Source organism: Labeo rohita, chromosome 12, assembly GCF_022985175.1.
Source record: "Labeo rohita strain BAU-BD-2019 chromosome 12, IGBB_LRoh.1.0, whole genome shotgun sequence".
In the NCBI taxonomy this organism is placed as follows: Eukaryota; Metazoa; Chordata; class Actinopteri; order Cypriniformes; family Cyprinidae; genus Labeo; species Labeo rohita.
The window spans coordinates 14,552,588-14,662,209 of record NC_066880.1 but is presented as its reverse complement, the minus strand read 5'-3'; the positions used below and the strand labels follow the sequence as shown (position 1 = coordinate 14,662,209).

At 37.0% G+C, this 109,622-nt stretch overlaps 2 protein-coding genes and 1 long non-coding RNA gene across 10 annotated transcripts; 2 read left to right on the top strand and 1 right to left on the bottom strand.

Annotated features, from left to right (window-relative positions):
* Window positions 1-21,168: 21,168 nt before the first annotated feature.
* On the top strand, window positions 21,169-63,524 carry LOC127174155 (uncharacterized). Of its 6 annotated transcripts, none has more exons than XR_007828849.1 (8): window positions 21,169-21,293; window positions 21,646-21,817; window positions 50,903-51,140; window positions 53,193-53,411; window positions 53,610-53,802; window positions 57,511-57,581; window positions 58,553-58,641; window positions 59,111-63,524. It is a non-coding gene; the product is annotated as an uncharacterized LOC127174155 (long non-coding RNA). The 6 variants fall into 6 exon arrangements; XR_007828845.1 differs by having other exon boundaries at window positions 53,133-53,411; XR_007828848.1 differs by having other exon boundaries at window positions 50,903-51,319.
* On the bottom strand, window positions 44,248-47,678 carry zfp36l2 (zinc finger protein 36, C3H type-like 2). The gene is made up of 2 exons (XM_051124465.1): window positions 47,438-47,678; window positions 44,248-46,683 (listed from the first exon to the last, which is right to left on the bottom strand). Exons 1-2 carry the CDS (start codon window positions 47,648-47,650, stop codon window positions 45,583-45,585), a joined length of 1,314 nt encoding a protein of 437 aa, XP_050980422.1. The 5' UTR covers window positions 47,651-47,678; the 3' UTR covers window positions 44,248-45,582.
* Window positions 63,525-76,831: 13,307 nt separating the features above from the next.
* Window positions 76,832-108,351, top strand: ppm1bb (protein phosphatase, Mg2+/Mn2+ dependent, 1Bb). Of its 3 annotated transcripts, none has more exons than XM_051124104.1 (6): window positions 76,832-77,208; window positions 94,379-95,224; window positions 97,679-97,796; window positions 98,302-98,413; window positions 100,330-100,387; window positions 107,634-108,351. In XM_051124104.1, the coding sequence occupies exons 2-6, from the start codon at window positions 94,394-94,396 to the stop codon at window positions 107,661-107,663; spliced, it is 1,149 nt and encodes a 382-aa protein (XP_050980061.1). In that variant the 5' UTR covers window positions 76,832-77,208; window positions 94,379-94,393; the 3' UTR covers window positions 107,664-108,351. The 3 variants fall into 3 exon arrangements, with proteins under 3 accessions (XP_050980061.1, XP_050980063.1, XP_050980062.1); XM_051124106.1 differs by lacking the exon at window positions 107,634-108,351 and adding an exon at window positions 101,061-101,874; XM_051124105.1 differs by lacking the exon at window positions 76,832-77,208 and adding an exon at window positions 77,307-77,517.
* Window positions 108,352-109,622: the final 1,271 nt, after the last annotated feature.

The window sequence follows — 109,622 nt, the reverse complement described above, 5'->3', positions numbered from 1 at the left end:
GAACACACGCACACACAATGAAGGAGGCTGAGTGGATTGTCTGGATCAGATTTCTGTGGTAATGGTTGGGTGGGTCAGTGGTTAAACTGCTCTCACAAACACATTCCAGAGCTGAGGCAGAGCGCATCTGGTGTGCAAGTGCAGACAAGCAGAGCCAAGAGCTTCCTCACAGCACCTCTCTCTCTGCCTCCCTTTCTCTTTCTCTCTCTCCCTCTCGGGCTCCCCATTCCACATCTTTCTTTTTTCTTTAATTCTTTAACACCATGGTTAACCCTCATGTTCTGTTTGAGGTCTCAAAGACCCCAGGGCCAGTATAATAGCTAAAAACAAACTTAACATAAATTGTCAGGTTGACGTTCCCTAATATTATAAGAACTGATTGAAAAAAAAATTAATAGCTTGATAGCTAAATAATAAAAACGAAATATTTTTAAATAACATTATACATTTTTAATTAAAAGTTGTTAAAGGGAACTCCGGGTATTAAGACTTGTATGACTTAATGTAATGTAAATGATGTGTCTTGCTAAAATATGTAGTAGAAAACCCATGAAAGATTTATGCTATTTAAAAAATCCTCATCGTTTTATACATATTTTGGCACCATTATTTTGATGACATAAAATCATTGAACTCGTTGAGCTCTGATAGAATGCTGATACAATGCCACATTGTGCGGTTTTTGGTTGTAATTGTTAGTCGAACGGGCAACAAGAGAAGCGATGTTCACTGCTTTTCTAGTGATTAGAAAAGGAGAAAAGAATGTGAAGATGCCTGTGCACAAATAAAACATCCTAAAGACAAGAATCTTTGTTCTCTACACTTTAGTAGACTACAGCTACTGAAAGAGTAGTAAATGCTATCCTGGCCGAATGTAAACATGCCGACATGACGGTGCAGCCACTGAAAGAGCTTCTCAGCGCCGTTTTCACTTGATATCCTTGTGGGGAAAATTCTATGCTACTGCATTTGGTTTAAGCCTACGCTTATCTACATCGTCACCTGTAACGCCGCACCGCAACGGCTAAAGTCTGTCTACACTGGACGCCACAACTGTGTATTCTGAATTGTGTTGCTGGAAAAAGAGCAACAGGTAGCGCCAGTAGCTCACTGAGTGCAACCATTTGACATCATCAAAATAATACCGCCCACCATAGTGTAAAACGATGTGGATTTTTTAAATAACATCAATCTTTCATGGGTTTTCTACTACATATTTTAGTAAGAGACATAATTTACATTATATTAAGCCACACAAGTCTTAATACCTGGGGTTACCAATGTTAAAGCAGCTGTCATTTTGTGTATTTTTTTACAACATTGGAGCCCCCTACAGTTCAGTAAGTATAATCGCTGTCGTAAATTAACCACTGTTGTAATTACTGTGGATTGCTGTACACATGCATTTGTTGCTGCCATAAAGCAATCCACTCTTTTGCAGGATTTCATACCCACTCACTGAACTTAAGGGAGTGACAACTGCATTCTATAATGCACTGCGTGAATGAAACTGGATTGGATACCACATGTTGCAACCCAGCAGGCACCGGATGTCAGTGTAACGTCAGGTTGACGTTGGACCCCAATGTCAGACAAACGTTGCATTTTGGTTGAGAATGAAAATCGAGTTGACATCAGTAGCAACCTAAAAACAACAAAATATTGATATCAGCTGACGTCGGTATTGGACATCAAATTAATGTTGACATTAGACTTTGAATCGACATTGAATTTTGGTCACCTGATGTCGCAACTGAAATGTAACCAAATATCTATGTCTTATGAAGTGGTGTGCCTGCTGGGAAGTTTTCAAGTGTGGTTTCCCATCACTGTTCTGCACCAGATCCGCTCTCGTCAGTTTTGTGATCTACACGTGACTCGAATGCTCAGCTCTCCCAAATAACTGCTGTCAGTTAATGTAATAAAGATTTTTCGGAGGAACTCGCAGCTCGATTTGACTCGTCGTGTCAAAATGTGAAAAGATTTTTTAGTTTAATGGACATCATTTATGGACGATTGCACATTGATACAGACAGTATTCTAAATGCTATTGTAAGTTGCTGTGTGAACGGGACATTTTGATCCCAAAAACTGACAGTGTGAACAGTCTGCAGTTTTTACTTTAACACTGTTGCCGCGGGTTGTTTTTCAGGTCTGCCGGTTGAAATGACCCCAATAACGTAATATTTAGCCCCTGAAATGCTAATTTTACCAGGGGAACCCCGCCAAAAACATATTTTACCCTCTGGAATGTGATTTTTAACAGTACCCCCCCTCAAAATGTGATTGGGGCTACTTTTGGGCTAGTTTTGAGTAGCAACCCTGACTTAGCCCTAGAACAGACACAAGACATTTGTCTTATTCAGTGTACCATCAGAACAATTTTGAAACTGATATTTCAAGGTAAAAACATAGTTACTTTAAATGTTTAAAAACAACAAACGATTCTTTTAAAAACAATTAAAATAATAATAAAAGCTGTTTGAAGCTATGTTCTGGTTGCCCATCTGTGATTCATGAGAAGGGTCATCATAAATCTTTACTTGAGATTTAGTGCTAGTTAACCAGTTTAGTACATCTGTTACTCATATGTGTTCTTCAGCGGTTTGTCTATAAAATACAAGCCTTTTACACAATGGATAACATCAGCTTTAGCTCCTTTACACAAACACACATGTGCTTTTACCCATGATGCCTTGTGAACAGGCTGCTGGAGTTTTTCTCTTGGGAAATAATGGCTTAGATCAGAGATTTGATGCTCGGGCCTGAATGTCCTTCACCAACCTTTAGCTTAAAACATCATCTTGAACTACTCATTTGAGCGTTAATGTATAGTGCAGTTACCAGATACTCAATCTTACTCATCTCAGTCCACACGGCAGCGTTCTGCACATTAACTGATCTTTCGATATGACTTGTGTCAAGATGTTTTTGTCAGGTACAGCACTTTCATTTGACCGAAGGAGATCATAAATACATTCTCTGCTTACTTGCTTACATTGCTTATGTTGTGTTTTCTCTCGGCAACAGTAATAAGACCCTTGGAACATTTCGGTTCTGTTTTTTCTCACTTTGGCGGAGTCTCTAACAGCTGCTTGGGTGATTTGCACATACAACATTCTGTTCCTCTCCTACTCCACTGAGACAACATTCGGTGCTTCTTCATATTCCTCTTCACGCTTTCTTAAAGCGTCATAGTTGCAAAAGTCGAGTTCAATTTCTTCACTTTCTCTAATACAACCTCCATTTAGCCACATAGGGGGGCATCTGGTTTTCATTTTAGGTATGACTCACAGATAAATTGGAGAACTATGCGGTGAAATTCCTGATTAAAACCTTGGCAGTATTTTTAATTCTCTCAGAGTCACGAATCTTGGAAAAAAGGACTACATTTTTTAACTTTAACCCTAAAAGTTGAGTATGTCAACTACAGATGCATATTGTCTAGCAATTCTCGGCCAAACAAAAATAACAATAATAAAAAAACATGACATGACTTGCATAGTATGTGTTTAATACCAAGATTTCTGGAACGCTCTTAATGTTGCGACATTGTCCGTTAAAACCGCCTTGCGAAAAAGAATGTTAGATGTAATTTAATATTTACACAAAGTAGTGAAAACCGACACGCCATGCTGGCCGGATTAAACTTTGAGATGTACCTAATGCTGCTTTCTGCATGATGGGACTGACATGTTATCATAATCGCTCTCTTCTTATCTGTTTTTTTCCAGTGACTGAACTTCATTCCCTCTCGCCTTTATTTGAGCCAAGATAACCTGCGTCAAACATATCACTGAGGAATGCTTCACAGAGGCCTTTTAATCACATTTTTCTTCTGGAAGCGCATGACTGAAAGTAATAGGACTTCTAATCGAACGTTTTGGACATCTATCTCTGAAATCAAGATTTTTGCTTCCCATACTCCTAGGAGTCAAGACAACATCTTCACGGAGCTGGCAGCACCTGGGAAACATCTCGAGCACTACTCATTGTTCCTCTGACATAACCGTTGTCATAATCGTCATGCCATGTCTCCTTCGGTGTCTGACAGGCTTCTGCATGTGCTACACTGCTAAATGCTTTGTAGAGATAAAATAATACATGCCTGTGAGGTTTCCAGACAGTTATTCTTGCCTTCCTTGTCAATTCCTGTGGATGATGGAGTGTGTGAATGAGGATGACGTTCCTGGAGAATGTGGGTTCTGCGGCCAGTGAATAAGGGTCTGCGCTAGCAGTCCTGAGCCATGATGTTTCCAGAGGAGGACATGCCGTTCCTGTCCCTCCAAATGCTTGGGAATAAGTAGCCGCCAAGCTGCGGCTCCAACGAACCATAAATTCTGCCTTTTTTCACCCGTTAGGCTGCAATTATGACTAATTTTAGATCCGCTGAGTAACAGACAGAGAGGTCAAATGTCCACGGTTCATATTCCGAGCTCTGAATAAATGTTGGTCATATGAGAAACCACAGTTGCCCAAATCTCCCGCTCGCTCACTATGCTGCCATCTCTTCTCCAAGCACAGGGAATGGACCATGAATGGACCTTTTTGTAGGCCACACATTTCATACAGTACATGCCAAAGGTAAATGAGGCTATATAAATTCATGTTAACACAATTTGTGACAATGAAACGGCTTCATATGCTTTTGCGTCTTACATTCGAAAACGAAAACTATTATCACGGCCCGGATGCTCAGTTGTGCCCAACTGCACATATCTTGGATGAACAAAGATTCCCATGGTTGTGGTTTATTTTTATAGGAAGAGAAATTATTTTCACAGAAAATGGAGCTGTAAAAAAATGCGTAAAGCAGACCACTTGGACAATGCTGTGGCAGGATATTGTTCTCTGTCATTTCCTGTCACTGGGATGTTTTCCATTTGCTGGCATGCATTGTGTACGATAAATCTGGTGCCAGTAGGACAGTAAGACACAGTGAGGGATGCTGAATATGAATGCATTTTGGCTCTCTTTCCTCTGTGAGGTGATCAGAATCACAATTTTCTTGTTATTTTCCAACGACTGTAATATTGACTAACTCCCTATTTTAAAAATAGGGGTTTTCAAGCTTTTTGATGCCAAAGGTCACCTTGCAAGTGTCTTTGTTCTCAAAATAGTCCACATAAAAAGCTTCTTTTGAAAAAGCCAACATTTTCAGGTTTCAGACAGAGCCCATGTGTATCTTGTACGGGATCGACATCCTCAAAGACATGATCTGTACTTTCCAAGCTCCTTCAGTGATTCATGCCATACACTTTATTTAAAGAACATCAAACAACTACATTGAAAGTGTTTTGAAACATGGACTGACTTATGGTAATGCGTTGGTGCAAAGCTTTGTACATTACATTGCGTGTCAATCCTAAAAACCATGAACATGTCTTGGGATCAACAGGCTTTTAAGATGTACTCATTTGAGGTTTCAAGGTTTTTTTGTACCATCATCTGGTTCAGCTTGTAGCGCAGCCTTGCTCCTTCCCACCTCCCCCGGTCCCATATGATACTCCCTGTGCTCGTAGGTCTACTAATGACATCACAGCAGACATCTCGATAGACGTCAAACATTTTTCACCACAACCAGGCTCAGATGGCACAACTAATGGTCTCCATATGAATCATGTATAGAGAAAACTGGTGGGGGGGAGGGGGAAAGGAATATGGCTCTTGCTAAGTAGAACTAACCCGTGAGAATCCCACTAAAACCTGTGTGACATGTAACAATTTTCTCCAAGTGTAATCCAAGGAGACTGATGTGTAGCATTTCTGATTGTTAGAATTTGGTATTTGTTTAATGTACAAATACTATTAGATGAAATCTTAAAAGTTAATCTCATTAGATGAAATGCTAATGTTACTATGACTCTACACTGTCACCCTCTCTGTCTTTGTTTCGATAACCCTGTGGTTTACACTGACAGTGATTAAATCATTGGAGTAACTGATTCACTTGGTTAGCTGTTGGTTTCTAGAAATTCCTACTCTGCAATATCCAACTGTATTGTGGTGAATCACTTGGCACTTTCAGACATGCTGTTTTTTGGCTTTTTCTGTTTAAAAGTCATGTCTAAAGAAATTAAGAAATTGCATTAAAAGTTATATATTGATTTTAAAAGTGCAGTGTTTATATTTTAGGAGGATCTATTGGCAGAAATACAATATAATATACACAGCTATGTTTTTAGATGTGTATAAAGACCTTACATAATGAACCGTTATATTTTATTACCTTTTTATGGGCAATTTCTATCTACACACTGCGGGTCCCCTTACATGGAAGTTGTGATTTTGCGCAATGTTTTTACAGTAGCCCTCAATGGACGAACTGCTCTACAGATTGCGTTTCTTCACTATGTTGTTCTTGCGAATAAAACACTGACACAATTATGAACAAGTAACAATAATATATGTGATAACATATCAGTTTACGGAATAATTACATAAATATAATAATTTACCATGGCTACTCTCTGTTGTCTCAGATGATGACATCTTTGTCCTCTGTCGGCCACCTCCTTACGAAAATAAACCATGGTTTTACTACAAATAAAACCAAAAATACCATTGTTACTATACTTAAACCATGGTAACCACAAATTAACCATGGTTTTGCTACACTAACCACATTTTAACCATGGTATTTGTAAAACAAACAAACAAACAAACAAACAAAAAAAACAAATACATATACAATACTACACTTTTACTGTAATTAAACCATGGCTAATTTTCGTAAGGGCCGCAGCTTTTCTATAGGCAATTAGCAACCTGAAATTTACACACTGGACCTTTAAGTTGTAATTTATAAGAGCAATGTCAGTACTTACTTACTAAAATTTTGTCCACAGAAAGCTATCATATTAAGAACACTCGAAATTTAGTACATTACTCATTTCGATTACTTTTATGTGTCTTTTGGAGCTTGTCAGTTACAATTACCATCCTTCCATTCCTTATCTTTGTAGTTCACAAATGAAAACGTCAAATGAAGGTAAGTAAATTAAAGGTTTTTCCCTTTCATATAACTCCTTTAAAAAACGTCATTTGATTTATTTTACAATATAATTTGAGGCATTTTTAATTAACATTTTTATGTATTTGCTTACTGCTCATCTTCTGGCTTTCAGCTTAGTTCTTTCCTTGTTTCTCACTTCTGCCTGGATCTTTCCAGAGCTCCAGGCAGAGTGTATGAAAATCTCTTCTCTCACTTTTTCCCCCCGCATTTCTTTTTCCCATTATGCTGCGACTAGTCATCCAAATGTCACAATTCCCTAGAGTTCATTGGCTTCATTTAACTGTTTTGTTAAATAAATGACATAATCATTGCTGTAGAAACTAGTGAGCCTTGTAGGAACACGATTTTGACACAGTCATCAAAGCAATTTAATATTTTGAAATCAAAATGAATCATAATATAATAGTAACAGGTCCACTGGTAGTTCTCAACAGTTGCCCAATGCAAATATTCCACAACACATCTTAACAAAAACATAATTATACACCACACATAAAGTAAACCAGGGGCATCAGCGCTTATAATTATTGCTGCTGTTAGTCAGAAGTAGCATACATACAGTGTTTTCAATAATTTAGTTGTTTAAATGACATGTTCCTATTAGCTAAATGTGTGTGGGTGTTTGCTTTTATACACAGTCTCATTTATGTTTGATAACACAAGCCTGAGGCCTAGATGTACTTTATACGTTATTTGTCTTACTTGTACCTTATTTATCATCAGCAGCATTCATCAAGCAGAAAACAGCAGATGCTGTCAAAAAAAATGTTTGTAAAATATTGATGGACAGCTTTTATGATATGCTTGTATGATATATTTTGTAACTTATCACACCAAAACAATGCTGTGTACTGGTCGCAAATTTGCAATGCACTTGTTGTATGTGTGTACATAAGAAGGTATTTTTTTACCAACTAACTGCTAACCCAAAAAAAAAGCCCATAAAATGTTTAAATGTGTCCAATCAGGAATTCCTCTATTGCACACACACACACAAAAAGATCTTCTGCAAGGAAATGGCAGTTCTGATGCCTGTACCGAAGTGTAATGTACTTTTTTCATCACATCCTGTTTTTGGTTCATTTAGATGTCTTTGGTCTGTGTTGCGTTTTTATTTCAGTTGGACCATGCAAGAGTTTGTTTGGAAGTGAAAAAAATGAGTGTGACACATCAACTTACTCATTTCCAGATTATGGCAGGAGACTGACTTTCTCCTGACTGACTGAAAACCCTTCTCTTTCCAGTTTCTTAAATATACCAGCAACTTAAGGAGGTTGAATGTAGAAAGATAAAAATGGAGGTAGGAAGGAAGGAAGGGAAGTAGATGAGGTTTGTAGCGTGTGCAGCTGGAAAGCTGTGCAGCAGAAGCCAAATGAGTTAATGGTATACTGCTCTTGGCTATCTGGTACATTGTAATCACTGCATTGGGAACTCCGCGTGCTTCTGCAACAGAACATTTGTTTCTTCTGGGACAAATATGAGATCTGTTGAGACTGCTGTGGCATGTGCGAAGCTGGGTTGACCCTACACTGAAATATGCTCTTCCATCAATCCTATTTTTAGTTAGCGGCAGTCGTATAATGTACCGATGCACAGCTTGGCCATATCCTTGTGTCTGGTTGGATCCCATCTGTAAGCTGGAAAAAAAAGTTTCCTATCAGTCAACACTTTTTAAATGAATTTTATTGCTGTCTGTTCTGTCTGGAGACCCTCCAGTTCCTGGAAGAGCTGAGATGTTTGAGAGTGCTGTTGAATACAGATGCAGGCTATCTGTCAGCAAATATAGCTTGGTCTATGTTTGATGATTTTTTATGTAATGCTGCCTGATTGAGTGCACACACATGCACATAAGGATCTGTCTACAGTATACATCTGCCTCGATCACGTCTCATAAGTGCAACACAGGCCTAGTTTTAAAAATAGCTGCAGTCTAATAAAGGCAGATGAACTGGTGGGTCAGGGAGGTGAGGCGAGGTGAAGAGAGGAGCGCGGGGTGGGCAAAACGGGATCAAGTAAGCATGAGCTCGCTTTAAGTTTTGTTTTCTTAGAATTACTCGAGAGAAGACATATGATTAGATTTCCAGCTGGTCCCTGGGGAGTTCATAAGTTTAAAGGTCTAGTTTACAGGCTGTTTACTCTAGATGCATCCAGACGGTGTAAGAGTTAGCTGATGTTTAGGCCCAGATGAAATGCAACTTATTTAGCAACTTTAATATTCTGAAATGTAGAGTACTACAGTCTTATAGATTGCTAAAATATTTAACAACCAAACATTCAAGGGGAAGATGGCACATGTGTATTTAGTTGCATTCCAAATTATGCACTTACAGGGTACTTCACACTATGTAGGCTACTCTGCCATTCAGTGCATGAATTATAGAACATTAGCTATTTTATTTGGAACATCTGACAGTGTTTTGTTATTAGAAGCCTTTAATTGCCTATATAGCTTAAAAAGTGCTCAAGCGCACACAAAAAAAGCTTGCCACAGCGTGCCGGCAATTATAATAATTATGAATGTTTCTGAGAAAAACAGCAAGGAGACTGCATTAACGTTGAAATAATTTATTGGCAACTAGTGCTTTCTTTGTTTTTGGCTAGAGATGAAGTCCGATGATAGAGATTAAGTCCACGACGCTGACTTGTTATCTCCGCAGTAGTGGACGTGCCTACATGTTTCATATGGATTATATAATCTGAGAATATTTGTTTTCTATTTGAATTGTTTCATTCAAAAGTAGATGTTTTAAGTTCACAGAGACAGAGACATCAGAAAGTGCATCCGATTTGTTTTCATTATTTTACAAAAGCACAACGTTTAGTTGTTATTCTGAGTGCATAAACAGTCTTTAGAGGTTTGAAAGATGTATTACTTTTATCTGTATGGCCAAAAATGACGGAGTATTTTAGAAGCGAGTTCCTTTTGCTACACACAGAAAGCTGCAACTCTTGAGTGCATAAAGTGTCTAGCACACTTTGTTCTGTACAGTATCGTCTTTTACTTATCTGTTACCTCACTGCTTTTTTATGTGAACACACTTTTTGTACTATAAAATACAATAGAATAGTGTAGAATATAAAATAGAAAAATAGAATAGTGTGTACGTATGAGAAATGAGAATAACAGGCTTTTAAATTATGCTGAGGTGAATGTGCTCAGATTTCATGGGAGCCTGACCATGCCTTCTAGAGTTTTAGATGGCCATTTTGTTTAATATGTACTGTTCTTGTTTTTACTTTAAACACATTTTTTATATCAAACATGATGTGACAACAGTGCACTAATGTTTAAAAGTTTGTGGTCATTAAAATGTGTTTTTGAAAGAAATACGTTTATTCAGCAAGGATGCATTAAATTGACCAAAAGCAACGTTAAAGACATTTATAATGTTACAAAAGATTGATTTTTCCAATAAATGCTCTACTTTGAACTTTCTATTACTCAAGAATGCTTAAAGGGATAGCTCACCCAAAAATGAAAATTCTGTTATTAATTACTCACCCTCATGTGCTTCCAAACCCACAAGACATTTTTGATGAAATCTGAGAGCTTTTTGACCCTACATAGACAGCAATGACAAATGTTAAAACTGACTCAGAAGAGAAGACATTGTAGAATAAAGCTGTAATTTTTGTTTTCTTTGCACACAAAAAGTATTGTCATGGCTTTATAAAATTAAAGTTGAACCAATGAAGTCACATGGACAGTGTTGTCTATGCAGGGTCAGGTCTTAATTTGTGTTCTGAAGATGAAAGATGGTCTTACAGGTTTAGAATGACATTAGGGTGAGTAATTAATGACAGAATTATAATTTTTGGGTGAACTATCGCCTTAAATAAATGTGTCATGTTTAAAAAAAAATAGATAATAATGAGGAATGTTTCTTGAGCACAAAATCAGCATATTAGAATGATTTCTGAAGCGTCCTGTGACACTGAAGACTGAAGTAATGACATTACCAAAATAAACTACATTATAAAACATATTTAAACAGATCAAACTGCAATAATAGTTCACAATATTACAGTTTTGATAGTAGTTTTAATCAAATAAATGAAGTCTAGTTGAGCATAAGTAAAGAGACTTCTCTCGAAAACCATTTTAAACGAACGGGAGTGTGGATATGTGTTCCTCAGAATGAGGACATTTGATTCATGACAGATCACGAGAGATACATAGTTGCTCTGTGAGCTAAAGTTAAGGCAGAGCCGATCTCGATGGCTAGCTGCTGGACAGCAGATAAATATTTGAAGAGAAATGAAAGAAGGAGGCCTAAGCCAAGTCCAGGGTAAAGTAAGCTTTCCAAATATTTAAGGAGTTCTACAGTGAAAACACTCCTCTCACTTCAAATAAAATGCCCAGAGAGCTTGCTCTAATAAAAGCTCAGGAGGATTATTTATTTTCGAACGGAGAGGTTGGATTAATGAGAAATAGGGCAATAAATGTGATTATGTATTATTCATTAACCCACAATAACTGGGCTCAGGTATCTGCCCTTAGTAAGATAGCAACCTTTACTAATATCGGCACAGCACCTGCATCCACTAGGGGGTGGTCTCATGTCACAGGACTTACAGGCAAGGAAAACACAAGTTGTTTTTTCAACTAGTTGTGCCATATGGCATGCAAATAATAGTTATCTTTTTAATGTGAAGGTCTAAGTTTTGCTTTTTTATGCACAAGACATACAGTTTTTTTGCTTTGTGCCTTCAAAGAAATCAGTCCAATCTGCATCTGTGTGGGGGCCTGGCTTTGACGGCTGTCTGCTGCTGTGTGCTGGTGGGGTGAGGTAGATCTCTCCCTCCAACTGAACAACATAAATCAACCAAAGGCCCTTCAGAGCCTCACACTCTGCGTCCACAGCCCACAGGGGTCTTCTAATCGTCCCAGTAATCACTATAAACTCAACAAAGCAGGCGTCCTGCTGTGGAACGTTCCAGAGTCGTGTGTCATCTGAGAGCGTGGTGCTGGACGGCCAGCTGACTCTAACAAACACAGCAGCGCACTCCTGCCAAGGCAGGGTCAGAGTCTCACCCAAGACAGGAAGAGCAGTGCAGAAACTTATTCCTGCTCCTTATGGATATCGTAAGGATCAGCTGCTGCATTCCTATATATATCTAAGATATTATCACTACGTTATCAGGTTTCTTTTTTAAGTTCAGACTGGACAAAATGATCATTGTGAACTTACTCTGTTGGTACTATACTACTTTCAATCATATGGCAAAATCCACACCAACATTCAGATTTATAAAAAACTGGCTGGCTTTGAAGTGGGAAAAGAGCTTAGCAACATGTTAGCAGGCCACACTTTTCATTGTTGCAGTGGCAGAGTACAGCAGGTATTTGAAAATCAGAAGAATTCAAATGCTAATAACCATAATTAGGGGGTGTTTACAAGGTAGAGATCTGAAGCCATTCAGCTGCACACAATTTCAAGATCTTTTTAGAGATTGGATCTTGAAAAAAGGCATACACACTTTTTTGTGTGTATATTTGTTTCTTTGAATCACAGCTGAGAAATGATCTTTGATCAAATGTAAGACATTTTCTACGCAACGTTTTATAAATGAGGCCACTAGCAGATCAGATAGAGAAGATTAAAACAAAAACACAAATGTTGCTTTAGTTTGATTTTGATTGAATCTGATTGCATAATGATTGATTCGATAGAGGTTTCTACCACCACCCCCATAAAACACAATGCCAGCCCTATTTTTAAAAAGCAACCTACATCTGGAAATGATTGGAACTTCACACATTTCTGGCTTCACAATAAAAGCCTTACATAATTATAACCGTTGAAATTAGTAGATTGTTACTTTTCTAAAACCAAAAGGTAGCACAACAACGTTCTTATTGTTAATATGTATTATTTCTGTCACCATTTACTTACCCTCATGTCGTTCCAAACCTGTATGACATTCGTTCTTCTAGGGTACATAAACCAAGAAATTTTAAGACACGTCTCTTTTTTTTCTTTCTTTCTGTCTTTTTTTGGCCTATCAAAGGACCACATTCTTCAAAATAACTTCTTTTGTGTTCTTCTGAAGACAGTAAGTCTAAAATATATAGGTTTGGAGTAATTTAAGGGTTATATCTCTTTAAGACATAGCTGTGCTTCTTGGCAAAGCTGCATATGTTGAACCCATCTGTTAAATGTTATAGATGCCACAAGAGCTAAAGAGGAAGCTGTTTATTGGCTGTAAAATCCAGGTGATAGAAGCTCAGTGGAGAAGTTGACGTGGGATATAACAGCACCCTCAAATACCTTCAGTGTAATGTAGCCTGTCAATGAAACGGGAAGTTTGACAGTCTACCACAGATCAAAGCTGACCTCTTCTACATATCATGCCCACTGTGACTAGAGAGAGCACTCAGATAACCTGAGCAGACTTACGGTGAAGAGTTAAAGATTGTTCCGGGTGATAGCATTGCCTATTGGGACAATCACATCCTTTTTTTAGTGAGGTTAACTAGACATGCATGATATATCAGTATCATATCAGTTAGGCCTAACGATCAATATTTTTGTATTATATTGTATTCCTACATCCACCAAAACATTCTCACTCCCAACTTGTCACATATTGACACTTGGTTATCACAATTTTTTGACACCTAGTCCCCCTTTAACTTCATTTTTCATCATTGCTTTTAAAACCTTTGGCATCAATATCCTGACGCGAAAGGCAATGGGAATTTTATTGTCATAATTAAATTTCATATTGCGTAGTAAGTCTGCCATTATTGCATATATGTTGGGGTGTGTTTTTTTTTTTTCAACATAAACAGTCAAAACAGTTTTTTTACATTACACTATTTACACATTTATGAGCACGTATCCCAACCCCTGCTCCTAAATCTAACCATTTGTCAATATAAAACACTGGATATAACAGGCAGATACAACTACAGTCACATTTTATTTAAAAAGTATTAATATCCCAAGTCTTCCGATGCAAAACCATTGATTTGTGAGAGGAAATGCACAAATTTAAAAATTGCTGCCAGAAGAAACGTTACCTCAGCTTTGGTTGTAAAATGCTATTGGCTCTTGTGTGTCTCATGACTGGTTGCATCATGCTAAACAGTTTCGGAGTATCCTTTTGAATGTGATATGTGTGGGAGCGAGATCATCTTCAGCGAATAAAACCTTATGATTTACTCTGTTCTTCGCAAAAAAATACCAGAGGACTTGGAATGCAATGCGACTTGTTTTAAATACTTTTATACAGCTATTTATGGTTAGTTTTTGCAATAAATACCTGTCAGTGTACTTTTATTAGCCTGTTGCATTATATTGTTCAAAAGTGAGAAGATTTAGGGTAGGGGTGGGGTTAGGTGCTCTAAAATATTCACGAAAGTATAAATTTATATAAAATGACATCTGTTTTTGCAAATGCATGCAAACTGTTAAATGGGACACATCATGCAAACTACTAAAAGCAATGGAGGACCCTGCACGTCTAAAAGTGATGCTAGAGAGGTACCCTGAGTGGCAAAAAGTGATGCCAAGGGGTCCTGACCCAGCATAAAGATGTGACGAGTTGGGAGTGAGAACGTGTTGCATCTGCTGGAAGGCCGCTCTGTCATGAATGCGTGTATGACGGTTAGTGGAAGCTAGAGATTACTGATTATGTAGTTTCAAATATGGATATTTTCTTACACAAATGCATTGATTCACTTCAGAAGGCCTTTATTTACCCCCTGGAGCTGTGTGGAGTACTTTTATGATGGATGAATGCACTTTATTTTGCATTGCCATTATAAAGCGTGGAAGAGCCAGGATATTTTTTAATATAACTCCAATTGTATTTGTCTGAAAGGAGAAAATCATATACACCTAGGATGGCTTGAGGGTGATTAAATCATGGGGTAATTTTCATTTCTGGGTAAACTATTCCTTTAAGTCTTTCAATATCTGTTGCTTCCTGACATCTTATCTCAATAAATCCCTCCTGGACCCCCCACTGTTCATCTCCTTCAGAAACAGGAAGGACCCTTCTCGTCAGCTCCAAGCTCTCCGCTTACCTCTGTATCTCTGCCATCTTTCCACAACTTTGTCAAAAGACAAACGTCACCTTCTTGTGAAGGCTAACATAAAAAGTTCTGGAGTGGGGGATGGCTTTGCTATGGCTAGTTTCCTATGTCCTTTCCAGCGTTGAGGGATGAGTCCTGGGAGGGGAAGTGACCCTGTTGCCGTTGGCTATGCTAGTGCTGGTTGCTCAGCAGGAGTCTAGGTCTGTCCACCTGGAGAGGGCAGGGGGCACTGGGGAAAGGGTCAATGACAGCACTCTCAGAGCAGTTTCCTGTGTTCTTCAACATCTGCAGCCCACTGGGGTTACATCACTCAGCGTCATCTGCAGCTGTCAACCCCAGCACACCAGCTTCCCCAATGTGCCCGGATCCTGCTCCTGACCCCCTTCCTGCCTGCCCCACACCGTTCTGTGCGCCTGTGCAACCCCCCCACCACCAACCCCAGAGATAAACAGCAGCGAGTCAGATTACCCAGAGTCCCCACTCCTCTGAAGCAGCCCATTCACAGGCCTCTGGATAGCGATAAGAAGATGAATCACAGCACTGTTCTGAGCGCTTTGTGGAAGCCGCGCCGCTCCATCTAAGAGGCTTTCTTTGTGTGGTGATGCTTCAGCTGTGTGTGTATATCTGTGTCCATGTGTTTCAAGAGTTAGTATGTGTGTGCTCTGGCAGTGTAACTATTTCTTGTGTATTAGAGGCCAAGATGAGCAACTCTTTAAATTGTAACAAATGACCTGGGACAGAATGACCTGAGTGTTCTGGACAAGAACATACTGAGTAGGGCTCAACAATAAGGATGGATGCCTGCTGGCCATGGGCCAGCATGGAAGAATTTCAGGCCAGTCGATGAGACTGGCACTTGCGCTTTAGGAACAGCGTTGCAGTGATAGTGAAAATTTAACTTTGCTAATTTAAACATTTGGTTTCCTGTCATGTATTGTTCTTGCAAATTTTGCAGACTTGGTACTGAGGTTTTGCAAAAAAGTTATATGTTTGAAAGCATTAGTAAGAAAATGCTGGAAATGGCTAACCAATTGATAATGTTTTACATCATATGTAAATAAAATTTTAGGGCTGCCCTCGAATAAAGATTTTTCTGGTCGACTAGTAGACGTTTATTTTAAGCGTTAGTCGGCTATTCGTCGCACGTTTATTAATAAACCATATAAATCATAATAATGTGTCTTTAATTGCCTACATGACCTAATAAGCGCTCAAGTGCACACAAAGATATATAGATATAGATATATTTTTCATGTTTGTAAGGTAAGTATACACAGAGTTTTGACGTCCCACACTGCGTGCAGACACTTGAATATCACACATTTTTCTAGGTTAGCATTAGATTGAGCAGCCATGTAAAGACAAGTTGTTACTACATACGTTTTTTCAGACGAAAAACCATATTTAAAGTTGATGAATGATAGATGAGCATTTGAATGTCCTGCCCGATGTACTATATTACCACAGACCAGCAGTTACTGATCTGTCCAACCTATTTTGGGTGCATTTAATCAAGAAATATGTTCATTTTTAAGCAATAGTTGAGTTTAATAAAACTACCCAGAAGGTTGGGTTAAACATTTAACCCAACCGGTGGGTCAAAACAACCCAATTGCTGGGGTTGTCCATATTTTACCAGCTCGGGGTTGTTTTTAACCCAGCATTTTTCAGAGTGTAATATTGAGAACTGGCCCCCAAAATAAATGACCCAAATTATTTTGTGTTTGGGCCAGTGAAAATGTTGTCAGGTCAAGTATCAGAATTACTGCAAAAATCCTTATTGTTGAGGCCTATGTTAATTTACTGTCATTTTTGACTAACATCACATTCTTTGAGTGCAGAAAACAGTCATTTGCATGGTTGGTATATGTTCCCAATAAAACTGATTGTCAGGATTGTATTTCTGTTGGGCAGTGTGGTCTTGGTCCAGATCAGATGATAACTGCGGTGAGTTAAATAAAGGTCAGGCTAGGTACAGGGTCTAGACAGACATTAGGTTTTACCCTGTCACTCCATCTTTAACGTGTTTTATGAGCCTCTGTTGGGACCGCAGGCTTGCGCAGCCATAAACTAGCAACCTGCGTGTCACTCTCGAATGTACGCTTGGCAGGGATACACAGTTTGTGGCCGGATGGGAACTCTATTTACAGATGCTCTGTCAGCCCAAACCATATTCAAAATGTTGGATTTCCCCTCTTGCACTGGATTGCTATGTTTGTAATCAAGTTACTCATCCACATGGCTGGAGTCATTGGCATTTAGTCATAACGGTTCCATTCAAGTCTTTGTTTTCAGTTTGTTACACTTGCAAAATAGCATGATCATGATGATGTGAACTTTGACCTGATCAGGGTAATGTTTTCCTTAACCTCTTTATAGGAAGTAGACTATTGAATTTTGAAGCCTAGTCTTTTGTACTGAAAGGGTGGTGAATTTGTACCATAATCAGCAGGATTCAGCAGGTAATTATGAGTCATTTGTCATGAAGTGGCAGGATGAGCAGAAAGCTTAATTGTAAGTTGCAGTAAATCTCTGACTTAGCTGTGTTTCCACACCCTGTCACACCTGATTTTCATTCTCATGGGTAAACCAGCACTGGGTAACCCCACTCACCCATCTTTTGTTTGAATAACAAAAAGGGTTGAGCTAATCGTTCAACCTGACACAGATAGGCCAATAGGAAGATAGTGTCTGTGCTCAAGTCTGACGTATATCCAAGAAAACAGCTATTGTAGCCACTGAGTGGGTGTGGTGTGTGAACTGTTTGGAAGTTGTTGTTGTTATCACTCTGAGGTAGCTTTTTCATGGACCATGGTTAGTGCTGGGCAATTTAATGATTCAAACAGTAAACTGAACATTACACGGAATTGATAGGAGATTCATGTTAACTGCATACACTTCTGACTAAGGGTTGGAAAACTTTTACAACTATTAATAACACAATAAATTTTTTAACTGGGCTAATAAACCAACTGTAAATGGACAAAAACAGAAACCAGAGACACTAAAGATGAGGCAGATCAAGCTCACTATTCACGATGCGCAAAATATAATGTTTTCACGACACATCATCCGTTGGCCAAATTGGCGACACTGAATGTAAACAATGCCACGGAATGCTGTTGAAAATGGTCAATTATTGTCATGTTTTGGGCTGTACTAATCTTTCGGACCGGGAAAAACATTTGGAGTAGGCTACTATAGGCTGCCAAAAGTTATAACAAATTAAGGAGAAGAGTGCAAAAGGAACAAAAGGCGTTTGTGGTTGGCCAAACTAAACCAGGATTTCCATGGCAAGAATCTTGACAACATTCGCGTTTGTTCTTGACATTTCCGATTAGGTAGGTAAATTATTAGGCTAAATTCTTAATTAATACTGCTCATATATATCTTTATCACCAATTAACTTTATATGATTTATCAGCTTCCACACATTTATTCCATGGTTTTAACAGCAGAGGATTTATATAAATATCTCTAGGAACTGACTGTCATCAGAAAAGTTTAGATGGTATTTTCTTTTAATCTCATCTCGATATAACACATATTAATGTTTAAAAATATTTAAATGTGCAGCCCTGCTTTGTTTACAGTGGTAACAAAGGAAACACCATATTGCTGCTGTTCTATAAGCGCCACCTGCTGTCAGAGAGTGAATTTGTGTTCTTATTCAGCCCGTCTGCTGTACTTTATTCATTCAGATGTTTTATGTAGCACAAAGCTAAAATCAGACCATTCTGTTTTTGCTTTAAATTTGGAAATTATACAATCTAATTTACATGAAAAACTGATCATGCTATATGTAGCATGTTTGTTTGGATTGTGATTAAAATGCGGTGTTTCTGTTCTGGTTTCATGTATTCTAATTTATATAAAGGCACAGTCTGGGAAGAACCGTGATAAACCATCAAACTGCCAGAATTTTTGTGTTTGTCCCTTTAAATACCAATGAGCTGGTGCTCCCGCCCCCTTTTCAGAAGAAGGCGGAGCTTCAAGAGCCAGCAAAAGTCAGTCAGCTGATTCTGAATCTGTACTGTGTACTGCGTTTATGAATTACACAGATGGGGTGCGAGGTTTGATAAAAATACCAACATAGCTGGTCTCATGGTGCTTTCGCGTGCTATCACAAACAAAAAGTCCCATTATAAGTTGTGATTATGAGCTCGACAAATTCAAGCGGTTGACTTCACGTTGCTTTTACATGCAATTTTTAATTGCCACATTCATATTTAAGATCATTCTGGTAGCATGTGAAGGCAGCATCAGTGAAAACAGGCAGAGACAGTGGTAGCTTTAGCAACATTGGCCTTACAGAGTGTCAAGAAGCTCTTTCAGAAAGACTTTTTGAAAAACAAACAATACTTATTTTGGCTGGAGCTCACATTTGTATACAAAGCATTGGTATTGATCCCTAAACATATAGGGGACTTTACTGTTTTTTCCTTCGGAAATGAAATTTAACCACAGTGTCTTCATATAGCGGCTCATATGGAGAAGGTCTATGGAGACTCCTGTGCTCATTGGTGCATCCCAAAACACGACACTTGTAATTTCTCTTTGTATATCTTCAGCAGCTACAGCAAGAAAACAGTAATGGCAGACTGCTGCTTCTTACTCAGGGCTGTCTATGCTAATATGCCAGAGATCGGACAGGATTTCTTCCTATGATGACGTGTACGTAGGGAGAAATCTGGAACCGTGTGTTCAGAGAGTCTGTTTATGATTTATTGGGATTATAAAAAAAACATTAGGTGGATTTTTACCATAATAGGCTGGTTGTTTTCACACACTGTGGTCACACAACTGTATTCAAACACCTTATAAAAGTGATTTTTGCATAATAGGTCCCCTTTAAAAACCAAGTTTTTCTCAGATATACTGCTGAAATTTATCTCAGATGTTTCTCCTAATCCCATTGCTAGAAACATTTGAGACGTCAGAAATCTCATATGAATTTTATAATTTTTACGAATCCAGATCCAGACCTTAATTATTACAGCAGACACAACAAACCTGATGACAGATCAGCATAAAAAGGGAATTTCTCTTTTATGCCCAGGCCCTGCGCCACAGAACTGGCAAAGCCCACGTTGGAAAATAGTTTCCATAAGATGGCTCCCATGGGTTTATAAATAAAACACATGCTGAGTGAGTTACTCATAATCTTCTCCATGAAAAATCAATCCGACTTGTTTGGAGAGAAGTTGTGTGGGGGTAATAGAATATTGTAAACCGTGCTAACTTGTACCATCTGTGGTGATCTCTCTCTGACTTGCAGCTTTTGTAAATCGAGAGTTATTTTTGGTCCGAGCCATAGTGATGAAGGACATATGGACAGCTGCAGTGAAGAATGATTCTGCTGTTGGTTTTCCTATGGTGAAATATTTCAACAGTATCTTTGACAGATACTTTTGCATGATTAGATTTTCAATATTGCTGAATGTATATAAACATGAAAATACTGGGTAAAAATATTGACTTTTCCATTTGATTGCTATCTCTCATGGCAAAGAAGTCATATTTTACCCAAGTTTGCTGTTTGAATTGAATGCCTGTACTGGAAAATGATGAAAAACATGTTTTTTTATTGAGCTGTCCTTGAAGATTGCATGCAATACAAATATGATTCTTTTGATCTGGCCTTTATTCTGATCAATCTGACGAATCATTCACTGAATATGTCAGAGTGGTTACCAAATTGCTATATAGTTATCATTATTTCCAGTGTTTTAAAATATTAATATTATATGGAGCCATCCTCAGTTATAATGTTGATTCATATGTAAATGAATTGAATCAAACTGAATTGAAATTAGAATCAAATCAAGAGCTTGTGAATCAGAATCAAATTAGAAAATGTGTACATAACTGGCGCTAATCAAAAAGCAGAGAATCAGAATGAATTAGATGAACGTCGGAGAAATACAGAAGCACAGCTGTATTTTTACATATATGGATGTGGCAAAAGGCAAGAGCTGGATAATATTCTCTCCAGATGTATTCCATCTCAGGAAGATCTCCTCTCCCCTGACCCAACTCCCTCCTCTGCCTCTGATGTCGTAGGCCATATAAACGCCTCCTCTCATAAATATTATTTCAAAATGGGATTTAATAACCGGCCCATGACGCATTCTCCCCTCTAGAGATCCTTCAGTGGACATCAGAGAACACCATAGGGGGATGAAGCACAGAAAAGCTAGAGTGTGAGCTCCAGAAATATCGTACAAACTAAGGGTAAGGTATCAATCATAATAACAAATCTTAATCTTAGTAGTTAGACGCATACTGAAAATGACTTTGAGAAAGAATGTGTGTAGACGATGCTAAACCAGTCACAATAAATAATCTAAAGGTGCTCAGAGGTTACCCATCTGGATTTCCCTTTTCATCATCCAAAAAAAAAAAGGTTACGGCCCCCATCAATGTCAAACCGTCGAATATATAAAGCTTTCTATCTTGTTCTGTTTGTTCTTTTTTCACCGACCTTTGTCTTTGTTTTTTAAGAGTTCATTCTTCACACTGTAATGCATAAAACTGACAGGCTTTAAAACAGAGGCAGACGTAAGGAGGTTTTCTGTGTGTGCAGGACACCAAGGAGAAAAAGATGAAGTCCAGACCTCTGAAAAGACCCACATATGCAATCCAGGCAGGGGAGGGTTTGACCCAGAGCCTCTCTAATCTCCAGCTGAATTATCCAGAAGAAATATGTCAGAGCGCTGCCTGTGTGTGTGTGCGCGCACAGGAAAAGAAGAGGGCAGGTCAGTGGAAATAAGTTATGTAACCGACTCAAGGGACGCAGAGGAATAGGAGGTCATAGGAGGGGCCGACAGCGAAGCGGTAGGAGCGAGGGGGAAGGAAAACTAAACACAGAGCTCCTGTGACACCTAAACATGGTTTTATTCTGCTGCATCAACACATTAGGCCTAAACCTAAATCAATGGATTGAATTCATGCTGTTTTTTTCGCCCTCCGGCTATTGTATACTAAAGCTGTTCGATTTACAAAAGAAAGGTCTATGCCGCCACCAGCGTGGCAAAAATGAGCACAATGTTCCTGTTTACAAAGAGCTCCTTAGAAAGCAAATTGATTTCTCACACTCTTTATGCCCGTATGCTTTATCCATGTTCTGGGCAACTAGGTTTGCATGCTAGCGCCGATTTCTTTTTCCTCTTTATTTAAGAAGCAATTCAGACCCGTATTCATCTTTTCCGCCAGTGTTCCAGTGTCTTTTAGCGAAAGCAAAAGGCTTTCATAAGAGCCGTGCAGCTGTTTGTCTGCATAAGACTGGACATCAAAAGCGTCTTTGGGAGCTCTTTTCTCTATTAGAGCAGAGAGTGGAGCATGCAGGGGTTTGGGGCTACATTCCACTAGATCATTGTTCCCAAAATGCACCTTTATCTTCAACTTGGGGGACCCAGCGGAAAAAGGGGTTTTAATCACCGCAAAGCCTTTTCAGAGAAATATTGTAAGAGCTTGTGTGCACATGAGAGAGAGAAGAAGAGGGAGAATTGGTTTCATTCTTTTTTTCTTCCATTCAGGTACCATAGTCATCATTCTCGCAGAAGTAATAATGGTAATAGCTGCTAAGCCTTAGTGGTTTATATCTTGCACTTGTCACATGCATTAGTAAACCTTTGGAGTGACATAATGAGCAGCTGTCTTTATTAACTAGGAGAATGGGAAGACACATCCCTGTATTCAGAGTTGTTGTGCATGTATGATCACACACACCTATTGTGTGACATCTAGAACTGCTGGTCAATGTTAAAGGGAGGGTTGACCCAAAAAAAAAAATTATATATATATATATATATATATATATACATATGTATATATATCATATTGTATTGCAAAACACTTGTTTTAATTTAGGTTGACAGGTTTGGTGGTATGGGTAGTCTGAAGGGTGGGTTAATATATAAGGGATGGTCAACAGTGTAACTATAAATATAATTACAGAAATTAATTACAGATGTAATTACAGGCAGGTATTTTTTTGTAATATAAGTACAATGTAAAAAACATGCATGTATCAGTAAGTGCATTGTATCAAATGATTAATTTAAATGTAAGTACATAGTAGTTAAGGCCACCTAATATAAAGTGGGACCTTATTTTATTTTTTTTTTCCTGCTGTGTAATGTAAAAGATGATGTTTTGTAGAACGTTTTTTGTCTATACAATGAAAATCAGTGGGTATTTGTATATAACATTTATGCTGAAATGTACATTATGGACAGAGGCGGCATCAGAAATGTAAAAATATGTCTGTATGTATAAAAATATGTCTGTATATATGTATAATTACATTTAGTCCCTGGTCACTTATAAATATAATAGAATTAAATGTAAAGTGACAGTTTTAGTTACAATCAGTGTTAGGAAGGCTACTTTGTAAATGCAATAGGTTACAGATAATAAGTTACCCTATTAAAAATGTAATAAGTAGTGTAACTATTTCAAGTACTTTATTAAAGTAATGTAATTGATTACATTTGATTACTTTCCTAAATTTGTAATGTTTTCAATTGTTAGTCATTTTTAAACATTTAAACTAGGCAGGGTTAACCTTACAGTAGTACTCAACATTGATTATTGTCTTTCAAAGACTTTCAAAATCCTTCATTACTTAGGATTATAATATTTTAAAGCACAGCCACCACAAAATCAGACTTGGCACCTGTTTTTATTTTGAGATCATTCTAAGGTTAAACACTGATTTAAATCCATAACAAGAAATAGTTTAATAGCTATGATACTGTTTTTTGAAATCAAATATTTGCATCACAATGATGGGAAACCCTGGCATCTAACAATGCTTTCGAAAAAAAAAGTTAATCTTAAAAAATAAAGCATATATATACATAAACCCAAATAGGAAATAAGACAGCTGTCGAATAAGCATGTGTCCTATTCTGTCTACTAAACTCCTGAAAGATTGGTGTTTCATATTTTAAAGCAGCCAGTGCAATTTTTGAAAGAAATCAATTAAATCTGTATGTGGGTGTGTATGAAGAATTTCAGATGTAACCTGCTTTGTAATAAATAACATTTTCATAAATAACTGTAATTTAACAACACATTTTTTTCTTAGTAACTGTAACTGATTACAGTTACATTTATTTTGTAATTAAATTACATAATGCGTCACATGTAACTAATTACTCCCCAACACTGGTTACTGTTATATAATACTGTTATATAGATATTTTTTAATCAAAATGAGTTGAACATGGCTCCAGAAATCACACAGGACAGAATGAAACTGCTATAATGTCAAATTGTTAATCCATATAGTATGCATGTTTTAGTTTTCAATGTTAAAAATGAATTTTTCCACTGTCTGTGCAAATGCATGAAAATGCATGAAACACAGTTGTGACCCTGGACCACAAAACCAGTCATAAGGGTCAATTTTTTTTAAAATTGAGATTTATACATCATCTGACAGCTGATTAAATAAGCGCTTTTCATTGGTGTATGGTTTGTTAGGATAGGACAATATTTGGTCAAGATACAACTATTTGAAAATCTGGAATCTGAGGGTGCAAAAAATCAAAATATTGAGAAAAACACCTATAAAGTTGTCCAAATGAAGTTCTTAGCAATGCATATTATTAATCAAAAAATAAGTTTTGATATATTTACAGTAGGAAATGTACAAAATATCTTCATGGAACATAATCTTTACTTAGTATCTTAATGATCAATCATTTTGACCCATACAATGTATGCAGACTTCGCACCATGAATGTGGACTTCACATTAAGAGCACCTGTCATAGACAAACACACACATACATGCATAATATCTTCCTGCTAATTGATGATACAAGTGTCTGTCCTGTTTAACCGGTTTGTGTGTTACTGTTCGCAGTCAAGAGGCAATTACACAATTGTTTTTTCTTTCACCATCACACAACTTACAATATCTCATGTCAACACTGTGAGATTTTTATTTGTGTCTGTTTGTGGGGGGCAAGTCTCAGCTGGTTGAAGTGGTGTGACTGTTAAAAACAGGTGTGGGCATGCCTGTTGCTTTAGGATCAGTTGTAGATCTCTTTCTACATACTGCATGTCATTCCAATTCCAGCCAATCTCAGCTGTTGCAAGGCAGCTCAGAAGATCAAGCTCTTCGATCTTCAGAATCCTGTGATTGTTTGTTGCAGGAACATCACGTAGAGGTGCTGTCAAAACCTATGGTGGTAATTGATCACCATGGTGGTGGAGATGGTGTGAATACAATTGATGACCCACTTTGTTCTTTTTTCCTCAGTGAAGTTTCCTCCAGCTCTCTCGTAAACTCCGGTGTTCTTCTTGGTCGAGTTTTACTAAGTTTAGAGTTTGCCTCTGGGAGTCTTTCTTTCATCATGTTCAGACAGTGAACATTCTCTAGGTCTACACTGATAGACTGCACTCTGGAGATGCAAATTTTTACCATAGTGATCCATATGTTGCTTTGAAATACATCTTAGGTCTTACAATCTTTTTAATATCCTTACTGGATTGTAAATGAAAGACAATAATGAAACACAAGTCTATAAAACTTCAGGATGGCAGATTACACACTACTGAACCTAGCCAGATTTATTGCCATCTAGTATATGCTGCATTCATATAGTAAATGTTTTATATGCTTCATATTGCTCAACATGACACATGTTCTTCGCACCTCAAATGAATGTGTCAGTTAACTGACATCTGTTCTTCACTTCCAAACAGATGATCCTTATAGCATCCCATATATGACGTTGATGGAGCGTTCAGGTTCAAACAGATTGCACGTTGAAACATGATCTTGGGTGAACCTGTTTTACTATAAAGTTTTGCATCTTTATTATTGTGACTTCTTAACACCACCTTGAAAAAACAAAATCACTTCAGAGATTTAGGATACTTCATATGCCTGTTCATGCATGTTGGCTTATTTTGGCACTCTGGTGTGTTTAAACTTGCATTTGACTCTAGTTTTAGCCATGCATCATGCTTAACATGATTGTGACAGATGAAAAGTAATTTCATCTTGCCAGTTTGATTGCATGCTCCAATTTTGAGATGAGTTGAGTGTCTATTGATGTACTTTCATGTTCACTTGGACATAGCAATGGCATGTTAGCAACACACCTGCTGCAGACTAGGAGACCTCGTGGTGGATTTATATCAGGCTGCTTTTGATGCTTTATTGGGCTGGAGACCTGTCCAGATGGGCCTTGTAAAGAGCCCAACAAACCCGTACACCTCCTGCCTGGTTGATCTCCATAAACCACCAAATGAGATTCACAACACAGACAGCAGCAATGAGGGGAAAATAAACCCAGAATGCAGACCACAAAAGCCTTGACCGTCCACCCCCACCCCCAGACTGGACAGCAGGAGATGGGACAGGAGGCAAGAGAAAGCAGGCTGTAAATACCCGCATGTCTGTCTCCATGACAGCCTGTGGGACATTCAAGGACAATCCCATGAGGCTTCATTGCCAAGGCCTGGTGCACATTGGCATTGTGGACCACTGGTGTGCCCGCTACCATTTGAGCCGTAGAGTGAATGGAGATTTTAATCAAATGAGTGGTTGACAGAGTTTGTGTGCAGTGTTTACAAAGAATGATGGTACTTTACAGTTGTTGTTGTTTTTTTTAGTTAAGCTTGTTTGGATCTAACTTGAACTTGGACATGAATTAAGTTCTTCTATGCATTTCAGCACATGTATGTTTAAAAAATTAAAACTTCACACTATCGCACATTTGCGGCAACCACGTCGCCTAATTCGCGTCTTTCGCATCACTGTGTGAATTTGCGTCTATTCGCATCTTAGTATTGACTTTGTACACTCTAAAAAAATACTGGATTAAAAACAACCCAACTTGGGTTATTTGGCAACCCATCGCAGGGTAGATATTGGACAGAACACGTACTGGGTTATTTTGACTCAGCTGGTTGGCGTTAAATGTTTTTACTTAACATGCTGGGTTATTTTATTTAAGTCAACTGTTGTTTAAAAATGATTATATTGCTGGCTTAAAATGGACTGAAAAAACTGAATTACTAGAGGCAACAGCAATAATCAAAAGATGAACATTTAGTATTAAGCAAGAACACATGGACAAAATACAAGACAAACTGAATTTATTTGGGTAAATACAGCATAGTTTACAATATTACATTTAAACTAGTTAAACAAGCATTTTAGACAAAGTACCATTTAAAAGTAGCATTTTAATTTTAGTGTATTCAACCGAAGTAGCGCTAATTCTCATGCCGGTGTGTCGCTGAAATCTGAGCCGGTGAAGGGCTGCTGTTCGCCCGGGTAACTGCTAACTTCAGACCACAGCCTCGTGTTCACTCATAGCTGAAAGATGCCGTGACTGACTCCAAAACCTGCCTAAAAACAAACAGTACTGACAATAGAAGACGTATTTTAACATCAAATCAAATTAAACTCAGTACTATAACGAATAAAATCTATTCATTTTATGCAAGGCAAAAGGTGTTTCCATCATGTGAGGTGAACACTGCTGACTGACATCTCGTCCTTATGTTGCGTTGCGTAAAATAATAAAATTTACAGCACAGTAAAGACGTTATAAATGAAATAAAATGTATACAAACCTTTATTTCACTGAAAAAGTGAAAATCGGCAGTGCTGAGAACTGGTCTTTCGTGCTGAGGACTCAAAAAGCTCTAACTGTAACTCAGCAGCAGGGTTGTTTCGTCAGAGACAGGCTTAACCCAGCGGTTGGGTAGAAAAAAAATAACCATAAACATTAAAAATGACCCAGCAACTTACTTACAGAAAAACTACCCAGCACCTGGGTAAAAAATATAAAAAATAGCCCAGAAATGACCCAACAAGCTGAACCCAGCATTTGAGTTAAAAAAAAAAAAAAACTAGCACCTGGGTAAAAATATTTAAAAAAACAACCCAATAAAATGACCCAGCTGTCACAGTTATGAAGCAGGCAGGCAGGCAGATGACAATTGGAGAATTAAGTTTTAATCAATATGATTTTAATAATAACTGAAAAACAGGGCAGATAAGGAGTACACACGACTGAGACCGGACGAAGAAGGCGAGCAATCAAAGGAACTACAAGTTAATTAATATACACAGGTGAACAGAATAACAATCAGGAAACAAAGGAAAACTAGGTCACAGGGGAATAAGCCAACTGAAAACCCAACGAACACAAGGACAAAAACTAACCATAACCCTGACACCAACAGGCTGAACCCAGCATTTGGGTTTAAAAAATAACCAAGCATTTTTAGTGTTTATGCAATCTACTCGCACAAATAATTAAATTCACTTTTGATGGGCAAACACCATAAAGCTTTCAGTCATAAATGCATCATAACAGTGGTCCAAATCACATAACTCTTCTGAAAAGAGACATCATTTATGTTGTATTAAGCCATTAAAGTCCTAATACCCAGGGTTCCCTATAAGATTTCTGTTTATGATAATGAATGAGCTGCTATGGCTGTTTCTACATTCCGTTTCCAAAAAACCCTTGCACATTATAGCTTCTGCAGCCCACTATATGCCAGCCAGGGAGAATGGACGTGGAGATCCGCGACCTGAGATCTTAATTCCGTCAGGGAGCGCATTCACTGGAAATGTTAATGACAGTTTTGTCATGCAGTTCATTACCGCACCCATGACTCCTCTAGGCCTTCGCTCAGATGGACAGAAAAGAGAGGGAAGGCCTTTAAGCTTGAAAGAAGGAAGAAAAAAGAAACCTTTTTGAGAGCAAGCACAAAAGACACAGGGAGATGCTGAATGTGGTGGCTGCCAAGCGCTGGGAATTCATGATTGGGTTTTCTTCCTCCTCATTGGCAGTGGTTCCTGCTTGAAAAGAAGGTCGAGGGGGTAAGTTTGCTTGAAGCGACAGATTGCAGATGTCTGTATTGGACTCTTTGAAAGTGTGCCCCCCCTCCTCTCCTCCACCCCCAGGAGAAAAGCCCCATACAGTACACTGTTCTTTACTCATTCTATCACAAGAGCGCAGGAGGACCAGACACTTTTCTAAAAGAGTTACCCTTGAAAATCCCCAGAGCCGAACACAACATGGGATTTTAACTCTAGCTTAGTATGCTGACAGGGCCGTAAGCGCCATAGACATTGAGAGGGACACATTCCCCTCCAATACTCAGAATAGTGGTTAACCAATATGGCTTTTTCTGTGGTTTATTCTTGAATTATTACATTTGGTCTGCCTGATCTTCAATATGTGGTTACGTCCTTGTGTGCTGCGATAATATACATTTATTTATTTGTACTGTGCTATAAATTAACATTACATTGAAACTGACAAGACTAGTCCACTCAATCCTCTTGTCCCACAGGCTTTTGAGAGGTTCTCAAGTCTGTGTGTATGGCACATGTCAAGTGTTGACAGTGTAATCCAGATAGAGGGATGAGAACACAGATCCCAGCTGACCTTTCCCCTACTTTTCACACACAGAAACCATGTTGGCATGACAGATTAAACACTAGAAAGGGAAAAGGGACAAAATCAAGTAGTGTAATTTAAAAATTAAGTGTGCTTTTTGCACCACTAGTGGCATCAAACTGAACTGCAGTCTGTTTGTTTGAAACCTGTGGAAAACAGCACCACCACAATTTTCGCCATACAATACTGTTTGGTCATTAATTAATAACTACACAGGAACAACTGAGTAACACAATATTAACACTCTGGTAACTATACTATTATTTAACAAGACACTAGTAAGTAAAAGTGCTTAGTCGAATGTGTTAAATATTAGGTAATCAGTAACTGCTATTTTTCATACCTCCCAGAGGACTACTATGAACTATATACAAGTTCATAATTAATGTGAATAATGCAAATTATATAACTAATTCTAAAGTGAAGGTCACTAGTAATGACTCAAGTATTACGAAATCCTACTACTAATTGTTTAGATCGGTATTCTAAAGTGAATAACACAATGACTGTAGTAATGACTGAAATAATTGTAAGCTTTTGAGGGTTTTGTGAAGTATTTGATAATAATGACCCAAGTGTGTCTGTGTCCTTCTAAAGGAATTCTAATTATTTGGATCAGTATTCTAAAGTGAAGACAATGGTAACCCACTATGACTGAAGTCATTATAAACTTCTGAGGTTTTTGTAAGGTCCTAGATAGTAATTGGATAGTCATTACTAGTGGGCTACCATGATCTTTCCTTTAGAATACTGATCCAAATAGTTATTCCAAATAGTAATTCCAAGGGGAAAAGTAGTAACACTTGAGTCATTACTATCTAAAACGTTCCATACAGTATACCTCAAATGCTTACAATGACTTCAGTCAATATTAGAGAGCATCAGGCAGGACATCCAAATGCTCACCTATCATTCATCGACCTTAAACATGGCTTATTATTTAAAACATGAAAGTAGTAGGAACTTTACATGGCCGCTGAATCTAATGTTAACCTAAAAAATGTGCTATTGAAGTGACTGCGGAGTGTGGTAGCTGAATAGTTGCGCGCTTACTGCATGACAGAAGGAGGTGCCGGTGCGATCACTTGCTCTTAAAATACTCCGTCATTTTTTTTTTTTGTCATACAGATAAGAGTAATGCATCTTTCATTACATTTATTTGTGTGCACTCACAATAACAACAAAACATTGCACTTTTGTAAAATAATGAAAGCAAACAGCTTTCTGGCTTCTTGGTCTCTGTGAACTTGAGTGCGAAACTCAGAAACTCAGAAAATCTTACTTACAGACATGAAAAATATATCTATAGAGAGTGAAATGTCTGCTTTCAATAAACCAAAGGGAAAACAAATATTCTGAGATTATGTAATTTGTATGAAACATGCATACAGGCGCATCCACTACTGCGGAGATGACAAGTCAGTGTTGCCAACTTCATCTTATAAGCCAAAAACAAAGAAAGCTGTTTTTCCCCACCACATTTATAATGATTACATCTGCCGGTGTGCTGTGGCAAGTTTTATGCGTGCGCTTGAGCGCTTACTAGGCTATGTAGGCAATAGCCTAGTAGGGCAGCGCTAATAATTACTACTTCCTTCTGAAGGAATTGGCAATACCTGAGTCATTAGTAGTAGTCTATCTCAACTTTTTAAAAATTCCATAGGGCCATACTTGAGGAAAAACTTTCAGTTCTCTTGTGCGTAAATTTCTTCATGGATATGTATCAGTTGTGTGAGAAATGAGGTGGTGGCATTCTGGTAAAAAGCCCCTCGAGCAGGTGGCCTGAAGTGGTACACCACAGTAATTCCACAGCCCCTGAAATTACGCAGGAGAGGTGAGTAATGGCAGCTTCTTGCAGGAGTCCAGATGGTAAGGCACCTCTTGGAGGGGAACGGTACTGTTCCACTACATCAATTTGGAACTGAAGGAGGCCTCTGCCATTCTGCCCCAAGGGTCATGAAACGCAAATATTTTCATCAAACTGCCACACAGATTCTCAAGGGGGTTTACACTTCCTCTCAATTCATCAGTGATGATGCTTAGTTTGCAGGCCAGGCCAGTTCTGATCACAGGGGAGCACGCAGATCTGTGGTTCATGTCAGCTTCTCGACTGGTGGTTATCTAGTACAGTGGTTTTCAAACTGCTCCTGCGAGCACCCCCAACACTGCACATTTTGTAGGTCTCTTATATTTGACACACCCATTTCAGGTCTTGCTGTCTCTACTAATTAGATGATGAGTTGAATCAGGTGTGATAGATGAGGGAGACACAGAAAATGTGCCATGTTGGGGGTGCTCGTAGGACCGGTTTGAAAACGTTTGATCTAGTGGATGGTTCTTTCATGCCTCGTCAGCACGGTGTCTAGGCTTCTGTGCCATCATGTTTTCCATACAGTGATCATGTGTATGGTCATTTGGAGATGGTCTGTGGTTGACCTCTTATTTAATCCTAATGATGAGCCACAGGTACAGAGAGATGGCATGTCAGAACAAGTGTGGACAGACACACAGGGCCTTAGATATAAAAGTAGAACAAGAAATGTAAACAAGCTGAGGGCATGCAAGGTTATGAAACGACTCCCCAAACACAAGTCACCCTTAAGAAACTTGTGAATCTATCTACATTCTATAAATACTTGATTTTTCGGCCGCAGGACATCACTAGTTTCTCAGACTGTGCTGGTGTGATCTTGGTCCACGCTTCTTTCACTCTCTTCCATAGTTTGGTAACTGTAGTGGGTTTCTGAACAATACCTTTGTCGGCAAGGATTTTCAGTCAGGTTTAGACCAGGACTCTGGCCTGGACATTTCATTAATTCGATGTTGTTAGCTTCAAGGAACTACAGCAATTCCAGCTGCAGTGTTGAACCGTTTCCTCATTGAGAGACTCCGCAGCCATCCTGTCTTCACATGCATTTGTCTTTTTGGGGGACTTGAATGAACTAGTGTCATTGTAAACCTGTAAGGGCTGAAAGGGTCATCCCTTTGGGCTTCATCTAGACAACCTCCTTTTGCAGAGTTTCAGTCACTTTTCTTTTTTTTTTTTTTCAAATATCTTATTTAATTTTTATACTGTGCTTCAGAATACAATTCATTTATGAAATATGCTTAAAAAACTCCCCTTCTACTCCTGTTAGGATAACTTCAAATAGCAGTGACCTTGCAAATCCATTATTAAGCAGTGTAATGTTGTTCCTTACCTGAGATTACAGTAGCAAGCATCACTGTATGATGTTTATAATCAAACCTGTGGTTTTTGCTCAATATAGTTGCTCAAACTATGTTACCCTTAGTGTACCTTCTTTTAGACTGTTTCTACTCTTGGTCCAGGTTGCTTGGTCTGAACCCAAGTCCGATTCCACCCTGGCCTCAGAAGAGATGTGAAGAATGTAAACTGCTCTGCATGTAATTTATTTGGAGACAAACAGCAATAACAAATGAATTAGACTTTAATAAATCTACTGAGATGCAAATTACATAGTTACACCAATAGTCGTCCACTTCTGTTAGGCCAGATTGCATTACCGTTTCAGAGTTTATGAACCGTACTCCAGACAGGCTTCTCAAACCGACTCAGGTGTGGTTCGCTGGCACGCACCCAAGTCTGAGAAACAATCTGTACATCAATCAAACGAACTGAACTCTGATGCCAAATAGAGTTACGTGTTGTATAAACTCTGTTGTAACAATGCTGGTGGAATTAAAGAACCTGAAGAGAAAGCTTTTAGAACAGATGTTACCTTGGTATTTTTCCATTATATTCTAAAGAAAAGCAGCAAGCCAAGAATTGTTTGAATTGCTGTGGCATCCTCACATCATGTCTGATTTCTTAGGTAATAATCTGTCAATAATTTTCAAACATATGTAAGACAGATAGCATGTGGAAATCCGTACAGTCTGAGGACGTGCCCATGTTCACAGAATTACAGCCACAATTGAGCTGTTGACCTGCAAAGGTTTACAATTCCATTATCTCGTGGTCAACCATTAATCATGGGTTTACAGAGGGGTATAAGGTTACATGGGTTAAACTACCAGGCATACCTGAAAAACCAATACTCTGTGTTGCAACGTATGTCTTTTAAAAGCACCTAAATGTCACAGCTAAGACAGAGCCTGATGGTAATTCACGCTAATCTTCATCCAGTAAAAACTGCACTTACGCACAGATGTTTCGCCATTTTATGGCCCTGCAATGACGGTAAAGCAAAAGCTTGTCAGTCTAGCCTCACAGCGCTTATCAGGTGAGAGAGATATTATGACACGGGCCTGTAAAAACAAGTGAAGAAATAGAGCAGAAAGACACAACCTAGAATGCTGACAAGACTGTAAATGCAGTGTGGCTACAATATAAAAATCAAATTTGCTTAGTAAACATAATTTCCGGAGAAAATGAGGTACATTCCAAATGTACTGTTGACATTCTAATTGGTACTTCTCACTGTTTTGGTTGGAAGGCTTTGTGTAAAGGAAAAAAGTATACTTTTTATGCAGTGTTTTACATAATTGTGTACCTTCGGAATGGACTGAGTGTCCTTCATTGTAATTTAATTTTATAACAATGTACAACAGCAGACACACTGATGGGGAAGACCAACTTCTTTGTCTTGTCATAAGCAAAACAATGACATCTACATATTAGTCATTAGAAAATGATGTAAGTAAAAGATTAAGTGCTTGTAAAAAGTTAGTGACCTTCATAACTGTCTATGTTTTTTTTCATTATGGACTATTAGTTTTGTTTTCATGGACTTCTGATTGGTTGTCTTTAATTGCATGTTCTCCTTTGTTCTGTTTTCCCGCCACTCTTTAGTTTTCATGGTAACTCATCAAATCAGCTCAGGTGTTAATCATTATTTCATTCATTTGGTTTGTACTTAAGTTCCTGTTTGCACACTCTTTGTTTGTCTGGTATTGATTGTGTTTGACGCACACTGTTACGCCTTTTGAGTATTTTGGAGTTCTTTATTAACCTTGTTTTGGTTTTCATCATCTGTACTTCGACTACACGTGACAATAAGGAAAAGGAAAGATAAAATTAGACATTATAATAAAAATCCAGCCGTGGGTCATGAAAATGATTGTATAGACTTCCACATGCGACCAGCTTATGTAGTGTCAGTTCTTTCAAGTTCTTTTCTTTTTTCGAGGTGTAAAGACTAGCGGTTTATCCTATAAACACTTCAGTGTGTTTTCATTTCTTTATCATTACATCAGACGTGTGGTTTGAGATCCATCCAGTTCACAACAAGACTCCTCATCAGCAACACTAGCTGAATTCAGAATTATTCAAGGTGAACAAAGGTATGATGTTTAGCTTTAGCTTAGATAACTATGGATTAGATAGACACACTCATATGTCATTTTCTCCTTCAGGGCTGAGGTGTGTGTACATGTCCTACTTGCAGATCAGGTGAGCTTCCTGATTGACCAATACAGGCTGGAAGGGGTTTTACTATATGCCTAGCATATTATTTAGTGAAAGTGGTATTTCATATGCATCAAAACCTTTCCCTGTTGAAAAAAAAAAAAACAGCATATGCTGGTTAGGTAGGTTTTGATGCTGGGATGCAGGTGATAGCTGGCCCTTTGCTGGTTTATGCTAGCTCTTTGCTGGTCCTTAGTTGGTTTGAGCTGGTCCTGGACCAGTACATGACCAGCTATGGACCAGCATAAACCAGCTAAAACCAGCAAAAAAAAGTTTATTCAGCTTGAAATGTTAAATTATACTAAGTGACAACTTAGATATTTGAGTTGATTCAACTTAAAATTTAAGGCAGCTGGGTTACTTACCCATCTGTTAAGTTTAGCAAACACAAATATCTAAGTTTTTTTAAACATATTTGAGTTGACTGAACTTAAAATTTTAAGGCAGCAGGGTAACAAATTGTTTTAAGCTGACTCAACAAATTGTGTTTTTTATTTTTTACAGTGTAGGTGTGACATCTGAGGCTGACATCTAACCTGAAAGTTTGAAGCACTTGTAAAAGCTTAAAGTTTGAAAGATTAGATAGCCAGTAGGCGCGTTTTCATTACAGATTTGCGCAAAACTTTGGCGATGTTTTATAAATGTCGATAAAAAAAGTATTGCGAAATGACAGCGTTTCCATTAACCGATGTTGTGCGACTAAAACGTAATTTGTTCCTCTCGCGATAAGTCATGGAACGGATTTGGGTGGGATTTGGACGGATTTTGGCTTTATTTAATCAAAAGAGGCGTATGTGTGTATCTTTACAGAAGCAGCGCAGAGAGACGCTTCAGAAACGTGTGCGACGCTGCCGGTATAAACATAACATCGGCTCCGGTGACCGTGTCGGAGCCGTTACGCGCCACAGATGCGTGCAGCGTACATAGTCTAAGCATTAATATCAGGGAAAGCCCCTTATACTTGAGAGCGGCTATGAAGTTTTTCTTGGAGTTTATAGTACACTGAAGAACGATCATATGACTTTTTACATGCGCCATTGTGACCTGCAAATTCAAAAAAGCCGTTTCCATTGCAGTTTTGCGAAATATTCCTTTTTCGAATTGCCTAAAAAAAAAAAACACCTATTGCGAATCGCAATTAGGCATTTTTTCAATTCGCAATTTCAATTTGAGCATCTTGAAGGGCAATGAAAACGCACCTATGAAACATAGATGTGGATAACATGTTGCTAGCATGATTTAACATGATGTTAGCATGTTTCTAGCATAATTAGCATGTTGTTAGCATTGTGCTAGCATGTTTCTAGCATTATTAGCATGTTGCCAGCATGTTTTAGCATGATTAGCATGTTGTTAACATGTTGTCAACTTGATTGTCACATTGTTAGAATGTTGCTTGGATGTTTCTAGAAGGATTAACATATTGTTAACATGTTGCTAGCATGTTTTAAATGTGATCTAACATGTTGCTAACATGAATGAAAAAATCCAGCTAAAAACAGCTAAACCCAGCTGATTTAGCTGATTTACTAAAAAAAAAGGAAAGAAAAAAACAGAACCAGCTAATTTCTGCAAAAAACCCACTTAAAACCAGTTGATTTATAAAAACAAAAAGGTTAACAACCAGCTAAAACCTGTTGACTGATGAGTTTTTTAAAAAAAAGGCTAAACCAGCTGATTTAGCAATAAATAAATAAACAGCTAAAACCAGCCTAGGCTGGTAGTCTTATCTGGTTTAAGCTGAAAGTAGCATTTTTAAGCTTGGATGATCTTTTAGCAGGTCTAAACCAGCTAAAACTAGCATGACCGGCTAAAACCCATTTTAAAACCAGCTTGGGTGACCAGTCGAAATGGCTGTTAAGCTTTGCTAGAGCAATAGACAGCTTAAAAACACCATAAGTCTCATTGTACAAAAGTTTTCACCCCCTCAATGAAAGTCTATGGGATTTTTGGTGGATTTGATAGTCTGGTTTACGAAAACCATAAGTCGGATCAGTTAGAAAAGATATAACAGACCAAGTCAGACCGGTCTGAAGGTCTGACCCAAGTTTGGTGGTTGTAGCTTTAAAGCTATAGGAGGAAATAGTGTTGTTTACATTTTGACTCAGAAGAAGAAGAAGCTTAAATAGTTGATCAGTTAGAAAAGGCAAACTTCAAATGTTGATTTAATATTGATTCAGTTTGGTTCAGTTACTGTCGTTGTCGCAAAATTGGTCAATTATAAATACATTTGATTCAGCTATAAAGCAGCTAGACAATAGGGTGATTATTCAGCTCAAATCAGTTCAAGTTTTGTTTTCATCTAATGGTGTCAGTGATATTACTTAACATTAATATTAGTATCTTTTAAACCACAACTAGCATCCAAAGGCAACAGTGGCAAGGAACCTAAAGTCCATCAGGTGACACAAAAGGAGGGCAAAAAATAAAACTTTTCCTAAATCAGAATCTATAAATTAATCATAGGGTGTGATTTTTATAGGAGAGTCTTATCTGTTTGACTTTAGCTTTTATATGCAATCAAGTCAAAGTGCTGTAAAAGTGGTTCGTCCTGCTTTCCTCGAGGAGCAAAGTCCCAGATTGTGAGTCAGACAGGAAATTGTTTATATGCACTGATATTCGCTCTGAGCTCAGTCGTCCTCTAGCCGTCTCATGCCTGTCTGTTGATTTGTGAGAGCCAAGTCACAGCACGATGACTGTGTGGTGTTAGGTTTCTTTCCAGTCCCTGGAGTATTCGAAAAATGAAGCGCACATGCAGCACAAGTCCAGAAGAACATCCAAACAGCCTCAGAGTTGTGTAAACATGAAACACAGAAAAGATGGAAGAAGTATCTGAATGAAGTCTGAATGTGGATTCAAATAAACATCTGTGGAGCGGTCCAGACTCAGTGTCTTTGGCTCTCTCTGATGGTTTTTACCACCAAAGTGTTGCAAAAGGCTGCGGCCTGCACTGTGGCCTTCGCATGGTGACTGTGTCTTATTGTTCAAGAGTTGAGAGAGAGTATGTCTACTCTTTCAGTCACATTTTTTGTGTGTGACTTACCCGCTGACAGATGGCTGAGTGTACATGCGGACAAAACGTTTTATGAAATTCAAAATGTGTCCATCGCTCACGACTGTGGTTGGTATGTGACTGTCAAGCAGGTATTTTCACCTCGTCAGTTACATGGCAAAATAATAATTAGTCATGTCTGAGTTCAGCCAAGGCTGCCTTTAACTTTAGCTCAGTTTCAAATCCTAGTGACCTACTGTACCTCATTGCCTGACTACTAAAAAATATACAAACGTATTTCTTTTCTTCCAGTCTCTTGCACGTTTACAAGAGTACCACGGCGTGTGGCGGAGATGACACAAAAGAGAAGAAATTGTTGAATAAAATTGCTATTTTTGTTTTCTTTGCACACAAAAAGTAATCACTGATGTCACATCTGATGACACTATTTTAATGATGTCCTTACTACCTTTCTGGGCCTTGAATGTGTCAGTTGCATTACTGTCTATAGAGGGTCAGAAAGGTGTTGTATTTCTTAATTTGTATTCCGAAGGTCTTACAGGTTTGGAACGACTTGAAGGTAAGTAATTAATGACACAATTTTCATTTTTGGGTGAACTATCCCTTTAAGGCCTGCTCAAAGCAAGAAAGTAAAGTTCCTGTTATTGAACACAAATCTGGATTTTTTGTGTTTGTTTGCAAAGTAGATGTCCAGGCATCTTTCTTTATAGCACAGAAGGAGGGAGGTAATGATTACATGTGAACATCCCATTTCCAGTCAGGAGAAACAGAAAGGCTATTCTCTCTCATCAGCCTTGCGCTCAAGGTCAGTTTCGTGTACGCTTCATACTGACGTCACTGTAGACTGGAACATAGAAAACTGTATGTTAATGTGTGTGTGGGTGCTTGACCTATTTAACAGCCAAGGTAGCGGGGGGATCAGAAAGGTGGCTTACTTCTGTATGAGTCAACATCATAAAACTTGGACAAGGGGCTGGAGTGCTTCATTTAAGATAAGTAAATTTAAATGGACGTAGTGAAAATAAGTATCAGGCCAACACCTATCGAATGAGAGCAGTAAATCAAGCTTTATCTAACAGTAAGAATGTATTAAGGCACTAAATCACTTTGCATCTGCAATGGAAGTCAATTTCTACCTAAGAAAAGAGATATGAAAAAATAAATCAGACAGTAAGAAATAGCATTAAAAATATATATATATATATATATATATATATATATATATTTAAGTTAAATAGTAAATAAAGTCTCGTTGAGTCACTATTGTGAGATATGAAGTCACAAAATTGCAAAAAAACAAAATCCTTTTTGAGAAAGTTGTAGCTGCAAGTCGAAATGATGAGAAATTTCAAATGAAATGAATGAATTTACAATTGTGAGATGTAAAGTCTCAATTGTGCGAAATAAATCTGCATTTAAGATGAATAGTCTTAATTTAGAAAAATAGTCTTAATTTAGAAGCTGCAGTTGTGAGACATCACATTGTTGCCTATAAAATCACAGCTACAATAAACAGTCTCAGTTTTGAAATATAAAGTCTTAATTGTGCGAAATAAATTTGCATTTATAAAAAAATAGTCTTAATTTACAAGTTGCAGTTGTGAGAAATCACATTGTTGCCTATAAAGTCACAGCAATGATAAATAGTCTAAATTCACAATTGTGAGATATAAAGTCTCAATTATGTGAAATAAATTGGCATTTCCGAAAAGTAAAATCTTAATTTACAATTTACAGTTGTGAGGCATCACACTGTTGCCTAGTAAAGTCACAGCTACGATAAATAGTCTCAGTTTTGAGATATAAAGTCTTAATTGTGTGAAATAAATTTGCATTAATGAAAAGTAGTCTTAATTTACAAAGTGCAGTTGTGAGACATCACACTGTTGCCTATAAAGTCACAGCTACAATAGTCTCTGTTTTGAGACATAGCCACAATTGTAAGATATAAAGTCACAACTGTGCGAAATAAATTTGCATTTATAAAAAAATAGTCTTAATTTACAAGTTGCAGTTGTGAGAAATCACATTGTTGCCTATAAAGTCACAGCAATGATAAATAGTCTGAGTTTTGAGATATAAATTCACAATTGTGAGATATGAAGTCTAAATTATGTGAAATAAATTGCCATTTCTGAAAAGTAAAGTCTTAATTTACAAGTTGCAGTTGTGAGACATCACACTGTTGCCTATAAAGTCACAGCAACAATAAATATTCTGAGTTTTGAGATATAGTCACAATAGTGAGATATAAAGTCTCAGTTGTGCAAAATAAATTTGCATTTCTGAAAAGTAAAGTCTTAATTTACAAGTTACAGTTGTGAGGCATCACACTGTTTCCTAGAAAGTCACGGCTATGATAAATAGTCTCAGTTTTGAGATATAAAGTCTCAATTGTGTAAAAATATATTTAAATTGATATATATATATATATACATAAACTTCATTAGTTTAACTTACCTTCAGAAATAGTCTTGGTTTAGAGATAGAAAGTTACAACTGTGAGATATAAACTCTCAGATGTGTGAAATAAATTTGCACTTACAAAAAGCAGTCTTAATTTCGTGATGGAAAAGTTTAGTTGTGAGTTAACACATTGTCACATATTGGATCGCAACTGTAAGAAATAGTCTCAGTTTTGAGATATAAAGTCACAATTGTGAACATAAAGTCTCACTTGTGCAAAATAAATTTGCATTCACAAAAAATAAGTCTTTATTTACAGAAAATAATTACAGTGATACCACATAAAGTTGCAGTAGTGAGAAATAGTCTTGGTTTTGAGATATAAAGTCACAATCGTGAGATGTATAGTTTAGATGTGCAAAATAAATTCTCACTTAATTGCGTGAAAGAAAGTTTCAGTCATGAGACATCACATTGTAACATATTGGGTCACAACTGTAAGAAATAGTCTCAATTTTGAGATAGGAAGTCACAGTTAATACATTTACATTTTACCCCAAAAAAATTGTATTTGTGAGAAGGAGGCATATTTGAAGATTTATCTCAATGTCACATACAAAGTTGCTTCTACAGGAAACAGTCTCAATTTTGAGAATTAAAGTCAACGTTGTAAGATATAAAGACACAATTGTGATTGTTTTTTTTTATTTTTTTGAGGTGGAAACAGGCTTCTATAGCAAGCAAACATCACCACATGAATTCTGTTGAGTGAACAGGTTGTGCCATTGTTCTGTGCTGTAGTATTCTGATTCAAATCCCAGATGGGCCTCTCATTTCCTTTAGTTTAGACCCCTACTGAGTGCGTTGCTCTTTAAGTGCTCTTTGAATTCATTGTTTTGCACTGTGGGCACTGCGTGACACGGCAGATTCATCATGCTCTGTGGTTTATTTCTGTGTCCCTGATTCTATTATGCCAGTGAATCCATCCACTGTAGAGACTTCCCGTCCCCTTGAGTCCATATGGTGGAGTTTGTCTCAGTCACTATAGCATCACTATAGCTCCATTGGAATCCAGCCCATCTTGGAGGAAACTAAATCAAGCAGGGCGATAGCCTTATCAGGCCAGTAAACTCTTAGGCCACCACACCCCTCTGAATTCGTGTTTATGGATGTGATGTGCTCTAACTTTTCTTATGACTCACTGAACTATATTGTGTTGGCCTTCCCCCGGTTGCTCTCAGATAACGCTTAAGACAATACGGCTACCGCAGAGGCAGAACACATGGGGTTATGAGTATAGGACTGTTTGCTCAAGGAAGGAAGTGTTCACTTAGTACTTTTTAGACTCCAGCACTTGAGGAAGAGGAGGAGGAGGGTGGGACTTCCTTGCCTTGTGCATGGAGGCACTGAAACTTGCACCAGGCACACATTTCTGACAACAAAACAGGAAAGGCACAGACCAGTTGGTTTGTTTGTCACAGGTGCTTAGTTGCTGAAGATAAGCCTGAGCCAGAGTGGGGCTGGTCTTCTATCCTTCAATGCCACAATCCTGTTCCTCAAAATTTCAAACTAAGTGCTCTTGTATTAAAAACAGCCACACCCAGTAGAGACTATTAAAAACTTACTATTGTAATTTATGTTTTACTTATAGACTAATATGTGTATGCACACACATACAGTTGAAGTCAAAAGTTTACATACACCTTGCAGAATCTGCAAAATGTTAATTATTTGACCAAAATAAGAGGGATCATACAAAATGCATGTTGCTTTTTTATTTATTACTGACCTGAATAAGATATTTCACATAAAAGATCTTTACATATAGGCCACAAGAGAAAATAATAATTGAATTTATAAAAATGACCCTGTTCTAAAGTTTACATACACTTGATTCTTAACACTGTGTTGTTACCTGAATGATCCAGTGTGTTTTTTTGTTTGTTTGTTTAGTGATAGTTGTTCATGAGTCCCTTGTTTGTCCTGAACAGTTAAACTGCCCAATGTTCTTCAGAAAAATCCTTCAGGTCCCACAGGTTCTTTGGTTTTTCAGTATTTTTGTGTATTTGAACCCTTTCCAACAACTGTATGATTCTGAGATTCATATTTTCATACTGAGGACAACTGAGGGACTCATATGCAACTATTACAGAAGGTTCAAACGCCCACTGATGCTTCAGAAGGAAAAACAATGCATTAAGAGCCGGGGGTGAAAACTTTTGAATGGAATGAGGAGGTGTACATTTTTCTTGTTTTGCCTAAATATCATATTTTTTCATGTAGTACTAAACTTCAGAAGCTACTGATGATGATACTTACATGTTTCCCAGAAGACAAAATAAGTTAAATTTACCCTGATCTTCAAACTCCAAAAGTTTTCACCCCCGGCTCTTAATGCATCATGTTTCCTTCTGAAGCATCAGTGAGCGTTTGAACCTTCTGTAATGGTCGCATATGAGTCCCTCAGTTCAGTCATACAGTTGGAAAGGGTTCAAATACACAAAAATGAAAAACCAAAGAATTTGTGGGACCTAAAGAATTTTTCTGAAGAACATCGGGCAGTTTAACTGTTCAGAACAAACAAGGGACTCATGATCAACTATCATTAAACAAAAAAACCCACAGTGGATCATTTATGTAACAACACAGTATTAATAATCAAGCGTATGTACTTTTTGAACAGGGTCATTTTTATAAATTCAATTATTATTTTCTCTTGTGGACTGTATGTAAACGTCTTTTATGTGAAATCTTTTTCATGTAAGTACTAAATAAAAAATAACATGAATTTTATATAACCACTCTTATTTTGTTAAAATAATTAACATTTTGCAGATACTTTTGTATGATGAATGAATTTCAAAATCCAGGATCCAGTGTTCGTGTATGTCATAGTAGTGGGGGTTATGATTATATTATATCATTAAATGAATTTTACACTAATGTTTTAATAGTGCAGTTTAATAAAACAATATAATTAAACAATTATATTATTAAATAAATTATATTATTAACTGAGAACATGGTGTTTAGATCCTGATAATTTTAGCGTTTATAATGGCTGTCAAAGAACATAAGTCTCTCTGACTCAAAGTTTGACAAAGTGTATGTATGCATATCTGAAAAATGGCCTTGTGCCTCAAGCCTACTTCACATAAATCACAAAAGAGGGGTGTAGTGGAAAATATCCAAGAGGAATAGCTCTGCTCCCAAGAGTCCCTAATCAGCGAACAGAGTGGTTTCCTGCTTTTGTGAGATGTGGTTCATTAATGGCTGACAACCTTTCTTTTGCACATGCACATTGACACGCAAAGAACCCCCACTACTCTGTACATATATCTGTACATATAAGCTAATGCTAATCATTTGACCGTTTATCACACATATGCTTGTGAGAGGCCATCCATTACCAACACTCTAAGTTAAACAGCCTTGTCTAAAAAGTTCTTAGTATGTAAATATTTACAAAGCGCCTTATCTTCACGAGCAGACCCTTAACACTGATACACATGTCTGAGTGTGTTTTCCTAATTGCATTTCTTACGATAAGCACTGAGAGTTTTTAACTGCAGAAGGGTCTTAGGCTGCTTTTCTATGATACCGAACACATCTGTATAAACCAACGGTTATTTCTAGTGAAGATTCCTTTGAACGCTCCACTGCAAGGCCACCACACCCCCCCTCGTACTTCACTTTCTGCCATTCGCACAAAGCAGGCCTCTATTGAACATTCTGTCAGGAGAGGAGACCAAACGCTAGGACATTGAAGTAGCTGTTTTTCCCTGAAAGAAAAGCAGGAGGGCGGGAAAACAGACTGGAATAGAGAGTAGACTATTTACAGGAAACTGCATGAATAAGCCCTGTGGAATAAAAACCCCTTGAAACATGCAGATCTTGTTCAAAAAATGCCTTTATTAGAAGTTCTATGAAAATGTATTTATTTATTTATTTAAAAAAAACAAAACAAAACAAAAAAAAACATACAGTACAAGTTTACTCTGCACACTTTCTATACATACTCCAACTCCAGCTGACGTTCATTCGTTACATTCAGTGTTGCTTTACTTCATCTAAAAAGTTAAAGTAATAGTTATTAACCCACTACAAAACTTAATACCCCCAGTCAGCATTTCTAGAGAAGCACAGTTGAAAGGCAGAGTATCTTTCGTTAGGAATGGTGCGTTCAAATGTTCTAAAAGTAGAAAAATAAACAACGAAAAAGCATCTCAGTCACCATAAAAAAGGCATCTTGATCTATGAGCTACATTCAATTTGATTGGCTTTAGACATAAACCAAAGCAACTGCTTTATTAGTTTAAACTATGTGGGATTTTCAACCCCAGCAGGCACATATTAGCTAGTTATTAACCTCTAGATAGGAGAGTGCTACATTCTCTGGCACTAGCAATCGTTACGGAACGGTGTGCAAACGGATACTTTTTTTGGTTGTTATCGATGGTAAAAAAAAAAAAAAAAACGGAAACAGTCATACTCGCAGGTGTGAGTTAGTTCTTTACGGCCAAAAAGACCTCATAAGACAAGCTACATTCTACAAATGCCCATAGATCCTGACGCTTCCCTCCCTCCCGCACAAGAAATCACAGCGTGACCTCATCAGTCGCTCCCACTTTTTTAATATATACACACACACACACAGTAAACAAAATTGAAATAAATAGCATACAATCTTAAATTATTTACCTATTTACAGTAAAATAAACGAGTTAACAAAAATATATTATTGTGAGACAAACCCAACGGTTTCCAGATTAATATTGGCGATCACAATTTAAACAGGAATATAAGTGTATTGCTTTAGATTTGATAAATACCATACGGACTCAATTTATCCTTGAAGGCTATACTTTCACATGACAATAAATAAGTTAAATAGATTTCAAAGCATGATGCAAAATGCAATGATACCACACAGTTTAAAAAAAAAAAAAGAAAATCTGCAATGACATTCCATGACCAACTTATGCGTCCCAGTTCTTGTGCTCTCACACCCCTTCCAAACTTATGGAATGTTTTCCCAAGATCACTTCTAGGACTGTTGAAGCCATCATCTTGGTATGTCATTGTAAGGAAAAATGAGAAAGAAGAAATCTTACTGAAATCTAATCAGATCTCAATCATGAGACGAACACCAACGGATGAGATTGATATTTGACCTGAAACTCATGTTGGCACTACTTGGATAAAAGGCTATAACAATAATAGCAAGTCAATCGTCTGAAATCGACAGCCTGCTGAAGATTGGCAAACGTCTATTTGCGTCCATACTGGGCGATTCCGAGCCGCTGATTGTGCCAGAGGAACAGCAAGAGCCGCTTAGGTACCCTTCGGGATCTGAGAGGGAATCCGGCGGGCTTGGTGGAGAATCGAACACTGGAGACTCTGAGAGCGGATGCATGGAGGGCAAGTGGCTCATTTTGAAAGGTGGCGACGGGGGGCAAGCGTTGCTCTGGATGTTACTGTACAACCCACCGCTGCTCTGATGGGTAAAAGCACTTTGGGTCTGCGGGATGATGGGGGCAAGAAAAGCCTTAAGATCCTGATCTGGGAACGTGAACGCGTTTAGACAGGGCGAACTGGGAGTGAGCGCGCAGGTGGGCGGAGGGGGCGTTCGTGATGTCGGGTTGTCAATCAAAGCGGACTCGTTGCTGCAGGTGCTGGAGAAGCCGGAAAAGCTCAGGCTGTGATGCAGCTTCGGTCTTTCCCTCGGTCTCAGGAATGGGTTCGATGACTCTTTTTCTTCCAAGACGCCAATCTCCCTGCTGAGCCTCGGTTGGGCATTACTCGAGGCAGCTCTGCGCTCATCCGCATTGTGAATGAAGTGACAGCGCGGGCCGTACGGGCAGAAACCGATAGTGTGGAATGTACGACACGGCTCCGTCTTGTATTTCGGGTGGCGGGACAGGTTTCTCAGTTCGTGATAGCCGTGAGCAAACTGACACTTTTCGCCATACTTGCACGAGCCGTTTTCCTCAAAAGGCCTGCAGAGTTCGGTTTTGTAGCGGGTTGAGTTGATTTGAGAGGTGGGTTTTTGTTGAAGAATTTCCTGAAGTTGCTGACTGCGTTCTCCCGTGTCGCTGAAAGCACGGTCTCTGAATTTATTTTCTTTATTCATGAAGGCAGGTGTCGAGCTTTCGAAACCGATCTGGAGCCTGTTGCTCAGATTGAAGTCCATGTGGTTTGTTGAGTTACTCCTGAAATAACTGAAAGACCTGTTGCTGTTGGTGTTGGAAGCAGCAAATGGGACCCCGACATTCCTCTTTTCCAGCACGTTTTGGAGATAGATTGCATTTGAATTTGGGACTTTTTCCTGAAAGAAAACAAACAGAGAATACCTAAGCATGGATGTCAAATAAGTTTAGGTGGTATTGTGTACATTTAAAAACAACAAAAGAAGTAAAAACCTGTTATGGTCATGACAGACCTTATGGTTTATGCATTTCTGTATTTGTTTTTAATTTTATTTGCTGTCTGGAGTTGAAACATTTCCTTTATATTGTAACTGAGAGGTTTAAAATGAAAGAGTGCTGGCATGATATTACTTTAAACGTGATTAAATACAAATTCATCCACAAAACCTAAAATCAAAGTTTACAACTGAGCTTGATATAAGGGGGTAGGACGTCACAACACTTCTCCTTATACTTAACATTTACAATTTGTGTCTGAGAAATATATTACAAAAACTACCTACATACATACACACACACACATACATACATATACATATACATATACATATATATATATATATATATATATATGTATATATATATATATATATATATATATATATATATATATATGTGTGTGTGTGTGTGTGGATATAAACTCAAAGTCTGTAACACAGAGTTACAGAAGTTTAAACAAAATGTGTTTCAAGACTCCCGGTTTCCCAACAACGCATTATTATGTGCTACATAAGACTAGTGAGTAAACACGGAGCTCTCAAGTTACAAGTTTGCCACCGCGGATAAACTGACAAAACAAACCAAGACCAAACGAAATACTAAGACAAGCTGAGAAACAGCAGAAGTGAATTTAAGTCAAATATAAACTCTTACCCTGTCGAAATCATATATGGAAGAGAGCACCGAAGCAGACATTTTCTGTAGTGAGTTCCAGCTCTGGAGGGAAAAAAGTTTCCGGACCGAGAAGGATCCTTGTGTACTCGGAGAAATCCACGGCTGAATGGGGTTTGCCTCTTCAAACGGAGTCGGAAAGACGCTGGAGTTCTTTGGAGTTGAGCCGCACAGGTTTTGGGGAGTGTCGTACATGGGCAAAGTTTGCACATGTGTATAAATGCGTTGCAGCTGTTAAAGGGCGGAGCTCAAAAGTTTCAACAGTGCGCTGCCCGAAGTCCCGCCCTTCCCTTCGCGTGGTTTCGTTAACTCCCCCCTCAAGACTTCTTGCCTGCCTCAAGACAATCAACACAACATAAATTCAACTCAGGTACTTGAAATCCGATTCTCCTACTCCCCTAGTTCCCCGAGAGAGGTCGGTCACTAGATTCTTCCTTTTTAAGTGTCTCTGTCTAAACTACGTCCAGAATTGCACATCTATGAGAATGTACCACTGACTGCATATTGCTGTTTATGGATTTTTACATGGTCTAATACAGACTAGTGGTTCTCAGTCATGCCTCCCTTATTTGACATTAATTTCAGGTCTTGCAGCCTCGTGCCCCCTGTTTTCAAATATGATTTGACATTGTGACTGGTTTTGCAGTTTTTGGAATAGATTATTAACCTGTTATGTGGAATTTAACAGACAAAAATGAAGATTACGATTGTTTTAATGTTTTTGAAAGATGGCTAATTTTCTCAAAGGTTGTATCTGATCAAAACAGTAAAAACAATACTTTTGTGAAATTGTATTACAATTTAAAATATTTTATTTTATGATATCTTAATATGTTTTAAAATGTAATTTATACTTGTGGTAGCAAAATTTTCAATGTTCATGTTCAATGTTGTTTTGGAGCTGAAGAAACATTTCTTACCATAGAGTGGTTTCACAAGGTGTCATCAGTCGGCCATATTGGTGGCACTGAACGTAAACAATGCCACTGAACCGAACGAAACTCGTATATTTTTTCTGATTATTGCTTCTGAAAATGGTCAATTATTGTCATGTTTTGGGCTGTACTAATCAGTCGGACCGGAAAAAAAACAAAAAAAAAAACATTTGGAGTATTGTAGACTGCCAAAAGTTATAACACATCTAGGAGAAGAGTGCAAAAAACTGTATGTGGATCAAAAGACGTTTGTGGTGAACTGAACCATGATTTCCAGGACAAGAATCTTGACAACATTCATGTTTGCTCTCTCGTTTCCAGTCAGGTAGCTGAAATATTAGGCTAATATCTTAATAACTGCTGGTACGTATCTTTACCACCTGTTAACTTTAGTTTGTCAAAAACTTTGTGCCATTTCCTGCTTACTGAGTCCTTCACTATATGATTTAGCAGCTTCCACATGTTTTTTTTTTTCATGATTTAGACAGAGTAAATTAGCAGAACAACATTAAGTAATACATTAACCGTGCAATCCATGCTGTTGTTTACATCCGAGTATCACCAGTATGGCCGCAGATCTGGGTAACTGACCAAACCTTGACTCAAGTGCAACCCTCTATACCAACAGAGTTGCCAGGTTTTCACAAAAAAATCTGCTCAATTGCTTTTCAAAACTAGCACAAAACTAGTACAGTCATTGTTTTGAAGGGGTAAATATTGCTTTAACAGGGTCGCTTCAACCCACAGAGTTGAAAAGTTACCACGGCAACAGTGAAAAAGTATCCCAATTCTGCTGAAAAACTGTGGACTTGGCAACATTTGCACAGCGCAATGTTATACAGAAGTAAACACGGAGGACATAAAGTAAGCGATTATGCATTTGTTTATCATGTGATCTGCCGTGGAAGGCAGTGAAATTATGCAGACAATATTAAAAATAAAGACAAGGATGTGACAGAAGAGCGCAGGGTTTAAAAATGGTTTGGAAACACCCTTGGCAAAGTGTGGTTTTGGACAACATCAGCATAAATTCTTATCATTTTTTGGTGCAAATACATTAAAGTAACTTGACGTTATCATTGAAGACCAGCAATAATAATTTTCATTTTGATTACATAATAATGGCAATATATACATGTCAAAGTCAGACATGCCCCTTTGCCAGCTGTGATGCCTGGTTACTGGTTTAAACTTGGCCCAGGTTTTTAAAAGATTTTTGGGTCAGCACATCTTAATAGCTTCAACAATTGATTGCCAAGTAAGTTTGGAATACAATGAATTTAGGCCCAGATTATGCAGAGCTGTAATAACTGCTAATGGTGGATATTTTGATGAATCGAAAATGTTTGTTTTTTCTATGTATAAACTGTTTATGTAATAAAATATGTTTTCATAGTTTGTGTTGTCCCTTGTCAATGCAAAATTATCACAAATTAAAAAGGATTCATGCCAATATTGTCCAAAACCCCACTTTTCTAAGGCGTTTCCAAACTTTTGGAGGGCAGTGTATATACAGTTGTCACTGTAGGCTTAATACTTACGAGCTCTGACACATTACTGTACTTCCACTGACTACCTTTTGCAACTGTCTTGATAACTTTGGGTATGTACAAACCTTTGAAGTGACTCCCATGAGCACAGAATCATGACGAATGTTAAACTATTCTAGAGTGACATAAAAGTCACATGAACTCTGATATGACTGTTCAGACTGTGTTCGCATTACAAAACATCTGATCTGTGTCGGAGTTAGTACCACATATGGAAGTGGCACAAATTGGAATTGAAAGGATCAGATTTCAGTGGTTTGTGCTGTTCACACTGTCATAATAAGAACAGATCTTAGTCACATTTGAGCAACCGATTTGGGCCACATTTGCCTGCAGTCTGAATGTAGCCTTATGAACGACTTTGCTTGCGGACATTTGAAAATCTGTTTTAATCCGAGACTAGTTTGACCAGTAAACCCACTCTATTATATTCATAATTGGTTAGAATGCCGTCTGCCTGTCTGGTTAAACGTATGCGTATAATTTCACTGAGTGAAAACATTATTTGTTTCCACACCAAACTCACTGACTCACGGAAAGGAGAGCTGCCTTGTACAAGCTCTGTTTGTGGGCTCCTAGTTCAGTGGCTATTTAAGTTGAGTCCATGTGAAATTCCCATCACTTTAAATTGGCAGTTGCTCTTAGCAGTCCTCACCACAGTGGCATCCCAAATGTAGGATGATTAGACCCGTGTGTTATGTAATATGTTACATGAGTTACAGGGCCATCTCCTTTTGCGTGTTTCAACTTGTGTATATAAACGAAAGATTAACTGCTCATAGTGGATAGGAAAGTGGAAGAACACTAATCATAGTTGATGCAGCTCTTGGCTACAAACCTTCAATTTAGAGCTCTAAATTACACGCAAACTGCAAGCCTTCGATCCACCACGGTCCGTGGACAACTGAATCTACCCGGCAAAAAAAATAAAAGAAAACTCTAAAACAAAACTCTTTCCACAGAAACCACTCATCCATTACACTGACTCCGGTTCTCGCTGAGCTGCTCCGATCATTCCAAAACATTACATCACTGCACAGAGAGGGAACATCGCTACTATGGCCAGAGCGGCTGCCAAGGCGTCTGCACAGGACTGTACACTGGCTCCTTTGTGATGTCCACAATGTGTGTCCAAGGCAACCACTAGGTAGAGAGGACGGCCCATAAGGGAACGTTTCTTGTCTTCCACGACAACACATGGTAATGTTGAACATTCTTTCTCCGTCTGTACTGTTGCTGTGTCGAGTCACACCGACTGTTTGAAGATGCTGCTGCTGATGACGTCTTGCTGAATGTGGAAGCGGTGTCAGGTTTGGGCCCTTGTTTTCGCCCCAGGATCTTCCCTACAGGCCGTAGAGCATCTAGAAGCCATGTTTGAGGTCTGCTCAGCTTGTTTATGTACGGTTACACCCAGAGCTGAATTTAACCCCAGCTTCCATCTGCTGCAGCACCCAGGGCCTGCACAGAGATGAGACCGGTTTGGGTCGGTCTGCGCCGCTCGCTTGCTACTAAGCACAGCTTGCTCCTATGTGTTATTATCGTCAGAGGCGTCTCCTCTGTGGCAATATTCTTTTTTAGCCAGTTTTTTTTTTTTTTTTTGCTTACGTTGACCTTAAGGTTCATTTAAGGTACTTCGTAGCCAGATTTCACGTCAGTTTGATAGTAAATATGAAATTATTTAAATAATAAGGAAATATTTAACAAAGAATATTAAAATGAAGGAGAAAACATTCTACAAAAAATATAATTTTTGTCACACTGTCATTTTTTCTTTTAGTGGCATTTCATCTAATTGTTTTTAGCTGGATTTCATGTCAGTTTTATGGTCAATATGAAATGTTTTAAGGAAATTTGAAACATGCTGACTGCCATTTTCAGTTGTAAGAATTTTCTGTTAGCATTTTAGCTACTTTTGTTTAGATTTCTTGTCTAGTTACTGTAAATATTTAAAAAATAATTAACAAAGAACATAAAAAGTGAGGAAAAGACATTATAACAAGAATAAAATTTTTCTCATTTTAAATGTCATTTTCACTTGTAAGACAGTTTTTTATTTGATTACGTTTAGCCAGATTTCATATAAATTGTATAGTAAATATGAAGTTTTAAATACTAAATAAGAAAATATTTAACAAACAATATTAAAAATGAGAAAACACGTTATAAAACGAAATGTATTACCATTTTATCTGATTGTTTTTAGCTGGATTTCATGTCAATTTTATGGTAAATATGAAATGTTTTAAATAAGGGAAATATTTAATAAAGAATAATAAAAAGGATGAACATTTAGACATGTATTCTTTTACTGATTTTCAGTTGTAAGAAAATGTTTTATTAGCATTTTATCAAATTTTGTTTAGATTTTGTGTCTAGTTAATGGTAAATATGAAAATATTTAAATTGGGAAATAATGAAAAGAATATTTTGAATGTCATTTTCTCTTAAGACATGTAAGACAGTCTATTATATTCTAATTTTAATTTCTAATAGCATTTTATCAAATTTTACTATTAGCCAGATTTTGTCAATTTTTAAATAATAAAATATTTGAAAAGAGTTATTAAAAAGGGGGAAACCATAACAAAAATATATTTAGTCATTTTCATTAATAAAACAATTTTCTAAAACATTTTATTGAATTTAGTTTTAGCCAGACTTCCTGTCATTTTTATGCTAAATATGAATAAAATGTAAATAAATAAATATTTAATGGCGAAAAAATATTTTTCTCATTTTACCTTGTAGTACAGTTTTTTATTTTTATTAGGATTTTATCTAATTTGGTCAATTTATTCTAATATATACATGCACCCACTTGTAATACAGCTTTCTATTAGCATTTTATGAAATTTCACCTTTAGTCTATTTTACGGTAAATATGACAAGTTTTAAAGAATAAAATATTAAACAGTGAATATTAAAAAGGAGGAAAAATTGTTAAAAAAAATGTCATTTTTACTCATAAAAGTTTTCTTTTAGCATTTTATTGAATTTTGTTTTAGGCAGACTTTGTTGTTTTTTTATGGTAAAAATGAGAAAAATTAAATAAAGAAATATTTGAAGCATGGCGGAAAATGTCAACAAAAATATTTTCTCATGTTACCTTGTATTACAGTTTTTTTTAATTTGCATTTTATCTCATTTTGTCAATTTATTCTAATACACGCATGCACCCATCCTTGTTTTCAGATGACATTTTGGGAGTCACTCCTAAACTGGTGCTTTTCCTCCCTCCTCTTCATGCCACAGAGCTGGTATTCTGGGCTTCAGCGTGCCCTATTGGCCTAGCCACAGCCCGGCAGCCTTTCATTACACTAGCCGAAGGAGGTGCCCTGGACATCCCCATCGAAGACACCATCACCACACCCCAAAGCGTGCCCAGCTCTGAGCTGTTCCCTGGATACATCAACAAGACAGATGAGAAAACAACTGCTCTGTTTACACATTGTTTAACTGGCAATCGTCAAGGTAGATGAACCTAAATCTAAAAGCTCGAGTGCTGTCCTTGTTGTAGCATAGTTAGATGATATTGTGGTGACATAAAATAATACTTTTGCTGATTATTTGTAAGGTTTAATTTGAAAACAATAACAATATGCAGGTGTTTGATCACTCTTATGTTCATTCATAATATCTGAATTGTTATTTCAACCTGACCTGTCTTAGAAGGGCTTGCAATGGACTATTCATTCATCCAGGGTGTTTTCCCGCCTATATGAGATGCAGTGCTAGGCTCCGGCATCCCTACATAGAACAAGCGGTTTGGAAACTGTATGTGTGGATGTTATGGCTGGAACTACACCGCCCCCTGCTGATGAAATAGAACTTCCAATGGAGCTCCTTCCTTTCACATTCTAAAGTATGTACTTTATTAAAAATGACATACATAATATACATCAGTAATTTAATGAGTGAGACTATACCGGCTGATTAAGCTTGGGGTGTTATGATATAATAATAGAAAGAGTTAAAATGTGTATAATTAAAGAGGGTAAAATGTGCCTGCAGCTACAAGTTGACAATTTAAGCCTAGGATTGTCAATATAATGCATTTAAGAGTCAAAAATACAGGTAGATTTTAAATGTATTATTTGTTTGTAATCCAACCAATACATCTTTGATTTTGATTTATCTGCATGCTAATATTACACAGGTCACCAGAGGGCAGTAGGGCCATGTTTTACATCAAAATGGCTATACTTGGGACACAGTTTAGTCTTTACAATATAGTAGAACATGTCGAAAACGAACTTATGAGAATGTTTTATAATTTCATAATTTATTAGTATTCTTTGTTTTAAAATTTTGAAATCCTAAAACACTATTAACTAGTGTAGAATCTGAAATATTTGTTAAATATAAATGCAATATTAAAGATTATTATTTACAAATATAATTTTGGTAACACTGTTATTCATAATGTATGTTATAATGTATTCTAATTGTTTTTAGCTAGATTTCATATACATTTTATGGTAAATATGAAATGTTTTAAATAATAAACAAGGAAATTTGAAACTTTCTGACTGTCAATTTTTAATTAGTATCAACTTTTTTTAGATTTCTTGTCTAGGTTATGGTAAAATATTTAAACAATAAATGGAAATAATTAACAAAAAATATTAAAGGAGGAATACAAATCATAAAAATACAGTTTGGTCATTTTGAATGTCATTTGCACTTTGCACATTTTGACAGTTTTCTATTAGCATTTTGTCAGATTTTACTTTTAGCCATTATTTAAAAATATTTAAATAATAAAAAAAGAAATATTTAACAAAGAATATTAAAAATGAGAAAATATATTATTTAAAAAATGTCACGCTATCATTTTCCCATGTGAGACGATTTTATTATTATTTTATCAAATTTTTTTTAGCTGGATTTCATGTAAATTTCATGGTAAATAAGGGAAGTATTTAAAAATAAATAAATAAATAAATGTATTAATAATGTTATCCTCAATGTATATGTTATAACACACATTATATATTTTTATAAATAATTGTTACCAAAGTTAAAATGCATTATAATACTATACATAATTTAATGCATAATATTTTTTATTATACATTATTACATTATTATCATTATTATTGCTACTTTTATTTCTTTAATATTTCAGATTCTGCACTATTTTAAGATAATAGTGGTAATAAATTTTAGGATTTAAAAAATTGTAAAACAAATGTATTAATATTGTAATTATTATTTGTTAATATTATTATACCTTTATTTATTAAATAAATACTATTTTGAGGTAACATATTTTTAGGATTTGACAGAAAATTATGGTAACACTTTATTTAAAGCCTTTATGTATAATGCATTAAAAAGGATTTTTAATGCAGAAATTATGCCTTGTAATGCACCTGATAATGCTTTGTATGGTCTCATAAATATTTGTAATCCTAATTACAATACATTATAATATTTATTATAATATTCATTGAACACACTTTTAAAAAGTATAATGCATTAAAGCACATGACAAACAACATATTTTAGAATCTGCAAATATAAAAATGCATTTTAACTTGGGTTACAATTATTTATGAAAAGATATAAAATGTTGCCAAATATTTTATTAGAATGATTAATGAAATGAGCGCTGAATGCCCGCTGGCGCCCTGGAGCTCACATCTCTAAGAACATTAAGGCAAATTTTCAAACAGACATTATCTTTATTAACAAACCACATATTTGAAGTCTAAACTACTGTACATTCTCGTCTAAACAACTCTTAAAACTACATCCCGTGACACAAAAAAGTATATTTTTAAAATGATAGTGGATTTAGGCATCCACTATGACACTCTCTGTAAATATTACCACAAGTGGAAATTAAACGGAATGCTGTTATCACTAGAATATTGCACTCCTCTTAGCCAATCAGATTTGAGGACCAGAAAGAACTGCTGAAATACTAACATTTTCAATTAGCAGGTTTAAATTAGAAATCCAATTCAAAATGGTCGGAATTTTGGACCCAATGTGCACATCAGTGTTTTTGGTCATAAATGAATATGAAGAAACACCTCAAGTTGGTGTGGGCTGAAAAGTATCTCACAATGAGAGAGTAAAAACCAAAGCACACCATGTTCACACAACTGCTTACCCTGGCCTTATTTGTGCCTTAAAAGCAGTGACTATTTGCTGACTATTCGGCACATAAAACTTTCATTTGATGCATTAATGCTGCTGAGTGGATTAATGTGTGGGGCGCTGGAGCTGGTTGGCCGAGGCGCCCTAACGGACACTGGAAGTGAAAAGCTGTCTCATGCTTGATTGGACCTCACCTCCTCGTAAACTTACGCAACCTGGCAGAGTGAACTCTGACCCCCGTCTGCGCCTAAGCTGTAGTGACACGGTTAAGGTGACATGGCAGAGTAGAGCTGACTGAGGGAAAGGCTGTGCGCTGGTCTGTAGCCCAACGTGGTCACATTAAGAGTCCACCAGTAAATAATTGAGACCAAGCAGTCGCAACAATGCAAACATGTTGTTATTAGTGTTTCACTTCAATATTCATAGCTGCGAGAGGGGACGGGATGCTCGGAAAGTAGTGATGGAGGGTAGTGATGCGTGTGTGGCTTATGTGTGTTGGACTAGGGGGTTTGCATGATGGGGTGGGTGTTGTGGTGCCAGGCCGTTTTCTTCACAGCCACTGACACCTAACCCAGTTTAAAGATATAGTCCAGATAGTTCACTCAAAAATAAAAATGTTGTCATTTATTACTCATACTCATGTTGTTCCAACCCTGTAAAACCTTTTTTTCATTTTGGAACACAAATTAAGGTATTTTTGATGAAATCTGAGAGCTTTCTGACCCTGCATAGACAGCAAGGAAACTACCATGTTCGAGGCATAGTAAGGCAGTAATGATATTGTTAAAATAGTCCATGTGATGTCAGTGGTTCAGTCCTAATTTTATGACACTACGAGAATACTTTTTGTGTGGAAAGAAAGCAAAAATAACATCTTTAACAACGTATGCATGTGCATTCTTCCACTTAGGGCTGGGCGATATGGCAAAAAATTAAAATCTCGATTTTTTTTGAGAACGGATTTTTTCTACTAGTCAAAAATGTAACTACAGCATTATTCAAGTAACTTTTTCGTAACCCTCTAGTTAAAGAAAATTCTATTCCAAGTGCACCACACATGAAGTTGTCAACATGATGTAATTGTTTAAGTCCCCCTGTAGTGAAAATCCAAATTTTTGTGTTGTTTAAATGTCTATGTGGTGTTTTTAATATGCTTTTAGACAAACCATGTGCCAGTCCATTAATCAACACCATTGCTGAGTAGTTTCTCTGTTTTGATGCTGGGATGCTGGTAAGGTATGTTTTGATGCTAGTTTAAGCTGGTCCTTTGCTGGTTTATGATGGTCCGTGACCAGCAACATGACCAGCTAAGGACCAGCTTAAACCAGCATCGAAACATACCTAACCAGCATATGCTGTTTTTTTTCACCAGGGATAGCCTCATAAAAAGGTTGAACAACTGATGTTACTTGGACTATTTTAACGTTACTTAATACCTTTCTGTGCCTTGTTGTCTATGCAGGGTCATCAAAAATATCTTAATTCGACTTCCGAAGATGAACAAAGGTCTTATGGGTTTGGAACAACATGAGGGTGAGTAATTAATGACAGAATTTTCATTTTTGGATGAACTATCCCTTTAAACTAAACTGACAGCATTTGTGGTACAATGTTGATTACCACAAAGTAAATAATTTAAAAAATTATATTTATAGTAAAGCAGGTGAAGCAGTATTCAGTAAAATACTGCTTTTTACAAGTGATTTAGGTTGATGCCATTGCATCCTCATTATAATGAAGTTGTAAAACTTGATATAACTTGGGATTTTTCACATTAAAATTGTGTTAAAGTTATAGTTCACCCCAAAATTAAACTTTGCTTAAAATTTACTCACTCTGGCTATCCAAGATGTAGATTAGTTCTTCATCATAACAGAACTGATGAAAATTTAGCATTACATCTCTTGGTCATCAATGGATCCACTGCAGTGAATGGGTGCCGTGAGAATGAGAGTCCAAACAGCTGATATAAACATTAAACAAATAATCCACACAACTGCAATCCATCAATTCACATCCTGTAAAGTGAAAATGTGTGTGTTTGGGATAAACAAATTTATCATAAAATTGTTTTAACTGTAAACCATCACTTCTGGCCAAAATATCAGTAAAGTTTCTATGTTCTTCCCATGTTGTCCTCCAACAAAATATTAGTTTAGCACTGATTTGGACTGTTTTTGCTTGTAAACTGTGCTTAATCTGTGTATATTTCTCTTCTGAAACGAGATGACACAGCTGCAAGCAAAAATGTGACGTTTTTGTCAGCTGTTTGGACTCTCATTCTGATGGCACCTATTCACTGCAGAGGATCCTTGCTCAGCAAGTGCACCTTGTTTTCAATCAGAGGAATGCACGCTTGTCGTAGTACTGTTGTGAAGCACAAAAGTATTCTCGTAACTTCATAAAATTAAGGTTGAACCACTGATGTCACATGGACTATTTTACTGATGTCTTTACTACCTTTCCGGGCCTTGAACGTTTTCATTGTGTTGCTGTCTATGCAGGGTCAGAGGGCTCTCGGATTTCATCAAAAATATCTTCATTTGCGTTTCGAAGATGAACAAAGGTCTTACGGGTTTGGATCAACGTAAGGGTGAGTAACTAACGACAAAATATTTATTTTGGGGTGAACTATCCCTTTAAATAAAAGGAGATAAAAGTGATTTTCACTGCAGTTTTCATTCTTATTATGCCATTTGCCATGTTCCATATATAAGCAGAGCTTGCTACAGTAACACATTCCTCCACTAAGCAGTTGCCAAGCCGCTTATGGGAACACTACAAAACCATATACAATGTGTTACTTAACTTAAATATCATGGAAAGAATAATCTTTCCCAGATAAAGATCCAGTACATCTCAAATATAGATTAGGGAGTGTTTTTTATGATGAAACTAGAGATATATCCAGTGCTCTGAATTCATCCCATCTTAACAGCTTTTGGAACAAGCCGTTTGTCCTCTCTCTCCCCCCCCCTTACATGTAGCATCCAGATCACTTCATTTTTCCCTAAGCGTAAGTCTCAATCAAACTTGCTCTGTGCCTTATTTTTTTAATACAGAGTCTCGGCAGATTAATCTGGTTGCTGAACTGAGCATCAGCAGCTGCTCCTTATCCTTATCATCGCCGCAACGACCGGCCAGCCGTTGCCTCCCACAGAATCCTGCGGGGACCTGAATTAATACTCGGTATAATTCCACACAATCCCAAGAAAAAAATCTCATCCTGCTGCCAGGCCACTTGACTTGTGTGTTCCAGCGGGCTCTGGATGGCACCAGCAATCTCTGTAATCAGTCACTAAGCCCCTGCGCTGCTCAGTTCAACTGCTTCTTCAGAGCATTTAAAAAAAAAGAGCAGAGTTGGGGTGCATTGTGTGTCAAACATGTATGTTTATCCTGTCCACTAATTAAAATGGGGTCGCTTAACATGGCTTATATGTAGACACATGAATACACATGCAAACAAACACACATATGCACCATGCTCACTACGTACTAAATTAATTATGGACACCGTGTCTTTAAAACCACTGAAAAATTAAATTCATCCCTTACGATATATCTTATACTGTTATATACTGATATGCTGTTTTAACTTAAATTTGGTAACACTTTAAAACAAGGTTCATTAGTTAACATTAGTTAACTACATTAGTTAACGTGAACTACGAATGAACAATACTTCTACAGCATTTATTTATATAGTTAATGTTAATTTCAGCATTTACTAATGCATTGTTAAAATCACAAGTTGTATTTGTTAACATTAGTTAAAGCACTGTGAACTAACAATAATAAATAATAAATAGTGTAATAAATTGTTCATTGTTCGTTCATGTTAGTTAATACATTAACTAATGTTAACAAATTACACCTTATTGTAAAATGTTACTGAAAATGTAATATAGTATATGATAAAATTAAAAAAATAAAAATATGTATTATATATATATATATATATATATAATTATTTATTCTAACAGTCTTTTGTAAAGAATTTTGCTTGTGCTTTCTTTCTCTAAAACAAATGCCATCTGGTTTGGTAATGCAAGGAAATTCATGCACTTTTATGTGGATTAATTACCCAAATACATTTTGAGGCTACTGTATTATTATTGCATAATTCATAATCATACATATAAATATACACAATCCATATAGGTACCACGTATAAAATAAAGACTTTGTGGATGATTTTGAAACTAAGATGATTCTCTAATTGTATTAAACAATTCATGTCAAAGAAAGTAAAAAAATAGATTTTAAAAATATTACCTGGGCATTATTATATTATTTGAATTTATATTGTAAAAAAACAAGACAATATATAACCCTGGACCACAAAACCAGTCTTAAGTAGCACGGTTATATTTGTAGCCAACAATACATGGATTTTTCTTTTATGCCAAAATCATTAGGTTATTAATTAAAAATATTTTTTTCCCACCAAATATTGTCCTATAACAACAACAAACCATACATCAATGGAAAGCTTCTTTATTCTGCTTTCATATGATGTATAAATATCAATAAAAAAAAAAATTGAGCCTTGTGACTGGTTTTGTCATCCAGGGTCACATATTATTCTTTTAAAGACAACATTATGCTGGAAAGAGTGCCAGACAGTCTTACAATGCTTTGTAATGTCAATGCAAGGAGAAATAAATAATATTAAGTAAATATTTAATGACTAATTCTCATTAGAAATGTTAAAAAATGTTTTTTAGAAATGTATAATTTCCAATGACTATACTCAACTATACTATACTATAGCAGCAGTAAAATAACGGAAAAACTACTGGCAGCTCATTACATGGGACATTATTCATTAATTTTGCAGACATTTCGGTTAACTCTAAAACATAATGCAAGGCAGTGTAAAATTCTAAATACTGGTAAACACTTGTAAAAAAATAAATACAGGAAAATTCCTTTAAATTATAAAGTATGCATTGTGCTGTATTTTTACATTTTTTTAATCGAGTTTGTACGATATATCAATATATATAATGTACGATATATATAAGTGATATCTTAAAGAATCTTAAAAATAGAGTGCTCGCCAAACAGACAGAGAGCAATACAGTAGTGCAATAATTCTGACTAAAACATACATTTTGCTAAAATATATGTTGCTAAAATAATTGTGCCATATGTAGTTGTTTAAGTGTATTTTTATGATAGCACAAACTATAAAAGACTGTAATTACAATAGCCTAATACAAATAGTCTGTGCCTTTTTATTTTCATTTTCATTTTTTGTTATTTTTATTTTTTATTATTATTTTTATTTTTTACATAAATAGTTTTTTTTGTAATCCAAATAGGAACTATAAAAAAATACAGAGTTATATATCAATTCAGCACAAAAAATGGCTAAAGCTCACTGCAGTGTTTATGTGCATTAGACAGCAGGTGTATAATGTTATACTGTATGCGCAAGGCCAAACAGGCTATATATCTGACCTAAATGTATATGTCTCCTGGTCAGGAGGAAGTGAAAATAAGAGTGTGGCTTTGTGTCTCGTCTCTCCGCTGCGACATAATCACAGCCCCAGATTTATGAGCAACCAGATCCCTCCTGAGGCTTAGCGCTGTAAACAACTTGGATCAGGCCACAGATTTAAGAACATGTACCACTTGCACTTGGTACTTTTGGTCAAAGAAGATTAGACATGACAATTTTTAATTTGTTTCAGAATCCGTTTTATAAGACGATAATGCCTCCAGTGTCTTTTTATAGCAGAGGGGCTATAAGAAGAACCCAAATCAGGATCGAGCAATCAGAGATGAGAACCAAAAGAGATGAGGATCATGGGAATCGCTGGCACTTTACAAATTAAACTGGTGCAAATTAAGAGTCCTGCAACAATGCTGTTCCTGCTGGTGAGGCATATTATTTAAATAAATAAAATATAATATTTAAAATCGAAATCTATATAAATGAATAATATATCATTAATATATAATAACAATATTTAAAATGTATACTGTATACTATAACATTTAATCTAATGCATATTCAAGCAGATATAAACACTTTTTTGACGCTTTAGTCTATCCTGAGATGCCCATGATAACTTATCTTGTAAACTTGAATCTCTGATCCATGCAGACAGAATTATTTAGGCCTGGCATGTATTTAAACATGGCAAATCTCTCAGGGGCCTTTCCCAGCTTTGCCCTCTGTCTCATAAACATTTTCTTATCCTGCGTGAGCAGGAGCTGACATCCGATGAGTTTTTCATTAATAAGACTGGACTTAATCACGCTATAAACAGGAAAAACACAAAACGACAATGACAATAATAATCATATTTCTGCACGGATAAGGCAAGGAGAATAATCTTGCTGTGACACGAATGTAATCCCGGCTCTAGCACATTGTCTGTGAGGATCTAAAGCCCACAAATGCGCCTAAACGCTGTGCAACAATTAAACTCTGCTAATGAGAAAAAAGTGTATGTCAGCACCATTCAAATATGAGTTTCAATGGGTTTCAAAATAAATAGCGTTCTGTATGCTTAATTAGTCCCCTGCCTGAATGAAAGGAATGATCTCTCTTTAACTGACCCACGTGACTACATGTTATGACGCCTGCAAGAAACATAATTCAGATATCAAATAAAAGACCCCAATCTGACAAAACATCTCATCGTGAGCCCTAATATCTGGGGTACTTCTGAATAGCTGTTGTCAGGCATGTTTTTGACCAGTGCCTGGCAACCAAATGCAACTGATGAGACGTTTAACCTTGCCATCTTGCACCAGAAATTGTGGGGCTGACAAAGACGTGACTACAGCTCCTGGGTAGATTTCCATTTTGGGTTAAATTAGAATGATACATGACTGTCAAAGATGAAAAGGGGGTTTTAAGCATCAGAACAAGTTTAATACAGCATTCATTTTTGATTGTTTGTTTGTTTTCCATACATTATGTGTCTTGTTTAATTTTATTTTTTTCTGAGCAAAAAATGATTCTCATACATTTTTACAGTGATGTACGGTAACAATAGTTCTTATAAAATATCTTTTCCAAACATATTTAGAACCTGAATATGACATTAAGGATCACAGCAGCCCTGCAAAACTAATTAAGTGTCATTTTAAATCTTTGCAGATCTTTGCTATAGTTTTCTTCGAACCACAAGGTTTTACCCATTTGTCAGGAATACGTTTTTAATAATTTAAAAAATAATAATATTTAGTATGATCACTTTTCCTTTTATAATTTTAAAACATACAGGTCAGAATAAGGATATTGGCCATTCTACAGAATTGGTGCAAATTGCTGTCCCTCAACCAAAAACACATTTACTTAAATCTTAGATGTTTACCAAGATCCTACTATTATATTTTGAAACTATATATTTAAATAATATATAATATATTTAAATATTTATAATATTTTTAAATCATCATTCATTGGGTACTTTCAATTGGAAGGTGGCTGTCTTGAAAACCTTAACCCCTGAATTTCAGCTCATAAAAATGATATTGAAAAAGAAATAAATATATATATATATATATATATATATATATATATATACATATATCCTTTTGGTTCTTTTAATTAAGTAAAGTTTAAAAAAATGTATTTTCTTTATAAATTAGGAAACTTTGTTAAAAAAAAAGAGTCCTGCATTTTCATCTCACTAACAAAACAGTGTATGTTTTAGTCCATTGGCTGAGACTGATTTTAACTACACCCCTACATTTATGATTAGAAAATATTTATGTGTGACTCTCTCTCATAGCTACAAGGCACAAGAAAAGGTCCCATCATTTTGAGGTAAATGTGTTCAAAACTCTGAAAATTCTGTGTGTAACTTTAAGGAACGCCACTACCGAACACCTTTTTTTCTGTAAGTAATCACACTTTTTTGGGAGTTATTCTATAACATTTAGTTTTTATATGTGTACCATTGTTCACAACTGTTTCGGTATTGACATCTTGTTTAGTTTTCACAACCAAAGCATGTCATCATTGTTTCAGTAGTGACAAACAAGAACACATAATCCTTTATTTGGGGGAAACAAACAAATTTTAAGTACAGTTATGCATTATTTATTTATTTTTTTGTATTTTACTATGTTTTTTAGTGTTTAAGTTTAAGTTTAAGTTCGGTAATGTGATGTGGTCGCTATGAAAGCATTACTGTCACTACCAAATATGTGCAGTCACCACCGAAACATGGGATCTTTTGTCAAAAATAAAGTATACTGAATTATCAACTAAGATGTTATGATAGTTTTTGTTTTAATGTATTTTCAAGCTAATGAATCCTTAAATTTGAAATCTGTACCAACTTGCCTTGTACAAAGAAAAAATTGATTCAAAATACAACAAATCTCATCAATTACACTTGAAGTATTGTTAAAAATATAATTGTTATTTATTCATCTTTAATAAAATTTAATAAAATAGAAAAAAAATTGTATTTACAATGTAGATGTAAGCAAAATCTTAATAGGTCAATATAGCCCTTCTAATTAAGTTATTATTACTGTGTTTCAGTAGTGACAAATTTAGGGAGAGGACAAATATTTCAAAACTTTCTAAAAATATAGTATGAGAATTAAATGCACAATTACTAGAAATGTTTATCTTGAATATTATACAATTTGCATACATACGAATTTTCTGGATAAAGACCGTTTTTTCATAATGATTTCAACTCTGACTTTGGACCAATTCTGTAGAATGGCCCATATGAATATATAGTCATTAAAGCTCGGTAAATATTGATCACAGACATAAAGATTTAGCTTCCACAGATCATGTTTTCATGCCATTTTAAGTCTTATTTTGTTGTAACAAAGTGGTTATATCTAAGTGTGTGACTTGTTTACTTACTTTTTTCCATAGGTCTTACCATTAAGGCTATTATATTGTTCATTCAGACTGATTTGCTGATCTGAACATGCACGAACACAAGAGGCGGAATTTATCACATGAACCAATCACAGTCGAACATAACCAGACATATCCAATCATACTGCAATGGAGGCATTGCCTCCTCTCATGTGACTTTCATTCTCAATTACCCCCCATCAAACTCACCGCACGCTTTAGCAAAGTCCCTTTAAGACAATTAATTTCACTTGGCGGCCATTGTTGAAATGCCTCTCTGGCATGCAAGTGCATCTCCTATCAAATTTTCCAAAACTGTTCACTAAGCTTACGATTCAATTTCATATTTGAAATCACCACTGAAATCCAACAACTGTATCATAAATGTTGTTTCTTTTGCTCAGATAGCGTTAAAAAAAGCTTATTTTTCAGATTAGACCAGCCAGTGCGCATGCACAGTAATACGCTGACCTTACCGATTACACATCTTGGGTATTCTGTAGTCTTTGGCTTTAGGGGGTCTGTTAAATCTCAGTGGGCTCAGGGGAGGCAAGAGAGACGGGGACTTATGCTCTAACTTTACCTGCTGGTGTCGCTATTGGATAATGTTGGATTGGTTTCTTTAAAAAAATAGAGTGAAAAAACAAGAAAAATATATAAACTTTTGAAATGTTATATTTTGTAATATTGGCATTGTTTTATTTTTGTACTATGAATTTTTGTCTCATCCATTATTTTGAGGACACACCGCCTAACTAACATCCTCAGAGGAAATGCCCCTGATATATGTGACCCTGGACCACAAAACCAGTCTTAAGTCGCTGGGGTATATTTGTAGCAATAGCCAAAAATACACTGTGTATGGGTCAAAATTACTGATTTTTCTTTTATGCCAGAAATCATTAGGAAATTAAGTAAAGATCATGTTCCATGAAGATATTTTGTAAATTTCCTACTGTAAATCTATCAAAACTTAATATTTGATTAGTAATATGCATTGCTAAAACTTAATTTGGACAACTTCAAAGGTGATTTTCTCAATATTTAGATTTTTTTGCACCCTCAGATTCCATATATTCAAATAATTGTATCTTGGCCGAATATTTTCCTGTCATAACAAACCATACATCAATAGAAAGATTATTTATTCAGCTTTCAGATGATGTATTACTCTCAATTTTGAAAAATTGACCCTTATTACTGGTTTTGTGGTCCAGGGTCACATATATTAATACCAAAAAATTGTATTTTTATCTCTGTGGAGAGTAATCTGCATTAGTAGAAGCAGATTTTAGGTTTCTGAACATATGGATCATTTCTCATATCAGATATGGAAGTGTATTTATGTTTATGTAGTTCCCATCAACTCAAGCGAATCTTTGAATGATGATGGGATTATGATGGAGATCATTTGCATGCTGCTGTAACAGGCACTGTTTTACGGTGAGGAGCGGCACACTCTCGTGCTGTTTCATTCCCATTTATTATGCAAATGAAACCCGGCTTCTTTCTCCTGTCAGAACAATGAAAGCGGGCACAGAGGGGGGCATCATCTGGGTCATGCTGGGTTTTAAAGCTCTCGCTTTTGTTTGCTGTTTGGCACGGTCCTGCTCTATCAGAGGGTCATTAAACAGTAAAGTAGGACATGCCGGAGCTCCACCGCCGAGGAAGACGAACGGACCGCTGGAGCTCTGCCCAGGTGGTTTGAGTGGATGGTTAGAGATCACTCAATTAGCGCATGCAGAATTTCATTTAAATCTGGGCTGACATTGTCAAAGAGCGGCATCCAGCGCTCTGTACGCAACCCTCTGAGCTGAGTGGGTGACGGTGCGTGCTCCTGACGTCTGGAGGTGGCAGAATAGGCGCAGATGCTATTAACCCTCAGCCTGTGGGTTCGCATGCCGCTTCAGTCCGGACTCCTCTAAGGAAATGCCCAATGCTGTGTCTGCACACAAACTCCCCCACACAAACACGCCCAGTGAGGCACATTAAACAAGGGTGACAGGTCTGCTGGTCGGCAGCCAGGCTAATGGCTACGCCGCCTGAGAACGCAACGCTTTGGCTCTATGAGTGTGTGAAATGCTCAAAACATTTTCCCATTACTGTCTGAGTCGCAGTCACACAGAAGTGTTAAGACGGCCGAGCAGAAGGGTTACGACAGGCAGGGACTGGAGAGATTTGCAGAAATAAAGATTTTTGGTTACATGTCATTTAGGTGCCCTAAAACAGCTTTTTAACACCTTCCCGTTATTCCAAATCTACATGACCATCTTCAGTGGAACACAAAAGAAGACATTTTGAAGAAAGTTGGTAACCATACAGTTTTGGCTCCCATTGACTTTCATTTTATTTTTGACTATACAATCAAAGTGAATGGGAAATTACACAGTTTCCAATATTCTTCAAAATTTCTTCTATTGTTTCCACAGAAGACAGAAGGTCATACAGGTTTGGAATGACTTGAGGGTGAGTAAATAATGACAGATTGTTAATTTTTGGGTTTAATATCCCAAAGTTATAATATATATCACATATAACCCAAAGTTATATGTGATGAACTGATTATGAATACATTGCTAAAAGACTAGATGTGCTAGTTGAGTCTATGCCTTCACAATAATGGTTGCTATTCAGACACACTCCTGCAGGAGGCAGAAGTGAACAAAACAACTGTCTGTGGAAGCCATGAAAACAAATAGGCCTTCACATCCCATTACACTAAATAAGTGGTTGACTGAGAGAAGGCATTACAAGGGCTGGCTTTTCAGCTAATGATCAGTGAAAGGAGGTGCCTGACCTTCAAAAAAAGGTTTGTCGGCTTGAGGTACAGAGCCAAATTCAGGACCTTTCGGAAAACATTTGAAATCCTAATATGTGAGGTATTAAATGATATAAAATGCATACGAATAATAAAAATACATAAAAATGAAACTATGCCTGAATGGATAAAATGTTTAGCCTAAATTTAGCTACTGTGCAGTGAAGGATAGCTTGTTTTGGACTCAATGTTGTTTTGCAGGTATAGTTAGGGTCAAAAGTTTACATACACCTTCAGAATCTGCCAAATGTTAATTATTTTACCAAAATAAGAGGGATCATACAAAATGCATGTTATTTTTTATTTGGTACTGGACTTAATAAGACATTTCACATAAAAGACATTTACATATAGTCCACAAGAGAAAATAATAGTTGAATTTATAAAAACGACCCTGTTCAAAAGTTTACACACACTTGATTCTTAATACTGTGTTAGTACCTGAATGATCCACAGCTGAGTCCCTTCTTTGTCCTAAATAGTTGAACTGCTCACTGTTCTTTAGAAAAATCCTTCAGGTCCCACAAATTCTTTGGTTTTTCGGGATTTTTGTGTATTTGAACCCTTTCCAACAATGACTGTATGATTTTGAGATCCATCTTCTCACACTGAAAACAACTGAGGGACTCATGCAACTATTACAGAAGGTTCAAACACTTACTGATGCTTCAGAAGGAAACACAATGCATTAAGAGCCTGGGGGGTGAAAACTTTTTGAATTTAAAGATCAGGGTAAATTTGACTAATTTTGTCTTCTGGCAAACATGTAAGTATATCCTGTAGCTTCTGAAGGGCAGTACTAAATGAAAAAAATTTAGTATTTAGGCAAAATAAGAAAAATGTGCACATCTTAATTCTTTTCAGAAGTTTACACCTCTGGCTCTTAATGCATCGTTTTTCTTTCTGAAGCATCAGTGAGCATTTGAACCTTCTGTAATAGTTGCATATGAGTCCCTCAGTTGTCCTTAGTGTGAAAAGATGAATCTCAAAATTGTACAGTCATTGTTGGAAAGGATTCAAATACACAAAAATGCTGAAAAACCAAAGAATTTGTGGGACCTCAAGGATTTTTCTGAAGAACAGCGGGCAGTTTTACTGTTCAGGACAAACAAAGGACTCATGAACAACTATCAGTAAAAAAAAAAAAAAAAAAAAAAAAAAACAGCTGTGGATCATTCAGGTAACACCACAGTACACTGTGTGCAGAATTATTAGGCATGTTGATATTCTGGTCATATTTTTTTTCCAAACGCATTTTACCAATTCCAAACCACATCAGTCTTAATAACTACTGTTAATTTTGTGTTTAATCATTTATATGTGATATATAATTGTCCGTGAAGGCTGGAAGTGAAAAACTCCTTATATTCAGGTGTGCAGAATTATTAGGCATGTTTTCGTTTACAGCTAAAATGAGCCAAAAAAGAGATTTAACCCAGACTGAAAAGTCCAAATTATTAAATGCCCATGAGAAGAATTCATGTTTAATGCATTATCCTGAAAAATCTGACTTGCAGAGATTGACCATTGAACAGTGAAATGCTTGTTGAGTCTGCATGGTCAGAAAAAAAGGTGAATCAGAAGTAAAAGATGCATGTTAACTGCAAAAGAATTAAGAATCAAGGTCAAATTATCTGTGTGACACCATCAAAAACTGTTTTCAGTTCTCCAGCGCCACCATTTCACAGAACTGTCAACCTACCTTAGTCTTATTAAGTACAATGGGCAGGTTTTCAGAGACTTTTTACCAAGTAAAAAGTCTCTGAGAAAATGCCCCTGACTTAATAAGAATAACAGGTTGCAGTCTTCTGAAAATACGCTGAAGACAGGAAACGGTTGCTTTGGAGACAGATAAGTTGAGAGTGACTCTTGAAGGACAAGCATCACATCCTCTTTTACCTCTGATTCAAGAATTTATCTTCTAAAATCTGGCAGTAAGTTTTGGGAGTTCATGCATTTAGTCTCCAATCCTGAAAAGTCTGACTTGCAGAAATTATATATCACATATAAATGATTAAACACAAAATTAACAGTAGTTATTAAGACTGATGTTTTTGGAATTGGTAAAATGTGTTTGGAAAAAAAATATGACCAGAATATCAACATGCCTAATAATTCTGCACACCTGAATATAAGGAGTTTTTCACTTCCAGCCTTCACGGACAATTATATATCACATATAAATGATTAAACACAAAATTAACAGTAGTTATTAAGACTGATGTGGTTTGGAATTGGTAAAATGTGTTTGGAAAAAAAATATGACCAGAATATCAACATGCCTAATAATTCTGCACACAGTGTATTAAGAATCAAGTGTTTGTAAACTTTTGAACAGGGTCATTTTTATAAATTCAACTATTATTTTATGTAAAATGTATTTTATGTGAAATATCTTTTTCAGGGCAGTACTACATAAAGAAATAACATGCATTTTGTATGATCCCTCATATTTTGATACAATTATTAACATTTTGCACATTCTGCAAGTGTATGATTTAATATACTCTTCATAAAATGTATTTACAAAATTGAGATTATTTACTTATTATTAATTATGTTATTATTATAACATATAGAATTAAGTATGTTATTATTAAGCATGCTAAATCATTAACAAAAGCAAAACATTGACTACAGCTAAAAAATGAATTAATAAGAATAAATATTTTTTACTCTAACTGCAATTTAGTAATAAATTCAACTGATTATAAATAATGACACTGATATGATTTTAATTGTTGATTGAGCTAAATAGTGCAAAGTGCCTATTACGCACCAAAACCTTGCTGTACTTTTCTAAAGGCCTGGTTCCAGCAATAAGGTGGGCTATAGGACTCTCAGGGTGGGCTAGACAATTGAGACAGCGGGTGGGTGGTGGTCGCCAGGGTGGGTCAAGATCATAATTAGGCTGGGCAGGCCCACCCAGACCCCCTGTGGAGCCAAGCCTGCTTTGCTGGTGACACATATGCATGCTTTTGAGTATATACTGTTTTAAGACAGCAGTACTGGGACACAATACTACATCATATGCGTAAATATATCACCACCAAGTTAAAATGATTACTTCAAAATTCATTAAAATCCAACTGAAAACATTATATAACTTGTTGTATGTATATTTATATTCCTGACTTGTTTGCAATTTAGGTTTACTTGATTATCCACATTTCTTTACAGTTCACCATAAATAGAAATAGGACAAAATGTCTGTAAAGAGAATTATATTCTTCTTTATCACTTGAGTTAATTTTTTTACACTAACTGTTTTGTACCAATTTAAATGACAACAGCCAAACTAATTGTTAATTGTTCCATCAGCATTCAAGGGTTAAAATATGTCCATCATACGCGCCTCAAGGAAACTGGAGATGCTAAAGGGTAAGGAGTGAGATCAACCATATGCTCATCACATCACTGGTCCACTGATTCACACCATTAAGTGCGTCTGGGCCCCACCGGCACACCCGAGAACAAGGCCTTCACACCAAGGGCCTCGCCTGAAGACAATCCACAGGGTGGTGAATAAGAGCCCTGAGCTTTTGTCGCAAGGAACCTAATGCATATGCAGCAGGGTCTATTGGCTATGGCTTTGGTCGGCATCTTGTTCAGAATGCGAAACATTTTAATGTGCTTCCATGAACCCTGGTTCATACTCTGTTTGAGGGAGAGAGAAGCCTGCTAAACACTGACCTCCGCTGCTTTAACATCTCGCAGTCTGAATATTCAACCTGCGCTGAATAAAAGATGAATTTGCTTTTATACTCTGTGGTGCCGCTAAAATGTTTGAGGGGGAAAGGGGATCCGGAAACCGTGAATTAAGAACATAAAGTAATACAGAACATGCCCCTTCCATATCTCAACAGACTGCCATCTATTCATCCTCATGTTAGAGGAAAGTAAACTGACCTGCACCTTTAAACCCCTCAGTCGAGTTGTTGTTTTCTTCCCGTCACTCCACAAACAAGCAATTTCGTTTTCGGTTTGCCACAGTGGAGAGAAGATATGGCACAAGGGTGACTGAGAAAGAAGCTTTCACAAGGACAAGACTTCCAAGAGCCTGAATAAAACAGCCTGTCGTGGTAGAAAACATTCAGATGTAGCCAGAAACAGTGTGTTGACTATCCGTGCATGTTCTGTGTCACAAGTGATGAAATAAACTAGCCTGCCTGACTGAAGCCTCCAGCCTGCTTTGTTCACTCATTTGACGGCTCATCAAAATGCAGTTACCTCTCGAGGTCTCCGAGTTCGGGCTGCCAACAGCACCTGTGGCAAGAGAAATTATAAAAACAAACGACACGTTCGCTCAATATTTAACGCTGTGTGGACGGCGTGCTTAATGCGAAGTGAATCCCCTCAAAGCGTTCAAAATTCACGAAGAATTAAATCAGACCGTGAAGTAAAAAAGTGAGGGTCAAATGGAGTGTGGGAAGTATCCTGTGTGATACACTGAAAGAAGTTGGTGTAGAAACAAGAAAATGCACTCAACACACTGAATTAAAAGTATAGCTCACCCAAAAATACAAATTTGCTAAAAATTTACATACCTTCAGGAAATCCAAGTAGGGCTGCAATACTGGTGTTTTATATGAATTAACTGTCTTCAAAAAAAAAGTTTCGATGGCATTTTTATTTTATCTGTTAAAAGTAGCGTGTCCCTGGTGAAAAAACCAGCATATGCTGGTTAGGTAGGTTTTGATGCTGGTTTAAGCTGGGCCTTTGCTGGTTTATGCTGGTTCATGCTGGTCCTTGACCAGCAACATGACCAGCAAAAACCAGCTAAGGACCAGCATAAACCAGCAAAGGACCAGCTTAAACCAGCATCAAAACCTACCTAACCAGCATTCCAGCATCAAAACATACCTACCAGCATATGCTGTTTTTTTCACCAGGGGTATGAGTGGAGCTCTGCTTTGTGTACAACCGTTACCGGCTGTTAAATTTCTACCGCTCCAAAAGCGACTCCTGCCGGCAGAGAATGAATTTCCATTTTCAATGGCCCATTTCCAGCAACATGTTTTTGTTGATGCTCACTCACTCACTTTCTTTGTATTCTGCAGCAACTCTGAGCACTTTTCATATTCTTTATCCTGGCTGAAGCACTTTTGTTTCAATCTATGAGAATAATCAGCCTATGTTATAGTTTAAAGTTGAAGATATTAATATTATTAAGGTCTGAGAGTCTTATGTTTATTTGACAGTGATTTCACATTCCTTGTTTGTATCAAGGCTCCTTCTATAAACTATTATATAGTTTTATAGAAGGAGGTTTCATAGACTTAGCAGATTGTTTTTTATAAGTTTGTAGGTACAAACATTAGCTGTGGGCGTTCTTGAAAGTTTTTCCGAGGCTTTTTAAAAAATTGTTTATATCAATATCGGAATGATATTGTATCGACTGAAATTAAGAAATGTATTGTGTTATAAATTTAAAAGATAGGAATTTATCATAACATCACTTGCTCATGATCCTCTGCAGTGAATGGGTGCTGTCAGAACGAAAGTCCAAATAGCTGATAAAAACAATCCGCAAGTATTCCACATCACTCAATTAATGTCTTGTGAAGCAAAAAGCTGTGTTTATACGAAATAAATCCATCATTAAGGCATTTTTAACTAAAAACTGTTGCTTTCACCTTAAATATGAGCCCACTATCCGCATTGCTTTCTCCAGTGAAGAAGTTATCATGTCAGAATCATGAGAGAAATACCTTAATGATAGATTTGTTTCTTCTAAACACTTTTCTCTGCACAAAACGTGAATATCTGTTTGGAATCTCATTCTGATGGCACAGATTCACTGCAGAGGATCCACTGGTGAGCAAGTGATATAATGCTAACTTCCACATCTGTTCTGATGAAGAAACACTCGTCTACATCTTGGATAGCCTAAGGGTGAGTAAATATTCAGAGATTTTAATTTTTGGATGAACCATTTCTTTAAAAGTGAAATTTTGAATGGAAAACTGAAATAGTATTTTCTTGTAAAACATTCCAAAAAGTCGGAAAAGGGTTTGACTGCCTGTACACACCATCTCTGAGTGTACACACACACAAAGTAATGCATAATTAATCATGCATACTAGATGCATTAATGCAGACATTCACAAATATTTAAACATGATGTTGCTTCCAGGCAAAATTGTCCAGTCAGCAACAGCTGCATGATGTCACCAGCAATAATGATCTAACTCTGCCTCAGAGCTGCACTTCCTTGAGAGAAATGGGAGTGTTGGAATGTGCACTCAGCTATTATAAGCGGCTAGAAATCGAATTCTGCAGCTCGTTATATTTAATAGCTTGTTGCATCATTTGCAGTTATAACAACCTATGTTTTGACTCATAGATGTAACTAGGCTCTGGGTATTTTCCTTTGTCAACCCTGTGTAGAGTACAGAGTACCAGTACTGCAAAAAATGATTTTGTCTTGCTTTTCAGTACACATTTTTAAAATCAAGATACAGTTACTTGAAAAGCAAAATGACAAAAGATTACAAGCTGTGTTTTGGAAAATATATCAAAATTAAGCTAATAAGTTTTGGTCAGGTTGATGTATCTTGATTTAAATATTGGAAAACAACAAGAATACTGAGGTATCATTTTTGCAGTAAAAAAACAAGAACGGCTGCCGGTGACCACTTGATGGTGCTGTCAAGCAGCCAATGGTGGTCTGTCTTTACAGAACTTAATAAAAGATTCATAAAACAGCATAGGGACACCTACTACCCTTAACCACTCAGCTCTCAAGACACAAAGGCATCTGTGTTTCTGTGTCTCTGGTTGGTTAACCACAGTTTAGTGTAGACACAGTAGGCAGAGAAGTGGACAGTTCAAGCATGGATCACTGAGGCAGAAGTGTTTCATGAATAAGGTTGAAAGAGAATGCATGGGTTCTGGAGCAAGATCAAAAGGAGATTAGACACTGTATTTGGTTATACCTTGGACTCATGGCTCTTTATTCTAGGATTGACATACAGCAACCTGACACTTGCACCATATGGCATTCATCTTGCTCAAAAGCTGATATTTATTGGCCCAAAATGTATTTTACTTAGTTGGACCAAGAATAAACCCTCTTTGATTTGTTTGGGAAGATGTTCAAAATGCTTTCATTTGAGAGAATCTCCACTTCGCTAAAAGAGAATGTAGATATCTTTAGACAAATCTGATCAACATTTGATCTTATACACTTAGCGTATTTAAAAGTTCTGCGATAAACAAATGTGGTATGTGAGGAGGATTTGTTTATTTTAATTTTATATTTGATTTACATCTGATAACCTTACTTTAATAATCTGATAACCTTAATAATAATAATAATAATTATATATATATATATATATATATATATATATATACACTGCCGTTCAAAAGTTTGGGATCAGTAAGATTTTTTTATTGTTTTTGAAGTCTCTTATTCTCACCATGGCTGCGTTTATTTGATTAAAAATACAGAAAAAAAATGTAATATTGTAAAATATTATTACAATTGAAAATAACTGTTTTCTTTTTTTAATATACTTAAAAATATAATTTATTTTGTGAAGCAAAGCTGAATTTTCAGCATCATTACTTCAGTCTTCAGTGTCACATGATCCTTCAGTAATCATTCTAATATGCTGATTTATAATCAATGTTGGAAACAGTTGTGCTGCTTAATATTATTTTTGGAAAATGAATAAATAATAATAATAATAATAAACAGCATTTATTCAAATAGAAATCTTTTCTAAAGATGTAAGTCTTTACTATCACTTTTATTAATTTAACACCTTCTTGCTAAATAAAAATATTAATTTCTTTCAAAATTTACTGACCTCAACATTTTGAACAGTATACTATATTGTATGTTGTTACAAAACATTTATATTTTGAATAAATGCTGTTCTTTTTAACTTTTAATTCTTTAAAGAATCCTAAAAAAAAGTATTTTAAAAAATCCAACATAAATCAACATATTTCTGAAAAATCATGTGACTATGAAGACAATGATCCTAAAAAAAGGGGCTTTGTATCACAGGGATACATTATATTTTAAAATATATTAAAATAGAAAACCTTTATTTTAAAATTGCAATAATATTTCACAATATTACTTTTTTCTGTTTTTTTTGATCAGCCTTGATGAGCACAATAAACTTATTAAAAAAGGCCTATATATGAACAAACCTATATATAAATAGGCCTATATACACTACCGTTCAAAAGTTTGGGGTCAGTAAGACTTGTAATAGTCTTTAAAGAAGTCTCTTATGCTCATCAAGGCTGCATTTATTTGATTAAAAATATAGAAAAAAACAGTAATATTGCAAAATGTTTTTACAATATAAAATAATGTTTTTTATTTTAACATACTTTAAAATAGAATTTATTCCTGTGATGAAAAGCTGAATTTTTATCAGCTGTTACTCCAATCTTAAGTGTCACATGATCCTTCAGAAATCATTCTAATATGCAGATTTATTATTAGAATGATCAATGTTGGATAATATCAACAGTTGTGCTGCCAAATATTTTTTGGAACCTATGATTTTTTTTTTTTTTTTTTTTCAGGATTCTTTCATGAATGACAAGTTTAAAAAATACAGTGTTTATTCAAAATATAAATATTTTATAACAATGCAAATTATTTATTATTAACTTTTAAGAAACTTTTAATTATTAACTTAATACATCCTTGGTGAATAAAAGTATTAATTTCTTTAAAAAAAAAGAAACAATAAAAATGTACTGACCCCAAACTTTTGAACGGTAGTGTATATATAACTCCATACCTAACGTCCGTACCTTAAATAAATACACTAATACATTATATTTTACTAACCGAGCGTTAAATTAAAATTAAATGAATTAAATTAAATTAAAGCTAATGTTGGCTTATTACTGTAATTAAAAACCTAATTGAGATGGATGGAAACACTCCTAATGACAAACTAAGCGAGGAGTTTTTGTGCTTAATGTAAACTACTGTCGAAGCGTCATGACGGTAAATGACAAGGCGAGGGCCAATCAAATGGTGGGATTGGCCATCCGTAGTCTTAGCTGTCAGCAAAATAATCCAATTAGCAAACACGCCTTGTAGAGTTTTGGCCAATCATCGAGCCACTTGAAGAAAGTATCCCTCCCCTCCATCAAGACGCACAAGACTCTGAACCGAAGGATATCTTGGCCTCCCTACAGAAGCTGATTATTCGGATCTATGTAATGATTTATCCCACACCATGATCCCATACTGATACGAAACTTAGACAGATTGAGTCAATAAGTCGACAGAGTTGTTCAGGGACATCTGCGTTGGCGTCAAACATGCGCAAAAATTCACGCTATCAAAGCAGAGAATCACCGTAAACGGAATGATCGCTTCTCACGTGAAGTCACCCTGATTGTTTGTTTTTAAAGGAAGCGACAAGCATATCGACCTCGAAAATACCCGCAACCAAGACACCGAAGTGGGAACGAACGCTGACATCCGCAGTATATCTGGAAACGTAAGTACGGGGACGTGTGGGCCTCGGGTTTGTTCGACGAGAGCTAGTGCTAAGCTAACCAGCGCGAGCCTGCGCGTGATTTCATTGCTAAGTATGAGGCTTGTTGTGTAACGAGCGAGCTGACACACAAGCGAGCCTCTAACGATATTAGACTGACATTACCGCCCACTTTCCGTTTGGATACAACAAAGAAACACTGTTGTTGTTGTTATCGTGTGAGGGTTCCGAGTTTTATTGCTTTTGTTTGTCCAGTAGCAGCGACAGACAAACAAGCGAGCGTCAGAAATAATCCCATCGGCTCCTCTCACTGTTAGTAAGAATTCAGTGCATTATGTAATCACCTCGGCTCCTGTCAGCTCTCCTTCTGTTTCTCTGACATGTTTCAAGCTTTTCTCGCTCGCATTTAACGCTTCATTCGTCCTTTTAACCTACAGTGTGCTGGCTTACATTTACCCTTGCTTTCATGCTCACCATAGTTGGTTACTTTTGCCTTACTGGGTGTTCGCAAGGACGGCCTGAGATTCGTGCTGAAATTGTGTCGTTTGCCTGCTAATCCGTGTTATTGATTTATATCATTTGCACAGTTTGCTTTATGCTTTAATGCATCATAATGTGATTATTACTTCAGAGAAAGTGTTGTAAGATGTTTGCTGAGCTACATTAGGCTTAGCTAAAACTTGAGTTGGTGAGTATAGACTTGGAGTTGTTCATAATGGTTAATGCTTTGACATTACATATCTGGCCAAAAACGTCTTATGCTCTGCCATTACCTCAGTTTTGATGCATATTCATGTTCACTTCTTTATCTCTGGTACAGTTTTGTAAAAGTGTCATTTCTGATTATGAGTTTGTCATGCAAAATATTAGAGCAAATCTTACTCAGGTTTAAGTATTATGGATACATGCTTAAAAATGTATAGTTTTGCAAGTGATGTTTCATATCTTGTCTAGGACAAGCTTTTCTTTAGACTGAATTCAATACACTTCGGTTTAAAACTTTGGGCTTTTATTCAGCAAGAACGCATTGAATTGATCAATAGTGACGGTAAAGAAAATGTTTAATGTTGGAGTAACTCAAACTTTGACACTGAGTTCGTCTGCAGAGAGATTAGAGGTCTGATTATAACTGTAGATAAGGGGCTTTGGTCATCATTTGTTAACCCGATCGGTACGGCTGTGGACTGTAGACATGACCGAATGACGACAGCAGTTAACGCTGTTTTCTTTATCATGATTGAACACTGTGTGAAACTTTGACCCGGCCTGCTGTTCGGAGAGAGTGCTGAGTTTGCAGTTGCTCGTCTGATACTGATTGCTAAAGGATGGATTTGCACGAGTGGGGAGCTCGGAGGATTGGCAGTGTAATGAAAGCAGATGAGGGGACCCCTTTGTTTGCTCAGTGGCTTCCTTAAAGTCCGTCCAGATCTGTGACAGGCACAGAAACCGAAGCACAAGACCGCCATGCAGATCTCAAGTGATGGCGATGGAATGGCACTGAGCACTGTGGGAAAATATTCGGCCACTCTTGTGGAAGTTAGCGAATGTGAAAATGAAAATTCTGTTATTTACTTACTTGTATCTATCGATACAAACATGTATGACTTTTTTCTGTGGAAGACAAAAGAGAATTTTGAAGAACTGTTTGTGTCCATACAATAAAAGTCAAAGGAGTCTGGTGGTGTTTTGCACCCCATTGACTTTCATTGTATGGACAAAAACAGTCTTTAAAAAATCTTCTTTTGTTTTCTGTAAACAGAAACAAAGTCATACGGGTTTGCAGCGCCATGAGGGTGAGTAAATGGTGACATAATTTTCATTTTTGGAGGAATTATCGCTTTAAGTGGCTGCTGAGTGTTTGAATCATTTTGATTGGTGTTATTACATGACAGAAGATAAGATAAAAGTGGTGGAAAAAGATGTTTAACAGCTAAGAATTATGTACACTTTTTAGGTGTTGTCCTCATGATGGCTGGATTGTGGCTGTTTTGTAGAGTATCATTTAAAATGGTGTTTAAATGTGCTTCATCATCATGACAGTCTTAATTTTCTTGGCATGCTCTTAATATGCGTATGGGTCACAATCAGGCCCTGTGGTTCACCCTCTTCTAGCTGTCATCGTGCTGTCACCACTGAACCAGCTCTCCAGCTCACAGACTAATGTCAAGGGATTAATGTCAAGAGGCCCGAATAGGTGGTGCCTGAGGACCACGACAGTGTGAATACATGGAAGATGTTTCCTATACTCTGAAAGTATTTGTATGCTTTATGGGTTTGGCAGGGTGGTGTTCAGAATGACTCAGGATTAACTCTTTCCTGACCACTTCCCTGTGTGTGGGCGTGTGAGAGAGGGCGTGCACACTAGTGTTTGTGCTGAACGTCTGACGTAAAGAGGAGCTGTAGTTGGGCCTGGCTTAAAAATGCATGCAACATGCAATACCATTAAAAAGTTTGGAGTCTCTCTTTTTAAAAAAAAAAAAAAAAAAGTTGATCAAAACAAACAGTAAAGACTTTTATAATGACACAAGATGTTGTTCTTTTGATCTTTCTATGTATCATACAATCCTGGAAAAAGTATCACAGTTTCCACAAAAATGTTAAGCAGCACAGCTGTTTTGAACATTGGTAATAAGAAGAAATATTTCTTGAGCACCAAATCAGCATGGTTTGTGACACTGGAAACTGTTGAAATGGATGCTGAAAATGCTTTGCCATATCAGGAATAAAGTGCATTTTAAAATATATTAAAATAGAAAACTGTTATTTTAAATTGTTATAATATTTCTGTATTTCTAATAAAATAAATGGTTAGCATGCATGAAAGACAGCTTTTAAAAACATTTTAAAAAACTTACCATCCTTAGACTTTTTAATGGTTGTGTAGATTTGTAATCTTTTGCTTTAGCTGGAATTTGGCTAATCGTTGGTCTTAAAGGGGTAGTTCACCCAAAAATGAAAATTCGGTCATTAATTTCATTAAATTCACCCTCATGTCGTTCCAAACCTGTAAGAATTTTGTTCATCTTCGGAACACAAATTAAGGTATTTTTGATTAAATCTGAGAGCTTTCTGAGACTGCATAGACAGCAACAAAACTACCACTTTCAAGGCCTAGAAGGGTAGTAAGGACATCGTTAAAAAAGTCCATGTGACATCAGTGGTTCAAAAATTATATATATTTTTTAATTTCTTCTCTTTCTTGGTTTCATCAAAAATATCTCCATTTGCGCCCTAAAGATGAGTGACGGTCATGAGGGTGAGTAGTTGATAGTGTTGTTTTTGGCAGCCTGTTTTAATTTTAGTTTTAGTCTGGTCTTTGTGTGAAGCTGTAATTTTAGTTTTTATTAGTTTTAGTCACCTTCATACTCTTTTTAGTCTAGTCAAGTTTCAGTCAACTAAAAGCATTTTAGTCAGAATTATCCATGACTGTTTTCGTCTAGTTTTAGTCGACGAAAACTGATGACATTTAGTCTAGTTTTAGTCGATGAAAATTGTATTTTAGTCTCTTTTTAGCAATGCAATTCTATTTAACCCAGGCAATATAGTATAAGTACCTAGTAGTATAGACGAAACCAAAATTTTCTTTTAGCCAAACCCATTTCAAATAAGACTATCTTATTATATTATTGTTACCTTGTAGACTCAAGAATACATCCATTCCAGACACGGAAGACACTCTGATTTGAATTTACAACATTTATTTTACCAACCAAACATGTTAGAAGTTCACACACATACATTTTAAATCGTTTCTTCTTTTTCTTCCAAAGTTGAACCCCGGCTGGCCGGCCATCGGTCTCTTTCTCTGTGTCAGACTTAACCTTGTTTGTTGTCGTCTTCTAAATAATAATAGGGACTTCAATCAACAGCTTCCAATGGAACAGCTACGATGACCGGAAGTAAGCTGTTACCCCACTGTAGCCAAGAACGTATAAAATTATTAAGCAACTGTAAACAGGACGGCGCAAAGCGACATTCAGTAATTTATTTACATATGAATGATGGATTATCTTAAATTTACATGCCAACACAGATTAAATGAAAGACTAATGGTAGAATCGTATAATGATGGAATTACAGTGGTATATACTATAAAACGGAATAAATCGGAAAAAATCTATCTAATCTGTCACGTTGTGAAGACTACGGCAAACCAGCTGTTCTCCCGTAGTAGACGGTTACAGTAGAGTGTCAAGAAGTAGCAGTTAAAGTCACGAACGCGCAATATGACGTTGGAATGTCGTTGCCGTTCCATCAGTGGCTGCTGCTTAAAGTCCCTACACTGTAAAAAACAATTTGTTGAGTCATCTTAAAATAATTGTTACCTGGCTGCCTTAAAATTTTAAGTTCTCAACTCAAAAAAAGTTTATTCAACTTGAAATGTTAAATTAAACTAAGTGACAACTTAGATATTAGAGTTGAATCAACTTAAAATTTTAAGGCAGCTGGGTTACCTACCCATCTGTTAAGTTTAGCAAACAAAAATATCTAAGTTGTTACTTAGTACAACTTAACATTTCAAGTTGAACTTATTTTAGTTGACTGAACTTAAAATTTTAAGGCAGCAAGATAACACATTATTTTAAGCTGACTCAACAAATTGTGTTTTTTTTATTTTTGACAGTGTAATGCCACGAGTGGGGCTTGAGGAAGTGACGTCGCCTGCGTCTGTGCAGCGCGACCTGATGCAGCCCATTTCAGAAATACTGCAAAATAATAATAACGCGACTAAACAAAACGAAATAACATTATAACATTCCATTCTGTCTCGTTTTGGTCAACGAAAATGAAGAGATATTTTAGCATAGTTTTTATTTTGTAAACCACATTTAGCCTCGTTTTTATTCGTCAACAATATTGCATTATACATTTAATTATAGTCATCGTCACATGACCAGCATTTACGTTGCGTCTTGTAATGTTTTAATTTAAGACAAGTATTTGTCACTGAATCCTTATGTTAGTTTCAAGATAAAAACGTTCTAAAAGAAAATCTTTGCTGACTGTAATTCAAATGGCTATGAGGTCCATTGCTTTGCATCTTAATGGAATCTGCCAGCTTTGTTTTGATAGCCAGAGACTGTGGAATATTTTTATGGGTGGATCAGTAAAAGCAATAGCTCAGGTAGCTATAAAAAGCACGCTCAGGCACCTTATCTTTGATATGCAATGATTGTAAATTCACTAATGGATGTTAAGTAGCCTAGCCATATTTGAAATCAATAATCATTTCTTATGCAGTTTGTTTAGTTTCATAACTCATATATCCCAGTTGATAATACTTTTATTGAAAGTAGCAGTTCTGCTTTGTCTTAAGTAGGTTGTGTATATAAGTGGATATTTTAGTTTAGTGCTGTAACAGCAGGTTTGCGTGGTTGACTGTGACTGACTGATGCCAGCTGTATGGACAGTTTTCATTAGATGTTGATTAAGAAGTTACATGGGTTACTAAAATACTGTTTCTTCACATTCACTCGGCCTCTCTTTGCAAATGCAGTAGTTTTTAAACAGTAAGATTTGTAATGCTTTCTTTTTCTGAATTCATTTGATCCAAAGTACAGAAAAACAGTAAAATTTTGAAATATTTGTACAATTTAATATAATTTTTTTTTTTATTATTTTAATGTAGTTTAAAATTTAATTTATTCCTGTGAATTATTTTATTTTTTTTTTTTTTTTTTTTTTTGGCTCAAATAAATGCAGGCTTGGTGAGCAGAAGATAATTATTTAAAAAAAAAAATTTTTACTTTCACTGTTCAAAAACTTTTGACTGGTGGTGTACGTATTAAGGGGATAGTTCACCCAAAAATTAAAACTCATCATTAAACATTTGTCCACCCTCATGTCATTCTAAATCTGAATGACTTTTTCTTTTATGGAACATAAAAGAATATTTTGAAAAATGTCTCTTATTTTTATTATTATTTTTTTTGTGTGTGTCTGTGTGTGTGTGTAACTGTACAATGGTCACCATTGCCAACATTCTTCAACGTGTATATTTTTTGTCTTGCACAGAGGCTGAGTAGACGACAGAATTTTCATTTTTGCGTGAAATATTGCATTAATCTCTGCCACTAAAAAAAAATTTTCTGCTGTTCATATAAGACTAGAGTTTTTCATCTTTATAAGAGCGTGAACCTTTTAATCATTAATTACTTTTGTAACCACAGCAGTCCTGTAATCACCTTCATGATGGATTTGCTTGAAATTTACAACTAATTTACATCCAGTGATACATTAGTGGTGGGCAATATACTGATTACTGCTAATACAAAATTAGGCAACAATATGAAAATGTAAAAAAGTTAGATTAAGTATGTTTAATTCCTTTCTTTCGGTTAGTGTAAGATGCCGAAAAAAAGTGTCATTGTAAAAATTCCTTTATTCCTTGATTTATTCATACACAATTTTTTTTACTATTTTAGTTGGTTGACAGTAGTAAAAAATAATGACTTCATAAATTGAACATACACTTATGATGAAACTTGAAGCAAATAGCAGGTCATCTGTGCTCTAGCAGAAGCGAAGCACCACTGGTTTTGGATGTTTGTGTTGTTGTTTTACTGGCTCCTTAATGAGGATCTTAAATGATCTCATTTACCGTACAACAAAGTTTCTCTTCTTTCTAACAGCACAAAGTTGTCTGCGTTTTCTGTTCACGTTGTCTTTTTTTCCCCCCAGCAAACCATTTGGTTCACATAGGAACTTCTCCTTTGCGTGCCTGAGCACCACCAATGTGGCGAGACGGAAACGAGCGTCTGCTACAAGTGTGTTTGAAAGATTCACAAGGTGCAGATTTTTGAGGGAACTCGGTAAAGTTGTTTCGAACTTAAACTGCTTAGAGGATCAGGAATATTTGTTCATATCAAAAAATCAGTTTGTATCCCAAAAGGCACTTCAATTTGCGCTGCCACTGCACCAATTTGCTTTGGCTTTCTTACCAGTTTGTGTGACCAATATCAAAGCCATTTTAGTGAAGTAAAAGACTAAAAGCATTTTAAACAAGCATTGTATTGTTAATCCATTGCACTGCTGCGAAGTTTCTGTTTCTGATCTAACTGTAGTTTAACCCTCAGGCGTCACGCCTACAGAGCGTCTGATGCATATTGCACACAAAAATGGCAAGAACTCGCCGCTACAAATCTGATTGGCTTCTGCGCAATTTCTAGGAGTGAACTTGAGCTCAGCATATGCCAATAGTCAGAAATCTTTCTACGTGCGACAGTACTGAGGTCAGTGAAAACACTTACAATGAAAAGCACATGTAGTGAATATACAGTTGCAAAAGAAAAGTGAACTTCTGCTTTAAGTATTGTCATTTTAAGAGCAAAAATGTCACGACTTGAATGTTTTTCGAGTCACAGGTGCACGGTTTGCATTGAACTTTAGCTCAGATGTCTCCGACACCTACTAGAATACATAGTGGGACGCAGTATTGCATATTTGCTGTACCTCTGTATACTTTTTCGTTGTCATGCTGTGATCACAACCGCTGCTCCTGCAGAGACCAACGATTCCCACTTGATGCTCCACTGTTGAGTCTTAGAGAAGATTTTAAATAAAATCAGGTTTTGCTTATAGTCTGTAGTTGTGTGGTGCTTCGCACAAAAGAGTTTCAGGTAGCGAAATGTCATTAATTTTGAACTTTCCCTTCTTTTTTGCCCTCTTGTTCTCCTCTCACAGACCTTTTAGACCTTTTAGCGAGCAGACTGTCAGCTCACACCCACAGTGGTTGTGTAAGGCTGCCAAAATCCACTTCCCTCTTACACTGATACAATGTATTTTGGCTCCGTTTTTGCTTTACAGGCCTGTGCTTCAGGTTTCGGCGTGTGGTTTTGATACGAATGACTGGGCAGTGACAACAGTTTCGAGGGGAAAGATGGCGAGAATTTGCGGTTCCAACTGTGATAGGGTGGTGTGGGAGTTACAGTGTATCTGTGAGGGGGCGGATAATTCGTACAGTAGATGTGAGAGCGCTTCTGCGCTTTACATGTGTGCATGGGGAGAGGAACCCGCCGTCGCATCTTTCATCCTGCCTCCAGAAGAGCAGAGGCCACATATGGTGTGAGTGATAGAAGAGGGGTTGGTTGTCGTTCTCCAAACTCTGTGTTTACTCAGCTGAGGCTAGCTGGACAGATATAGCTCTCTCCATACAGGGCCTCGTCGCTCTTCTTTTGTTTTGGTGCCTTGGTGATGCAACACATCTTCCTTTAGCTAAGGGAGTGCCCTGAAGCGGTATGATCTGGGTGCTCTGTAGCACTTAAACCACAGGAACACCTCTTTGTAACGGTTCTTTGTAACACTATCTGTGAACCTCTGCCAGAACCGGTCCATGTATTTGCTGACTTGAGGAACCAAACAAGAACATAACTGACTTACATAGCGTTGAGGTCAAAAGTTTACATCCCCCTTTCAGAATCTGCAAAATGTTAATTATTTTACCAAAATAAGAGGGGTGATACAAAATGCATATTATTGCTTATTTAGTACTGATCTGAATAAGATATTTCACATAAAAAGATGTTTACATATAATCCACAAGAGAAAATAGCTGAGTTTATAAAAATGACCCCTTTCAAAAGTTGACATTCCCTTGATTCTTAATACTGTGTTCTTATGTGAATGATTCACAGCTGGTTTTGGTTTGTTTTGTTTATTTAGTGATAGTTGTTCATGAGTCCCTTGTTTGTCCTGAACAGTTGCCTGACTGTGTGATTTTGAGATCCATCCATCCACTGATGCTCCAGAAGAAAAAAATCATGCATTAAGAGCCGGGGGTGAACGTTTTTGAATTTGAAGATCAGGGTCAGTTGAACTTATTTTGTCTTCTGTAGTCTCTGAATGACTGTACTTAATGGAAAAAATAAGAAATATTTACACATCTCCATTCTGTTCAAAAGTTTTCACCCTCCGGCTCTTAACGCATCAGTGAGCGTCTGATCCTTCTGTAATAGTTGCTTATGAGTCCTTCGGTTGTCCTCAGTGTGAAAAGACGGATCTCAAAATCATACAGTTATTGTTGGAAAGGGTTCAAATGCACAAAAATGCTGAAAAACCAAAGATTTGTGGCACCTGAAGGATTGTTCTGAAGAACAGCAGGCAGTTTAACTGTTCAGGACAAACAAGGGACTCATGAACAACTATCACTAAACAAAAAAACACAGCTGTGGATCATTCACAGGGTACCTAACGATACGATTCGATACGTTTGTCCCATGGTATAAAAGCCGAAGTGGATCCAGACTTTGGACTTCAACGTGGCTGAGCTGTCTATTATTTTACTCCAAAAATGTGATTTGTTGTCTGTCATCCCGTTAAAAACCTCTTTCTTAGGCTAGTTAACTTATGATTAATCGTGATTAATCGGACCCAAAATTAAAGTTTTTGTTCACATAATATGTGTGTGTACTGTATTTATTATGTGTATAAATACACACACATGCATGTATATATTTAAGAAAAATGTTATATTTAAAACATTTTTATTTATATATAAAACATTTATATTTATATAAAATAGAATTATAAATATACATGTAAATAATTTCTAGTTTTAGTTTTTAAAATATACATGCAAGTATTTATATATACGTAATAAATACACAGTCTACACACATATATTATGCAAACACAAACTTCTATTTTGGATGTAATTAATCATTTGACAGCACTAATTTAGAGCACCATATTTTATTAATTAAAATATCAATATTTGGCACCAGCGTATTGATTCCCATATTGCATGGAGAAGGACAACAATATATTGCCCTGTGGATATTTGTCAAATTTAATTTAAATTTTAAATGTTATTTTAGTTTAACATAAAGTTGCTAGAATCTCTGCACAACAGGCATTCAGAAGATTGTGTTAGACATTTCCTGTCATTCATTTTAAAAGTATATGAAGTCTAATAATGTTTTGTCTCTTTCTAGCCTTTCAGAGGTGTAGGCACATTAGCAAAATTTTGTGGGAAAAGTATTGTCTATTTTTAATAATGCAGCAATGTTTAAAGTACAGCTCATACTGAATTATTTGCAAACCAAGCAGCTTTCTCTTAATCATGTGGATCCCTGTTGTAATGATTGGATTTTGGAATTTTTTCAGATTTTTTTCTTTTTTTGGAAAGAATGTTTCCAAACTGAGCACTTTGCACACTGTTGTTGTGATTCATTGGCTTGGATTTGTTGAGTGTGTCCACTTGAAGTTGTCTTAAATTTGCTGTCAGTTTGGTTTAAGATGTTGATTTTATTCTTTTTCTTTGGTGGGAACTTGTTTGAGGGTGCTTAATATATATCGATTTAATTGAGTTTGTTTGAAATCTATTTTTGATAACTGTTTGATGCAACTATAATAATATCTGTTAAGAGTTCTAAAGGCCCAGTTAAACCAAGAATGACAACTGTGACAACTATAAAGTTTTAATAAACATTCCAATTCTGTGAGAATAGAATCACTTTCAGAATGATTTTTTTTTTTTCCAACGGATGTATAATAAAAACAGTGGGCCAATCAGATCCTGACATATGTGCAGCACACACTTAAACTGAATGTTATTGTGCATTGATGTGGGTGCTGATGTAATGTCGCTGTTGTTATCTATATAGTTATCTTTGTAGGTGTGAACAGGTCTTAAATTGAGTCTGACTTTATGCTAGTTATATAACAGGCATACCACTGCATATTGGCAGCAGATTGGCAAATACTGTTGTCAACTTCATTTTGGTGGCAAACAGGCATAGCTGTGTATATATACAAGTTTATTTGTGTAATTTCAAGACGCCATAAATTGGAAATTTACCATTCAGTAAAGCATTGTTTATCATATCGAAACGGAAAGCTGAGTGGCTTAGACAGAATCCTATCAGTAGCTGACTCTTTACCAGAGGTTAAGCTCAAAGCCTGTTTTCTTCATGCTGAGCTAAAACGGAAATGCGTGGAGGTCATCTCATATCCAGAGAAGATGCAGAGCTTGCAGCTAGGTCACTGAATGAAGCTAAGCCCCCTGTTTAGAGCACAGCACTGGAGTTGCTTGGTGACGCCACAGTGTTTACTTTATTTTTAGAATGGAGTCTTGTAAAGAAAACAGGGGTAGAAGTCATAATTGTGCCTCAACAAGCTTGGGGGTTATGACATCAATTTGGACCTTTTTAAAATGCCCATGTACTTGTTCATACACTGTCTAATTAGGCTAAGAAAAATACCTCCCCCCCTCAGCATCAGAATAGAGCATTTTCGACATCCTAATCCTAAGTGTTGCTAGAGCAGTAAATCATGTGTGCCCTGTTTGAACATGCTTCTCTTTTAAGTTCTTGGTTTACACAGTTGCTATAGCAGTAGTTATCCCTATGGATCCTTATTGTGTACTACAGCGTTTCCGGCATAATTGTTTATTTGAATGCATATGCAGTTATTTTCATGTCTTGTACACAACCAGTAATTATGAAGATTTTAGTTTTTATGAGTCTTTAGTAGACAGAGTAAAAGATCTTTGTGTGCCACTAAAAAAAAATGCAACAAACATTGTTCTGTTGAGTTGTTGGAGTCAAATTGAAACCACACATTACCCAACCTACCCAGCTCTAACCTTTAACCTTTAAAGTCGCCATGAAATCAAATTTGAAGTGTTTTGGCTTTTAGTATGAATATGCCAGTCATAAGGTTATCTATAAGCAATTGTGCTCTAAAACAATGACAATTTGCATTTAGAAGATATAAGCATTCAAAACTTGTCTCGCACTTCTGCCAATATGGATAAATAATTTTGATGACATCACCCTACACTTCAGCTTTTCAGCAAACATTCTGTCCAATCAAATGCTGTTTAGAATCCGATGCTACTCTATAAATGGACACTGAAGGTGTGACTGAAATTGGTCGTAGAGTCAGTATTTAAAGAGTCAGTATTTTTTTTTTCTGATGTTCTGTATGGAGTGCACTATGTAGGGGATAGGGAACAATTTAGTGCAAATACGCTTTCCGTTGGGGGCGAATGAAGTTCAACATGTCATGTGAACCGCTGCAATGTACACACAGTCTGGTCCAAACTAGAGACGCGATAGCACGGAGCGGATCATATGTGCACAGACCACAAAATGTTTCTGACCCATTTGAATTCAGCACAGAACACTATCAGAACACTATTTTATAGCAATATGGATGAGATTGTGGCTACCATATGCTGTTAAATGCGGCTTTACTATTAGGTGTTGGCTATATAAAATAGGGGACGGGACTGCTGGATATGTCCCTATCTTAAGTCACGTCAACACACAGAATATCGCTGCATGTTTCACAGCACTTTAGTGGACTTTAAGGGGTTAGTTCATCCAAAAATTAGCCCATTATTTACTCACCCTCAAGGTATCCTAGGTGTATATGACTTCCTTTTTTTAGTTGAATGCAGTTGGAGTTGTATGAAAAATTGTTCTGGCTCCTTAATGCTTTATAATGCAGTGGGCGGGTGTTTCTTTTCATCAGTCCAAAACAAGTCCAATAAAGTGCATCAATCCATTATAAAAAAAAAGTGCCTCAAATGGCTCCAGGCAGTGAATAAAGGCCTCCTGTAGTGGATCAATGTGTTTTTGTATGACAAAAATATCCATATTTAAAACATTATAATCACTTTTCTCTAGCTTGCGCCAACTGTTGTACACGGAAGCCATTAGTGATAAAGCGCAAGCTAGATTAAAGTGATTATTATGTGTTAAATATGGATATTTTTCTTACAAAACCACATCAATTCGCTACAGGAAGCCTTTATTTACCCCTAGGAGCTGTGTGAAGCACTTTTTATTATGGATGGATGTTTTATTGGACTTGATTTGGACTGATGTACACCCGCCCATTGCATTATAAAGCTTGAAGGAGCCAGAACAATTTTTAATATAACACCAATTGCTTTCATCTGAAAGAAAGAAGTCATATAAACCTAGGATGCCTTGAGGGTGAGTAAATAAGGGCTGATTTTCATAACCCCTGAAGCACACACAACTTGCTTTATTTTTAAAGTAGACACTAGAAATGATAATTTGCAGACTAGTATGTTGTAGTATTCATATGTTGGACAGCCTTAATTACACTCTGATTTAGTGAGTACCTGTTGTGTAGGATTCACCAGACTGATTCAAACCATTTACTTAAATGATTCAGTTCATAAGAGTCATTTGTTGTCGACTACTTTGGTCGTGCTATACATTTGTTTGCTTTTTGCAACCAGCCTCAGAAAAAAAAAATGTTATCTTGCTCTTGTTTTGCAGTAGACAGCTTTTTTTTACAATTATACTCATGTAAAATATAATTACTTAATATAATTTATTCAGTCTCTGGACTTGTATAATTTGGAGTCATTTTTGCTACCCTAGGAAAAAGATTTGTATTCAGTGTGTTCCTCTGAAAGGGTCACTCTCAATGAATATGCAGCCTGTCTTTCAAAATGCTCTATATTGGGAAACGGATATAAATAAATCCTAAATATAACCTGTGATTAATCCATAACGCTTCCAGCCAGGATTCATGCGTCAGGGTCTATACATAACTTTTGCAGTGAACTACATTTCAATTGAAAATTATTTCTTTCTTAAAGATGTACCAGATATACATGTTTAATCTTGCCTCTTTGTTTGTGGTGAAGGGGATAAAGCTAAACTCTGCAGTCCGGTTTCACCCCTCCCTTCTTCAGGTCCACATCAAGCCACCTTTCCAAACCCCCCTCATTTCCTGCTGTTGTGCCTGTTTATTAGCGTTTGATCTGATACGTTTGTGCGTTTACTGCACCTGGTCTTATGCGCTTGTTTTGAAGCTCAAGCATTAACAAAGCTTCCTCTCGAGTGTATCTGCCATGCTAATGGCAGGGTTTGATCAAAGCGAGCGCTGCATGATGGATCAGCCCATTTACTCCTGACAGAGATCATCCCAGCCTCAAGGCCTCGGAAAGAAGAGAATCTGACAAGGACGTCTGAACGTGAATGTTGGGAAGAAGCCCCGGCGTGAATGACAGCCATAAGGATGCGGCACTTTGCCCCTGCCCACTTTCAGAAGCAAGTAACCCAATCTGGGTTTGAAGGGATATAAATAGAGCCATGCTCAGAGGGGGAGGACCAGCCAAGCCGACAGCCTGGCCGGCCGAGCCATGACACTGCACAACAACCTGTGCCCTCATCCAACCACACACACTAACACACTCTCCAGCTCCCGACCGCCTTTTTTGGTCACATGCCTTCCATGCCTGTCGTGTGTGGAGTAGTGAGCGAAAAAGCTGGCTGGGAGCACCACCCTTCTGGGTAACTCTAGTTTAGTCCCCGTTGGGCCACATGCTCTGCTTTGAACGAGCCCATGATCCTCTGCATGCTGGAACTTTCACTGGATCTGGGCCCCGCTGACCACTGCCAGTTCTCATTCTCACAATGCATAAACACCTGTGAAGAGGGACACGTTAAGAGAATAACAGAAACCGTAATTTGACCTATCCCATGACCCTGCTCGTAATATCGGTTGGCAAACCTTGACTTGCTGTTGGTTAGTAGCCTACTGGCTTTTTTTGGGGTTTGCTAGGTCAAGGTCCCGGGCGGTGATCGCATAGCTTACGAGGCAGCTCCCATTCCATTTGTCTAATGGCTTATTTGGGCTTGTAATACATTTCAGTGGCTATTCCTGGAGTCATGTAATGGTCTTAAGGTTGAGGTTTGGCCAAAGCAGCTTAAAGCTGCTCCACACTTTCTAATCCTGCATTCAGATGGGAAATCAGGCTCATGAAAAATACATTTTGCCTTCTGTCTTAGTAGTGATCAATAATACATTTTTCCTCTGGCCTTGTAAGTTCTGCTAAGCTCCTTTTTAAAGAGCGTTTTGCGTGCTTTCGGCGGTTGTACGATAAATGCACGTGTTTGATGTCTGTGTGCATGCTTGTCCTGAGGATGGAGTAGAGTTAGCCAAAACCAGTTTGTGTTTTTCTTTTTAAGCGTGGTTCATGGAAGAGATGATACTCGAGATGAAAGGTGATGCCGGAGCTTAAGTTACCATCCGGACACACCCCATTGGCCTGTGTAGCCTATTTGTCCAGAAAGCTTTTTTGACATCCTTGCACTTTCGTTTAGGTACTGCGCCTCCTGTAATGCTGTGAGGAGAGAGATCAAGCTTTTGACAGAAAGCTTTCATTCTTGATGTATCTCTGAGTCACCACTAGCTGCATTTCCATTACCCTTTAAATTGCACAAATTGAAATTGTGAATTGAAAAAACACATACATTTTGCAAAAACCCCCATATATTGCAAAAAGTTTTGAGGTAGTTTTTAGGCAATTCGAAAAAGGAATATTTCGCAAAACCGCAATGGAAACTTTTTTTTTTTTTTTTGCATTTACAGGTCACATGGCATATGTAAAAAGTCTCATAATCATTCTTTAATGTACTATAACCTCCAACAAACACTTCATATGTAGCTATATAAGTATAAGGGGCTTTCCCTGCCATTAATGCTTAGACTATTTACACTGCACACATCTGCGGCGGATTACAGCTCCGACGCAGCCACCGCAGCTGATCGCGGCCACTCTAATCAATGCTTATGTTTATGCCAGCCACGCTGCGCACTCTTCTGAAGTGAAAACAGAGACTTTTTGAAAATGATGATATGGCTGCCCATATACGCTCTGTGTATCCTTGATGACCGTTTAAAAAAACCTCATATTCCTTATAAATGGTCATGTGACATGCGTTTTCGTTTGTGTAGTGTGGACGGAAAATTTCTGAAACGCAGTGAAAATGCCAGTGTAGATGTGGATCGTTTTCTTTTTAAAACGAAAATGCACTAGTGTAGCACAGGGTCTTTGTGTGCAAAGTAAACAAAAATAACAACTTTATTCAACAGTTTCTTCTCTTCCGTGTCAGTCTTCGATGTGCATTTAAGAGTACCATGACCCAGCTTCTCGTATCTACATAAAATTTAGGTTGAGCCACTGCAGTCACTGTTTGAACATTGTCCATACTACCTTTCTGGGCCTTGAACATGGTAGTTACCTTGCTGTCTATGCAGGGTCAAAAGGCTGTCAGATTTTATCAAAAATATCTTAATTTGTGTTATTCCGCAATTGGAGACACCCCTGCTGCACATCCACAAATTTTGCATTTCATGGCAAATAGTACTTCCTTAGTACCTTGCATTGTTGGTTATGCTGTTATAGGTCAAGTTAACCTTTGATGTAAATCAATGCATTCCATTTCTACAAAGATTTTCTCATTTAGCATCATCTTAAATGCTGCTTACTCTGTAATTTATGAGTTGATGTAGCGTTCTAATGTTCTTGTGTTCAATGTTTTTTTTTAATCAGTCTTGATTAACGTAATTGCTGAGGCTTTTCTGAAATGCTGAGTTGCTTTTTGATGAGCTTTTGACAGTTTGTCTGTTATTATCTTCATATCTGCTGTTACGGTATCCTTTAGATCACATCAAGATCTGTCAGTAACTCAGTAGGCGGTTGTCGCTTTCACAGCCTTCATTCTCATCTCATAGATTTATACACGCACTATTTTTATGAACAAAGGAGGATTTATGACTTTGTGTAATGCAAAAGAACATTGTTGTCGGTGCTACGGCTTTGCTGGAGTGCTGAAGTGCTTGTTTGGCTGACGTCCTGAAAGACCAACCAGTGTGTGTTGATTTAAATGGCCAGTTACACATAGTTATAACAGCATGCTTTTGTTAAAAATTGTAGTTTACTTACCTTTGTGTTATTTCAGACCAGGTAGCCAAAACTTAAAAGATCCAACATGGTTACAAAGATGACAAAGATTTGTGAAGAGATACAGTCTTGGATTAAACCATTCTTTTCTTATGGTTTCATTTTATGCTGCCCCTATGACTTTTTTTTTTTTTTTTTTTTTTTTTTTTTTTTTTTTTTTTTTTTTTTTGGATCTTCTAAGTTTTGGACATCCAGATTTTCAATGGAGGGCCCAAAACCTCTGAGGTTTCATTTATTTGTGTTTTTGAAGATTAACTAAAGCCTTATGGTTTTTGGAATGACATGAGCATGAGTAAATAATGACAGAACTTTCATTTTGGGTTTAACTATCCCTTTAACTTCTCAGAATGCACTTTGTTATTGTTGTAATATATACATATGTGTCTCATACGACTTTTTGTCACGTAGAGAAACTTTGCATTCCTCTTTCTCTTGCAGACGGTGTCCTGAGCCATGGGGGCCTTCTTGGACAAACCGAAGACGGAGAAACACAATGCTCATGGAGCGGGCAACGGTCTGCGCTTCGGCCTGAGCAGCATGCAGGGCTGGCGGGTAGAGATGGAAGATGCACACACAGCTGTTGTGGGTCTACCGCATGGGCTGGACGACTGGTCTTTCTTTGCAGTGTACGATGGTCACGCTGGTTCCCGCGTAGCCAACTATTGCTCCAAACACCTGCTGGAGCACATCATAACCAGCAGCGAGGACTTCCGTTCAGGGCCCGACTCCGTGGAGGGCGTTAAAAGCGGCATTCGTTCTGGCTTCCTGAAGATTGACGAGTACATGCGCAACTTCTCAGATCTACGTAACGGCATGGACCGTAGTGGCTCCACGGCGGTCGGCGTGCTGGTGTCCCCCGAGCACCTCTATTTCATCAACTGCGGAGACTCCCGTGCCGTTCTCAGCCGCGCCGGACAGGTACGGTTCTCCACGCAAGACCACAAGCCGTGCAACCCACGCGAAAAAGAGCGCATTCAAAACGCGGGAGGTTCTGTGATGATCCAAAGGGTGAATGGTTCACTTGCTGTGTCACGTGCCCTGGGGGACTATGACTACAAGTGTGTGGATGGGAAGGGCCCTACTGAGCAGCTGGTATCTCCGGAACCGGAGGTGTTTGAAATCCCACGCGTTTCAGAAGAGGATGAGTTTGTGGTGCTCGCTTGCGATGGCATCTGGGATGTGATGAGCAACGAGGAGCTGTGTGATTTCGTGCGCTCTCGGCTAGAGGTGTGGGATGACTTGGAAAAGGTCTGCAACTCTGTGGTGGACACCTGTTTACATAAGGTGAGGAGATCGCAGCAGAAGTCTTAAAAGCATAGTTAACTCCAGAATTAAAATTTCCTGATAATTTAATCACTCCTGTGTCAACCATGATGTTCATGTCTTTCTTCAGTCAAAAAGAAATTAAGGTTTTTGAGGACTTCAAAGGTAATGAATGGGTTGAAGGTCCAGATTGCAGTTTCAGTGCAGCTTAAAAGGCTCTACACGATCCCAGCTGAGGAATAAGGGACTTATTTTGCAAAACGATCTGTCATTTTCTAGAAAAAAAAAAACTTTTTAATCACAAATGCTCATCTTGCACTAGCTCTGCGATACGCGTCCAAGACTTCACGCATTACGTAATCACATTGGAAAGTACTGACCCAGTGTTTACAAAGAGAACGTGTAAACACCAAGTCAAAGCCCTTTACAAAAACTGGTAAAACAATGATGTCTGACAATTTTGAAGTTGGAGGAGAAAATAAGATAAGAGGAGTTTTTCACCTACCATACCTTTTTGATCCAGAGTGCACAAGCGAAGAACTAACCACGTGTGATCTTTCCAACGTGATTATTTAATGTGTGAAGTCTTGGACGTGCATCGCAGAGCTAATGCAAGATGAGCGTTTGTGGTTAAAAAGTATATAAATGTAATTTTTTTTTAAGAAAGTGACCGATTGTTTCGCTAGATAAAGACCTAAGACTTAAGGTCATTGCACACTGAGTCCAAAATTTTCGCATGTTAAAAAATAAATACAACCTCATGTTGTGTCAGTCATGTTTATTGACACTGCCTATGAAACTTTCGTCCGTCATGAAAAAAAAAAAAAAAAAAATTAGGATCTGCGTTGTTTTTTTTTTGTTTTGTTTTTTTTTTTTTTTTTTTCTCCCATCTGTAGCAAGCATTTGAGAGGTGTTTTTAACAAATCCAGAATAGCTATTGAATGCTGTTTCAATGCCTGGCACGCACCTTTCCAGTGACCCAGTTTGGTGTGTGTGCGCCTGTGTGTTTGTGACATACTGCCAGTCTTTGTTCAGGAGCAATTGGTGGTCTTTTTTTAATATGTGGCTTCAGTATCGCTAGCAAAGCATCAAACTGAACCACTGACATCCTGAAAAACCTGGAATCTTGGATAAATTTTTTTTTGTTTTTTTTTGTTTTTTAATAAATTGATTAATATGCATCGGACGCAGTGTACAAGGTTTCTGTGCATGACGCATTTTTAGTGTGACAAATACGGAAAAAAATTTTAACAAATTTCGGATTCAGTGTGCAAGGACCTTTATTTCTTGGGTGGCAATTTGGACCTTCAACCTGTTGATCCCCCACTGAAGTCCAATATATGGGAAAAAAACCCTGGAATGTTTTCCTCAAAAAACTTAATTTCTTTTCAACTGATGAAAGAAAGACATAAACATTTTGGATGACATGGGGGTGAGTATATTATCAGGAAACCTTAATTCTAGAGTGAACTAATCCTTTTAAACATTTAGGAGCCAAAGGACTATAAATTTGCTTGGCGAAGAAGCACTTCTGTTACTTGTAATGTAAAATTTGACCATGTTCTAGAAGAATATTTCCAGGACAAGTTAGATTACTAAAATAATCATTTAAATTTCATATTTTTTTTAATATAATATAATGGTCATTTTATAACCACTGACTCATTGACAAGAAAATATTTGCCGGGCTCATGTTTTTAAATTAGACTCGACAGCTTGTGCTGTGTTTGTTGTGTGCATTAAAACTCAAACTGAGTAAATAATGACATTTTGGGGTCAACATTTCTTTTAAATCTTTGTTTATGTCCCAGTGGGTACCTTTTAAGTCTATTTGTTCTGTTTTACATTAGTTGCACAGCCTTATGAAGCTGAATCATCGAGTCTTTACGTAATCCTGCTAGTCTCATTAGACAGACCTGCTGTGTGTAACTCGTGATTTTATAAAAACAATCCCTACTCCCCTTTTCCACGCTGCATTTAAGTGTTTCATTGATGGTCCCATGGCATTCAACAATCTAAACCTTCTAATACCCTCCAAAAAGCACATGAGCCCTGTGTAGACACCAGCTCTCCAGATGCACAGACAGAACCAGGGACCTTGTGAGTGATGTCACAGCTCTTGTATCTGGCATGGATTTGCTCAAGTTGATGTCAGGGCTTTCCGTTATTAGTCTGTAACCTTCTCCATGCTTTTTTTGTGATGTATGGCTCATATATACATTGGAAACTAAGGTTTTTTTTTCCTCTCCTTCCACTTGGAAGATTTTTCTCAGTGAGGGTCTGCTTAGTGTCTAACTATGAATAGATGTCACAAATTTCCATCCGAGGTAAATATTGGCGAAATTGGAGGCGGTCTAGATTTATAGTGGTTTACAATAGAAGCATGTGGTGTTATAAACACTTGCTTGACAGGTTGGATTTTTGTCTAGTGAACTGCCTTTTTTTGATGTACCATCTCTTTTTTTTATTAACCAGGGAAGCCGTGACAACATGAGTGTTGTTCTAGTATGTTTCCCCAATGCACCGAAGGTATCAGAGGAGGCTGTTAAGAGAGAGGCCGAGTTGGACAAGTTTTTGGAGGCTCGTGTGGAAGGTAAGAGGCAGCACTTGTTCATTTCTCAGTTAGTTTTCTGCATCATACATCTAGTGTGATGGAAATGGCTATCTTTTAATTCAAAATGTTCTAATACCAGACCTTAGCCGTCGGTCATGGGGTTCGACATTGCTATCTGTCCGAGTACTGTTTGGATTGCAGTGCTCTTCTCCCTCTGGTTCTTCTCTTTTAACATTCTGGCATGTCTTAAACTATCTGGAGGATCATAGGATCTTTTCCTGGATGGGGAATGTATTAATTCTGAAAACAATTCTAGTGTTTTTCCATTTGATATGCAGTTAGGACAGCTGTGATGAAACCTGTTTGGCGTTCTTTCTCTGGCTGGATGTTATTTTTCTCACACTGTCTCTCTAAGTGGGATGCTTGATCCCGTGCCTGCATCGTTCTAAGGTTTCACGGCAGCAGTCACGGCGGAGGAAACGCTCCAGGCTTCCATTAGCAGTTTGTTGCCCCACATGTGTAATGTGATTGTCTCTCCCCACAGAAATCATGGAGAAGTCAGGGGAGGAAGGCATCCCAGATCTAAGCCATGTCATGCACAACCTTCGCCCTGAGAGCATCCCCAACCTGCCACCGGGCGGTGGTCTCGCTAGCAAGTAGGGGTCCAAAATTAAGTTACATTTGTCCTTGCGGGCCTTTGTATCACATTTATGCTGATCAAAGCAATTTTTGTAATTGCCTTACTACTTGTATTAGGGGTGGTAAACCGCAGACACATGGCAGAGCAATATTATATTGATATCTGGGTCATGCTAAAAATAAGTGATTCTTTTAGTGTTGAATTATTTAAAGCTGTAATAATTTGCTTTTAATAATAGTTTACATACACCTTGTAGAATCTGTAGTATGCTAAACAATAGTTAAATGTATAAAAATGACCCTGTTTAAAAGTTTACATACACTTGATTCTTAACACTGTGTTGTTACCTGAAAGATCCACAGCTGTTTTTTTTTTTTTTTTTTTTTTTTTTGTCTAGTGATGGTTTTAGAGAAAGAGTCCCTTGTTTGTCCTAAACAGTTAAACTGCCCACTATTCTTCAGAAATATCTTTCAGGTTTCACAAATTCTTTAGTTTTTCTGCGTTTTTGTGTATTTGAACCCTTTCCAGCAATGACTGTATGATTCTGAGATCCATCTTTTCACACTGAGGACAACTGAGGGTTTCATATGCAACTATTACAGAAGGTTCAAACGCTCACTGATGCTCTAGAAGGAGGAACACTGCATTAAGAGGCGGGGGGTGAAAACTTTTTGAATTTGAAGATTAGGATAAATGTAACTTATTTTGTCTTTTGGGAAACCTGTGAGTAACTACTTTAGCTTCTGAAGGGCAGTACTAAATGGAAAAAAAATATGATATTTAGGCAAAATAAGAAAAATGAACACAACTTCATTCAGTTCAAAAGTTTACACCCCTTGCTCTTAATGCATAATTTCTTCTCCTGAAGCATCAGTGACTGTTTGAACCTTTTGTAATAGTTGCATATGAGTCCCTCAGTTGTCCTCAGTGTGAAAAGATGGTTTTCAAGATCGTACAGTCATTGTTGGAAATGGTTCAAATACACAAAAATGCTAAAAATATAAATAATTTGTGGGACCTGAAGGGTCTTTCTGAAGAAAAGCAGGCAGTTTAACTGTTCAGGACAAACAAGGGGCTTATGAACAGCTATAACAAAATAAAAAAACACAGCTGTGAATCATTCAGGTAACAATATTTTCCCTTATAGACTGTGTTAATGTCTTTTATGTGAAATATTTTATTCAGGTCAGTGATAAATAAAAAATAACATGCATTTTGTATGATCACTTTTATTTTGGTCAAATAATTTTTTGTTTATTTTCACTTCCAGAACAAAAATTTACAGATAATTTACTCACCCCTGTGTCATCCAAGATGTTAATGTCTTTCTTTCTTCAGTCGTAAAGAAATTGTTTTTTGAGGAAAACGTTCTAGGAATGTTCTCCCTATAGTGGACTTCTATGGTGCCTGCTAGTTTGAACGTCCAAAATGCAGTTTAAATGCAGCTTCAAAGTTCTCTAAACAATCCAAGTCGAGAAGGAAGGGTCTTATCTAGCGAAACAATCAGTTATTTTCTAATGATCGTTTTGCTAGATAAGACCCTTCTTTCTCGGCTGGGATTGCTTAGAGCCCTTTAAAGCTGCATTTCGACTGTATTTTGGAAGTTCAAAATCGCAGCTACCATAAAAGTCCGCTATATGGAAAAAATTTATGAATTATTTTCCTCAAAAAAACAAATTATTCACGACTGAAGAAAGAAAAAAAACAAACAGCTTGGATGACAAGGGGGTGAGTAAATTATCTGTAATTTTTTTTTCTGGAAGTGAACTAATTTAATGTGAATATTAACCTCTTTATAATGTGTAAAAAAAAAAAAAGCTCAGTGTTGCACATCTGTGGTTTTGCTGTACACCAGATAAGCATTTCTCACTACTATCCTCAGTAGCGTTTTCAGAGTTCTGTCTAATCTGTCTCTCTTCTTTCCTCTTCCAGACGTAGTGTAATTGAGGCTGTTTACAACAGGCTAAACCCACACAGAGAAGAAGATGGGGTGAGTGTTTCCTTTCCGTTTTGATCTCATAAGAACATAACAAAAGGTCACTTGAGTCTTCTTGCTTAGACTTAAGTCCATCCATTTACTCATCATCTTACAGTACTTTTAAATGTATAACACCTGCAAATATTTAGCCTTAATGTAGGTCTAGGTGACGTTACCATGCATACATTTACTCCCTCCATCATTTGAGAGTGATACATTTAGCAAGTGATTAGCAAATGTCCTACTTAGGGAAGCATAACTGGTACTCAGAGATGGCTTTATATATAGGGCAGATTAAAACCCCACTATCTTTAAAAGCAGTGCCTCTGCATTTAAGATGTAAATGCAAGGCTTTTTGTGCAAGGCCTTGGCTTTGTTTGTCCGTCTGTGCTTGTGCCACTCTTGTGACGGTTTGTATTTGTATGTCCGCATCTTGGTAATGCTTACTTCAGCGAGTTTATTGCTCTAAGACTTGCGAGAAGAGACGTGTTTTGACAAGCACCTGCATCTTTTGCACCCTCGCGCGCACACACAGACGAACACACATTCGCCACCACTTATTTTATCGCTCCTCAAGCGTGCTGCTTTTTAAATGAAAAGGCAGTGTAAGGTCATGGGCAGGTGGCCCGCTCTTAGCGGGGTCTCTTAACCTGCTCTGTCCACTGACACTGGCGTCTTGCACCAGGACAGCCAGGGAGGAGCAGCCGGCGGTGAGGAGGAAGAAGAGAGCAGCTCTGCCGCCGCCCACCTGCTGGAGGCGCTACGACAGTTCCGGATCAGTCACCGAGGCGAATACCGCCAAGTGCTGGAGCAGGCGCTGTGCACTTACCGACTGTCCTGCGGGACAGGCGGCGCGTCACGGACCGACCCCAAGGAGGAACCTCCCTCTCCCCCGCCGTCCCCAGCCACTGAACCCGTCACCTCTGAGGAGGGACAGGACGAAGCCGCTACGTCACTGGACAAGCTCTCTGGCGCCCCTACTGCATGACCCTATTTAGTACCCACTAAACCCAGCCCTGCTATCAAACCCCCTTTCCCCAGACCTGCTCTCTGGCCCAGATTGCTAGGTTGCTTTTGGCAATCTTCTTCCTTCGAGCACTTCCAGTGCAGGTTTTTATGGATTCGTAATAGCACTTTGGGTCTATGTTTTGTGTTTGTGAGCTCTGCAAACAGTAGAAGTTGCAAACAGAGGAAGTTTTGCGCAGAATTCTTATCATTAAAAACCTGCTCTGCAACTGCCAGTGAGGTTAACCTTGGCATATCCCAGCTCTGTCTGCAGTAAGCACTTTCTCATATCTCTGCACTTAGCCGAGTGTTTTTAAAATGAGACATGGAGGTATAATCTAATAAAGTGTTGAAGGGATGGTTCACCTAGATGTGAAAATTGTCATCTACTCACCCTTGTGTCGTTCCAGACTTAAATGACTTTCTTCCAAAATATCTTTGTGTTATGTAGAAGATGTGTTTTTGTCTTTTCTTTTTCTTTTGTCTCTTGTTTTGTTTTTGTCCCTTTTTTCTTTTGTTTTGTGTTTTGTCTTTTTTCCTTTAGTTTTTTTTTTTTGTTTGTTTGTTTGTTTTTGTCTCTTTTTCTTTTTGTGTTTTTGTCTCTTTTTTTTTTTTTTTTTTTTTTTAGGTTCGGTTTAGTTTTTGCATAATCAAATACTTCAGCTGCAAAAAACATTGTTCAAAATACCTTTTTTGTTTTTTTTTTTTATTTTTCTTGTTTTTTTCACTTTTGTTTAGTGTCTTTTGTGTTTTTGTCTTTTTTGTTCTTTTGTTTGTTTTTTTTGTCTTATTTTTAGTAACATTACTTTTTCTGAACATTACTTTTTTTGTTTTTGTCTTAAGTGTTTTCATCTTGTTTTTTGTCTTGTTTATTTTTTCCTGTTTTGTTTGTTTGTTTTTGTTTGTTTTGACGTTTTTTTATGTTCTGTTTAGTTTGGTTTAGTTTGGTTTTGCTGTTTTTTGTTTGTACAATCAAATACTTCAGTTGCAAAAAACATTGTTCAAAATACCTTTTTTGTTTTGTTTTTTTTATTTTTCTTGTTTTTTCACTTTTGTTTAGTGTCTTTTGTTTTTTTGTCTTTTTTGTTCTTTTGTTTGTTTTTTTTGTCTTATTTTTAGTAACATTACTTTTGCTGAACATTACTTTTTTTGTTTTTGTCTTAAGTGTTTTCATCTTGTTTTTTGTCTTTTGTTTTTGTCTTGTTTGTTTATTTTTTCCTGTTTTGTTTTGTTTGTTTGTTTGTTTTGACGTTTTTTTATGTTCTGTTTAGTTTGGTTTAGTTTGGTTTAGTTTGGTTTTGCTGTTTTTTGTTTGTACAATCAAATACTTCAGTTGCAAAATCTTGCTCAAAATATCTTTTTTTTTTGTGTTCTGCAAAAGTACTCACACATGTTTGGAATGACATGAATTTGAGTGGGTAAATTCATTTTTAGTGAACTGTCCCTTTAAATACTGTCACACCCCCAAATGATTTGATCATCACCATTTCACACCCAAAGAGTTAACCCATGTAAGTAGTTAAAAGTTTAAAATAGCAATGGTCTAAGCGGACAATCTGGGTCGTGCCAAGAATACACACAACTTTTTGCTCTCGTGCCATGCGACGCATGTGTACTCCGTATCCTGGGTTGTCTCGTGGCTGATCATAGTTATAGGATATTAACGTACTGTAGTAAACATCAGGTACAGCTTCTATTATGCTCTTTATGTAGTGTGCTTGTGTGTATGTGTGTGTGAATCAAACATTTGAAATGTGAGATGAATAACTGATCAAAAAGCAATTCTTTCACCATTTAAAAGGGAACTCAATGCTGTGTGTGTATCTTCCCCTCTCTCCATATCTCTTTCATATCAGTTTATAATGAGCTGACCTCTCGAATATGATTGTCCTGTGTCTGCTCTTTGAGTGTTCACAGTTAACTCTACTATCCAGGTGTGTCCTTGAGAAAGAAGCACAAAATGGAAATGCACTGGCTTTATAAGCATGGACCGTATGAGATTATAGACACTTACACAATCATATGTTCTTGCAAAATTCTCCTGTCGCCTGTTGTGCTGATCCAATCAGTCAATGACTTGCAATGTAAAAGTCATTTATTGAAGGAGACAATACAGACTGCTTTACCTTTAGAAGAACTTGATGCAATCTACACATTAGGCAACGCTGCTACATGATCATTCTTGAATGTTTATACACTGCAGTATTTGCACAAGGCTTCTTATCTTGTTCTTATGACCCGAGTTTCTGGAAAGCAAGCTGAATTTTGTTCATTTGAGTTGTTATATCACAAAATATCTGATGTTCCAAACTGCTTTTGTTTTGCATTTTCTTTGGCGGATTTATCAAGCCATTTGGAGCTGATTACTTTGTTGATTTGGAAGTTAATGCATAACACAAACTGTATAATCCTCTTAACGGTTAGCGTAAGTGCATGCATAATGCTGCCATTGTTATATTAAACTAGTGTTACTAATATACAGGCTCAGCAGAATCAGAGAGCTTAATTGTCCATAGAGCAGTATTTGCAGATTTTCTGATTTCCTTTTTTTTTCTTCCTGGGCAAAGGTTTGTATTAATTTTGTTTCACGCTGAAGTTCGAAATAAATCAAATTCAACTATTGCTATCTGTCTTTGCTGCCATTCATTATTATATATGAGATGATACACCACATACCAAATACTTGGTGTCATGAGTGCTTTTTCTAGCTTTTGCAAGAACTTGTTCACTCGTAACGATCCTTCATAATCAGATATGGCTTATGCTCTTACTCATGAGCTTGTTAGTGGAAGTTTGAGGCTTGAGGTAAGTAAGCTTCAAATGTGCCTTAATCATTTAAAAGCAGGTTTCAGATTGGGGAAGTGTTTTCTTTAGAAATGGAAGGTTGGCCAGGCTTTGCAGGTCTTTTCCCACCCATTTATTTTACTATTTTTTTATTTATTTTTTTGTTGTTGTTTATTGACTCATCTTCCTTTTTTTCTGAATGTACCAATTAATGTATCTTCTCCAGTTTTGGTTTTATGCTCTTTTAATGTTATTGGCTAGTATTTTGGCCCACTGTCTACATTGGAGTCACCTGTAGGTTCGGAGGCACCTACACAACTCTAAAAGTTTGGGGTCTGTATTTGATGTTTTGAAGCATGTAAGGTCTCTTATGCTCACTAAGACTGCATTTATTTGATCAAAAATACAGTAATATTGTGAAATATAGCATCCGTGCTGAATACGTTCATGTGTCCACCAAAGTGTTTTTAGCCATCTTTTTACAATAGTGCTTTTGTTTGAAAACTGTATTTTAAAATGAAAACTATTCTCTTCTACACTGGCGTTTTCACGGTTTCCAAAACCATCTCCGTCCACACTGCACAAACGAAAACACAGGTCGCATGATCATTCATTCATTCAGTTTTCCCGGCGTTTTCACACTAAAACTGTGTCTGCAGTGTCTTCGAAAGTCTGGCGAAAGACAGGCGTGACCGTAGCAAAAGTTAAGCGTTTTAAAACAAAAATGCACTAGTCAAAACTTGGCATCCCTCCCCCCCCCACCCCCCAGTTGAAACACTTTGGCTGTTATGACACGGAAGTGTGATTTCACAGATAATTTATGAATACAAAAAATGTTGACAAAAAGTACTCTGACCCTTGCTCTGACCCTTGTTTTAAATAACTTCCGTTGTCATGCTTCTTGTTGTCTTCTGTTGCACATGCAGGATGTGGTGGTTAGATGGTGTAGAATTTGTTCCACTGTGATTGGACGGCTGACTAAAAAATGATAGTGATGAGTGTTGGGTTTTACCCAAAGCTGAACATTCTTAAACTTTTGGTGCTGAGAAAATCTGAATATCTTGTCCCACTCCTGGTGTTTTAATAAACGTGGCGCTCCAATGCCAGCGATAGCCTCGCGGGCTGCGTGCCGACATATAGCGTCCTGAGTTGGTGTCCCAGCTCGCGGACCTTTCCTGATCCCTCCCCCCCTCTCTCTCCACCACCTCGCTTCCTGTCAACTAAACTGTCCTATCCTTAGAAAGGAAAAAAAGCCCAAAAAAAATCTTTAAAGGGGTTATGACATGGATTTTAAAATGAGTTTTTTTGCACAAAAAAACAAACAAATAAACTGGTGGAAAAATGATTTTTAACCCCCACTCTGACCCTCTGTCTAAAACAACCCATTTAAGGGACAGATCCTTTAAGACTTTAGTTATCAGCCACTGTTATGATTGCGGTGTCACGAAACTCTCCGTGACACCGTGCCTCATTTACAAAACAAAATGTTCTGAAGTCCGAACAATCCTCGGCAATCCTGACACGATCTGGGATGCTATTAAAAATAAACTATCCACTTGTTCCTTACTCTGGGATCCTTCTGATATCTGCACAAAGGCACAAATGAGCTGTTTAAACCAAACGCTTTTTCACTCCATTTGTCTTATTGGACTGTCAGAAAGTGAATGCACATCTGTATTCTGTTTTCAGTGTAGACAAGATAGTGGCAGCGATAGTAACTTCTGTTTGCTTTTGACGCGTAATGAAGTGTCAGCCATTAAGCCACTAAATGCCGGTGGGCGGGGCCTGTGGTGAGAAGATGACTATAGACCAATTTGGAATAGACATCAGTTACAGTTGTGCACGTAGTGGTTGCAGTCAAACACTGGTAACAAGTGGAGGTAAATGGGTAAAATCCATGGAATAAGAGGAAAAAAAAACACTTTTTGTGCCTTTTGATGTCAAAATCGGAATGAAAATAATTTTTATAGGATATTGTCGTCAAAGGCGCCATTTGAAGCTAAACGCAGACATTTAAACGTACATACAGTGAATGGAAACTGCTATGATTACTCTACATTTAAAGCATAAATTTGACTTAAACAATAGGTCTAGGTCTACATAGTGTTCACATATGCTGTTCATAGGGAAGTATCGTATTAGCCCTACAGTTACAGCATGACATTATTTAAACCTATTACTGTTAACATAGCATATTTTATCTCACAATTCAGACTTTTTTTTTTTCTCGCAAATGCAAGTTTATATCTTCTAATTCGGACTTTATAACTCAATTTAACTCAAATTCTGAGGGGAAAAAAAGCCAGAAGTGTGAGATGTAAACTATTCTGAGCCGAGGGGAAAAGAGAGAATGACAAGTTGTTTTTCCCTATTAGAATTGTAAGATATAATCTCAGAATTACAAGAATAAAGTCAGAATTTTGAAATATAAGATCAAATTTAAAAAATTTATTCCATGGCTTCATAGACTGCCACTTGAAAACCAGGCTCCGCCCGCAAAAAAACATCATCGTTGTTTCAAGTCTGTAAGACTGTCCCACTATCTAACATAAATTTCGTTCAATAACAGTGCTTATCGCTGGGTGACAGCGATTTTGAACATTTTGAAAATGACATCTAATCAATATTATTTATAATCTTTTAAACTTGTATTTATTTTTGGGCTTTTTTATGCCTTTATTCGAACAGGACAGTATAGAGTAGACGGAAAAGCACAGGGTGAAGAGAGAGGGGAGTGGGATCGGCAAAGGACCACAAGCCAGGATTCGAACTCGAGTCGCTGTGAGAACAATTGCGCTATATGTCGGCTATTGGTGCCGACTATAATCTTTTAAAATGTAACTATTTTGTACCGTATCAGTGTGATGTCACTCCGGGGTTTTCCACATCCCGAATGTTTACGAACCTATAATTGGTCTATTCATCGACGTCTTGCTCTGGAGGCGATGTTTATGCAAACGACTGCGCCCGGGTGATGTCACCTTGTACCTCGGATCCAAATGAGCGTTTTTCTGAGGGTTATTATATAAATGCTTTTTTTACTGATGAAACTTGCAGGATGTATTAAGCATACAAAGACCTCTTCTATGTCAAAAGATTAAGGGAAATTTGGTTTCTCTTGTCATAGCCCCTTTCAAAAATAAACGCAGTGCTCTCATTGAAAACAATGGGGAAAATACATTAGCCTTGGGGAAAAAAAATACTTTGGTGGACATAAATATAAAAATCTTCCTGACTCCAAACTTATTTATTTATTTTTCCTATCAGAATTATGTAAAACCCTGTCGATGCTTTGTTTTCTAGTCTAAAATTCAAAAATGAGGAAAAACTCATTTTTTCTTGTCCTTCACACCCTCATGTTTCATTGTTTCTTTTCCATCCCCAGTTCTCACTAGTGAGTGTTTTTTACCCTTTTAATTTTTCTGGGTTTGCTCATTTCTTTTCCTTTCTTGTTTTCTCCCTGTCACAGAGCGGAGGTGACCTGGACGACCCCTGGTAGCCCGAGCAGCCACCGGCTTCTGAATCCACACGAGAATGTCCTCAATTCACTCAAGAAAACCCTTGCTCACACTTTTTTGGTTTCAATTCGGAGAGCGTCATAGGAAATGTTAAACAACGAGTCTGGGATACATACACTTGTTTTTTAAAAGATGAGAAAACTACAGAAATGTTATGTTTCTTTTTTTTTTTTTTTTTTTTTTTTTTTTTTTTTTTTAGAACTGCATTGTATGGTAGAGAGATTAATTTTTACTCCCCCACCCCCTTCCCTCCTGAAATCTGTGTCGATTACGAGCAGCGACGCAACTGCTTGAACAGAAGTTGCTGGATGCTAATTTGGAGGCGTGAACTCTGAACTCAGCTGGAGGAGGGCGGGGCCAGCGAGCTCTGAGAGGGACCGGGACCCTCGTTCAGCCGCGGCTCTCTTTGAACCTCTTCACACCACGCATGTGCAGCTTTTTGGAGGCATGATCTCAGTTCTCGTTCACCGTTTCTGCCGCCCTCTATTTTAACCCTGACTCTTACAGGCTCTATTCCACCAGCTGGACAGCAGCCACAGAAATGTAATGTATCTGTTGTGGATTTTTCTTTTTCTCTTTTGGGGCAGAGGCAACTTTCTTCTAGTGTCATTCATTTTGGTGCTTGCTGTTAAACATGAAAATTAAAAAAAAAAAAAAAAAAAAAAAAAATCTAAGGACGCTCTTGAAACTCAATCTTGACAGCAGGAGATTACGGCAGACACGCTCTGAACTTGGAGGAGCTTGTCACGGTGACTTCCTTACAGTCGCCTCGAAGACAGTACATAAAAACTGAACTCCTCCTCCTCTTTTTCGCAGCACTCTTCGTTCCCTGCTCTCCCCACTGAGTTTCTCCCATCAGCTTGCCTTCTGGTTTGTGGTTTTCTCTAACAAAATGGTCAAATTTCAAATAGTTTCCCCCTCTTATCATTTTGACTGAGCATTTTTAATTTTTTTTTATTACAGATTATATGGCGTAATTGGTATTGTTTGATTGCACTCACATTTGATTACAAAAAAACATTTAAAAAACCTAAAAAAAACTATATGAAAGAAACTATGAGAAGGTAGAGTATTTCTAAAGTGAAACTGCAGAAATATGTATGTGTATATAGCTATATATATTTTTTCTCCTTTAACAGCAGAGTGAAAGAGTGGGGGGCTCGCTCTCTCCTCAGACTGGCTGATAGGTACTTGAATATTCATTATGAGTGGTTCTGATTTTTTTTTTCTTTTTTTTTTTTTGTAATCCTTAACATAGGATTGTTTTTGAACCGTGCCTGTAAAAGGTGAACCATGCTGTAAGGGTGTACTTACAGGAAAGTCAGATTTGAATGAATGTACCCCTTATTCACACTGATACACAATACGTATACCTTCACGCACCCATTTGTACATGCTCATGCGTAACACTTTCATACGTGCATTTATTGTTTGATTAGCTTCATGGTATACATTCACGTTCTTACTCCATTTACTTCACATGCGAGTTTTTTTTTTTTTTTTTTTTTTTCTTCCTCTCTCTCTGCGCTGTGTGATCATCGGACAGACATGCTCTGGAGGCCTTCTTTTGTTCCTCCCTTTTTGCTTGTTTATTCATCGACTTCACCTGCTCTGGTGTGTAGCTTTAAAATGAGTGTTTAATTGAATTTTATGAGATGATTGTTTATGTATGTATATATATTTTTGCAGTTTTCCCCTCTTCTGGTACACTTGTAGCCATATGCTGGAGAGCTTCATTTTAAGATAAATAGATTGAATCTGTTTCCAGTCAAGATGGTAAAGAGATATATTTTGTGCGGTGAGTGCTCGAGGACATTCATTTGCGTTGTGTATATCGACAATTATTGATGCATAGAATAACTGAGACAAAGTATTTTATTTATTCCAAGTTTGTTGGCTTAAGAAGAGAGGGTTTCACCGGAGGGGGAAACTACTGTCCC

What these genes read in the sequence shown, in the direction of transcription:
- zfp36l2 (XM_051124465.1), bottom strand. Translation starts at nt 47,650, where the DNA reads ATGTACGACACTCCCCAAAACCTGTGCGGCTCAACTCCAAAGAACTCC. An exon ending in CCATATATGATTTCGACAGG is followed by an intron (nt 46,684 to 47,437) that starts GTAAGAGTTTAT and finishes GTTTTCTTTCAG; the next exon opens with GAAAAAGTCCCAAATTCAAA.
- ppm1bb (XM_051124106.1), top strand. Translation starts at nt 94,394, where the DNA reads ATGGGGGCCTTCTTGGACAAACCGAAGACGGAGAAACACAATGCTCAT. An exon ending in GGCGGTGGTCTCGCTAGCAA is followed by an intron (nt 98,414 to 100,329) that starts GTAGGGGTCCAA and finishes TTCCTCTTCCAG; the next exon opens with ACGTAGTGTAATTGAGGCTG. An exon ending in CACACAGAGAAGAAGATGGG is followed by an intron (nt 100,388 to 101,060) that starts GTGAGTGTTTCC and finishes GTCTTGCACCAG; the next exon opens with GACAGCCAGGGAGGAGCAGC.